Source organism: Nomascus leucogenys, chromosome 6, assembly GCF_006542625.1.
Source record: "Nomascus leucogenys isolate Asia chromosome 6, Asia_NLE_v1, whole genome shotgun sequence".
Lineage (NCBI taxonomy): Eukaryota > Metazoa > Chordata > Mammalia > Primates > Hylobatidae > Nomascus > Nomascus leucogenys.
In genome coordinates, this window is record NC_044386.1 from 100790722 (window position 1) to 100934900 (window position 144179).

The following is a 144179-nucleotide window of genomic DNA, read 5'->3' on the forward strand; positions in this document are numbered from 1 at the left end:
TGGAGGGCACATTCCTTTCCTGCACAAACTCACCATCTGTGCACGCAGTGGCCTTCCCTAAAATCAGGGAATTGTTTTAAGTCTTATCAAGCAGCCAAGGGATGAAAGAGAAGATGGGTTTTCATCAAGACTGGAAGGTGGGGACAGGGATGAGCATGGAGCTGGCCGTGGGCCTGGGGTACCAAGAGACTCCTTGAGAGACCAGGCAAAGCAAGTGATTGGGACAGAGGTTATCCGTCCCAGGTTATCTGGGCATAGATGCAGGATCTAGAGGTGGGATTCCAGCCAGGGCTGCTAGACGGAGGCTTGCTCGTCCATCTTTCCTGATGGCAGGATGGCCTGGCCAGGGCCTGGAAGACAGGGACCTCCTGCCTCCGCCTCAGTAAGAGGACAAGGAAAGGCAAATGCCCAAGGGAAAGAAAAAGAAGGCTCTTCCCCCCGGAGTTCCCCATGCAGACGTGAGTGCATGCTCAGTTCAGAATCACTTCCAAGAACTCACCCCTAATGCTGCAGATTTGGGCTGGAACAGATTCACACTGCCTGGTTTCACCAAGGACATGAAAGTCCACCTTGAGGGGATAAAGAGAGAAAAACAAATTCATCAAATGGAAGATACATTGAAAGTGTTTTTCCTTAATGCTTATCCTGTTTTTAAACCATTATTTTCCAAGTTGACACCTTTTTGAAGGAAAAAAAAAATATTTTGCAGCATTAAAGCCATATACAAGGTCTATATCAGAAAAATATATTTGGGGGTCTGCAGCACAGGACTGAGGGGGCTGTACACGCTTAAAAGGCAACAGGGCCTGGTTTTCAGTGGCGATGATGATTTTCTATGACAGTCAGGGAAACGTGGTCTCTGAGAGTGATGGGCACATAAAGGCCTGGGGCCAGAGTGCATCGCATGGTGTCCAGGCCGAGTCCCTGTCAGATGGTTAGAGGCCTGGGTCTACCCTGCCAGGAGAGGCGTGTTTGGGTAACAGGCAGATGGAGTTTGGAGCACATGAATGGCTCATCACACGCCAACCCTGAGTGGGGCAGGAGGCAGGAAGGGTGGGCTGCCGCCTCTGGCTGGCATTCTCAGAGATGTGCAGTCCATCAGCTTGTTCCGAAGAGTGAACACAGGCCTCTGCGTGCTCCCAGGCTCCTTGGTGTCCCAACAGCTGGAGCTCCTCGATGAGTCACAGGAGTTCTTTGCCAAGAAGTAACGATAGCATTACTCATGGAATTGCTTCACTGCTTTCTGAAGGTTGGCATAAAACCGGGTCATACTGCGGGGGAAGAAGGAGTCCACCACGTTCTGTGGGAGGTAACCGCTGAGGTCGGTATGGAAGAATGTGACCAGGTTGGTCTTGGTGGGTTCCCTGTGAAGACAACAGCAGAGCTGTGTTATGATCTGCAGCAGAGGTGCTGGGGACGAGCGCCAGGTAGGTGAGCAGAGCCCAGCCCAGTGGAAATGGCCATGATGCAGTGATCGCGTCTCATCCCTCGCTGTGCCCTCCACCCAGGGGTCCTCTCTGGACCTGCTCATTTTCAGGATGGAAACCCATCCTGTTGGGATGCATTCCACAGCCTCTCCAGGCCTCCAGGGAGGGAGAAGTCCCTACTGCCAGCCCCAAAAGCCAGTACCCTGCTGCCCGATTCACGCGGCAAATGCTTTAGGAGAACTCACTTTGTGCCAGGCCCTGAGAGGAACGAAGAGATGCTGCCCTTCACTACTTAGGGTCTGCAACCTCCTGGGGGCTCCTGGGACCCTTTCAAGGGGTTTGCAAAGTTAACACTATTTTCATGACAACACTAACACGTGATTTGCCTTCTCTCACATGCATACGGTGGGGTTTTCCAGAGGTTACATGATATGTGATATTGCAACAGACCGCATGCACAAGCAGGTATGAGTTTCTGTTAAGCCTGGCATGAAAGAGATGGGCAAAAATGTAAAAACAATGCCACTCTTTTCACAGTATTTTTTGTTTTAAAAAAATACAGTTTTTTAAAATAAAAATGTTATCTATGTTAACATGCAGTGCATTTTTATGTTAAAATATTTTTAACATTTCTCAAATTTCCCAGTTACAATTTCAAATACATCAAATAATGATAGCTATAACCCCCATGAACAAAGGCCCTGTGAAGCCCTCAAATATATGTAAGGGTATAATAAAGCCTACGCCAAAATTTTGCGAACTGCTATTTAGAGAACTGGCGAATAATTTGAGCACCTATGAAGGGATTTTGGCCAGGGGGTGGCAGAAGCTCAGAGGACGGCAGGTGGCACAGATGCTGACTGGAAGTCCAGAATTAAAGGGGCACACGGTGTGGAGATGGAACACAACTTGGTAGGGACATGAAGCGATCTTCACTGTGACAAACTTCTCAATGGCCAGGACAACAAAGGTGGTATGGGCTTTGCGGAGTGCATTTGGCATTTTACTTGAATGCAACTGTCCACAGCCTCAGCCTCACCAGGAACCCCAGGTAGCACTATGCCTGCCCATCAGATGTTTCCTGACATCATGCAGGCTACAGGTTTGGAACTGGAGACCTTTTAGAATCCCACTCCCCACGGCCAAGCACGGTGGCTCACGCCTGTAATCCCAGCACTTTTGAGAGGTCGAGGCAGGTGGATCACCTGAGGTCAGGAGTTCGAGACCCATCTGGACAACATGGTGAAACCCCATCTCTACTAAACATACAAAAATTAGCTGGGCATAGTGGCAGGTGCCTGTAATCCCAGCTACTTGAGAGGCTGAGGCAGGAGAATCGCTTGAACCTGGGAGGCGGAGGTTGCAGTGAGCCGAGATTATACCATTGCACTCCAGCCTGAGGGACAAGAGCAAAACTCCACCTCAAAAAGAAAAAAAAAAAAAAAAAAGAATCTCACTCCCCAAGTCATACAGAAGGACAACTGGGGCATGGAGCAGGATGGGGCCAGCAGATCCACAAGGTGGGAGAGCATGTGCTCCTCTGGGCTGTGGCTTTTCTCCTGTGCTTGTGCCCTGCTTCCCCAAAGAGGGTGAACTCCAGGGGACAGAGACTTCCTTCCATCTCAAAGCCTTAGCATCATCTGCACTCCACCTTTCCCTCACCCACCAACCCCTGCCCCTCCCGCCTTTGCTAGGGCCTTCTCTCTCCTCCTGCTCCTCCTCCCAATGGGCTTCCTCTGGCCCCCATCACCTCTCAGCAGCATCCTCTTTGGAAACATGAACAGGTGAGTGAGAAATGAGACTCCGTGATCATGTTTCCCTCTGGGTGAGGACTGGGCTTTGTGGTGGGTGGAACATGTGAGAGGCCATGTGGGATGGGACAAACTCTCTTCGTCACAGTGGCCTTGGTGAGTGGTAGCTCTTGCACATACACCATTATGTGACAACAACAGAAAGGGCAAAAGGGGGCACAGAGGAGTTGTAGTTCACCCAGTCTCCCCTCAGAAAAGGCTGGGATGAAGGCATCCACTACGGTTGCTAAAAGGATTTAATGACAGTAGGCATGAAGCACACTTAGCATCCTTCCTGTGCACAGAGCAAGTGCTCCAGAAATGATACTGTAATGCTGCCTCGACCACAGATACAGGCTCCTCCACCTTGAGAACACCTTTCCCCCGCCCCCCGCACCACTTGGAGCTCAACCACCACCACCTCTGGCCTCAACGCCACCTCACCCCCGATGAGTCCTCTTGCCCTCTTGCTCACAGCCTCTTGCTCAAGACAGCAAGAGGAGAGAGAAGGCCCTAGCAAAGGCGGGATGGGCAGGGTTTGGTGGGTGAGGGAGAGGGTGGTGGGCAGATGACGCTAAGGCTTTGAGATGGAAGGAAGTCCCTGTCCCCTGGAGTTCACCCTCTTTGGGGAAGCAGGGCATCACAGCAGTTAAGACAAAAGTCAGAGCATGTCCTGCTCAGGACTCCCCAGTGGCTTCCCATTTTATTCAGAGGAAAGTCCCCAACAGGCTGCGGCCCCGGCTACCTCATGGGCCGAATGTCCTAGCCTCTCCTCTTGCTAAAACAACACCTCCCTCTGTGCTGTTCCTCAAAGGCCCCGCTCTTGCTCCGGCTCCTGCTCCCACTTCTGGGACTTTGCATCTGCTCGTCCCCCTGCCAGAAAGCTCGCTCCACCAACATGCCCAAGGCTCCCTGCATTTGTGCCTTGCTCAAATGTCTTATTAGGGAAACCCCCTAGATGACCCACTCACACCTTTCCCTGGCACCTTTATCTGGGTTTAGTTTTCCCCAAGGCACTTAACATCTGATACTTACTAGAGCATCCACGAGATAGAACTACTTACATTTGTGTTTTGTCTGTCTCCTTCTGCCTTCATTGGAATCTAAGTTCTAAGAGGGCAGACACTCTAGCTGTTTTGAGACATCAATATCTGGGTTAAGAGCCCAGATTCTGGAGCCAGATGGCCAGAATGAGACTGTGGCTTTCTCTTACTTGCTGGCTATGTGACCTTGGGTAAGTTACTAAGCCTCTCTGTGCACCCACCATTCTTATCTTAAAAATGAGGATCACAACAGTGCCTTAGGGTTGTTATAAAAATAGTTAATTTATGTAAAGTGCTTAGAATAGTGGCTGACACACAGTAGTGCTGTATAAATGTTTGCTGCTGCTGCTGCTGCTACTGCTATTATTGTCTGCTGAATCTAGTGTCCAGAATAGGCCTATCTTCACAGAATAATAAGAGAATAATCATTGTCAGAGATTTCAGATCCACAGCCTCATGAGGTTAACTGCACACAGCAGGCTTTGGAAGAAAGCTTTACTGAGAACACATGATGTTTTTAATCAAGTGGAGAGGAGTTGGAAGAGTCAACACCTGAGTTAAAACCATCATATGGGCAGGGTTTTGTGGGACCCCAACCATCCTATCAGCAAAATCCAGGCAATCGGGCCAGGTGTGGTGACTCATGCCTGTAATTACAGCACTTTGGGCGGCCAAGACAGGGGGATCATTTGAGGTCAGGAGTTCGAGACCAGCCTGGACAACATGGTGAAACCCCAGCGCTACTAAAAATGCAAAAATTAGCCAGGCATGGTGGCAGACACCTGTAATCCCAGCTACTCGGGAGGTTGAGGCAGGAGAATCACTTGAGCCTGGGAGGCAGAGGTTGCAGTGAGCCAAGATTGCACCCCTGTACTCCAGCCTGGGTGACAGCCAAACTCCGTCTCAAAAAAAAAAAAAAAAAAAAAAAAATCCATGTGATACCTTTACTACCTGGCATGAGGGCATGACGCTACCCATTATATTGTGCATTCCACCAAAAAGAAGACAGCAATGGGATTCAGCCCCTCAGAAGAAAGGACTCTGCCTCTTATTCCGAAAATTCTTCTCTGTCAGACCCGGCACCATTGAAAGGTGAGTCTTAGCATCTGACTACCAGGTGGGAAAGGACAAGGAAATGAGCCCAGGCCAGGGGATCCAGGGCACCTATATATTGGGAGAACTGAAACTGAGTGCAGGTGTGTATGTTTGTGTGTGGTAGAGCACAGCTGTCCTATTTTCAAACTCAAAATTTTGTTACATCTAAGAAAAGTCTTCACATGATGTCTGAAAAGCCAGCTTAGCAAAGAGGGTAACATAAAGGTGCTAGGTCTGGGCTTGGTATAATCCCATGACACCGAGGCCCACCTCCTGGGACAATGTGGTAGAAGCACAGACCCCTTCCCTCCAGGTGTCTGTATGGAGACTGCAGGGAACACCGGGACACACCTGCAAGGCGGTTTCTTTCGCTGTCAACTTGCATGATTCCCGGGATAAACAAGGGACCTTCAGGTAATTCATTACACAGAAATTTCCTGGCAAGAGCCCGGCCATGACCTGTGGCAAAATGGGAACAGAGAGTCCCCGGGGTCAATTCTGAAGCTGACTTACAGTGTGGTCTCAGAACTGCCCTTTAGGCCTGAGTTCCGCCACATTCCTTGCCGAGGAGAAATGATCACTGAGTGAAATGTGGGGTGGGGACTGCTATCCTCAAAGCTGCTCCTGCCTGGCGGAGGGTATTCAGGGAGGACTCGGAGCACAGACCCTGCCCTGCCAACCTCCTAGCCTTTGAGTCAGGACACATCACTGAACCTCCCCAAACCTCAGTTTCCTCATTTGCTAAATGGACCATGACATTTGCTTAACCTGGAGGCTAGGGAAAATTTCCTCCATCAAAAATAAGAGTAACGCCTCCCCTCAATTCTTTCCCATGTGCCAGGTACTCTCAGGAGGTTCTGCTTATGCAGATGTGTGTGAAAGTATTTTGTATCATCACAATCTAAAGAGCTGTAAGGCATTTTTCTTCTTTTGAATCATAGTCGAAGTGCCCCTTCTCGCAGAAGGTCCACAGAGAAGTCACAGTTAGGTCTGAGCCATGTACCTCAATGCAGGAAATTATTCTTACCCTGGAAGAGGTTCACAGAAGCAACCACAAGGATGGTTAAATCCTCTCACAAAACCTGGCTTCGGGGGACATAACGGATGTTCCACATGGGTTGCTGAAAGACAGTGCAGAATGTCAGTGAGTTACAACTTCAGATGGTCAGGCCACTGCCACTGGCGTGCCATAGAGCACACAGACCGGACTACCTGCAGCCCTGGAGTCCATGAGGGACTACTGCCTCTTGGCGCGAGTTCCCCCTACTCCCACCCTACTGCCCCTTACACTCACACATATAAATACACTCTCACATGCATGTACACAAACTCACACACATGCACACACACACTTGCACTCACACACACTCACTCATCCACATTCATGCATAAACATGCACATAGCTTTCCCAAGCTTGTCAAGAATATCAGAGAAAAGAACATTCTAGAACACAAGGTTTGGGAGTGGAGGAGGCAGGTGCCTCTCTCAAATCTCAGCCAGGAGAGGCATGGATGCCTCTAACTCTCCCACGTAGAATTGGAGGAATGGCAGGGGCTGCAGAGGCAGGAGACCTGCTCCTCACTGGGCATTAAGGGAGTGGACAGCATCCAAACCCTCAAGAAGACACGGCCATAGATTTTGCACACAAGTTTTTTGCCACCCAACTAACCCACATGTCTACAGCACAGACCATGAGCTTCGGCAGAAAAAAAAAGGCGGGGGGGGCACTGGCAAAACCGTGACTTGAACATAGAATTACTGGCATGTGGACAGTCTTGCCTTAGACCCCGATGGCCCTGAATCCCCCAAACCCAACCAGACGAGGTAGGTGACTCAGAGTGTGAGTTTCTGGTGATTTCTGGTTGCTTGGCTTTCCTTAAGGAACTGTGGGGTGCAGAAGAGAAAGCTCAGCATCGCAGGAAGGCGTGGCAGCTCCTCCGGGCATCACTCACCGTTGGAACTGATGGTCCCATCCTCGTATCTCTTGACTAGCACCAAGTCCACAAAATCTCTGGGAGAAATGAGCTTCATGGCAGCAGAGGGGGTGGAGGTTCTGCTTACACACAGGGTCTGCCAAACCAAAGAAGCACGCAGCTGTGACTGCTGGCCAGACATCTTCTCCCAACTCCCACCCATCCCTCAAGGTCTGGGAAAGGTACCAGAACTGACAGTAGGGTGGCATAAGATCCACAGCGAGTCTTCCCAGGAACTGGGTGTCATGGAAATACACCCAGTTTGTAAGACGAGGGCTGTGACACAGGCTGCCCACAGCTGTCTAGCTGCAGACCAGTGCCATGCTGAGGTCATGTCTCACAAGTGACCATAAGAGGTACCATTTATTGAGCACCTAGTAAGAGCCCGGCTGGACAAAGCTCTCAGTTGTCCCTTACCTTTAGAAATAGGAATCATTAATCCCTCCTACAGGTGAGGAAACTGACACTTAGAGAGACTAAGGAACTCAGCACGAAGTTCATGGTGGAGATGGGATTTGAACAGGGCCAGAGCTAGGGAGAGGGAAGAGAGGCCACTCTTTTTTAGGGCTGACCCTGCACTTGCTCAGCCTCCTATGTTGTGCCTGGGGCAACTCTTTGGTTTACCCTAGTCCCAGCCCCAGGAGGGAGTACATTGAACCTCACTCAATCTCAGCATATCCCAGTAGTCCACACTCTCATTTTATAAACCAAGGATGCTGGGCTTTCTCCCATTCATCCCATCCTGCAGGAGAGTGGGGCCCAGGCTCTCTCGAGGTCACAATGGAGAAGTACAGGCCAGGCCTGGAATGGAACGGTCCTGGAGAGAAGTCTCGAGGTAGGTGAGAGGGGCTGGTAAAGGTCTCCATCTCTTTGTCTTTCCCCTCAGGTATTAAGAGTTGGGGCACCATGTGTTGCTGCAAAACTTTTAATCAGGGACACTCTTGGCCTCAGGAAATTAATCTTTGAATGGGCATGAGATGAGTGGGGGCACTTGAGCACTTTGCAATGGGTGCAATGAGAATAAATTTCCAGGAAACTACTCCGTGTTTCCTTCATCCCCTAATGACCTGCCTGGGAACAGGCTGCACCTGCACACAGGGTCTCCTTTCCCACTTGAAGAAAAGCACAGCGTATGCCCATTCATCTAGAATCATCCTATCATGAATTGTCCCAGTGCGTAAAATCCTCCAGGGTGGCAAAGGGACAGTTAGGAGTGCGGGCGGCAATATGTAGTCAAGGCAGTACACACTCGTGTTAGAATTTCATGTTTTTCCCTTTCTTATGCATATTCCAAAACTTGGTGTTAAAAACAAGGCAATTTTGCCATTTCTAAATTCTGGTATTTTGTAACAGTAATGGCAGAAGTGATGAAAAATTTGAAAAAAAAATTATACTGCTTCCACCCCTGATGACTGCCTCCAAGTGCATCATTCCTGAGGTACAGTGTCTGGAAACCAAGATGAGGAGGACTTTGGAAAGAAATTTTGAAGACAGCAGCAGCACATGTCATAAATGCGACAAACTCATGGCATGGCCCTGTATCCTATCCATCCATCCACCTATCTACCCATCATCCATTAGGATATTTGAGAGTTGCCAAAAGCATGCTGAGAAATGTCAGTCTGCAAGGAAGAGCCCTTTCTCCACATTTTCATTGTTTCACTAAATGATAAAGAGCTACCACTTGGCAATTCTCCACTTTTTTGTAAACCTGAGCTCACCAGTAGCCTGTGCTTCCCCTCTACTTTGCAGTTGTCTATTGAAAAGTTTGTATCTTTTCATGGACTTATGAGTTAATTAGAAAAAAGAGCTCCCATTCATCTCATCTAAAGATACAAAATGTTTTACTTGTCACGTTTAATATTTCTTTATCAGAATTTATAATATAATCATGTTATTTTAATGAATTACACTCGTACCTCAATCCAATTTTTTAAAAAACAATTAGTCTTGGCCAGGCGTGGTGGCTTACACCTGTAATCTCAGCACTTTGGGGGGCCGAGGTGGGGGGATCACGAGGTCAAGAGATCGAGACCATCCTGGCCAACATGGTGAAACCCCGTCTCTACCAAAAATACGAAAATTAGCTGGGCATGGTGGCGTGCCCCTGTAGTCCCAGCTACTCAGGAGGCTGACACAGGAGAATCGCTTGAACCCAGGAGGCAGAGGCTGCAGTGAGCTGAGATCACGCCACTGCACTCCAGCCTAGCGACAGAGCGAGACTCCGTCTCAAAAAAAAAAAAAAAATTAGTCTCATGATTACAGGAAATATATGATTAAAAAAATTTCCATTTCTATGCATATTTATGATGCAAGATGATGACTTCCAAGAATAAACATGTATTATATTAGGATAAAATTCAGAGGGCTACGTGGAATGGAAATTTGAGTTCCAGGAAAACAGTTATATACAATTTCTGACTATTTAAAAAACTTTGTTCATGTATTTTAAATAAAAATTTATATATTATTTAGCTACATCTAAAAGAATGATGTCATTGCTTTGTTCAAAAACTGAGATTTACATGTCAAAAATGACATGCTTTGAAACTTCTGAAAATTTAGTTGTCAACTAAATGTTATTAATAGACGTCAACTGGATGTGTGAGGATGATGCATAATTTCTCAAAAATCTGTTGGAAGCATGTAAGCAAAAAGCGTGAAGACCCTCGTACCAGAGGGTAACTGGGGTCATGCAGGTCCATGGGGCTGCTACTGGCCCAGGCTTCAGGGAAGTGGGTGCCAGGGGCTGAGAGTCCTGTGTTGCCTAGTGCAGCAGCCCCACACAAGGAACAGGTTTGCTCCCTGCAGAGACTCTGTTTGGGGCTTCTCTGCCTCTCTGAGTCATGAGGTTTCCCACCGGAAACTGGGCTGAGGCAGGCCTCCAATGCTGCAAGCAGTGGGCAGCCTGTGCTTGCAGGACATACCCCCTTGACAAAAGGCATCATGGACCCCTTCCAGAAGAAATGGGAGGGGGTTACTATAGCAGGGCCCAGACACTATCTAGAGATAACATGCTTGGAAAGACTTACGTCAGTGATGCTTTGGATAATTTCAAAACCGGTCACATTCTCATCCCACTTCACTCGTAGGCCTCCAACAGCTGGCTTCACACAGTCCCACACCTCCTCTGGTGTCCCATATACAATGCCTTCTCCTCGGTACCTGGAGCACAAAAAGGAATTTGACCCCAATGCATCAATCAAACTTGTGTGAGATTGTATCTAAGGACTAGAAGGCGGACCATGCCATGTCTGTCACTAATCTTTAGGACAGGCTTGCAGAGAAGGGGCTGAAACTTACTAGCCCCACCTCCCTTCAGGCCTGCAGAAATGGACAGTAAGCTTTCACAAGAATACAGTTTGCTGGAAATGATTTCATTAAAAACAGTAAGGCTTTTCTGGAGGACAACTGATCACGGGTTATAGGGTTGATTTGAATATTTTAGGAGGCAAACCCATAAAGATACCAGGAAGGGTGCGGCACCTCTAGTAAGCTTTGAACGAGGCATGCACTTACAGGTTCCCTGGAAACTCCACAGATGGCCTCCAGGAAACTGAAACTCCATTCTGTCAAAAGGCACAGAACCACAGAATTTTAGAGCTAGAAGGGCTCTGGTCACCTGGCTTAATCTCCTCTTCTACAGAAGAGGGGTAAGAGGCCTCAAGAGATACGACTCTCCAAGGCTGTGCAACCCATACGCGGAAAAGCTGGGACTAGTCTTGGGCAAAGCTGTCCCCACAGCAGAATGTGATGAAGAAAAAGATCTTAACTGGCTGACTCCAAGAGCCGTGGGTGGTTTTCAAATTATCTTAAAAGCCACCAGGCATTTTGTTTCCTTGAGCAACCCAGGGCTACTTGTTAAGTCAGAAGTGTCAAGCAAAACTACTCCCATGCTACCCTCTGGCAACGACAAAGAGAGGGGTCATGCTGTAATGAACAGAGTAAAGGCTTTAGAGGCTGGTGTTCGGGTTCCAGTCCTAAACAGCATTCAACAGCCAGGTGACCTTGGGCAAGTCAATGAGTGAAAGGAACAGATACTTACCACCTGAAGTCATTGTGAACGTAATAGGCCCAATCTTTTTTTTAAAGAAAACAATCCCCATTGGAATCCCTCTCAATCGGGTCCAGGGGATTGGGGTGCAGAAAACAACGGGGAGAGGAGGGGCTTGGGGGCTTCTGGGGACCCGGGCTCCACGAAGCCGTCTCCGCGACCCCTTCCCGCCCAGCTCCTCACTCACGCCTTCCCGGCAAATTTTCCAGCCTGCTATGTCCCGCCGGTACTGGAGCATCTTTTCGGCCACAGCCTCGCTCATCTGGGCTGCCAGCGCCGGGTCCATTGCGCTGGGAGCTGCGCTTAGCTGCGGGGTCGCGGGTGTTATGAGCGGCGGCGCTGGATCCGGGGTGCCTGGAAGCTGGAGCTCTGGGTGGAGCTCGTGGCCCCGCCTCTTTCCCCGCCCCCGCTCCCGAATTGGTCCAGGCCCTCAGACGGATCCCGCCTCCCGGAGATTGGCAGCCCGGAGACGGCGGGGCCAGGCTCTCCAGTTAGCGTCAGCGCCTGGGCGGGTCCCGGACGCCTTGGACGCGCCGGGTAAAGTCCAGCCGTATCCGCCTCCTTCTTGTCCCACTGTGGGAGGGGCTCTGGAGCGCCCGGACTCTAAGGTGGCCAATGACGGAGACCCGTTGGGCCGGGCCAGGTCGGGGACAACGTCGACTGTTTAAGAAGCGTGGACTCTTGTCCTGAGTACACCGAGGCTTTCAGCCTGCGGGACGGTGGTGCGATTTGCGTTAGAGGTAATATTCTAGGGCGGCTGCTGCAGGGTGGGAGAGGAAATGCACGTGGAGACTGGGCGCGTGCAATGGTGGGAGAGGTGTGGGGCAGGGGTGCAGGGAGTGGGGGTGAAGAGAAGAGGACCCATCGTAGAGTGTTTAGGAGATGGAAGGTGAAGGTCTCTGCTCCCGATTGTGGATGTTCAGAAGGAGAAAGCCCCATGACTCCCAGCCTTGGCCACCTGGCAGCTTACCTGAGATGGAGAAGAGATAGGGTGAGTTCAGTTCTGGGCATATTTAGTTGGAGGTGCCTGAGGGGCCTTTAGTGCAGGTGTCCAGGCGTCAATGCAATGCGCTGACATCTGCGAGAGGTCCGGCTTTATTAGAGATATAGGAGTTCTCTGCTTCCAGCTGCCCTGGAGCTGCGGGGAGTGAGCCAGGGTCGCGTCTTCCAGTGTGAATGGCAGGGACAGCCTCGATTTCCCCTCTTCTGCACTATCCCCAACTAAATACTTGAAAAGGTCAATACTGAGGTCTGTTTCTTATCTTTCTTTTTTGTGTACTTATTGTTTCCTTTAAACTTTCGATATAAATGTTTGGAAGAGTAGTGTAAACAAAATGACAACTGAAAGACCTTTTTGGAAGAGGTGAAGGGCAGCCAGGCTGTGAAGAAGACCTGGATGGGGAATTAGGGAGCTCAATATCTAAACCCAGTTTCACTCGTTGTTCTTTGAGCTTCTGTTTGCTCCAGGGTGAAATGGGATACATCATAAATATTCCTGGCAGGGTCTGGTGGCTCACGCCTGTAATCCCAGCACTCTGGGAGGCCGAGGCAGGAGATCACTTGAACCTAGGAGTTCGAGACCAGCCTGAGCAGCATGGCGAGACTCCGTCTCTACTAAAAATACAAAAATTAGCCGGGCATGGTGGCACAGCGCTGTAATCCCAGCTACTTGGGGGGCTGAAGTGGGAGGATCGCTTGAACCCTGGAGGCAGAGGGTGCAGTGAACCGTGATCGCACCACTGCACTCCAGCCTGGGCTACAGAGCAAGACCCTGTCTCAAAAATTAATAAAAACAAACAAACAAATAAATGTTCCCTATGCATTTGTGAAGAGCAATGAAAGTAATGCATGTGAATACTCTTAGGACCCATAAAAGAAAAGACTAGTAAATTAACCCCATTAAAAAATTAAGCACATCAAAATTTCATAAAAAGTTAGATCATATGAGAAAAAAATCGGGACACACTTTAACACATAAGTTTTCTTATCGAACCAAGGGCTTATACAAATCATTAAGCAATTTTCAGACAACCCCATAGACAAAAAGAATGCATTAGACATGGAAAGATACTTTGTGGAAAGATTAATTGACATGGCTAACAAAGCTATAAAAAGATGCAGAACCTCACTCATTGTTAGGGAATTAAAAATTAAAGCAAGGAGAGGCTTTTTTTTTAAACCTACTGATGGACAAACATGAAGTTTGTTTATACCCTGTGTTGGTGAGGGTATGGAGAAATAGTTGTTATACACTGTGGATGAGAGTATAAATGTATGCACCTCCTGGGAACAGAATAACAATATATATTAAAATTTTACTCTACTTGTTCTTTGATCCAGTGACTCTTCCTGCACAAAGATGTATAAAATTAATCTTGCAACTGGAAGCAACCTATTTACCAGTATATTAGCCAAAGTTACAGAACGTCCATTTAGTAGAATATTATATAGCCATCAAAATAACCCAGCACAGATGGTGGAAAGTGGGGATGGAGCAGACCCCCTGTAGGACTATAGTAGCACTATTTTGCTCCTAGGAAATGGGAACGTCTGGATATACAAAATATTTGGAGAAGCAAACTGTCCCCGAGGCCTGTGACAAACTGGAAGTGGGAGATTGGTGAGGTCAGGGCAGCCTTCAAGCAGACCACTCATCTTTTTTATCACTGGACGCTGGCACAGGGCAGAGTGAGCAGATGGTTGGAACAGAGGGAAGGTGAGAGCTGCCCACACAGTGGTTCCCAGGGGCCTGGGACAGAAATCTATTTTGTAGTGTGTCTGAGGCTGGAGTTTGAAGCTGAAGGGGATGGAGGAATGACTGAGCTCTGGAGATTCCATTGATCAGAGCCCTTCCCACAAGGTCCTGAGAGGCCTCTGAGTCACCCAGTTGTCCAGCAGACTTCATCAAAGTCCCAGTTGAATTTTTAATAGGTGTATATGGGGGCAGGTAGCCCAGTAGCTTCTAACTCACACCACCACCAGACAGACTATAGAGGGGATGGGCCCAAGTGTCCACATGCTCCAATCTTACAAGGCCCTGAATAGAATGCAGTATCTGCTTTCCACTTAGATACTGATGAAGAATTGCATGCATATTTACTAAGTTAGCTTGGGCAGGTACTATGTGAATCTACAAATGTAAGCATGTCTGTATGTTTATTGTATCAGCAACAGCTAATCGTTACTCAGCACTTACTTCTTGCTAGCCACTATCCTAAGCACTTTACCTGTATTGGGCCATTTAACTTCACAACAAAACCGCAGCACCATGAGATAGAGACTACTACTCCCATTTTGCAAGTTAAGAAAATGACGATCATGTAGGGTATCCAAGGCCACATAGCTGGGAAGTGGCAGAGCTGTGGCAAACATCTGATTTCTATTTCCAGAGGCCACATGTTTACTCACATGCTTTGCTGTCTGCTACATCCTATGAGCATATGTAGTGTAAAGTGTGAAATGTGCAAAGATAAAAGAAAACAACAACCTGCAAACCCTAAAAAGAAGGAAAACACACACACAGAGTAGCTGGAAAATACTACCTTAGGCTAGGGAAGTTAGTCTTTTAGAGATGTGCAGAAAACTTTGCTCTAAGTTTCCTGGCACTCATGAATTCTGAGACAAAAGGAGCGACTAAAGGAAGCATTCTGAGGTTACTAAGATACTTACTGAACTACCCTTATCAAAAGGAATTCACTCTTTAATGGATGTAACAGTCTGATCTTTGAGACTTGAGAGGAGTTTGTTATGTAGGTGTTTTTAGGAGAGATTTTAATAATGCCGTGGATCATGTCCTCAATAATAGTTTGACCAAAGGCAGAAATGTACACCCCCATGGACTGTTACTAAAATACAAAGCAATGTTGTGAAACCACAGTTATGCAAAGGCATTTTGACAGAGTAGGTTTTTAGCTTTCTGTAGCTGCAACTTAGACAAGGGCTAGAGTTCAGGGAAGGGAAAGGGATAATTGATTAGCATGTGGTGCTTTTGTCAGGAGCTTTATGAGCTCCTTTTCACAGCGATGATGGTTGATGTCTACAGAAAAATGAACAAAGTTGTTGAATAGGCAATTGGTTCACAGAAGAGGAAATGCAAATGGCCAGTTGACTTAGGGAGAGATGATAACAAAAAATGCAAATAAATTAAATAAGTTGGTATAATTTTTTCATCAGATTGGCAAAAATGATATAGTGTGACAGTATCAGGCATTGGTGAGGCTATAAGGAAATGGCCCTCTCATGCTCTAGAGGAAGTGTGCACAGACATCTGAGGACTAATAAAGGAGCTGCTAGTGAAAATGAACATCCTCATCTCTTATGAGCTAGGGATTTCTCTTTTAGGAGGACGGATATTCACTTCTAAGTAAACACTGGCACATGTGTGTGCCAAGAAGATACATCAAGACAGACATATAAAAGATGTTTAGTGCAACATTATTTTCAGCAGCAAAGAAGTAGAAATGATTACAATGTCCGTCAGTAAAAAAAAGGATCAATATTATGTAGTTTATTCATATGATGAAATACTTTGCTATAGTTATGAGTTTGATCTACTTTTTGCTAGAGCTAAAAATATAAGTATGTGCATTAATACATGCAGTATAATACTGTTTACTTAAGATGTGCTTACATATTGTTTATGGATGCTTATATATATATATTCACACATACAACATATAAAACTATAAACAATTGACCAATGGATGTACTCCAAACTCTTGCTAGTGTGAAGGGAATGAGATTTTGTGTAGGGATTAGAGTACGCTTTGACTGTATCGGTAATATTTTTTGTATTATTAATAGTAAATGGCTAAATGGAAATAAAATTCCAATTTTGGCAGTTGTTGACCCTCACAGTAGGAATATTGGTGCTTGTCACAGTAGACTTTACACTATTCTATGTCTTTTAAATTTATTTAAATTAAAGACCTAACACAACAGTAAGTGCTAGAGTGCATGTGAGCTGTGTTGTGAATTGGAAAGTGATACCCATACTTTCAACCCTGCATGTATTTGGCCACTCTCAAATTTTCTTAGGAATATCTCAGGACCTGCTTGCCCTCAAGTCCTAAAGAAGTACCTCCCCACTCCCACACAGACAACAGTGCTCCCACGAGTGTCTGGAGCAAAGGCCAGCCTTTTCCAAAATATGTTTTAATGTCCCAGGGAGCTTGAGGCCACAATCCCAGACCAAGCACCTGGAAGAGAGGACCATCATCATGAACCTCCCATGAGCACCTCTATCTCAAAAGCACATTTCCATGACATCGTAGAACATTGAGTCTTAAGCAGACCCATTTCCATGGCATTGTAGAATATTAAAGCTTAAGCAGACTGCAACCTCTTGGATTTGTCATGGCAAGATATTTGAAAATATGTCCACTTAGGCCGGGCGCGGTGGCTCACGCTTGTAATCCCAGCACTTTGGGAGGCCGAGGCGGGCGGATCACGAGGTCAGGAGATCGAGACCACGGTGAAACCCCGTCTCTACTAAAAATACAAAAAATTAGCTGGGCGTGGTGGCGGGTGCCTGTAGTCCCAGCTACTTGGAGAGGCTGAGGCAGGAGAATGGCGTGAACCCGGGAGGCGGAGCTTGCAGTGAGCCGAGATTGTGCCACTGCACTCCAGCCTGCGTGACAGAGCGAGACTCCGTCTCAAAAAAAAGAAAAAAAGAAAATATGTCCACTCCTTTTCCTAAATTTCAGGAGCGGTGTTAATCTGTGTGTACTTTTTAAATGGTGGTATTTATACAGACTTTTCTTTCAGTTTAGAATTGGTAATAAATCTTAGACTATAACCCTGTGACCAGGCCATTTGTGATTCATTCATTAGGACAATTCTTTCATTTATTTGTTCACCCATTCACATTCAACAGATGTTTAGTATCTATGGTCGGCCTCCAAGATTGCTGCTCCCTAGTATACATGCCCTATATAATCTTCTTCCTTTGAGTATGCTGGCACTTGTGTATATGATGAGATTTTACTCCCAGATATAGTAAAAGTGAAGTGATTTTGAAGATGTAATGAGATCTCCACTCAGTTAACTCTGAGTTAATCAAAAGAGAGTATCTGGGTGGGCCTGACCTAATCAGATGAGCCCTTTTAAAAAGTGGGTTCAGGCCTTCCCTGGAAGGAAAGAGATTCAAAGCTGAAGAAACACTCTCTGGCTTTGAAGATGTAAACAGCCATGTTGTGGAGAGGGCCTTGTGGCAGGGAATTGCAGGCAGCCTCTAGGGGTGGAGGACCTCTGTCTTAGGACCTCAAAGAAATGAATTCTGCCAACAATCACCTGAGCTTGGAAGAGGACCTTGAACCTCAAATGGGATGCCAGCTCTGGCAGACACCTGGATTATAGCCTGATGAGACCCTGAACTCAGGATCCACCTAAGGGGGCCTGGACTCCTGATCCATGGAAACTGAGATGATAAGTCTGCATTCTTTTAAGCCTACTAAATTTGTTATGCAGTAATAGAAAACGAATACAATATATAAGTGTCAGTGACTGAAGATGCAGAATGAATACAACACCATTCTTGCTCCAAAGACACAATCTGGTGGAGTAGACAAATGTTTAAAAGACACAATTTAGAGTGAAAAGAGTTATGGTAATTTGAATCAGGTTATGCTCCTGGTTAACCATGGCAGATTGAACACACTGCTGCCCAAACCCTGCAGAATGCCCGTAGAAGGATCCAAGGACATCAGCCCATAAAGGTGAAGATAATGTGAAGGGGACAGGGGGCAGGGGGTGTTGGGGGGTGGGGGGAACAGCGCTGTTCTTCCCTCTGGGCTCATTGGCTGGATGGTGTAAACCTGGCATTTTCTGTGGCTGTGATTTCCTTCTCCATTGACTACATGGAGGAAGCCTGTTGCCAGTAGGAGAAAATGAGGTCAACAAACATAGAAATAGAGCAGAGAGGTGAAAAGAGATTCCTGAGGATGCTTTAATGCCCTGTTTCCAGTTGGGCCTGAGGCTAGCTTGATTCCCATCCTTCCCAGTTAAGCAAACCAGCAAACCTTAGGGATAAATCATGGATTACTTCCAATCTAAGTGTCCTGACTCATTAATACAGATATACTGCCCAGTTAGCAGAGTAAAATAAGTTCTCAATAAATGTTAGTTACTCTTGTCATTACTAAACTGATTATTCATACAAACTAAGCATTGTGTTATCTTTAAGGATGGCCATCTGATTTGGGGTGCTTATTAGAGAAGATGACTTTTGTCTGTTGAAAGACAGCATTGCAATACAAACAGTTCACTTGTATCATTCCAATATCTCAGGTGAGGCTTCAGCAGGCAGGATGAGATAGATATCTCTGGCTTGCTTATGATTTGTGGTCAACCCAAAAGGAGGCAAAGCACTGAGTTTCATTGAAATGATGGCCTGATGTTCTTCTGGATGCAAAGAGCCCCACGGAAACAATCCGCTCATGTGTGGTAGTGTTACAGTGAGTAGCCAGTCAGACATGAGCAGACAGTGGGGGGCTCCTGCCAACGAAATGTTGTGAGACAATCAAAGATGGGAGACACTGAACAGAGTGAGTTCAGGAAAGGTCTTTATTAAAAGGTGATCACCTGGCTCAGTAGGACTAGCGTCCAGGAAAGTCTGAACCCTGGACAAAGAAGGCAGCCACCTTTTAAGCAGTCAGTGGCCGGGAGTTACGTGAGGCAGGAAGCGTACTCACAGAAGCGAGAGCAAAGGCAGTTGATCAGTCTTTTACATTTATCTATACTACATGTTCCACATCCCTGGGAAACCATGTTTCTGCATCAACCTTGTAACTTTGCAGCTGCGCTAGGCTGGTGAAGCAGGAACTCGCTGAGCGTCAAGGAATGTGTAACTAGCAAGTACAGATAAGGCTCGTTGAGCACAGAAGGAAAAACAGGCAGTTAGTATTCTTCTTTAACTTAGACTACGGGGGAGCTACACTACACTTAGTTTTTGAAGGAAAAAGTAAAAATTTTTGGTTGTCTTTGATTATACTTGTAAAATTCATGCATTCCTTCTTCAAAACAACCCCCAGGAATGTCAGGCGACCATCAGTGATGGTCAGGTGGCTGTTAATTGTCTCTCTAAAATAATAATTGGTCACAGCTGGCACCAGGGAACGACAGTCTCCCCAATAGATAGAAAAAATCTGAAACTGGTGATCAGCAGCTTCCCCATAAAAGGTCAGGAGTTGAGCGAGTGGGCTCAAACATGCGCACTAAGAGACAAACTGGAGCGTTCCGCTGGTAAGGGAAGAACCTCGAGTGAGCATGTGCACAACTCTAGTAAACACACTGCGCATGCTCCCCTCCCAAGCGCTGGCAGGCCACTACTGAGCATGCGGACAGCCCACCCCAAGGGAAGAAAGGGAAGAATCGTGGGGAGAAGTAGCGCAAGACCCCGGAAGCATGCCAGCGTGTAAAACCCCAAGTCAAAGGTCAAACAGTGCACTCGATCTCTCAAGTCGCCTGCTTGGTCCTCTACTAAGTATATTTTACGTTCTTTCATTCCTGCTCTAAAGCTTTTCAGTAAACTTTCATGCCTGCTCTAAACTTGCCTCAGTCTCTCCTTCTGTCTTGAGCCCCTCTGCCAAATTCTTTCTTCTGAGGAGGCAGGTATTGAGGTTGCTGCAGACCCGTGATGATTCACTGCTGGTGACATACTTTGGTGCCACCTAACTCGGATACATTTGGCTAACAGTAGCTGTAAAATAGGTATCTGTAGCCCTGTCAGCCTCAGGGCCTCAGCTAGCAGCCGCTGGCCATGCCCCTCAGGTCTCTAACACACGTGTTCACCTCGTTTTCCAGAAAGGGAGATGCCATGTGCTGGCCCAGCACTCCAACAGGGGCCTGACCTCTAGGAACGGGATACTGGAGGAAGCCTAGACATTTGAACAAATCAAGTCATCCAGATCCACGGTCAGCTCCTGCCCTGACTTGGCCTTCCTCCTGCTGGGCTGGTCCACGGACCTCGGGAACCTGCCCTGGCTGTGGGTGACCTGCAGGTACTGGTCAGTGCTGCTGTTCTGCTGGTCACTGCTGGATGCTGCCGACACGGAGTCAGATTCCGTGAGGGATGGCTCGAACCTGGGCTTCCCTCTGGGCTTCAGAGGGGGCTGTGGGTGTCGGAAATTCCGGGATCGTGGCTTTTTGGGCACACAGGCTGGCCTCTCAAGGTGACCCTCAAAATCTTCATTCCACGACTTGTAGTGCACCCTCCCCTGGGGCTCGGGAGCCAGGGTCTGACTTTCAGACCTCTCCCCAATATAAAAATGAGGAGCCCGACGGAGGTCTATCAGGGAGCGTGGGGGAAGAGACCGTTTGATCCAATCTCTCCTTGGCGTCTCCTCCTCTTCTTCACTCAGCTGTGGGGAGGGAGGCTGGCGGGGGACCCGGGATGCATATTGTCGCACGTTCCTGGGGTACAGCTCCACAATGTCACCTGAAGCATCTATCTTGAAATGTCTTTCTGGCCAGACATTTAGATGTTTTTTCTTGTAAGAGTCACGTTCATTAATGACATAGTATCTGGGGGTGTGGGGCCTGGGACCCTGTGCCAGCAAAGTCGAGGCCTGTGGTCCACGGTGAGAAGGGTTGATTTGCTGAAAGTCTTTTCGGAAAAGAGGTTCTGAGTGTACATCTTCGATGTGCGTTGTAAATGTCATAGGTATGCGCGATCTGTTCCTGTGAAGGTCACTGGTGCTTGCACACAGACCATGCAGATACCTGTAAGACAGGGGCAGTTAAGTAGCTGTGGCCTTGGTGGTCTCAGAGCCCCACACCTGAGGACTGAGCTGTGAGCAGTTCTCGGAGCATTTTCACTGAGGCTGGTTCCAACTGTTTAATGGGTGTTCTGTGGATTGTGTGCACAGAGACATTTGGGGGACTGGGCTAAACAGTTTACTGCTGGAATTTTCAGAACCCTAAATCAGTGATGTACACGTGAGTCTCCATGAAGAGTGCAGAGCAAGGGGTGTTGTGCTAGTGTATTTCATCACAGAGCCCTCTTTGTGTCAAGAGGCACATAGTGGGACTAGTGTCTGTGAAGCACATGTTAGGAACACAGTTTCTCATCCTTTCTGCTAAGCAGCTGTCTGACTTCTCAAGCACTTCTCTGAATTTCCACTGGTGGGTGGAGGGGAGTTGTACATATTAAACAGTTCTTCCCTGGCCAGGTACAGTGGTTCACACTTGTAATCCCAGAACTTTGGGAGGCCAAGGCAGGTGGATCACTTAAGGTCAGGAGTTTGAAACCAGCCTGGCCAACATGGTGAAACCCGGTCTCTATTGAAAATACAAAAAAAATAGCCAGGTGTGATGGCAGGTGCCTGTAATCCCAGCTACTCGGGAGGCTGAGGCAGGAGAATTGCTTGAACCTGGGAGGTGGAGGTTGCAGGGGGACGAGATTGCACCACTGCACTCTAGCCTGGGTGACAAGAGCGAAACTCTTGTCTCAAAAAAAAAAAAAGTTCTTCCTGATAAAGGCTTGAATCTGTATGGTGGCTGTAGTTTGACCCCTAGTGGCCTCCCAAGGAGTGTTTGAACCCTTTCTCCTTGTCAAGACCCCACAGAGACATGCAGACAGCTCCTTATATAACAAGACTTCAAGTTCTTTGCTAGCTTAGTCATTATCTTTAAAAAAGAGAACCCCTGTATTTTATCTATATTGCTTTTGCTGTGCTACATTCAGATCAAATATAATTCTGCATATGAGTTTGGGCCACTGCAGTTCTATCCCCTTCATCTTTCCCGGAGTCCTACCTCCGGGGAGGGTAGGAAGGGATCTACTGCTTTCTTTGACCACATGTAATGCATAAATGGTCTTGCCAATAACTTGACCAGGCTAGGGCTAAAATTTGGAAGATCTTGCCAATAATATGGCCAGTGTGGAACTAAAAAATAAAGTTATTTTCTTAGCCTAGACAAATGTTTATCCTAGGTTGGCTGGAAGGTTTGCTTACAAGTTAAATGGCAGATAACCTAGAAGGAAAAATTTGTCCTGTTTGATAAACTTTGACACCCCCACCCCGCCTCCATTTCTTCTCAGTACCAGCTGTCACAGTCTCCTGACCCATGCCTTCTGGGAGAATTAGAATTTAATGGCCTTGGTCTCCTGAAGCTGCTGAGGCCTTCAAATCTCTCACATTCCAGGTTTTAATCTGTGCTGCAGTGGAGCCTTACCTGTTAGTTTCATGCTCTTGCCTGGATTTGGAGACCCCAGGGAGAGGTGAGCTAGGAGCCCTGTCCCCTGGCCTGGGGCTCTGGGGCATGGACTGTGCGACTGTCTCTATCCTGCCACTCTTGCTGCTCCCTGAGTCAAAATGGGCCACGTTGCCGTTGTTTTGGGGTGTGCCCGAGTGCGCTGAGGACAGCTGGCTGGTAAGATCACTGTCGTTTGGAAGCTTCTTGGTGCTTTCTTCCTGGGTCTGGATTCGGGCTGCAGGGAGAGGGAGGTGTTGTGAGAAGACAAGTGTCACTGAGCAGGCGACACCTTCAGATGAGTTGAGTTGCAAGAGTTTTATGACATCCAAGAGTTGGTCCGCAAACAATTGAGTGCACTTACAAATACACCTAACCAGTGGGCAACAAACATTCTGTATTTCAAATGATTTTATCCCTGAAAGTTGGAGCTGGGAGTGTAGGAGGAATCAAGTGAACACAAGGCTTTACAGTGCTCCATCTGATGCTCCCATGAGGCAAAGCAAGTACTTAACAGCTTTGGGCCTCCAGTTCCTTATCTATTCAATGGAGATAATAAAGCTTACACAACAATTATGATTCTTTGGAAATAGTTCACATGCATTCTGAAAAAAGATGTGGTCTTGAGCTGGAAAATGAACATTGGACAATGCTATTGTTATCCTGAAACAGTCTATGTGGATTCTGGCTTTTGAAGGTGACCTGAACTAAATTTAATTATGCTTAATTGGCAAATAAGCGATGACAATTACAGAGGCATTTTATGGCGTGAGCCACAGCCACTTTCAGTGATCATTATCAATTGTAGGCTTCTCTCTGAAAAGCTGATGGAGCAAGCAAGCATAATCCTTAGGCCTTAGAGCTCTTGCTCAGGCATTTTTCTGGAGAGGAATAGGTCCCTTCCAATTAGTGAAGTATTGCAACAGCTGTGAGAGCTAGCCCCTAGAGCCCTTCTGGGTCCCATTCTCATTCATGTAGGCTGTGCCATGTTAATGGTGCCCAATGAGCCTTCTGGCTCACAGCACTGTGTTAGTGGTCCTGAGAAACAGATCCATCTCCTTCGAGCTGCCCTTGCCCACTTTCTTCCCTTCAGGCCACAGCAGACTTCCACGCCACATGCTTCCATTCTCCCTGCTCTGCAGGGACAGGACAGAACCTAAGGAGGTTCAGGGAAGGGACCTGGGAGGGAACATTGCAAGGAAGAGATGGGCCACGGAGAAGAAGTACGCAAAAGTGACCCAGACAAAGAGATTCTTTGGGCTTTCATCCACATGAATGTGCTGCTTTTCCTCTCCTACTTCGATACTTCCTTCTGATTTTACACATGTTTTGGGATTATTCATGGGCCTGGATATGACATAAAAATTGAAGATTTAAAACAACATTTACATCCCTAGATTTTATTTTATTGTGCATAGTTACTGATGAAAAAACACAGGTTATCAGGAATTTTTATTGGTAGTATACCGCAAACTACTTTGAATGGCTGTATTTTTAAATGCCCACTAACTGAGACAGCAGATCTCTGCATTTAAAAAAAAATATTAGGACAGGCGCATTGGCTCACACCTGTAACCCCCCCAGCACTTTGGGAGGCCAAGGTGGTTGGATCATGAGGTCAGGAGTTTGAGACCAGCCTGACCAACATGGTGAAAATATAAAAATTAGCCAGGCGTGATGGCATGCACCTGTAATCCCAGCCACTTAGGAGGCTGAGGCAGGAGAATCACTTGAACCCGGAAGGTGGAGGTTGCAGTGAGCCGAGATCACGCCACTGCACTCCAGGCTGGGCGACAGAGCAGGACTCTGCCTCAAAACAAAACAAAACAACAACAACAAAACGGAAATACTCACCTTCTACCATCTGGGCAACCTTTTTCTTATCTTCTGATCTTGCCTAAAATGCAAATGATATGCATGTTTGTTTTGGCTTTAGCAGGAAGCAGTAACAAATATTATTCCTGGGGGAAGAGAAAAAGATTGACATGCCATAGTTCTTACCTTAGACCATGACTGGACTACTATTGGCCCCTATGGACGGTATGCTCTGGGCTCGGGCCTGTTATTTGAGTGAATAAATGCAGATACCTGAGAGCTGAAGTTTTATGCCTAGCCAGTTTTATTTAGGGACAGCTAATTAATAGACCATGTTTAGATTCTGCCCATGATAGTTTACCTGAATGACAAAGAAAAAAATATAGATCAGCAACACTGGAGATGTATGTTTCCACCAAAATGGCCTTTGTAACTCCAGATGAATTTCAAATTAGAAGCTAATTTGTGTTTCTTTGCATGAATTGATGTTCATGGGAAGTTTTTTTTTTTTTCTGATAGAAATGGAAGGAGTTTTTTTGCATGGGGGAGGTCAGTGAGGCATCTGGGGTGCCAAATTTAAGGAGGCACTTATTTTCAGGGCTGTGAAAGGACAGAGTCAGCATGACGCTTACAGAGCCTCCTTAAATGTGGTGCTTTGGGAGCCTCACTGGCCTCATCCGAGTCCTGGGATCCTTCCTGGGGGTCTGGAGGACCCAGGGCACTAAGGGAACACCTGGGTTATGTGGAGGAGGAGAAATTGTGGAAGTTTTGGGAGTGTGTGTCTCCCTGGGACTGCTCTGAGAGATAGAGTTTGAGCCCCACGGAGAGAAGGTAATGACAGCCACATCTAAAGGATATGAAAGAGGTGAGGCTTTAGGGACAAACAGTGCTGCTGGGCTCAGATGCCCAAGTTGACAAGGATTGGGAAGCGGCCCTTTCCCTTACCAATCTACCAGAGCTCACAGAAGTACCCGGCACACTGAGGGCTTGGTGTGGTCACAGGAGGGGCACTGAAAGGCTCGAGGCAGCAGCAAGGCCCCTTGAGGAGGAAGAAAAACAGGAGCAGGCTTCTTCCTAGCAAAGGTGAGCCATCCCTGGGTATCCTTAGAAATAACTCTTGGACATCTGGGGATTGGTGGCCTTGCACCATAGTGGGTGGCCAAGAGTCACAGAACCTTGAAGATGTGAACTCACTTGTATTCCCACGCTGGCGAGATCTCAGTCATGTGGTTGACACATATTCGTAATAGCAAAGTTCATGAAATACTTACGTTTTGGATCTGCATTTTGAGCTGGTGGTTGCTGAGCTTTAGAGACCGTGCGATGCTCTGGAGATAATAGATGAGCATGCTAGGACAGAACAACACAGGACAATGATTGGACTGCAACTCGCTTTTCTGCTTTTCAGACCACATTCCCTGCAGATAGTTGGCAGGAATGAGAGGCTCCCAGGCCAGATGCGGGCTACCCACTGACCCTCCACTAAGGACAAAATGTATCAGCAAATTCTCAAGCCAGTGAGCACTGGGAAGGGGCTGCTTTTGTTTTCTTTTCCTGGCTTTCCACAGCACCCTCGTTGACCTGGAATTCTGCACTGGTGATAGCACTGAGGAAGACCTGAAAATGGGGGAGAAATTTTGCAGTCTATCAAGCTATGAGTACAGGATCCACTCACTTTTTTTTTTTTTTTCCTTTAAACCAAAACAAGCCAAAGCTACTCAGCTGAGTTGTGAAATTCCTTTTCAGGATTATTTAAGTTTCTAGAAAATGATAATGGCATTCAGCCCCATTCTAGTGATCACAGTAATTGACCAAATGGTGTCGATGGATCAATAACCACCTCAATGGCAATGGAGTGCTCCCTCACCGCCCCTCGCTGAGACCCAGTGGCTGTGTCTCCATGGCACAGTGCCTCATGTGCCTCTGGTGTGTGACTCAGAGTCTCTGTTGAGATCATCAGGCTCTAAGCCTAAGTGATTTTTGAATGAACTAATAAATTTTATATAATTATTGGAAAGCAGCGTTTTCTTGTTGGCCAAACACACAGAAGTCCCTCCAAAGCTGGCAGGTGTGGTACTCACAAAAGCAGGAGTACCGCGGGCAGGATGACCACAGGGCTACTGATGTGCCCAACCACGGAGCCAAACCACACGGGAAAGTCTTTCTCAATCGTTTCTGACACAATGTCGTAAATTTTCTCTTGTCCACTGTGAGAAAGAAAAACATAACTCCAGATTTTATTGCTCTTGGCAGAAAGATGCTGCAAGACATCAGAAAATGGCTGGATGCCTGAAGGCCAATTCATAACATTCCTCAAATGTTTTCATATCTAATTAATATGGAGGATGGAAGATGGGGTCATGAATCACATTGCATATATGTGTGTGTTCTAATCGTGTACACTAAGGTAGACTAAATATTACATGTTGTATCAAAGCTGACTTGAATGCTAGATGAAGATACTAGAGGGTTTTGCTTGAATACAGCTGGATAATATAGGAAAAAAAGTGCTGTGCACTGTGTTTTAATAAAAGCTTTCTGTGTTTTGACCAGGTAGAATGTCCGCTAGCACAGAGCAATGCTGTTTCTCTTTTTCAATTTAAAAGGATTATGTTTTTTTAACATGAGCACAGAGATGATTATACTAAGGGCAGCCTTCTATTAAGGAAAGAGCACTGGTCTTGGATTTAAAACATGTGGGTTTGCAATCTTTCTATCCTGTTTACCTGCTCTGTGAGCTTGGAGGATAATTCAGTTCAATGTGATTTAATTCCCTTACAGCTGTCAGTCGCTCCAGGCAGAGCTGGGAACGAAACTTACCTGAATGGCCCGCAGTTTAGAGATGGCTTGTATCGGACAATAGCAAAAATGGTTGGCAGCATGCACAGAAACAGCATAAACAGGAGCATTGCCAAGTAGAAGTTGTTGGATCTGCAGATAAATCAGATGTCATGCATTAAGTTCACTCCATAGCCAGTTGCCAGGGTTGCATATGCCCAAAGAGCTGCCACAGAAACGGTTGCCCTGACTCTTTGCAAACTAAAAATCCTCCTCTCAGGTTTACCTATGAATGGATCTGTCATAGGGTCACATGCAGCTTAGAAACCTAGGAATCAGCATTCAGAGGAACTTCAGAGATCTCCCACCCAACCTGTTCATCTAATAAACATTTGCTGAGCACCTGTTCACCTTAAACCGTGAGGTTGGTGAACTCACCCTGGTACCCAGGAGTTCCACATAGTAAATTCAATTTATAGAAAAATCTTAGAAGCATTGCCCATCCATCTGGGTCCTTACCTAATGGTTCCCTCTCCTATTCCCAGGCTTGAACTTGTCTCTTACGTCTCGGGATGGTTTGGTGCTTTTGTTTATGATTCCTGACTCTCTCACTTGGGTGTGATTTGCACTCAACCTCTTATCCACTCTGCATGTGGCTGCCCAGGGTATGTGTTCTGCCTGATTAAGCCCTGGTCCCTGAGCCCTAAGCTAGTGTCAGGGAGTTTGGATGCCCAGGGCTCCCCTGAGGGCAGCTTAGACCTGTTTGGTGTGCAAGGCCCTGTACACAGTTCAGAAAAGAGAAGAGGGGTCAATCTAATTACTTTCAACTAGTAGTCTCTGTTGGTCTGTTTCTCTGTCTCTCTCTCTCTCATGAAAAAAACTTGACTAAAAGAGAATAGAAAATTTCAGAGACCACAGAATGTAGTAAGAGAGTGATAAGTTGTGAAACTTCTTTCTCTATCCACAGACACACATACTACATATACTAAATATACATACACATATATACAACATATATAAATATATCAAAACATATCTCTGAATGTATTAATATATGTGTACTATCATCAGATAAAATGTAAATGCATTGTCAAGTAGATCATGAGCAAAAAGTTTGAAAGCCACTGATATAGACACACATAACCATTATGTCAAAGTAAAATAACTGAATCAAAGTATGTAGAATGTGTTATGAATTCACCAAAATGGCTAAAATTAAAACAGATAAAAGAATAAATGTTGGCAAGGTTATAGAACAACTGGAACTCTCATATAATGCTGCTAGACATGTAAAATGGGGTGTTCATTTTAGAAAACTTTTTTGTGATATTTGCTAAAGGTGAACATATGCATGCCCTGTGTCCCAGCAATTGCATTCCAAGGTATATATGCAACAAAGATACTTAGGATGTTCAAGGCAGCATTACTCATTATGGGTAACAGCTGGAAGCAATCTACATGCCTGTCAACAGGATCCAGGATAAAGAAATTGGGGTATATTTTCTCAGCGAGGTGAATCTCACAGACACAATGTTGAGTGTAAGCAGTTGAGCACAAAGGAGCACATACCGTGTGTGTGTGATTACGTTTACATCAAGTAAAAGCCAGGCAAGCCTAATTATGCCATTAGAAGTTGGCAGTGATTGGAATGACATGCAAGTCGGCATGCTCTGGGTGCCATTTGTGTTTTGTTTTTTGATCTGAGTGCCTTGTGTTCAGTTTTTGAAAACTCATCAAGCTAAACATTTATGATTTGTGTACTTTTTTCTAAAGGATTATTAAACTTCGGCAAAACATTTTAAAAGTGTCATGAGTTCAAGAGGAGTAACGATTCATTTAAAGAGTAAGACGTTGGAAATGGCTCTTGGAGGAGATAAAATTGGAGGACAGGCAAGATTTTGACAGGAAGAGAGTTGGGGGGACCCCTTGCTAGAGGACCCCTGTGTAAGGCAGGCATGGATTTTATATATATATATATATCTGATCAGTTATCTGCATGATCAGATCTTATTCTTACTCACCTTGAGGCTCGAAATACTTGCTGGTGGGGCACATTGCAGGTCAGCACAGCCCAGCTCCTCAGGTACATGAGCCCAATGAGTTTGAGAACGTTGAATGCTGGGAGACATGGGGAGAAGAAGGCCCCCATCCTGGAACCAGGAGGAAGGCCAGTTTGCATGTGTTCTCTTCCAGCCTGTCTCCCAGGACTGTGGAAGCCCCATGCAGGAACATGGTTCTGAGACTTTGGGGGTTACACCCTATGCTTAAAGAACTGGAAAAGCCCCTGAAGTCCCGAGATCACAACCCTCCACCTTCTAAAGATAAGACAAGTCACTGAAGATGGGTATTGATCCTATTTTAAAATATTACATTTGCAAAGGACAACTGTTTGTCTCTCTTTTCACAGCTGAGCAAAGGAAAAAGGAGGCAAATAATGGATAACTACTGTTTAGGGCCAGCTCTTGTTTTTGCTTGTCTATGATGAGGACTGTGTTAATAAATTACTGCCTTTCAGGTTTAATCAACATATGTTGAGCACCTAGTTTTGCTGGATATGGCATTAAGCATCCTCACACATTTCAGTTTGTTTACTCTTCTGCAATAGTGAGAGGAGAGGTAAATATCCAGTTGATAGACAACAAGGGCAGATATGGGGAAAGCAAAGACATGTTGCTAAGGCTGACCCTATATCATCCAAACCTGGGAGATTTGGGGAATGAAAGAACTGAGCCCAAAGGCAAGAACCAGATCATCCCAGGGAAGCTGGGACTTATGGTCACCCTGAAAAGAAATGTCAACTAGGCAACAAAACCCATGTCTTCAGACTTAAGTCTAAATCAGTTTATATTGAATACGGATTCAATCTAATACTTGTGGAATTTGGATTTAGTGATATGAAAATAAACATAGACATAAGAATATGTTTCATAAGTAAAATGTTTCTAACAAGAAATGTTCAGTTGTCGTTATCTGTGGGATGTTAGGTAAGACACTTAGCTTCTCTGCACTTCAGTATTCTCATCTTTAAAAAGGGGAAAATAAAAGTAGTTACTTCATGGGCTTACTATAAGGATTAAATCAGTTACTACTGATACAGTGTATCAAGTAGAAAAGTACTTGATATCTAGCACTATTAAATAAATGTCACATAGTATTTTCAATACTGTATTTGTAAAGATATTTTGCAAAATACAGTGGACTCTAAGAATTTGACAGGAGGCATATTACTTTGTACCTCTCAGTTGCCATGTATTTTACTGAACGATTATGAAGAGAGTGTTTTCTGGGTGTATGGAATGTCCCAAGTTCTTCTTTTTTGTTTGTTTGTTTGTTTGCTTGTGTTTTAACAAATAGCACTATTCTGGTCCAGCAGGTAAAATCAGCTCCTCAGTGTCTCCAAGGACAGGATTGCCATGGCCTGGGAGGTGCCATGGGTGAACAGACTTCCCTACTTCCTGCCTCCCCAAGGGTGGGTCTGCAGTCTAGGGGATGGCTGTGCTCCTGGGCCCAGTGTCTAAGTGAAAATTAGGAAGAAATCGAGGGAGGGTGGCGAGCGAGGACAGACTGGCCAAGGTGCCCCGCAGCCACTCCTGAAGTCCTCACTAAGGAGAAGTAGCCTCTCCTCCCAGCCTTCCCCCAGTCCTCCCTAAGAGTGTATTCTACCGGTTTCTGTGCAGATTTTTTTCGGCTGTGACCAATAGTAGCTTAAACATGGATTATTTTCTTTTTAATTTCTTCCTGCAAAATTCTTAGGAAACCGTTAATAAAAGTAATATACATGTGAAATAATTCTCTTGGAAACATCCCTTCTTAATGCTTATATAACTGTGTTTATTATGGTCGTGTCCCATCCAGACTAAGTAAATTAAAATCTTAGCCCAGATGAGATGTAAGCAAAGGCAAGAAGAAATTTTGATACCTACCAAATCATTCCTTGGTTGTAGACTAAATGTAGCACATTCTCAGCTATTTTGAATTCTCCATATTCAGGCTACAAGAGAAAATAAACTCATGCATTAAACAAGTTCCAAAGTTCTTTGCATGAACCAATTAATTACAGACACCTATATAGACTTTTTTGCTCTTATGAGCACTTAGAGATCAGTGCTTGTGGGGCCATCCCAGCAAATGGTAAATGTTAAGAAAGGGGTGGGGCTGGGCATTGTAGCTTATGCCTATAATTCCAGCACTTCAGGAGGCTGAGGCAGGAGGATCACTTGAAGTCAGGAGTTCGAGGTCAGCCTGGGCAACATAGTGAGACCTCATCTCTACAAAAAATTTTTAAAACTAGCTGGGCATGGTGGCATGTGCCTATAGTCCCAGCTACTCAGGAGGCTGAGGCAGGAGGATCGCTTGAGTAAGACCCTGTCTCAAAAAATACAAAAAACAGACAAAAAAAAAAAAAAGGAAGTAGAAGCTCAGCTTTCTGTACCCGTCTCCTCTTCCCACTTGTATTCTCTTTCCATGTGTCCCCCTCAACTATGCTGGACTGTTTCCCAGCCACAGCATGAGAGAGGATAGATTTGGCCATGTAAACTTTCCCAACAGACGCAGCATTTTACTTACAAACTTGCTTTCCAGATCCCAACACCAGTAGTCACTTAAGTACCGCACGAAAAGTCCTCGGAAGAAGTCTATGAGCAGAATGCTCGCCACGGTGAAGAGCATGTCAATGATGGAGAGCTTCAGCATCTCCTGAAACACAGGGTGTCCCTGGATGCCACCATGCCCCACCCTTCCCACAGTCACTCTTCCTTCAGGGTGCTCCTAATCTCTGTTCATTCCTGTGGGCCCCAGCCAGTGGGCCCCTCCAATGGCAACTTCATTCCTCATCTTCGTAAGTTCAGTGGGCAGAGGACTGCACTTCTGGTACATAATGGGTGCTCAATAAATATTAGGTAATTTGAATTCGAATTTTGATATCTGAGGCCAGCATCACATGAAACTAGGAAAGAATCTAAGGTCTGTGGTTCTGAGCTGCAGGAGACTCGAGGCCAGTGACTCATTTCCATGGGATAATACCCTGGGGTTGAGGTTCTCTGTACATGGTTAAGGGTACAGATTTTGGAGCAGATTACTGGGTTCGGGACTTCATTCTGCTCTTTACTATCTGTGTCCTTGGGCAAGTACTTAACCACTGTGCCTCAGTTGCCTCATCTGTGCCTATAAGGGTGACAATAATAGGACTTTTATGAGGACCAAGCATTTAGAACAGGACCCAGCACATGGTCAATATTGCCTGGGTCTTTGTACTGATTATTTTTCTTTTTTAATTTTGAGGCTTGGAAAATTATAAACCTCACTGAACTTTTCTTTCTTTTCTCTATAAGATGGGGCAGTGACAGCTCAGAGAGTTGCTGGGGTTAAGTGATGAGATGGATATGACAGAGCTTTGTAAGGGTAAAGAGAACCACCTGACCAACGTATGTCTCCCAGCACTGGTCTTGTGGACTCTGAGTGTAGAGGCTAGTCTTGTTGGCCTTTATGAGAGGCATGGTGTAAGCTGAAATGCTGGTCTCTTCCAAGGCCCATGTGTTGTTTCTCCTGAGCCCCATTCCAGGCCGAGATGTGGACCATTTCTCTTCTTCAGGGGCTGTCCTGGTTGCAAAGAAGGTGGTGGAATCTATCCAATGACTTGTATTATTTTTGGTAGCCATTTCCTGGGGAGAGAGAGAGGGAGGGAAGGAAGGGAGAAAGAAAAATGGCCGTCCACATATTTGTAAATGAGAATCCATCATGGACCCCAGGGGTGTCATTGCATTGCTTGGGAGTAATCATTCATCCTCTTTCTCTTTCTAGACTACCACTTGACTAGAGTTGGCCCCAATAAGGGAACACAGAGGTGTAATGGATAGTATTTATTCGTCCCTAGTAAGGGTCAGAAACTGTTTTAGGTAACACATGTTAACTCTACTTATCCTCACAAGAGCTTTAGATAAGGATTATTACCCCATGTTGAGATGAAGAGATTGAAACTCACTGAGTTGAAGCCTAATGCTCAAGGTCACGCTGCTAGTAAGTGTCAGGTAAAGACCCAGGTCTATGTAACCTCAAAGCCCCAATGCAGAAAAATGACTCTCTGTGGCCTCGTCTACCTGTAAGCCTTGAAATTTGATGTTAGTGTGATATGCCTTGGGCAAACAACTCTAAAAGAGCACCCACTCTCTTCCTCCCTTTCCTCCACCATTCAGGATATCCTTATAGGTGGGGAAGATTGAAAGTGGACATCAGGCTGGGCATAATGCCTCACACCTGTAATCCCAGCACTTTGGGAGGTCGAGGCAGGGGAATCGCTTGAGCCCAGGAGTTTGAGACCAGCCTGAGCAACATGGTGAAACCCCATCTCTATAAAAACAAAAACAAAAACAAAAAAGCCAGATGCGGTGGCACGCAGCTCTAGACCCAGCTACTCTGGAGGCTGAGATGGGAGTATCACTTGAGCCCAGGGAGGTTGAGGCTGCAGTGAGCAGTGATTGTGCCACTGCACTCCAGCCTGGGCAACAAAGTGAGACCGTGTCTCAAAAAAGAAAAAAAAAAAGGTGGACACCAAAGCTACTCTAGGTTGGGAGCAGATACTCCTGCTGGGCTGGGATAGTAAGTCCACTCTGAACTGTTCCCCATGAAATGATTATTCTGTCCTGACTTTCTAAGTGAGTCTCATGGCCTGCTGCTCTTCCTGTGATTGTTTGCAATAGCTGTTGATAGCCTTTTCCTGATGGGATTCAAAGAAATGGAGTAGTATGATACAAAGAGTCAAAAATTCTGGAGTTCTCATCCCAGCACCATCACTTACTAGCCATGCACTGTGGCCTGAGTATCTGAGAAACAGGGATAATTTTTCTCTTCTTACCTTGAGAAGATTCCAGCAAAGTCAAGTTTTGCACATGATTATGGAGTACAAGTATAACCAGTGATCCTGTCCACGATGATGACCCTGGTGTTGGGAGGAGGTAGCAGGGAGGGCAGAGGTGGGGCAGGCAGCTATCTGGGATGGGCACTCACCTCAATGCTCATGCTGTTAACTTTGTCCAGGAGAGCAATGATCAGGCTGTAGAGATTTCCCAGATACAACACAAGGACCCTGAAAGCCACAAGCCCACCTTGAGAAACAAGACCATGGCACACAAGTCCATAGTTCTACAGCCCCCACATGGTTCTAGAGACTGTCATGGATATATTAAGGCAGTGGCTTCCACACTTGGTTTCCTCTAGAATCACCCTGAGGGCATTTTTAAAAAGACAGAATTCCAGAATCTACCCTTAGTAGGTCTGGAAGGGGTCTGGAAATTGTTTTACAGCCTTTCCAGGTGATTCTGCTATAGCCCATCCTTGGATCCGTACTTTACAAACACTAGTGTAGCAGAAAGTGTGAGTTTAGGAAGTGGGCCCTAACGTGTGGTTTATGAGTCATGCTTTCTGGTTTATGAATTGATTTCCCATGCATTATCTCATTTGATCCTCACAACAGCTCTGTAATAATCCCCACTTAAGGGACAAGTGTATTGAAGCGCAGAGGGAGCTAAGTCACCAGCTCAAGTTCACACAATTAAAAAGCAGCAGAATGCAATTTCAGGACCTCAATGCTCTGCTTCTGAAATACAGGCTGGACCCCTCAGAAGCACTGAAAAGCTGTGGGTACAGCTACACCCTGTTAGCCACTGGGAGTGAATGGAACCTGCCAGCAACAGTCTGGATCAGCCAATGATCAAAGACTTGATGTCAGCTTCCCCAGTGCTGGAAGGTTTTGGAAACACATCATGGAATTTCCCAGGATGCAGCCTTGGGTCTTACTGGAAACCTGTCTGGGAAAATAAAGTGAGAAAGGAAACGACAGGTTTATACACACTTCAATGAGACAACACTTAGCCCTTGGAGAAAAATGAAGCCAATTGATGGGAGAATCGTGAAACCAGTTGAGAAAGTTGGTGGGAAAGCGTCTTTATCTTGAGGAAAGACTCCAAGTTGAAACCATCCCCCCAGGCCTTCTGCATCTCCTCAAGTATAAAGTTGACCACCCGTGTGCAGGCAGTGGGCAGAGAAACAGGAAAGTGGCATCTCCAGGGGACAGCATTGTAACTCACATGGGCTCTCCCTCTGAATTGAGGCAGGATTCCCGTGGGCACAGTGCATTTACAGTATTGAGTACAAGGCAAGCCTCTCAGTGTGTGTTCAGTAAGTGTTGGCCAAAGGAAGGATTGAATGCATTTCCTCTCCTGCTGTCTTGGCATTACCATCACTCTGTGCCTTGGATAGAAGGTAACATAGTCTGCTGGTGAGTTATGGAACTGAAATAGTATGTCTTATGCTTATTACCAGAATTAGCCCTAATTTGTCTGGGGGAAGTCTCTGATGCCTCTGTTTCTCTAGTTTTCAACATGAATAATGAGGCCAATTTATATAATAGCATTGCCTTTAGACCAAATGCAATAATGGAATTGATTCCACCCAATACTTGCTAGTGAGGAAGGAGCTTCTCTCTTGCAGGTCAAAAGACGTGTTGGGTGGAGCAGAAAGAACCAGGAATAGGAGCCAGGGGGCTGAGAGGCTCATCCCAGATCTACCCTGGGCCATGAAGGTTTGACCAACTCCATGCTCTTCCTAGTCATGTTTTCTCTCTTTGAAATGACAGTTGAATTTCAGGGGTTGGAAATTATGGCCTTCAAACCAAACCGTACCCTTGCCTATTTTTGTCAGTAAAGTTGTATTGGAACATGACCACACCTGTTCATTGCCATATGGTCTGTGGCTGCTTTCATGCTAGAACCTTAGAGTTGAGTAGTGGTGATAGAGACTGTGTGACCCACAAAACCACAAAATTTACTATCTAGTTCTCTTCGGGAGATGTTTGCCAATTCCTGAATGAGAGCAAATCTTCCCAAAGTGGTCTGTGGCAAATTAGTTCTGTAGAATGTTATTAGGTGTTACAAGAGGAAACGGGGAGAAACCAGTGTAGACCAGGGTGAAGGTGGGAGCAGGTAAGCAGGGCTCTCACTGCCTGCCTCTGCCACATTCAGTTTAACAATGCCTCACCCAGCCCTACAGTAGCTAAATTTGTAGATGAAGAGACCATACTCCAGGGAGGACAGGCAAATTTTTCAGGAAAATACTGATAAAGCCAGTGCTCAAAATGAGTGTGGCTGTTCTGACTCCCACAGAAGGTGTCCCAGGACGTCCCCTCAGGTGCATCAGCCTACTCTTGCTCAGGTCTTCCTCAACCACCTGCTGTCACAGCCACTGACCGTCCTAGCAAAGCTTCCAGGCATATCTACAAGGAACCCTTTGAGTCTGTACTTTGGGGGAACTGTTCACAAAGCATTGACTGTTCTTCTTGCATCTAGAAAAACAACATGGGTCCCTCTCACCACTCAGAGTTAAACCACGGAGAAAACAGAACAGTGGGGAAAACCAGACACACTGCCAGTCCTCTTCTTGGTTCCCTTTTGTTCATTGTTTGTTTGTTTGAGATGGAGTTTCGCTTTTGTTGCCCAGATTGGAGTGCAGTGGCGTGATCTTGGCTCACCACAACCTTGACTCAACCTCTGCCAAGCGATTCTCCTGCCTCAGCCTCCCGAGTAGCTGGGATTATAGGCATGCGCCACCACGCCCAGCTATTTTTTATTTTATTTTTTTATTTTTTTTTTAGTAGAGACAGGGTTTCTCCATGTTGATCAGGCTGGTCTTGAACTCCTGACCTCAGGTGATCCACCCGCCTCGGCCTCCCAGAGTGCTGGGATTACAGGCGTGAGCCACCACGCCTGACCCTTGGTTCCCTTTTGTGTCCTCTTTTTCTGCCTGTTCTTCCTTTTTTCCTTTCCCTTCTCCTCCTCCTTCTCCTCTTCCTCTTCTTCATTCCTTTTCATCCATTTCTCCTACCCTTGTCATCCTGGTCCTCCTCCTCCCTTCCTCCTCCTCTTCCCCTGGTTCCTCACCTATCCATCCTCAGGTTATGCTTTTCTTGAGTTGCATCCATAGGTAAAGTTCTGTGCTGATTGTCTGAGAGAAAAGAAGCAAGCCCTGGCTCTTGAGGCACTTACATTTCCACTGTGGGTGGGCACATGGGTGAGCCACAGGTGGCATTTCTGGGCAGGACTATCGTACCTTGCAAGCTGGAAGCGCAGCGTGGTCCTGGGGTGGTACATCTCTAAGGCAGCAATGAGGTCAAAGGCTGATGGTGCTATCATGGTGACGAGGGAGACCACCACACTGACCTGCTGAGAGAGCACATGCCAGAGCCAGGCATTCCCAGGACCCCCTACCAAGCCTCGCCCTGTGCATTTGATCTCTTTCCCTAATATTGGATCAGTGGGTATCCACAGGGTCCTTGGATCCTCCGTGAAAAATCCCCCCAAATCTCTGCTAATTAGCTTTTTTCAAAAGGCGGCCACCACTTTATCATGGCCTTTTTTTTTTTTTTTTTGAACTCTCCTTAAATGTTCTGAGGACACTCATACATGCCATTTGGGATTCACTAGGCCAGGTGTGGTGGCTCACACCTGTAATCCCAACACTTTGGGAGGCTTGTGAAGCCGAGGCAGGAGAATTGCTTGAGGCCAGGCATTCAAGACCAGCCTGGGCAACACAGCAAGACCCCATCTCTACCAAAAAAAAAAAAAAAAAAGTGACACATGCCTATGGTCCCAGCTTGTTGGGAAACTGTGGCAGAAGAATTTCTTGAGCCCAGAAGTTCGAGGCTGCTGTGACCTGTGATTGGATCACTGCACTCCAGCCTGGGCAAACAGAGTGAAACCTTGACTCAAAAAACAAAAAGGATTCACTAGCATTTCTGCCACATTTTCCCCAATTACCATCTCACAGTATTTATACTTCCCTGACCTTGGATGGAAGACGGAAATAACTGCAACTATTACCAATAGAAAAGGCAAGCCTGAGAGGTAATGTAATATTCTTTCTGTACATGGAAGATTAATTGTCTAGAGAATTATGCCTGGCTTTTGTTTCTCTGTACTTAGAGCAGAAGAAAGAGGAGTTTTAGCTGGTACAGAAGATGTTTGAGATAAAATAAGAAATAATTTCTGAATATATCTTTAAAAAATCATATTTCTATCTGTAAACATACAAGCTCACAGTAACTCAATTGGCATAAAATAGAGGCATGGGAAAAGATTATCTAGGGTAGACTTAGATTTTGATAAATTACTGTACATTGATAAATATGCACACAGTAAATTGATGACCATCTTACACACCTTTCTTTTTAAATCCCCACAGGGGGTAATAATTTTCATAGAAATGGTCGGAGAGGTGCTTTTTATGCTATTTCTGCCTTTCAAATCTGTATAGATAAATTGGGCCAACCTTTCAGGACAATGGTCTTAAAATGAATATTTACAATTCCAAAATTGTTCTTAACCGTTCACTTGGTGATTTTCTATTTATGGGAATAACACAATGGGGGTTGGAGGGGAGAATGATTGTTTAAAAAACAAACCATTTGTGTAGAGCTGGTTCTGGAAGCATTATTTGTCATTTAGATATTCAGAAACTACCTAAATATTCACGAATGGCACCTGGTCAACTTTAATCCATACTACGGAAGAAGTGCAGTTGTTAATTCCAGTCTGCAGGAATGTAGAACATGGATGTGAAGAAACAGATGTGCAAAAGGCAAAACACAGTCGGTGAGGCTCAAAGGTAGAGAACGGTGTGAATGCTTGAAGGTGTTTTTGAATCAAACTCTTTCCCAAAGGAGACGAATAAAATTGCCAAGTCTTATTGCTGCCTCTCTGGCTCAAAGTCCTTATAGTCAATGCTCTAGGACAAGAGGACTAAAGTTTTTCCCTAGAGATATTCCCACCTAACTTACATAAGGAACAGAGAGGCAGGCTAGTTTTCTGTCTCTCTCTCTCTCTCTTGTTTTTTTTTTTTTTTTTCTTTTTTTTTGAGACAGAGTCTCGCTCTGTTGCCCACACTGGGGTGCAGTGGCGTGATCTTGGCTCACTGCAGCCTCCGTCGCCTGGGTTCAAGCGATTCTCCTGCCTCAAGCCTCCTGAGTAGCTGGGACTACAGGTGTGCACCACCACGCCCGGCTAATTTTTGTGATTTTGGTAGAGATGGGGTTTCATCATGTTGGCCAGGCTGGGCTGGAACTCCTGACCTCAAGTGATGCACCTGCCCTGGCCTCCCGAAGTGCTGGGATTACAGGCATGAGCCACCATGCCCAGCTGTGTCTCTTTTCTAGGGTGCTGCAGGAAATGGCAGTGGGTACCTCATTCTTTTCCCAAAGTGTCAGCTCCTTCTTCGACTGCTCCAGCTTCTGGGACCGGTCCACCACAAAGTAGATGAGATAAATGCTCCCAGCCAGTGAGAGAAGCACCAGGATGTTTGCAATAATCCTCAGGCAGATGGTCACTGCCCTGGGGAGAGAAGCAGGCATGAGAACGGTACACAGGGTCCTGCTCACAGCACCACGATACAAAGACAACACTACTTGGGGACTGGAACACATCCATTGCCAAGAGGATTCTCTGCCCTGAAGCATCAATGCTCTTCCAGCCCACCCCACCCAGCACCCTAGAATTCCTCATTTCCTAAGAGATCAACAACCAGTCATAAATTCAACCAGCCTGCATCAGTGGGGCTTAAAACAAACAGACGAACAAATAAATGCCTCTGGTTTTAGAGTCAGGGTATTTGAGTTTCAGTTCTAGCTTCACTACTTAAAATTGGAGTATGCACATTAAAGATATAGGAATTCAAGTAAATGTGTTCGGCAGAGGGAGGGAGGAAGGAAGGCAGGGAGGAAGAGAGGAAGGGAGTACACATGATTCTGCGTGTCATCCCATATAATGAATCTGACATTGTACAGTCATGTGCCGCATAATGGCATTTTGGTCAATGACGGACTGCTTATATGACAGTGGTTCCATAGGATTATACTGGAGCTGAAAAATTCCTATGGCCTAGGACATTGTAGCATGATGCATTGCACTCAACGTTTGTAGTGATGCTGGTGTAAACAAGCCTACTGCACTGCCAGTTGTATAAAAGTATAGAACATACAATTATGTACAGTACATATTTGATATTGATATTAAATGACTGTTACTGGCTTATGTATTTACTATATTTTTAAAATCATTATTTTAGAGTATACTTCTGCTTATTTAAAACAAAATGTTAACTGTAAAACAGCCTCAGGCAGGTCCTTCAGGAGGCATCCAGGGTAAGGCACTGTTACCATAAGAGATGACACCTCCATGCGTGTTATTGCCCCTGAAGACCTTCCAGTGGGACAAGATGTGGAAGTGGAAGGCAGTGATAGTGATTATCCTGACCCCGTGCGGGCCTAGGCTAATGTGTGTGTTAGTCTTTTGTTTGTTTTTTGTTTGTTTGTTTGTTTGTTTGAGATGGCATTTTGCTCTTGTTGCCCAGGCTGGAGTGCAATAGCACAATCTCGGCTCCCTGCAACCTCTGCCTCCTGGATTCAAGCGATTCTCCTGCCTCAGCCTCCTGAGTAGCTGGGATTACAGGCATTTGCCACCACGCCTGGCTAATTTTTGTATTTTTAGTAGAGACGAGGTTTTCCCACGTTGATCAGGCTTGTCTCAAAACTCCTGACCTCAGGTGATCTGCCCGCCTCGGCCTCCCAAAGTGCTGGGATTACAGGTGTGTGCCACCACGTCCGGCCTGGTCTTAGTTTTTAAGAAAAAAAGTGTAAAAAGTTAAAAAAAATTAAAAATAAAACAGCTTATAGAATAAGCATATAAAGAAAAACTGTTTTTGTACAGCTGTACAATGTGATTGTGTTTTAAGTATTACAAAAGAGTCAGATTTTTAAAATTTAAAAGTTGATAAACAAGTGACAGTAAACTAAGATTATTATTAAAGAAAGAAATTTTAAGAAATACATTTAGTGAGGCCTAAATGTACAGTGTTTATAAAGTCTACGCTAGTATGCAGTTGTGTCCTGGGCCTTCACATTCACTCATCACTCATTCACTGACTCACTCAGAGCAACTTCCAGTCCTGTAAGCCAATTCATGGTAAGTGCCCTACACAGGTGTACCATTTTTTAATCTTTTATACCACATTTTTATTGTACCTTTCTATGTCTAGATATGTTTAGATACACAAATACCATTGTGTTACAATTGCCTACAGTATTTAGTACAAGTAGCATGCTGTTCAGGTTTGTAGCCTAGGAGCAATTGGCTATACCATATAGCCTAGGTGTGTAGTAGGCTATACCATCTAGCTCTGTGTAAGTGCATGCTATGATCTTCACACAAGGACAACACTGTGTAAAGACACATTTCTTGGAATGTGATCCTGTCACTGTGCAACATCTGACTGTTCCTTTGGTAGTTTCTTAATTGTCTTTTCCCTTTAGAAGTAAGCTGTAAGCTTTTTAGCCGTTTTCAATGCTGTTATCTTCAGCCCTTAAAACAGGCTTAGCATATATGGATGCTTCATAAATATTTGCTAGATGAATAAGTAAATAAAGGAGCAACTAATTGCCCATGAGATGGGAGACATGGGGCTCATCTCTTTCCTAATTTGGTCTCACTTCTCATATGCCTCTGATAGTGAGGGCAGGTGTGTGCATCAGTAATGATTCTAGTACTTACATACATGTTTCTGGTTTTAACTGAAACACATCCATTTTTTTCTAACACTGGAGGACAACTCCCTGTCTGACTTCAATTGGCCTATTTTGAAGGCACCTTCTTCTGCCAACTTTGGAGCTTGTCTTAGCCTGGCTAAAGCCTGGAATCCTAGGCCTTTTTGCAGGTAGTTTATTTGGGAAGTGATCCCAGAAAGCAGAAGTGGAGGTTGATCCCAGAAAGCAGTAGTGGAGGTCCTGGAGTGGAGCAGGAGAGAGGGGCCATCAGTACAAGAATATGCAACAGGGTTGGCAGCAGCTAGAGGCAAATGCAGGGCCTTCTGAGGGGCTTATGAAATGCCTGACAGAACTGTTTGCCCAGTGTGAAATAGGAAAGCATTTATTCTATTCCCAGCTGTTCAGGGTAGCTCCATGAGCATTCACTCCCAGCATTGCAGCCAGCCTCTTGGTTGCACATACATGTGTGTTGACTGGGATCTTGTGGGTGCCCTATGCAGCAGCCTTAGAAGATCCCTGGGGCACAAAACAGCGGGTACCAGCAAGGGGTACATGCGTGCAGCTGGTGGTGGCCTGCACAGTCCTGCCCAGTAGCAAGGGCTGGAGAAAAGTATGGCCAAGAGGATTTGAAGGGGCACCCAAGGTATAATATCTTCTCCATGAAATTTCTACCCACTGGGGACCTTGGGCAGGTCACAACTCTTCCCTCTACACGTGTTTTGGCCCTTGATTTGCACAATGAGGAAACATTCCCAAATGAGATGATAAATGTCACTTTGCTTGGTAAAAATAACAACATGGCACAGTATGTTATTATCAACTCTGGTGGAGGAGAGCTACAGAGAAAGAATCAGATGGCAGAATCCCATACTTTTATAGGTGAGGAACTTCAGGTTCATGAAGTTGAGGAGCATTTCCCAGGTCATCGACATTAATGACAGAGAGGACTAGAATCCATGTCGTCTGACTCCCTATGGACAGCCCTTTCCAACTCCTCCCCCACTCCCTAAGCTCCCTCATTATTCCAGAGGCTGGGTGTGTTTCCTTAATACCCCATGTCCTTTTGTACAAGTCCTCTGAATGGGCTTTCTGCACTGTGGAAATTAATCATGAGGGCTAAATAACCAGTAAGGATGTGGGATGAACAGACCTACCTGTCTCCATGAGGTCAGGGCCATTGCCCTTCCCTGGGAATGGCTTTCCCTTTCATTAGTTCTCTGGTTGAAGGGCTTCACCCTCACCAGCATAGCTCTCAAGATCTTGAGAAGAATCTTGAACCTAGGAAATCATCTTGAAAGGCTTGTGAACACCAACTGGATAATATTTGTGTCTTATGACTTGTTTCTAAATAAAACTAGTCTTAACAGCATAAGTTGGTGCTCAAAATACCTCTTTTATTATCTAAGTAAAAGAGTAAGAAATAAGAAACTGGTCAATTTCAGACCCTGTCACCCATGTTACAGGATCTATGGAAGGAGGAAGCCGTCCTAAATATTGCTAAGGAAAAATCACTCAGTTCCCTCAGATCACATTATGAGAGAGGAAGAAAGAAGAGCTGCCTGACAATTATGAAAATAAGATATAGATGATCTGGTAATTTTTGTACCAAACTAAAAATAAAACTTATCAATGAATTCAACATGGGGAGTAATAATACCTACAGGTTTTTGCTTTTCTTTTTCTCCTGTTCTTCCAGTATAGCTTCCTTTAAGAAAAATACATACAGCAATAAAAGCTTAGCATCATCATTAATTATAAATCATTAGAAATAATTTACCCAGTAATTTAGCTCATACCTTCATTGTCTGAGACTATTCTGTAGGATTCAATTGATATAAATGAATTAGATATCAATGATCTAATAATCAATTGAAAAAAAGATATTGGCGGTTGGGAAGAGGGATTGGGAGATAGTATGGCTGTAATTTAAATTATCTAAGTAGATTTTTTTTCTCAAAATAGTGTACCATTTAGCTGTCTGTATAGTTCAATAGAGCTAAGTCTCTGAATATTTTTGATTGCATTATTTTCTAAGTTAAAAGTAAAGGCCTATATCCCTCACATATATGTATTTGCTCATTTTCAGATTATATACATGCAACATGGCAATAATCCATTATGTAAATTATCTAAAATATACAAACTGAAATTTTAAAAGGATAAAATGGAAAAATTTAAAAAGAAAGGAGTTTCAAAATGTTTCTCCCTCCCTTCATTGAGTCATTTGGTACATTTCCTGGAGCATGTTCACCTCGCTTTGGAAACAACTGCCCTAGACAATGAACATCAATGGGAAGAGGATGGTTTTGGCTTCCAGCTGAGGGCCAGCGGCTAGCTCTGACCCCGAGCTGCCCACCCCCGCAGGCTGCACAGGCTCATTCACTCACCCTGATGCTGTTCACTATGGCAGCTGTTTTGCTCTCTGCAGCCTCTGGGTTTCCAATGAGGTAATCCCAGGCACAGAACACCCGCCAGCAGAAGGTGTAGTTTTCGTTGGAAGCACTGGCAAGGCTCGTGCGGGAGTTCTTAGCCATCCTGCAAAAGAGGAGCACTAACAGGTCATAGGAGTCTCAGGAATAGGGGGCTGTAGCTAGCACCCACGGAGCCTTTGTGTGAATTAGCATAGGCTGCTCTCCTCTGGGTGGATGCAGCTCCTCGGGTCACAGCTTGGACATGACAGCACCGACTGGATTTCTGCCCATGCGTGTGACCCCAGCAACACTTTGGAACAGTGTGAAAACTGCAATTGCCCATTATTATATGAGTTCATTTGACAAGGACTCCCACCACTGTGGTGCCCAGCAGGTCATTGCAGGTGTGTGTGCGCCCCAGGAGCCAGCTTTTCTCATCTCTTTGCAGCTGTGATTGTGAAATAAAAGTTTCCTTTGTATCAGTCTTCTTGGAGCTCCTTCCCATGGGAACTCTACCCCATGGGACTCCACATAACGTGCTGAGTCCCTCTTTCCCACATTTCTTTAGATATTTGAAGGCAGGAGTCATGAACCCTCCTTAGGTGAAACTCTCCCTACTTTTTAGAGCCTTTCTCCTGTAATAAGCTCTCCTTTCCATCCGTATTTCTTGCTTCCAAGTTTGCTCTAATCTGTCTCTTACATTGTATGTCTAGTAAAGGGCCCGAGTCTTCCTTGTGAGTCCTGGAAGCCACCAGGAGCTAAGCTGGAAAGCTCCAGGGGCACTGAAGGCCCCTAGGTCATTATGCACCTCCTCAAGTTTTGTTTATTTGTTTATTGTCTTTTTTACCTCAAGTGCTTCTATCTGCATTTTGCTAACATGACACAAGTGGGTAGGGTGATGGAGGGTGGTTACACAAATCAAGCAGAAGCAGCAGATGAACCAGCATGGCTGGGGCCAGCTTTGCCCCGGGGTTTGGAGCCTCCCTATCAGTCTGCATTTCTCTAGCTCCCACACGGAAGGCCTGGTGATGTTCTGAGCCAACCTGCCCATTTTACAGATGAGGCCCAGGGAAGGAAGGTGAGTTCCTGCAGGTCTCACAGTGGGGGTGGTGCAGGGCTCCTAACCCCCACCAGATTGCTTCTTTTGCATTTTGCCTCCTCCAGTGATGACCCAGAGGTGCCAACTGCATCACAGCACAGACAAGCCTGGCCTTTGCAGAATTTGTAGCTAGGTCACAGGCAAACAAACATACAACCAAAGGAGGACGTTTTGCTTTTTGCAACCTCTGGTCACCTAGATCATATTGCTTATGTCCCTATTAGTGCAGCTACCACATTGTCTAAAATTACATGAACTGGTAAATCTATATGATTCTTGTATTTCCAGGCCCAGTATAGGACCTAGTACAAAGCAGTAAGTGTTCAATAAGTACTTGTTAAAATGAACATGCCTCTTTTAGCCTTGGTTCTTCTCATCTGTAAAATGGATACAGCTATGCCTTAACTTTACAGGGCTATTGACAAGATTAGATGACATTACACATATCATAACACTTGATATGTATTTTGAGAAATCGAGGAGTCATACTTTTTTAAAAGAATGATGAAGCTGTAAGCAAACACTGCCATCCCCACTAGGAAATACGCCAAGGGCAGCCGGTAGCCAGCTCTCCCGATCTTCCTCTCCCTGCCATAATATCCGTAGAAGAGGACAGAGTACTGGAGGTAGCCCTACAAAGAAAACAGTGTCATTTCTGCCTTCCGTTCCCAGGTCTCAGAACTGTGGCCCATTCACCCCTTCCCTCAAGACAAGAGTGTGGCCAAGCATCAACCTCACCCCCAGAGACCAGACGGTGTCCAGGTCTTGGGCAGATGAAACCTGCTCCTTGGGGATGGTCTTCCTGGCTGTGCTTCCAAAGGGCTGGCCTGCAATCAGCTGGTGAGAGAGGAAAGCGTGTCATGTGGTCCTCTGGGTGGGAGGGGACCAGGAGAAAATGAGAGGTTGATCTCCATGTGCTTGTGAAAATGCCACACGTAAGAGATCTCCGGGGGTGGATTTCTGCTTGATTTTCATTAATGAAAAATTAATCTTGGGTGGCCAGATATTCTTTTTGCCTGATTAGAGCTCACCTGGATGTACTCTCTCTGAGCTAGACATGGTTTCAATGAGTGGACTATTAAGGCCCCTGTTGGGAAATGACCCATTTACTTTTTGAGAATGAAGTTTAGTTGAGAAATGGATTTTATTTCTTTATATAAATGTAAGGGGCACGAGAGTGCGGTTTTGTTAAATGGATATATCATGCTATGGTGAGGTCTGGGCTTTAGTGTACCCATCATCTGAATAATGTACACGGTCTGGGTATTATTTCAACTTTGGGCTGGCAAACTGGCTGGTTGGCCAAATCCAACCCGTGGTCTTTTTGTATGGCCCAAGAGCTAAGAACAGTTTTGCATTTTTAAGTGGTTGGGGAAAAAAAATCAAAATAATTTATATAAAATTCAAATTTCAGTATTCATAAATAAAATTTTATTGAAACACAGCCACATTCACTGGTTGATATACTGTCTGCAGGTGCTTTTGTGCTACATGGCAGATTTGAGTCATTGTGATGGACACCAAACAGCCCATGAAGCCTAAAGTATTTATTCTGTGGCCCTTTACAGAAAAAGTTTGCCAAGCCCTGCTTTACACAAACACATATATTTTCCTCCCCACAATGATAACCAGAGGAGCCATTTTATGCGACTGCTGTAATGTCTCCTCTTTTCAATGAGTGGTACTTTTTTCTTTCCTGAAACATCTTACCTCTGGAATGACAATAAAAGCACCTGTCATAATGGTGAGCACAATATTAATTCCAAATAACCATCTCAAGAATATGAAATAGGAGGCAACGCCAGATCCAAAATGACCTAAAGAAAGAGAAGATAATGAGAACAGTTTAAATAAAATCCTCATAGTGCAAGAAATCCTACAAAAAGAACACCATAATTTTTCTTACATCCACGGGACATAGAGTAAGAATGCCATTATTGTACCAATCGGGGTGTGCCTTCCTAAGTGTTAACTTAGACAGATCAAGATGCCCCTGAATATCTATCAGTTCTATAGGCAGGCAAAGTCTCTAGTTTGCCTAAAATGCTATTTGATAGTCACTTCCCTAATGACTTATTTATCTAAAATGGTCTTATCAAATTTACAATATTTCATGTATGTTAACAAGTATCAGCATCTTTTAAGAATTTGGCATATTTCTTATCTATTTTGCATCATTTTGAGAATTTCAAGGATTTTGCTAAGGGTCTTTTTGCCTTAATTTCAAGATAAAACACCATTTGCTAGATGTTCACAATAGTGGACAGTGGGTGAAGGGTACACGGGAACTCTCTTTCCAACTTTTCTATACATCTAAACTTATTCTAAAATAAAAAGCATAGTAGAAACAAATTTATATCTATTGAGAAAATCCAAGAGCATAGAAGAACTTAGATGAGGATGTAGGCAACAATTTGACAGCATTCTGGAGTAGGTAGTTTTACGTCATTAAAAAAAACTCTTAAATTTTTATTTCAAATCTAGTTTGTTTGTCATAATGAGTAGCAAAACACAAAACATCACAAGGACAAGAAAAATTACCTATTCTGTGATCACTAAATTAAAATCACGATTAGAATTAGTTTCTATTAAACTTTTAGTGTAACCCTCCACAATTATTCTATACAAATAATGTTTTTGTATAAGATTGGCATTTCTCTCCAGCATACATCTTCAATTATCAACATATTACAAGCATTTTCTCTTGCCAAAAATACTGTTCTATAAAATAAATTTTATTGTTCCATTAAGTAAATTTTCCATAACTTACTTAAACTGTTCCCCACGACTTGACATTTAGGACATTTCCAACTGTTCGCCAGGGTGAATAGTTCTGTAATAAATAATTTCTGTCTACGGTAAGGTTTCCTAGAAGCAGAGCTTTCGAAAGGGATTTGGCTACAGGTGATTTCTTCAGGAAGCACTCTCTGTAGAGTAGTTGTGAAGGAGTCAGGGAAGGTCAGGGGAAAGAGCCAGGGAAGGGCACGATCTTAGCTGCAGCCTAGCTGAGTCTATCCCACCAGGAGCTCTGCAGCATGAATTGCACCACTGAGTTGGTCCCACTTGGAGCAAGGGATTGGACTTGAATGCCCCTCTGTCAATGGCCACTGCCTCTAGACTCTAGGTGAGGGATTGGGGTAATAGGTAGTCCTGGGGCAATTCTCTGAAGGGGAGCAGCTGAGTGACAAGCAGTCCATACTCAGCAGCTGAGGAAGGGATAGACTAGCTAAGGAAAGGCAACCTGGGTACAGCACTAATGGCAGCTACTACAGCCTTGTTTGTTTAGTTTATTATGGTTTTCTCTGTTTTTTTTTTTTTTTTTTTTTTTTTTTTGGAGATGGAAGCATATCACCAAAGTAGACAACATTTTGGAGACTTTTGGTACATATTAAAGCTTTTTAAAAAAGAAATACTGTCCTAATTTACATTTCTGCCAGCATATCAAATTGCTTAATCCATTTAAATATTCAACATGTTTTTCCCAATTTGTCATCTAACTTTTAGCTTTATTTTTTATGTATGTAAATTTTCTTTTTTTAGGTAATTAAATATAACAGTACTTTTTCCTCCTTCACTTTTATGATTAGATATGTCTCCATTCTGCAATCATACCATCTATTATCTATTCAAATATGTAATAGAATTTTAAGTGAAGGAATTAAACTTACTCTTTAAAACAATTGAATCAATTGTTCCAGTGATATTTATGCAGTAGACTGACTTCAATAATTATTGCATGCTAAAAGTCTAAGTGTATTCCTATCTGTTCCTGAATTTTTTGCTTACTCCTTTGATTTGCCAGTCAATTCCCACACTATGCTATACTGTTTCAATTGTTGTAGCTTTATGATATACTTTAGTATCTTGATCATGCAACTTCATTTGCATTCTTCTTTATAATTTTTTATTAATCTCTTGGATATTTTTTCTTCCATATAAGTTTTATGATCATTTTGTTAAATACTTGGAAACAATACATTAAGATTTTTATTTGATTGCATCAAACTTGTAAATTAATTTTTGGAAAATTAACATCTTCCAAATATTAAATCTTTGTATGTGTTTTAACAAGACTTTTCTATTCTGTGGTATAATTTTACCACAGGATATTTTGGACTTATTGTTAAGTCTATTCCAGGTATTGTGTGTGTCAGTGTGATCGAAGACATGATTTATTTATTTTTTGGCATATATTTTCTAAATGGGCACAATTATCTCTATGAAAATGCAGATTTTTGTATTTGTGTTTTGCAATTCCTTGAGCTACCCTCTTATTCTTCCTCATAGGTTTTCACTTGATCCTTTTGGGGTTTGCATTACATCTGACTGAAGGAATGAACTGGGAGAGAACAGCAGAGCCGCAGAGGAATGTGGAAAGGCCCACGTCGAGACTGTTCCCATTCTGGTAGGTGGTGGGGACAGGTATCTTGTCTTCTGGGTCTGTTGTCCCATATGGAGCCTGGTGACTCTGCTATGAGAGTGCCCTCAACTGCACAGCATAAGGACCAGAACACAGCAGACTCTCCTTAGGCTGTGACTGGCCACCAGCATTGCATTCCTGCCCCACTCTCCAAGTGTAAATACTTACTCTCGATTTTCTTTATCCTCATTTCCCAGGGAATGAAGATGACCACAAAGTTACAGGCAAGACGAGCAAATTTCCGCCAGAGCTAGACAAGAGGGGTCAGGATTAGAGAGGTCACATTCATGAAGATGGCAATGGCTGTGCAGTACTAGGCACCTAAATGGAGTATACCAGACACTCCCTCTGGTACCTTTAATTATGGATTATGGCTTCATAGGCCTTTAAGCTGTACTAGAACCAAAGTAACTCCCTTCTCTGTGCTCCTAAGCAGGTGAATGGACACCGGCTTTGGATGAATAATGCCAAGCTGCATCCCCATAGACTATGCACCTCAATACAGACACCACTCGAGCCATGGTACCTGTATTGAAGTGCATATTCTATAGGGTTGTAGTTTGCATTAGCCATCCCATTCCTGATGAGGGATATCTCTTGCTCTTTGAGAAAAAAAATTTTTTTTAACTTTTGCCAATTACATCTTAAAACCACAAGACACAGTACAAATTACTTGAGGAATGACATCTAAATAAATCCACTTGATCCTGTCATAAACCTAAGGGGGTTCTGAGAGTGCACCCCAGGAATCCAGATGCCTAACAAACTCCCCAGGTGATTACAAGCGCATCCCTGTTTAAGGACCAAGAGTCTAGCGCCTCCCCTGAAAATGATCCCCACCCTAATGTGTGACTTGCCTTCTGCTACAGCCTCTTTCCTGGATAGAGCTGTCGGGGATAAGGTCTAAAAATTTGTCTTGTATTTTTGGCCGGGTGCGGTGGCTCACGCCTGTAATCCCAACACTTTGGGAGGCCAAGACGGGCAGATCACGAGGTCAGGAGTTCGAGACCAGCCTGGCCAATAAAGTGAAACCCAGTCTCTACTAAAAATACAAAAATTAGTCAGGTGTGGTGGTGTGTGCCTGTAGATCCAGCTACTCAGGAGACTGAGGCAGAAGAATCGCTTGAACCCGGGAGGCAGAGGTTGCAGTGAGCCGAGATCGTGCCACTGCACTGCAGCCTGGGGGACAGAGTGAGATTTCGTCTCAAAAAAAAAAAAAATTTTTGTCTTATGTTTTTAAGATGCAATTGCCAAAAGTTTAAAAAACATTTCTCAAAAGTGAATAAAGCAAGACATGTCCTGACACTAGTTCTGCTTCCAACAAAGTTGGCAGGTTGTGCATTTTAACACACAAACAATCTGGGTTTGTGCTGGAAGCAAATGATATCATTGCAGAAAGAGGGATTACAAATGTAATTATGACATTCTGAACTATAAGACCACATATGGTCCCGGTATAGACATGTATGATAATGCCATTCTGGACGTGTCTGCTGAGGCCAGAATGGCTGCTTGTAAATGAAAATCTGAATTTTATCAGTTTATCAGAAGTTGTTCATCTTCTGTTCATGATTTGAGAGCCAACTCAAATACAGCCACTCCCATGAACACAGAATCTCTGTAGCCAGAAAAGAAATTCTCCTATTCGTAAACTCCCCTGGCAATAATTTTTGGTCTGTCTCATAATGTTTATCATATCCTACCTTACATTACCTTAATTTTGTTCACCTGGCTTGTCTTCTAGAGCATAGAGAGGGAGATGGAGGCTCTCTGATCATTTATTCCCCTAGTATCCAGAGGAAGGGGTGCACCATCATCCTTTGGCAAGGGTTTGGTGTTGGAAAGCATTGAGTCTCTGGACTGTTTTAAAGCCCTGAAGTCTAAGAAGCACAAGGCGGAAAGCCAGAGACCTGAGTTCTAGCTCTAATTTCACATCTATCTCACTATGTGTCCCTGGGGAAGTTATTTTATTTCCTTGGATTCCATTTCTCCATCTGTATAAGAAGTAAGATTTGATTAGTGGCATTCAGAGTGCTTTTTAAATTTAAAGTTGTATCAGAATTTTCATACATGCAACAGGCTAAGGCAGGGCAAATCTTGTAGGTGGGGATAAAAATTCTCCCCCACCACCCCATCAGCAGTGCTTGAGGAGCCAGGGCCCTTGGACTCAGGTTAGAGAGCACTGGACTGAATGGCCCAAGATGCTCATTCTGGGAATGAGAGTCTATGCAAGTTGGCCTAAAGGAACTTCTTAAAGGAAAATGTGATTGAAAAAGGTGATTTGTTGATGACATGTTCAGTAAGGCATGGGGGAATAGTTTCATGTTTCTCTGATGATTTATACCAAATCTTCACAGCAAAAGCCTTGAAACAGGAATAATTCAAAATTTAAGAACAAAGGAAAATCAAAACAAAGAAAAACTAAGCTTGGAAGAAATAGATCCTAATTGTGGGTTTGGGTTATTGAGCTTTGGTAACTAAGAATAAGTTCTTTCTTTGGAAAGACTTACATGTCCACCCAGAAGATATTTAACAACACACATGATAGTTCATGAAAAGTGTATTTATTCATAGTATGTGTTAAGCACCTAGACTGTGTTGACCTATCAACATGTCAACATGAACTATCATACTTGTTGTTAGATATGTGATACATGCACATATCATCATACATACATATGTATGTATACATGTATCATTATACATGTATGTATCATACAGATCTAACAATATGTATGACAGTTCATGAGAAGTATATTTATTCATAGTATGTATTAAGCACCTAGGTTGTGTTTTCCTGTGAATGCAGATAGTGAACACGACATGCAAGATGTCAGCTGGTTTGGAGTTTGCATTCAGGTAGAGACAAGGAAGCCACAAGCAAGTCCATGCCACAATGGGACACAGTCTATTAGGACTGGGGGAGAGGGCCCTTTAAACAAGGTCAGGGAAGGTCTAGCTGAGGAGGTCAAACTTGAGCTGAGACTTGAATGAAAAGGAAAATGAAAAGTAAATGGGAAGAGTAGCTTTCTAAAAGGGGAGAATAGCCAGTACAAACTGTGGGTTAGCACGAGCTGAGCATTTTACAGAACAGGATGGAGGAGAGAGGAGCGAGATAAAAATTTGGATTACCTTACTCGGTGTAAAAACTCTGCTTCTAATAATTCAGCCCATTATCAAGTTATACCTTTAATACATACTGAGTTTACTATTGCTAAAAGTCTCAATAGCTTTTCATTGTTATATATATATTATAGGTCATTTGAATTCAGGTGAAATACTTTATTTCCTGTAGCATTTCAGCTTATTTAGAGAAAACAAAAGAGCTTGGTAGTTCATATGTCTACAAAAAGATAATTTATTTCATAAACTCCATCATAGTGTGGCAGGAATAAGGAGTCATGGGTGATTTGGTCATAAAAACAGATTAGAATTTTAAAGAAGATTTTTGTGAAGAGTAAGAAGAAAGAATGCCAAGATGTGTCCTTAGGGATTCTTTGATATTTTATAATTTTTCAGACATGAAAAATTTATGACCAGCTTTAATTTAAGCTATATTAAGAATATTTTTGTTTCAGAGAATCTAAAAAGAGTGTATCTGTCAGTTACCGTCTCTTAAGATAACAAACAAACAGTATAATAACATTGGTGCAGGTATTATGAGACTAATAATGGTGATATAAATCATCAAGGCTTTTAGAAAATAATCCTTAAATATTTATCAAAAGCCAATAAATGGACCACAGTCTTTTCTATAGTAATTGCAATTCTGGCATTCACCCTAAGAAAAAAATTCAAAAAGATAGAAAAATCTATGTGTGCAAAGATGTTCTTCGTAGGGCTATTAATAATAATGAAAAATTAGAAGCAATTTAAATATCCACTAGTGGCCAAATGACTAATTAAATTAATATACATTTATCTGATGGAATACCACACAGTCATTGAAAACCATTAAATATAAAAACTATATAGCAACATGGAAAAAAATAATATAATGCTGTTATGCGAAAAAAGAGGCAAGACAAAAATATATATACACTACAATTATGGTATAAAATAATATATTTATGCAATGACTGATGTGAAATTTCTAAAATGATATTATATTGGGAAGTAGGGGGTATAGAAGGAGAAGTTATTTTTCTTTGTTTCTACACATTTATGAAATGACTTTATAAGCAGATAATTTTAATGTATACTTTTCCTTTAAGTAACTGAATGGGAAAAATAACAAACAAAAACCTTAACATTGTATTATAAAATGAGCATTGGCGTATACCTGCAACTTTCTCATTGTAAGAAATACGGCTGTATACAGGCACACAGTGAATCAAACCTACCAATACGGGTGGGATTAACTCAGGAAAGGTGCTAGATCACTTTTCCCATCCTTTCTCCTGATGAATTAGGCTTACCCAGTTTCACACAATTGGGAAGGGAAGGCATCTAGGACTAAAATTCAAGTTGGGAAATTCATACTTTTCAACTCTATCATCCTGATCTACAGCTGTATTATTGACTGGCACTCGCAACCTGTGCATGATGGCAAGTGTGATGGCAAACACAACCTCCTGGCTCTGGAGACCACAGTGCTCACATGTGTGTGGTTTTTTTTGTTTGTTTGTTTTGTTTGTTTGTTTTTTGAGACAGAGTCTCACTCTGTCGCCCAGGCTGGAGTGCAGTGGCGTGATCTCGGCTCACTGCAAGCTTCACCTCCCGGGTTCACGCCATTCTCCTGCGTCAACCTCCCGAGTAGCTGGGACTACAGGCGCTTGCCACCAAGCCCGGCTAATTTTTTTATTTTTAGTGGAGACGGGGTTTCACTGTGTTAGCCAGGATGGTCTCGATCTCCTGACCTCGTGATCCACCCCCCTCGGCCTCCCAAAGTGCTGGGATTACAGGTGTGAGCCACTGCGCCCAGCCACATGTGTGTTCTTTACCTCTGCACCTGCTGCTTGGTAGCCTCGGGTCCTGGTCAGCCTCCCTTCAAACTTCAGCACAATGTCCTTCGCTCGTCTAAGAGAAAAAAGACATGATGGTGAACACAATTTTATCACACTTACAATTTCTGCAAAATGTGTAAAAATGCAACATGAATAGGTTGCCATCTTGTCCTGAAAAATGATAAGCACAAGATGCTGTGAGAGAATGGAGTTGCACAAATACTTCATGGTCTAATTTTTGGTAATCAGAAATGCCTTAAAATTTTTTTCTTTAATATTTAAATGCATGCATAATCCAAAATGATGAATTTATACCAAAATTAGCTACAACTGAATTTCTTAAAGGCCTTCCCTGATTCTGGTGCTTGGCTGGGAATTCTGAGCTTTGGAAATCCTGGTGGCAGACATGTGCATCTCGACCTCTCCACTTAGCAATTTTCCTCTTGCAGTCAATTGTTTGAAAGTGCAAATCAGACCTGGCTTCAGAGAATCTGCCTCAAGTAAAGGTTGGTGTCTGATTAATGGGAGCAAGAAAGTCATGTCTACATAGACATGAACAATCTGATTCACCCCAATCAAACTTCTAACACACTGATTGATCACTTTTGGATTAACCCGATATCTCTGCCTAAATGTTCAGTCCTGAAAATGGACTAAATTCATTGGGATAGACAGTTAAATTCACACCTTACATGAACAACAGGATTAGAAAATAAATGTTAGTGCCATGGACAGACTGAAGCCAAAGACTCTTAGAGAGATGAATGTCACCTTCAAGGTAACCTAATCATATACGACCCCATGCAGAGATGCTCATTATCTGATGGTTGGACGCCCTCTGCTTGATTATGTTCAGCGTTGAAAAACTTAGTTTTTCTGAATTAGCCACTTTGCTAGTTTGACAGGTTTGCTTGGGAGGGTGCTGTGGTCTGTGCATCACAGCAACCCCCAATAACACCCACTGGTCTGAGTACTTCCTTGGAAAACACAAGGTACAAGCCAACTCCTTTATCCACAGACAGGATGATCTCTCCAAAACATTACCTAACCAGAGTTCTTGGTTTTGGATCTCTCTTCCTACCATTGCAACATCTCCATCTTAATAGCCCAGCCAATGCATTGACTTCATTCTGGCCAGAACCAAAATGTAGGTCAGGAGCAAGGTTGATGTCCCACCTCATACCATGCCTACCATGTTGGGGCCATCTTAACAGAACTGTCTGCTGCAAGTATTTAAAAAGTAAAAGCCTATCGAAGTCAAATAACAATTCATTTTATATCCTTATTTATTTTTTATTTTTTTCTGAAAATATTTAAACATTTTATGCACACCTATTTTGGGTCGAGCATAGTGGAATACAGAGTTGCCTAAAACAGAGTTTCCGCCAGGTGGGGTGGCTCACACCTGTAATCTCAGCACTTTGGGAGGCTGAGGTGGGAGGATTACTTGAGCCCAGGAGTTCAAGACCATCCTGGGCAACACAGTGAGATCCCATCTCTACAAAAATATTAAAAAAAAAAAATTAGCTGGGTGTGGTGGCACATGCCTGCAGTCCCAGCTACTTGGAAGGCCCTGGTGGGAAGATCACTTGAGCCCAGGAGTTTGAGGCTGTGGTGAGCTGTGATCCAGCCACTGCACTCCAGCCTGGGTGAGAGTGACACCCTGTTTCATAACAAACAACAACAACAAAAAAAAAACCAGAGTCTGTGCCCTGGAAGAGATCACTACCTAATAGGGATGACAGAGACCTTTAAAGACAATGACTGAGAAAGAGTGGGTGTGACAAAAGCTATGACAGAGGGGTGATTGGGTGTGGAGGTAGCAGGGAGGGGTGGCCCAAACCAAGGCCCAGTCATAGACCTATGCTGATTTCATAGGAACTGACCACTTGCTTCCTACAGGGGAATCAAGCATGTCCTATATCCTCTTAGACAGGCGGCTCTTGCTGCAGACTCAGGGTTAGCTCACTCTGCTTTCATCGGCATCCTGCTACACTCTCTTGATTCCCAAGCAGTCAGGGTTCCATGCTTTTTGCACCTTCCACAGAAGCACTGTGATGAACCCCAGCAAGTCCAATGAGGGAAGTGTCGGTCCAGTAGTTTCTCAAGGTGATGGAGAGGAGATATGTGTGGCAAGGGGATGACAGATGGAGGTGCTCAGAGGGCCAGCTGCACTCCGAGACCCTGGCCGCTGGCTGAACACATGGCCGGTGTCAGCCATCTTGGGGCTCTGGATGTGTTACGTGGGCCAAGCAACATGGCACAAGGCCTGGCTTATTCTTTGGTTTCTGAAGTGGCTTGACAGAAAAGTTACCATTTGCTCTGCTGTCCCCTCAAAGTTAAAGAGACTTAACCACCTATTATTCAGATAACAATTGATCATCATCATTTCGGAATGATTTAGCAAAATTCTAATAGAACCTATTTCTTTTTTTTTTTTTTTTTTTTTTGAGACAGAGTCTGTCACCCAGGCTGAAGTGCAGTGGCATAATCTCGGCTCACTGCAACTTCTTCCTCCCAGGTTCAAGCAATTCTCCTGCCTCAGCCTCCTGAGTAGCTGGGACTACAGGCGCCCGCAACCATGCCCGACTAATTTTTGTATTTTTAGTAGAGACAGGGTTTCACCATATTGACCAGGCGGGTCTCGATCTCCTGACCTTGTGATCCGCCCGCCTTGGCCTCCCAAAGTTCTGGGATTACAGGCATGAGCCACCGCACCCAGCCAAGAACCTATGTCTTTTTTTTTAAAGAGTAATTGCTCCAATGATTACTTTGGTTAAATTCCTGTGTTTCAATACAAGAGAACACTGGACTTGGAATCAGAAATCCTTGATTTAAAGCTTAATTCTAGCACTCATAAACTGTGTAGCTTGGGTTAGTCTCTTAACATCTCTGAGTATCAATCTTTTTGTCTGAAAAATGGACATAATGCCATCCTTACTCAAATACATGGAAACAACAGCAGCTAGTAACAGACATGAAAGGCCCATGAAGGATAATTACTTGGAACATTTTGAGTATCAAAACTATGGATGACTTTAGCTATCTTTCACAGTCACCTGCAGAAGAGGCTGGTCAGACTGGAAGAACATCACCTGGAATGCAAATCTAAGGAAGAAATGATTTGATGGGAAAGAAATGCAAGCCTAATACATGGTTGATGTGGAGGTAAAGAGATGTCTGCTTGGCATCTAGAAAAGGGAAGTGAAGATCAAGATAGGACAGTGGTTCTGTCCACACAGCAGGTGCCTGATGATCAGGCATAGTGTCTGCTTTGCCAGGAAGTTCCACAGCACAGGTCACACACACACAGTAGCTCAATGGTACAGGTCATGAAGGCAACTCTGCTAACTCCCTTTGCTGTGACCCCAGGTATCAGAATCACTATTCCTTACTCACTCTTAGTGAGTGACTGTTAAATACCAGATACAATGCTAAGCACTCACAGGGTTCATCCCATTTGATCCTTCAACAAACTGCTATCAGTGGATCTCAAACTTGAATATGCAAAAGTATCAACCTGAATGCATGTTAAAAATACAAGGACCCGAGCTCTCCCTTGGTTTGATTCAGTAGGTCTGAAAGCAATCAGGGATTCTGAGTTTTTAACAATACCCGGAGAGCTTAGTGGTTGACATTTTTGGAAACGTGCTGCAGGAAGTTAAGGGCTATTCCTCACCATCGCTTCAACTTTAAAAAAGAAAAGAACTGGTATTCAGAGAAATTAAGAAAATTAATGTCACATAGATAGAAATTGGTAAAGGTAGATTTGAATCAGGGAATCTGTTTTTAAATCTTTAGCACTTTATTATATAGACAGACAATTTAATATGACTCTAAGTATCATAATAATCTGGCTTCCTATAAAGCCTTTTTTTTCCAATTATTTTTTTACCCAGAGGGTGGTAATAGCCAAGCAGCTAAAATGAGTATCTCTTTTCATATTGGCTTACTGCTCTGTCTCTAGTGAGTGAGATAAGCTTGGAGAGAATATTAAAATCTAGTGTTTAGAAAGGAGGTAGAAGATAAAAGACTCTCCACCAACACACACACACCCAACACAGACACACAACTCTTTATACTCTCTTTCTCTGTGTCTGTCTCTCTTTCTCTCTCTGTCTCTCACACACACACACACACACACACAGACACACACAGAGGAACTGGCTTCTGGATCAGCTAGACCTCTCAGATATCTTTGTGACTTTGCTAATTCAGGTCAAGAGTGACTGAGCCACTCTCACATGAGTCTTTATCCTCGTTCCCATGGGCAAGGCAAGGTAGTTTATCAGAAAGCATGCTTGTAATGATCAATAATGGCCATTGAGGCCCTTACCTCAATGCCCTCAGCTTCTGTCCCATAGTCCAGGGTCTGCAGCGAATGTTTGCCATGAGATCTTTCTGGAACTGTATATTCTGGAAGATTTGTTCTGGATCATTGCTGTCCCCTGTTTCATCAGCACTAAAGCTGTCATCCAAGTTGCTGAATGATCAGGGCATTAAGGAGGAAATCTGATTAGAAGAATTGCTTCCAGCAAAGATCATCTTGCCCTGGGCACAAGTTCCGCATCTCACTGCCCTAGGGTCATCTGTATGAAATGTGTATGTGTTTGTGCATGTGTGTGTGTGTGTGTGTGTGTGTTTGTGTAAAGGGAGGGACCCACAGAGACAGAAAATTTGGCAGTGTCAGTAGCCTGTTGAAACACATTTATTGGATTCAATTACTTCCACTGGGTCATTAGAAGATAATGATTTCTCAGGGTGCATGATATCAGAAAACACAAGATGAGACAAGAGGGTACTTACGTACTCTTGGATGACTGAGTAGCAGCAATTTGGGTAGGCAAAATAATTTCTTTTTCAGGCTCATTGAAATAATCAGCTAATTTTAGAGGCAGGACTCCTTATGTTACTTGAAGGTAACATAAATCAAAACTTCTGCCACTCAGAAATCCCTCTTCACCCTTTCACATCAATTCATTTTCAGCCTGAGATAACCGAGGCAGAGCCAGGCAAAGCAATTTCTACGAGCGAAAGATTAGCTAAGCAAATTTACATGGGCGAGATATTTCAGGGAAGTAGATGCTCTCGAGAGGAACAATTTTCCAACATGTAGTAACATTTACTCCCAGTTATACTTAATATGCTTATCCTAATGCAACTTTTTGAGAAGAGTTAAGAGTATTCATCTATGACTATTAGAAATAAAAGATTTCCTTTGTTATTCTCTAATTCATGTTGTTTTTACTCATTTAGAGAATTTTTTTCAGTTTCACCAAATTAAATGGCAGCTGTACTAGACCTTTATAAATATTTAACAAATTCGAATAGCACTCTCATCCACTTCTAACCTGAAGGCTTTTCCAATAAACACTTTATTTATCATGATAGACATATTATCTGCTCTCTCTTGATGTTGCTGATTGAGTGAACATAGAGAAAACAGGGAAACATATCTGTGGGTTTGGCCAGCTATAAAGCCAGGTTGGGATGCAAGCTTTTGGATTCTGACCTTCTGGTCAAAAAGCAGCCAGAAGAACCATTTCCCTCCATGCCCATTGCTGAGGTTGCCATCCTAGTTGTACCACAACCTTGAGAAGTGAGTTTCTGAGTTCATTCTGAAGGACAACTGAGCAGGACAGGGACTTTGTCCCTGGCTATGGTGACCCATGCATTCCTTCCTCATACACCTGACTCCTCTGCCCAGCTGATGAATGGGGGCCAGCTCACCTGAGCAGCAGAGATTCCTGGTAGAGGTAGCACTGGCTGGCATTTCTCCGGATGCCTCTATAGCGCTGGGATGCCTTCGAGGTTTTCATAGGAGCCAGCCCACTGCTAACGATCAGAAGCTGGACAGAGAGCTGGGAAGTTGGCAGGCAAAGGTCTGTTCCGAGGTTTCTGAACGGAAGCAGCGGAGTTTGCTCTGCCTGCTAGTTCTTAGGAACAAGACTGTGTGCTTGCAGCTGGTGCTCTGAGCAGGGAAGAATCCAGGAGGCCAGTCATGCATATTTAATGTTAAGGTGGCTGAGGCGCACAGATTGGCTGGAGTCTAGACAGCCAAGGGTTTGGCCCGGTGATCTACAGATCGCTTGGTGCTGTACAAATGATCACATCTGTTAACCCCTTACGCCCTGACAGTCCTGGATGGTTTGCAAAACACTTTACATCTGTGACCATGGCTGGTGTTCACAAAACACTGAGGGAGTACAAACGGCAAGGCTTAATTTCCCCAGTTTTTTACTCTCATCGAAGAGGCTTAGAGACAGTAAGGACCTCGCTTGTGTTCATACAGTGGAGTTGAGGAGAGGCACAGCCATCACATTTTATTTTTTCTTGTTTGGTTTTTTCTCAACTTAGTTTCTATTTTGAAAAAAGTCAAATCCTTAGAAATGCTGATGGAACAGTACCAGGAATATCTGTACACTCTTAACCTACATTTACCAATTGCCACATTTTGCCACAATTGCTTTATTTCTGTCTGTATCCTTCCCCCACCACACACCATTTGAAAGTAGATTGCAGAAATAATGACACATCAACCCCAAGTACTTTCAGCATGATATTAATGATAATCAAATTAACATCTTATTTCATTTTACCTTTACCATACATGGTCACATTAATCAGCACGATGACTCTGAGACTGAGGCTAAAAGAAATAAAGAGACTTCCTATAGCATTTGGTAAGAAAGGAAGACTTTGATAGAGATTAGACTCTCACCTCGATATTCTGAAAATAGGTTGCCTGCTGTAAAATGGGATGAGTAGTCATCCTAGTCCTTCAGCAAAGGTCAGTAGCTTCTCCTCCCCTTCCCCAGCCATCAGCAGAATGGAGCCTGGTTCCTTTGTCACCTGCAGACTCTCACTGTTAGCCATGCATTGGGATTCTCTGCCAAGAACCTCATTCCCAAGTCCAAGACTTGCCCAGTTTCACAGTGTAAACCTCTATTTGCTACTTAACACAAGAAATGGTTTGACTGCAGTGAGGTTAATTGCACCTTTGTAGTAACAGAATGGGAAGGTGCAGGACTGGAATAGACATGACTCTTTCTATTGAACATTACCTACTGCACACTAAAGACTCAATAAATGGGTGAATAAATAACTGAAGTGGACACCAGACAACAGAGCAGAAAGAAAATCCACCAGCTAGTTCAGACATGGGGCTTCTGAGAGAAACTTCATTCATTTGTCCACTCAATCCTCCACTAATTCATTATCAAATAATTGGAAAGCTCTTACCACACACTGAACTGGCAAATGTAAGCAAGAGCCCTAGCCCAAGGGTTCAGGGACCATCAGGCAAGTGTTCAGACCTAGGACTGAAAACATGGGAACAAAGTAGAAGGCTGAGTGCCAGAGCTGGCCTTGGGTCAGAGATGGATCCGGAGCCTCTGGGACCAGGTCATCTGTCTGCCAATTTGTTTGAGGCCATTTGGCCTGATGCTCTTTCTGGTAACATTAGATAAAATGTGTGCTTATCAAATGGACAAATGGCTTATACAATAGAATTACTGCTAGCCCCACTGGGATTTTTTGCATTCTTTCAGAGATCTTTACTTATCTCAATCATTCCTGAACATTTCAAAGATTTTTTTCATCCTACTTTTTCTAAAGCCTCCCTGCCTTATTTTGAAATATTTACTCAAAAACTTAAAATATTTTATATTAATCTCACTCAAGTATTTTGAGCGTTTTTGTTTCCTTTTGATGTTATATATACATGTATATTGCAAGGAGAGGTAAGGAAAGGTAGTAGCAAATTTTGCAGTACACAGGGATTTATTAAAACAAATTAGAGCAAAATCCATCTTTTTAAAATTTCATATTCATTCAGGTAATTCTCTCTGGCACTATAGGTGAGATAAGTGTCAACCTTAAATAATGAGATTCAGAAAATTAATTCAGAGATTAAGAGTAGAGTTTATTTGAACACAGAACTTGAGGGTAGCCACCCAGGAACCATCTAGTCCAAATAAATGGGATCAGCATTCCAAAGTGGAGAAGTTAAAGTTTTACTTATATAGGCAGAGACAGAAATTTTAGCTGGATTACATTTTCTATAAGAGACCAGTGCCTATAGTTATAGATTGCTGCATTCTAAGGAAGATGACTTAATTACTCTGTGAGAAGGGGTAGTGATCTGGGTGGGGGGGTCTCATCTCTGATGCCATTTGGCTTTCCTAATTATTTACACGGAAAAAAAGGCAGAAGTTGCAGCTGTATGCCACATGACTCAGGCTGCAAAGCCACATTCTTCTCAAGGCTTAGAATAATTTCAAGTTCCAACAGCATTAAGTTTAAATTAATTTTAATAATTAAGTAATTTATTGGCCGGGCGCGGTGGCTCACACCTGTAATCCCAGCACTTTGGGAGGCCGAGGTGGGCGGATCACAAGATCAGGAGATCGAGACCATCCTGGCCAACATGGTGAAACTCCATCTCTACTAAAAATACAAAAATTACCCAGGCGTGGTGGTGCGTGCCTGTAATCCCAGCTACTCAGGAAGCTGAGGCAGGAGAATCACTTGAACCAGGGAGTCGGAGGTTGCAGTGAGCTGAGATTGTGCCACAGCACTCCAGCCTGGCAACAGAGCGAGACTCCATCTCAAAAAGATAGATAAATAAAAATAAATAAAATTAAGTAATTTATTGAACCTAAATGAAGATGGGCTGAATAAAAGATATTTAACTCTATTTTTAGTATCCAAATCATAAATTAACTGAGATAATTAAATAGGAATTGCAACTTTTGATATGAATCAATTGTCCTTGTTTTTTGCCTAATTTTAAGGAAATGTTGATTTCTAAACATTTTTATTATGAAGTTAATGTATAATCATCAAACAAAATGGAAACAATAGGAAAATCAGAAATAGCAAAAACCACCTAGAACAATATTGCTCAATGATATTAACTATTAATCTTTTCAGCTTTTTAGAAGTGCATATTTTTCTTTATATTTATATATTTTGTGGCTGTACTGTATATGTGTATTCCTCTTTTTCCATTGATTTTTGTATTTAAAGCAATTTCCATGTTTTTAAAAAATTTTCTGTGGGCATATTTTACCAATAGGCTATTGAGTGGTGATATATTCTGTCTAGGATGTGAAGCATTTAATTCTGCCCGATTTCTCAAACATCCATTTTGTTCTCCCTAGTACCTTTTTTTTTGTTTTTGTTTTTGTTTTTGTTTTTGTTTTTTTGAGACAGAGTCTCACTCTGTCACCCAGGCTGGAGTGCAGTGGCACCATTTTGGCTCACTGCAAACTCTGGCTCCCAGGTTCAAGTGATTCTCCTGCCTCAGCCTCCCAAGTAGCTGGGATTACAGGTGTGCACCACCACACTCGGCTAATTGTTTTAGTACAGACAGGTTTTCACCATGTTGGCCAGGCGGGTCTCGAACTCCTGACCTCAGGTGATCCACCCACCTCGGCCTCCCAAAGTGCTAGGATTACAGGCGTGAGCCCAGCCTCCGCCCACCTTTTTTTTTTTGGCCATCGATATGTTCTGCTTTTCGCATCATTTCTATAGAGTTAGTTTTTCAGGAGTGAAATTACTAGATCAAAAAGAATATTATTTAAGAAAATTCAGTGTTGTCAAATGAATGTTGCTGCCTTTACATTTATAGTGCCTTAATGTGCTTTTATTATTATTGGTAAAATGAGTTTTTAATCAAAAGTTCACTTTTTTCTATGGTCTGTTTATGGTTTCCTTGGTCTGATTTTTACAAACTCCCTCTGAGTACTCCCCAGCATTATTTTGGGCAGTGTGTTCGAGGCGAGGCTGTGATTGCAGCCTCTCATTCTCCAGCGGGATGGACTTGGATGCCCTTCCCCATTTCCTCTCTAGACTGCTGCTCCTCTGGGTGCTGAAGGGCCAGGCAGAAAGAGAACATAGAGAGGATGTTGCTTTCTGAATGCGAGGAGATTAATTACTCCACATGCGTTGACTTCCTCTGACAATTTGATTAAAGGTTTTAGATGCCCTGGATACATTTAAGTTAAGCCAGAATTTGTATGTAGATAAAATGACAAAAAAATCCAAAAATCAAAAAGGTTCCAATAGTGTCAATATGGGCTAAAATTATTATTTCCTAGACCCACTGCTTACAGGATCTATGGGGTGAGAGAAAGAAGGTAGTGAGGGAGATAGAGATAGCAAGTGAAGGCCTAATTGTATAACATATGAATCTTGTTCAGTTCTAAAAACAAAACAAAACGACAATAAAATTTAGTTATAAATCCCAGAAGGTTTCATCAGAAATGATCCGAAGGCTTAGCTTACAGGGACAAAAACATTTATTTCCTACGTCATCAATTAAAGAGTTGTTTTCCTGCTAAGTGAATTCTATTCTGAGAAATTAATATCCCCGGGCGCATCCTAAAATTTATGTGTGAGTCCAGCGTGTTCCATCAGCAAAGCCAAGGTCTCTTTTCTGAGTTATCAAATTTTCAGCTCTGGATTTTGCAAGACAAGCTTTCCCATTTCTGGGACATATTTACACCTCTGTTACATTGTTTTAGCAACCCCAAAAGCTTTTGCTTGGAGTTTAGAAATATGTTTTGGGTTTGGAGAATATTTTTCAGGGAAGATTCTCAAGAAGAGATTGTTTTCAATTATCTGAGTAACAGCTGAATTTGTCGAGGCATGAGAACAATTTTTATTTTTATTTTTGGATTCCACATGAAATCATTGGTGGCAAATAAATTTGAAACTGTGCAGACCCTCTGAGATTTCCCTTGGGGTCCTGTGATACTCTGTAACTCTGTTACACCTTTACAAAGTAGTCCGAGATTCATAGATGGATTTGTGGGGATGGGGAGTGGTGTCCTTTGCTACATTGCCCCTTGCATTAAGTGAAGATAGATTCTCATCACCATAATAGAATCCTTTAAAAAGAGGAACAAATCATTAGATAGGTTGTTGTTGGGATATAATTGTAACGCTGCCCTGTCCCATCAGCTGTTAAGCTTCCTCAAGGAATGAGATTCCTTTTCATCTATGAGTGTATCTAAACACATAATCTGTCCTAGGAGACAGAAAAAAATGGAAGTTTCTAAAAAACGGGGGTAAAAGAAAGCAGCTGAATTCCTTGTCAAACAACTATTTAGTAATTGGCTGAGAGTTTTCTTGAACGATTTTTAGACTGTTTGTATTTTCCCAAGTATTTTGGGAATATTAGAAAGCACACCCAACGTCTCAGGAGGGATGAGCTCCCAGCATTTCTTCACGTCCTTACAGAAATGCTATGTCTCCATCAGCAGATGGAAGCCAAATAGCATCTGGGATCAGCTGAGACAACAGAACAGAGCAGATTCCAGACAAAACAGTATTTACGATATGTTGATCTACCACCAAAATATGAAGTTTTTCATGTTTTGCTTTGGTCTCGATGTGATATTTTAAAACCCCTTCTTTTAGAAAATTATCTTCATCTTTTCCTCACATCTCTTTTCATCTTATATTTTCATTTTAAAATAATTAATGGTCAAATAGGGATTGAGGTATACAATGTGATGATTTGATATATGTATATGTTTTGTAATGATTACCACAATCAAATTAATTAACATGTATTTTTGACATATCTTTTCATTTCTTGTTTTATAAAGATCTTTCAAAATCCTTTTCCTTAACGTGCAAACCAATTTAATTCCCCAAAGCAAGGCCTTTTAAAAATTAAACTACTCCTGCCCTCGTTTTTCACTTTGAGTACCTTACCTTCTTTTTAAATAATATTTTCATAGGTCTAATTAACACCGCATTTTTGCCTCTACATTTGATGATTTTTGAAGAAGGAGAGTTCTGTTTTGGCATGTGTATACCCACAAATAGTCTTCATGTATAAATTATATTTCCACCTTAAATCTCATCGTATATATAAATGCCATGATGATCTTTACAAATCATCTGGGATTTTATATTACTCATAGTTTTATATTACTCATAGTTTTATATTGCTTGTTTAGAGATTTAAAAGCCTGATGAAGGAACAGCTGAACTCAGAGAAACAGCAGGTGAAAGTAAATTTTTTATTTATTTTTTCTTCCTTTTGCCAACATTCTGCATCACCTCTTGTTTCTAGCCTCACTTTCATTCCAGCAGCTTCTAGGGTGTGGCTGTGGCTGTCTGGCTTCCCTTCTATTGATACCTCTGGCAGCCTTTGAGGGATGAGGGGATTTGGGGGTTTCCACTGCAAACATGAGGGAGTAGGTTGAGTGCTTCTTTGTTGAGGTGAGCTTCCCTGATGGGGTTGAACCCTGTATATCAGAAAGAACCCCGACCACCCTTTTGCTATTTCATAGTGAAACATTGCATTGAATCTCCTGGAGCAGACATAAATGAGTGTTGTGGCTCTGGAGGGGTAAAAGAGATTGCAAATAAACAGTCTTCGTATCTCCTGGGGGTGCTTTTTACTGAGCAAACATAGCTAAGCTGGAAATGTGTTTTCCAGTATTCCATTCTCTGTGTGGTGCTGGCCACAAAGAGATTTGTGTGTCTAAGTCTTGGAAGGTGGAAGAGAAGGAGCTGCCATGTTGTGTGCTCTGAGGTGGGTAAACGGCACCAGACGCTGTGGCAGCTCACACAGGTCTGTTATCTGCTAGCCTTGCCTTGCGGGTGGGGCCGTATCCTGAGCCTCGCACGACCTCAGCTCCCACTGGATCTCTTCCTTCAGCTCCTCTGAGCCCTGGGCCAGATGTGTGTACAGCTCCATGGAAAAGCCACCAACTTTTCCAGTAGGTCTTCTGCATCTTTTGGATCAGAGGTGGTGAGAAAGAGAGGTGGGCTCTATTTCATCCTTTTGAGGGGAAATGGGAAAATACCTTTTGTCCTCTATTTCCTCAATTTCACACCCAACTCTCCTTCCTAACTCCCAGTCCAGGCGACATAGAACAAATTCAGCCCAGTATCAGATACTACCTTTACAGAGATTTCACAACCAGTCTCACCACTGTGCAGATCCTAATCCCTGTTATAAATTCTATATATTGGTTCTGTTTCTCCAATTGAACCCTGACTGAAAAAGCTCTTCATGGCTACTGTTGCCTGCGAATTTTATCCCTTGAATTAGTAGATGGTTATACTGCTCTGCCAGGACGGTTTGACTTCCTGAACAGAAAGCGTAAATGGTAAAGTGTGGATTGTGATTAAATCATTGATGACCTACTGCAGGTTGATAGTTTGTTCTGTCTGAATTGCATCTTAGAGAAGCTCATTGAAATGTCTTATATAATGACATACTTCCTTTTCTCCAGTGTTATTTAGTGTTCTCTTATTTTTATAGCCCTTGACCTTAGCCTTTTATTTAAAGCTACTGAGGGGCTTAGATTACTGTTGCCATATTTCTTGGGATTATGCTAATCCAGGTTTTCATTTTACCATGTTAATCTCCACTTACATTTTTTTAAACTCTGCTGGTTTCCTTTATAAAGTCACTATCTCTTCTTATTCTTTTAATTTGCATCCCTTATTTCAGAGACAATGATTTAATTTTATTTCACTGAGTGAGAGAAGCAAACGTCTAAAATTTACATTTTGCTTTCTGTAGAAAGTTCCTTTCTAAAATCTGCGTTTTCCTTTACCTCTGGCATCCTGCATTCATTTCCTTTTTTATGCTGCAGAATTTCTGTGTTTGCACCCCCATCCTGTGGGTGAGTGTTCTCCGGCTTCCTTCGCTGTTCCCAGGAATGCTATGGGACTTCACCTTTCATATGCTTACTGGTGGAGGCTGCTGTGTGATGACTTTGTAGGCTGAGGGAGTGGAGAAAAAGGTGAGGCTGGGAGCACTCTAAAAAGAAGAATGTGGTGTTTCTTTTGTTTACTCCTTCCTTCTTATACAGGAGGGCAGTTCTCTTCTTGTATTCCTTGGTTTTTGGTGTGTTGTTTGTGTGTTTGTTTTTTGTTTATTTTGACACAAAGTCTTGCTCTGTCGCCCAGGCTGGAGTGCAGTGGTGCGATCTTGGCTCACTGCAAACACCTCCTCCCGGGCTCAAACAATTCTCCCACCTCAGCCTCCAGAGTAGCTGGGATTACAGGTGTGCACCATAACACCTGGCTAATTTTGTATTTTTAGTAGAGCCGGATTTTCACCATATTGGCCAGACTGGTCTCAAACTCCTGGCCTTAAGTGATGTGCCCATCTCGGCCTCCCAAAGTGCTGGGATTACAGGCGTGAGCGACCGTGTCCGGCCACTTCTTGTATTCCTTTGTTCAGCATGGCCTCTTCCTCAGGTCTTCGATGTGGCTTAGTGTCCCTCTGAAGAACTTTTCCACAACAGGGACAGGATCTCACCACAGCAGACAGAATCAGAATCAGTGAAAAACACCCATGCCTGGAGACTTCTTGTTTAGAATGGCCACTCTTGTTTTGATCCTTCACATCTCCTCCAATTTAATTCTGATATTTTTTCTTTATTGTGGCAAAATACACATAACATAAACTTACATGTTACCGTTTTTAAGTGTCCGGTTCAGTGGCATTAAGAACATGCACATTTTTTGGCAATCATCACCAGTATTCATATTCAGGACTTTATTCAATCTTCCTAAACAGAAGCCCCGCATACCCACTAGACAACAAGCCCTCATTTTCCCCTGCCCCACCAGCCCCTGACAGCTGCCATTCTTCTTTCTGTCTCTAGGAAGCTGATTACTCTAGGTACCTATGAGGGTGGAGTCATACAGTATTTGTTTTTGTGACTGGCTGATTTCACTCAGCATAATGTCTTCGAGGTCCATGCATGTTGTGGCATGTGTCAGAAATTCCTTCTTTTTTAAGGCTGAATAATATCTCACTATAGGCATATTCCACATTTTGTTTATCATTTAAATGTTTTTAAGCTATAGCAAGAAAAGGCGTGGAACAAGAAACAGTCCCTATCTCTCCCACAACCCATCTTCATGTCTAGCCCACGCACCTCTGAAATAGTAGTGTTGGTAGGGCTCTAGATACTTCCTATTAAATGGGCTACAAATTCCCTGTAGATGAGGGTTCTGACTTAGGGAACTTTCTTTAATCTCCTTACATTTTATCAAGTCTCCTGGAAACCTCTTGAAGCATGATATGGTTTGGCTGTGTCCCCATCCAAATCTCATCTTGAATTGTAGCTCCCGTAATTCCCACATGTTGTAGGAGGGACCTTTTGGGAGATAATGGAATCCTGGGGGCAGTTTTCCCCATACTGTTCTTGTAGTAGTGAATAAGTCTCATGAGATCTGATGGTTTTATAAGGGGAAACTCGTTTCACTTGGCTCTCATTCTCTCTTGTCTGCCGCCATGTAAAATGTGCCTTTTGCCTTCCACCATGATTGTGAGGCCTCCCCAGTCACGTGGAACTGTCAGTCCATTAAACCTCTTTTTTTTTTTCTTTTCTTTTTCTCTTTCTTTTTTTTTTCTTTTTTTTTTTTTTTTTTTTTTTTTTTGATGGAGTTTGGCTTTTGTCGCCCAGGCTGGAGTGCAGTGGTGCGATCTTGGCTCACTGCAACCTCCGCCTCCCAGGTTCAAGCTATTCTTCTGCCTCAGCCTCTCAAGTAGCTGGGATTACAGGTACCTGCCACCACACCCAGATAATTTTTTGTATTTTTAGTAGAGGCAGGGTTTGGCCATGTTGGGCAGGCTGGTCTCAAACTCTGATCTCAGGTGATCTGCCTGCCTCGGCCTCCCAAAGTGCTATGATTTCAGGCGTGAGCCACTGCGCCCTGCCCTTTTTCTTTATAAATTACCCAGTCTTGGGTATGTCTTTATCAGCAGCATGAGAACAGACTAATACAAAGCATTTAGTAAGTTCAGGCTTTTTTTTTTTTTTCTAGTTTCTAGAATTGGTGCAGATTTGCCCCTAATCATTTAAAAATAATAAATATAATATTCTCCATTTCTGGTGGGTGGAATTCCCATATCCACACCACTTTCTTTCCCCTTCCGCTCTCTGCTTGTGAGGGCCTCTGAGTTTATTCTTTCACTCATTCATTACATAAATGCTTACTAAGTACCTGTGCTGTGCTGTGTTACAGCATTAAATCATATGCTACAACATTTTCACCAGACAAGGTCTATGGGTTTTGGAAAAACTCTAGGCAGTTTCCCTGAATCCCAAGCAGGCTTGTTCAGGCTTACTATTTAGAGAAAATGGGTCTGACCTGGAGAGTCAGTATTTATGGTGTGATGCACTTGAGTAGATCTTATTAGCATCTACTAATGAGAGTTGAACATTAGCATGCTAATGTTTAAATTCAGAGAATATTATGTGTCATTAAGATAGGCAGAAAAATGACCCCCCAAAATCTATCCACATCTTAACCCCTGAAACCTGTGCACATTTCCTGATATAGCAAAAAGGGAGGGAGGTCTTTGCAGATGTGATTAAGTATTCTGAGATAGGGAGATTATCCTAGATTATCCGGGTAGGTACTACAGGTAATCACATGTACCTTATAAGAGGGATGAAGGAGGAGATTTTACTGCATACAGAGGAGAAAGTGATGTGAAGATGGAGCAGAGAGAGACCTGAAGATGCTGGCGTTGAAGACTGCAGGGATGCAGCCACAAGCCAAGGAGTGCCTGCTCTCACCAGAAGCTGAAAGAGGCAAGGAATGTCTTTTTCTATAGAACCTACAGAGGGAGTACCCTGCCAACACCTTTATTTGGGCCTAGTGATACTATCAGACTTCAGACTTCTGGCCTTCGAAACTTCCAGAAAATAAATTTCTGTCATTTTAAACTACTACATTTATAGTGATTTGTTACAGCAGCCACAGGAAATTAATCCAGCCACTTTATGTCCAAAATGAGGTTAATAATAGGTAACCTGTAAGTGCATGCCTTGTTCCGAGCTTACCAGAGATGTTGCATCCTTCCTGATGTCTCTGTGGGTTTGCTTCCTAAGATTCCAATCAACCCTTGCACCTGGTGATCAACTTTCCAACTGTCTTTCAGAAAATGATTAACTTCTGTTTTTTAACTAAGTCGTCTCCAGCAAACCATATTCTTTTTTTTTTTTTGAGACGGAGTCTCACTCTGTCGCCCAGGCTGGAGTGCAGTGGCGCAATCTCGGCTCACTGCAAGCTCCGCCTCCCGGGTTCATGCCATTCTCCTGCCTCAGCCTCTCCGAGTAGCTGGGACTACAGGCGCCCGCCACCACGCCCGGCTAATTTTTTTGTATTTTCAGTAGAGATGGCATTTCACCGTGGTCTCGATCTCCTGACCTCGTGATCCGCCCACCTCCGACTCCCAAAGTGCTGGGATTACAAGCGTGAGCCACCATGCCTGGCCGCAAACCGTATTCTTGTGAAAGCTTATACTGTTCATTTCTGCAGGCCTGAAGGGAGGTGGGGCTAGTAAGTCTCAGCCCCTTCTCTGCAAGCCTGTTCTAAACAGCAGTGACAGACAAGGCATGGTCCACCTTCTAGTCCTTAGATATAATGCCAAGATAAACAAGTTTGATTGATACCCTGGGGTCAAATTCCTTTTTGTGCTCCAGGTACTGAGGAGAAGGCATTGTACATGGGACACCGGCAGAAGTGTGGGACTGTATGAACCCGGCTGTTGGGGGCCTGTGAGAGAAGGGGGATAAGAATGTGATTGGTTTTGAAATGATCTAAAATAGAAACTCCACAGATGGCCTCTGAGAAATTGAGACTCCATTCTGTAAAAAGGCACAGAGTCATAGAATTGTAGCACTAGAAAGGCTCTGGTCACCTGGCTCAATCCCCTGTTCTACAAAAGACGGGTCAGAGGCCTCAAGAGATATGACTTTCCAAGGCTGTCCAACCCATAGGTAGAAAAACTGGGACTTTTTGAAATGTTTCTGTGAGAACGAAAATAAATACCTGTAAAAGGCTCAGAATAGTGTTTGATGTAATAAGTGTTCAAAATGTTAGATTGTGATAGGTTTATTTCAAACATTGGGCCACCTAAATTTCCAACATCAAAAGTGAAGTAACAAGAATGCTAATGAAATACAACCTTTTATCTAAAATAATGCAATCATCAGAGCCTTTGTGTTCCATCTGCCTCTGTGACTACTGCCCAGTCCAAGCCACCATTGCCTGGATTGTCGTAGCGGCCTCCTCATCATTGTCCCGTTTCTTTTGATGACTTCCAAAGACTATTTCCCTCCCAGCTACATCCCATTCTCCTCACAGCAGCCAGAGAATTTTTTCTGTAAAAAATGTAAGTCAAATCAGGTGCCTTCTCTTCTAGAAACCTCCAGTGGCTCCTTTTCTCAGTCAGAGTAAAATCCACATCCTTACCCAGAGCTACACCGCCCAACAAGAGGGACCCTGTGCTGCACCCTGGAGCTCTCCTCCTGTAATTTGACTGTCTTGCCTACCCTGCTCTGGCCACACTGGACTCCCTGCCGTGCCCAAATACTCCAGGCCTGTGGCCTTGGGGTCTTTACATGCTTCTTTTGCCCTGGTTGGAATGCTTTTTCCCTGCATGCTCAGTTACCTGCTCCCTTTCCTCCTTCAAGTCTCTTCTCAAATGTTGCCCTATCAGAGAGTATTTTTGGCCACCCTACATACCAGAGCAAACCACCAGCCCTCACTGGCTGCCTATCACGCTTTATTTTCCTTTATAGCATTTATCCCCACCGGGTATTAAATACATACATATTTACACCTTGCTAGTCTATCTGTTCAGTACTGTACTTTTACATGAAAGTAAAAAACAAACAAGAGACAGTTTACATATTATTTCTTTAAAAAAACATAACTTACTCTATTTGGGTGAATAAATGAAAATTGAGCCTATCATTTGTTCTGTGTCTCCTAAGAATCTAATTTATCAACCAAAATAATCTTCCTGGGGAGATGCAATGAACACTATGCTGCACACATAAACACATTGCATCACCCCATGTAGATTATTTTGGTTGATAAATTAGATTCTTAAGAGGCTTGGGGGTCAAATACTCCAGGCATTAAATGTCAGTTCTACTGCTTGCTAGCTAGAGTACTTTCACGGTGAAAGCTAGGGAGCTTTTACTGACTGTCCCTGAGTCATTATTTCCTTATTTGTAAAACAGAAATAACTTTGCAACGTTGTCATAAAGATTAGCAAAATTGTATAGGAAAGGCCTAGCACAGTGCATAGGGCGTAGTAGGAACCTAAAAACTGAGAGGGATGTTTATTCTTGTGTCTATAATAGTAGCGTCATTTAAACCCCACCATGAAAGCATGGCCAGATGGTTTAAGTAATTTCTTATGAAATATGTGATAGCCATTATTATCATCATTCTTGACATTATTTTAAAATCAGCATTAAAGTTTGGTGAGAATGCTTTGAGATGAATTATTTTTTGCAAACTGACCTGATTCATGTAGAGAACTGCAAACAAAATATTTTGCCAATATACCGATTAACGACATAACATACACACTATGTGTGCTCTTTAATCCAGCTCCAAATGCAAATAAAACTTTAAAAATGCCCTCTCCTGTCTAAGAAACAAGCCCAAACAGTAGCCAAGTACATATATAGAATTTAACTCGGGGTGTCTGAATTTACTGTAGTTGCCCATGGATGGGAGAAGCAGCCTGCCAAGGCCCAGAGATGCAGGGTTTAATTCCCAGAGCTCATGGGAAGCTGGCTGATTGGTGAATGCACCCTCACTGTGTAATTGAACATGTGCTCCCAGCCCAACTGCAGGAAGGATGAAATTTGTTAAGTGGTATCTTTCATGAGATTAAAAAAGGAAGACAAACTGTTACTGGTTATGATAGGGTCTTATTAAATTTCTGCCCTACTAATTTGGAAACTGTGATAATCCAGACTTGGCATATATGATACAGAACAAAAAAGTGCAATTAAATGCTGACACTTGGAAATTTTACATTATGGTGCACCCCTAGATGCTAGGGCCGGTTGTTGACTTAAGTTTATTTTGTTTCAATTCTGTGTATCTATTTTTAACCCTTAGGTGCCATCTGCTTGAGCGTTGTCCTGGTTCACTTCCAGTGTAAAGCTCAGAGTGCAGGAATAATATCCAAGTGCCAGCAAAACCCCTTGGGTGGTCGCAAAATGGTGTGAGGAGGATCATGAGGGCTGTGTTTCTGAAGAACCCACAGGGGCAGGCAGCAGGGATGAACTGCAAAAAAGTGGCAGTCTATGCTGCACACATCAGCCCCACAAAAGAATAACAAAATCCAGGAGCAGAGAGCTGAGCTGCCGTAACTGAGAATGGCTCTGCAGTGGGGATGGTTTGAGAACCGTGATCTGGGTCTAGATGGCCCCTCTTGGAGCTCACTGGGACCCTGCATACATTCCCTGCCTATTGACCTCACACAGCAGTGGCTTAGCTCAGCTGAGAAAGAGGACTGTCTGTTCCTCTTTGTTGGTTTAACCATATGATATGCAATCCTGTAAACAAATTAATTTCCTCCGGGACTTTTGAAAGCATGCTAACTGCATTATCATTTTGTTCTGCATAAAGGAAGCTTAGCAAGAAAACAATTATGGGATAGACTTCAAATGATCTCCAAATGGCCATAAAATAGAGATGCAGTCAACAGAGATGCAGGAGAAAAAAAAATTAACAAGGTTTTGTTTGCTAAAATCTAGGATTCATTTGATTTTAAAGCTGTGTGACCCACTTCCGTTCTCTCTCCCTTCCATCAGCTTTCTGCACAAATCTTTTGCCACCCTCATTTTTAACATTTGTATTCCTCCTCTATTGCCCAGAGCCTTTCTACTCTGTGTTCTCCAATTCATCCTAAAATCAAGACCAAGGTAGAATTCTCGAACTTGGCCTATTCTGAGAAAAGCTGACATGGCTGGGACAGGGAGCTTGTGTGAATATTCCCAATTGGTAAGGAATGAGTTCGCACACTCTTTCATTTATTCTGCCATCAAGCATTTACTGGCTGTCTGGTTTGTGCCTGACCCTATGCACTTCCTTAGGGAATGGAATAAAAAAAAATACATGATCTTCTCCTTAAAGCAATTTGATGCTTGGTAGAATGACAGACAGAGCAAGAATTGAAACAGAGTGAGGTGACTGCTGTGATGGGTGAATGCTTAGAGCTAGGGAGGGGTAGAAGAGGAGAGAGAAGGAGTATTGCTTAGTTTGGGTCTTGAAAGATAAGTTACTGTTCTGAAACTACAGTAGTATGCTGTTGAGGGGCACAGGTGGACCATTCAAGACAGAAAGCTGCAATGGCCTGTGGGGACAGGCGGGAACTTCCACCCTCCTCCAGTCACTCAGGCCCTAAACCGCAGCTGTGACAGTCTATCAACTTACCTTCCAACCTCACCTGCAGGACACAAGGGAGAGAGTTGCCAAAGAGGTGGCTGTAGGTAATGGGGTATATACATTTGGATACTGGACACAGAGAAGACACAGATCCAAAGTCTCATTGGGATGAGGAAGTTAGAAAAGCTTGAGTTTCCTTGATCTTATTAAAATATATGAACACCCCTTCATTGATTATCAATACCATCCTGTCTGAATGCAGACATCTGGAAGTGGTCTCATGTCTTCAGCAGGAACTCCCTTCTTTTCTACCCTAGCTTCCTGTCCACATCCCAATAGGCTTAGAGAGTCTTTTGGGTAGAAAAAAATCTTAGAGCCTTTTATTCCAAATCTCCACTCATAAGTGAAAGAAGCCAGTCTTAAACAGCTACATACTGAGCCAGGCGCGATGGCTCATGCCTGTAATCACAGCACTTTGGGAGGCTGAGGCGGGTGGGTCACTTGAGGTCAGGAGTTCGAGACCAGCCTGGCCAACATGGCGAAACCCCATCTCTACCAAAAATACAAAAATTAGCTCGGTGTGGTGGCGGGCGCCTGTAATCCCAGCTACTTGGGAGGCTGAGGCAGAGAGAATCGCTTAAACCCAGGAGGTGGAGGTTGCAGTGAGCCCAGATGGTGCCGCTGCACTCCAGCCTGGGGGACAGAGTGAGACTTCGTCTCAAAAAAAAAAAAAAAAGCTACATACTGTATGATTCCATATGACATTATAAAAAAGACAAAAACAAAGAGTTGGCAAATAGATCAATGGTTACCAGGGAGAGTTGAATAGATAGAGAATAGGTTTTTTGTTTTTTGGGGTTTCTTGGGGGCAGTGAAACTATTCTGTATAATACTGTAACAGTGGATACATAAGAATATGCATTTGTCAAAAACTCTAGAACTTTTCAGCACAAGTAGTAAGCCTTAATATGTGCAAAATTTTCTAAAAAAGCATTTGCATGTATGCTTTTCAATGTTTACAAATGTATGGAAAAAAACCTCAGCAAAGAAACTAGAAAGGTGCTGCCATAAGTAACTTTGGAATTGGGTAGATTTTATAAGACCAAAGGCAAAAAACTCCAAACCCTTTAATTGATAAAGTTGTTTCCCATGGGGGTATGGGTTAACAATTCTGAAATCGCTGTATGTGTATATTGGAACTGAATAATTAAGTAAATGGATGATAGATAGTGGGAAACAGGTTTCTCACTGTTGGAGTGGGAGGTTACAGACAAGCAAGGCGAGGTGGCTGGAATAATCTGTGGGTAATGGATTAGAGTTGGGGACATCAGTATGAACTCCTGTTTAGCTTAAAGTCGATATACATACACAGAGGCACATATATAATATAATGCATATCTATATATCATATTTAAAGATATTATATATGTGTGTGGGTCTATATTAGTATACACACATATATTTGCTCTGTCATCTGGAAGGCCTAGATGCAATACCACCTTAGTAGCAGTGAGCACACCTAATACCCTGATCTGATTTTCTTTCTTTTCTTTTTTCTTTTCTTTCTCTTTCCTTTCTCTTCCTTCCTTCCTTCCTTTTTTTTTTTTGAGATGGGGTCTTGCATTGTCACCCAAGCTCAAATACAGTGGTGTAATCATAGCTCACTGCTGCCTCAAATTCCTTGGGCTCAAGAGATCCTCCCACCTCAGCCTCTTGAGTAGCTTGAACTACAGGTGTATGCCACCACACCTGGCTAATTTTTAAATTTTGTGGAGATGGGGTCTTGCTGTGTTGCCCAGGTTGGTCTTGAACTCCTGGGCTCATGTGATCCACCCACCTCAGCCTCCCAAAATGCTGGGATTTCAAGTGCGAGCCACTGCACCAAGCAGATCTTGTTTTCTAATACCATTCTCCAGTAAAAGAACCAGGGCTCTTTGAAGAGGCAATGATTTTAGGACTGGAGCAGGAAATATACAAGATAATCCTGACACATTCTGTAGTGCTAGAAAGTCAAAAAGTGCTCAAAAAAATCCACGACAATGATGTAAGTCAAAGGAATACATGAAAAAACTTCCAATGGCCAAAGCTGGAACAATTCAAACAGCAAAACAAAGTAGTATCAGAATAAACCTCAAAGTATAGTATAAAATAAATATCTATGCATCTATATTGATATAGAGTCATGTGCCACATAATATGTTTTGGTCAACAGTGGACCACATATACAAGAGTGGTCCCATAAGATTATAGTATTATATTTGTACTACAATTTTTCTATGTATAGATATGCAAATACTTACTATTGCATTACAGTTGCCTATAGTATTCAGTACAATAATATGTGGTACAGGTTTTTAGTCTAGGAGCAATAGGCTATACCATATATGTGTGCAGTAGGCTGTACCATCTAGATTTGCATACTAAGATTGTCCCCTTTGGAACCCTGTGGTGTTCACACAATGGTGAAATCACCTAATGACATGTTTCTCAGAATATACCCCAGTTGCTGAGCAACACATGACTGTAAATGGTTGAATAGATCAATAAATGGAGAAGAACAGACAAATCTCCAGTGCAAAATTCTAAATAAATTATGTAGTTACTTTGCCCTCAGAGAGATGAAGCCCTTTCTTAAATGCAAGCTGTAAGTTACTTCCTTCCAAAGAGTATAGTACAAAATATGGGGGAGAGAAGGGTAACTTTACAGTAGAGAAACCTGACTTCAGCCAGGTGATTGAGGTCAACGTCAACAGTCATAAATCATGTTGGCGGTATGCATCCTTGATATGATGAAAATGACACTTTATTTCTGTAGTCTTCCTCCCCAAAACTCATAACCTATGTCCAGTTATAAGAAAAACACTAGACGAATACCCATGGAGGGGCATTCTGCAGTATACCTGACCAGGATTCCTCAAAACTGTCAAGGCCATCAAAAACAGTAAAAGTCTGAGAAACAGAGCCAACAGGAGTCTAAAAAGAAATGATGACTAAATACAACATAGGATCCCAGGGAGGATCCTCAGACAGAAGAAGGGCATTAGGCAAAAACTCAAGAAATTTGAATAAAGCATGGACTTTAATAATGTATCAATATTGATTCATTACTTGTGACAAATATACCATATTAATGTAAGATATTAATAATAGGGGAAAGTGGGTGTGGGGTCCTATGGGAACTTCCAGTATTATCTTCACAATTTTTATGTAAATCTAAAACTATTCTAAATAAAAGACTATTTCAAAAATATAATATCAAGCATATAAAAAAATGAACAAAAAACTTTGAGCTGTCTTTCCAAATGTCATCTCCCCTTTTGGGGTTTATGATATTTCTTTTGTACAAAGTACATGTTTACTTTAATGACTTGGAATATAATAAATAATAACAGCAAAAGTTAGCATTTACTGAGTACCTGCTGTGTGCTATTTATATCTGTTAACTCTACTAGCACAGCTCTAATGATGATAACAACAGTTGAGGCAACAAGGAAGGGACAACAAGGGTTCACCCATATATGGTTTTCCTCTCCTTCCTGGACACATGGGCCATGACTAGTTCTAATGACATGTTAGGCAAAATGAAATGTGTCATGTACAGGGCAAGACAATAAGAGCTGATATAACCCATCCACATGTTTTGTCTCTTTTGGAAGTGAACATGGAAGCTATGAATTGAGATGGCAGAACCACAAGATGGAAGTACGTTGGATTTCTGAGTCACCACCTGGAGGAGAGCTTCCCTGCAGCATCGCTGCAATCTGATGTGAACTAGATATTAATCTTGATCATGTCGACTTGAACCTAATTCAGGCCTAAGACATAATATATACTGCATAATATATGCTGTATAATGATAATATATTTATGCAGTCTTTATTGATATGAGTAATGGTTTATCTCAGTTTTATAATAAAAATCTCTCAAAGAACATTGACTCCAAGGAATAACAATCACAAAAGGATTACAGCTTTGTTTAACACTTTTTGCAAATCCTTGAAGCTGATCTTTCTCATTGTTTCTAATCCCAATAGCCAGCCTAAACCTTTTGGTGTAATCTCATGTATTCTGACCTCTGTTATTTCCAGCTGCTTAATGATCTTCATATAAATTGTACGGGAAATGAAGCAAATGTAATTACAGTGTCTGACAGCCCTGATGCAGATAAATAGGTGGGAGTCTGGCCAAGTGTCTCCCCAAGCTAGCCTTTGGTGTCTTTCGCTCACAGCAGAAAGAAATAGGTCATAAATTACAGCACTGATTTGTTCCAATGATATCATTAGCTCCTGGAAAACAAGGATCATGAAAAACCCATTTCAAATGAACATATGAGTCAATACCAACCAAGCATCTTTTGGAACAGAGCCCTTATAAATTCACACTAGAATTCTGACTCCTAAGTGAATATCTGTGGATCTTCAGAACGTAGAAGACTTAGCTCTAGCCCATGCATCAGTCCCTTCAGACCATAGAGTCATAACCAGGCCTACTGAAAGAGCTGGTTACATGGGACAGTCAGAGATTTACCTAGGTGAGAAAATAAAGATTAGATGGTTTGAAGCAGAGTTCTAGCCCTTCCAAATCAGACCTCCAACCCCTTTCTTAATTCTATAGGTTGTAGTTTTCAAAGGAGAAGTTGTAATAAAGAGTAAGTAAACTAACTTCTTTTTTTCTTATGGTTTTTGTTTGATAATATGAGGATAAAAGCAATACCCTTCTTTGACCTATCCCAGGATAAAATGCAGGTGGAGAAAAGGTTTTCCGTATTGTCTTTAGCCTTGACACAACAAAATAGGAAAAGGAATTTTCCGATCTGGGTCGAGTAGATGCAAAGAAGTGTTTTAAGGTACATTTGTAGAGCACACTCAGCACTTGGGGACTGAGATGCCTCAGGAGAAGCTAGAGACCTAATGTAGGGATATAGAGGCCAGGAGGACACACTGGAACACAGAAGATGACAGCTTTTGAAAGAGCTCAAGATTCTAATTTCTTGAACCAGAAGACAGATTCTCCTCCATGTCCGTTCACACTTTCAGACTTTACTCTGCATTAGCCCTGTGTTCCCCACACCTGCTTCTGGACCCCTGGGTGGTTACATACTCTGACTTCATCAACCCTGATCCTTATTATAGTGATATGAAATTTAAAATTGGCATCTTCCACAGCCAATTCTGGTCACTATTCTTGTTACTTTAACTGATATGCAATAAAGAATATGCCTGACTTTGTCCCTGGTTCCTGGGAAGTAGCATCAAAACCTTTAGAATTTCTTAAGTGGTAGGAGTGTCTATTATTCATGGTGAACTCCTGGGATCAAACTTGATAGTCTGTGCTAAAGAGATGACTCAGGACAGGAGCTGGCTGCTCCTGCCAGAAAGACCAACCATGTGATTAGAGGGTGGGGCCTTTGAGCCGGGTGATATCAGCTCAGTCTCCAGGGAGCCAAGGGGAGCTAGAGATTAAATTCACCTGCAAGGAAGGCCAATGATTCCATCAATCATGATTGTGTAATGATACCTCAATAAAAACTCTGGGCACCAAAGCTCAATTGAGCTTCACATGTTGTTAATATTCTGATAATGTCACACATTGATATTCCAGGAAGGTAATGCATCCTTACTCTTTGGGGATAGAACAACAGAAGCTTTGTGTTGAACTCCCCTAGACCTCATTATATGTGTATCTCTTTCCCTTTGGCTGGTTCTGATGTGTATCCTTTTGCTGTAATAAGACTACAACTGTAATTTATAGGATGTTCTTGAGTTCCAAGAGTCATTTTAGTGAATTATTAATCCTGAGGGGGTTATGGGAACCACCAAATTTGTAACAAGCTGGTCAGGAGTAAGAGTGGCCTGTGAGCCTTTGAACTTGTGTCTGATGTCTTTAGTTTGTGTAGTCTTGTGGAAAACTGTGTCCCTAACCTGTAAAGTAACTGGTGTCAAAAGTCAGTGAAACTAGGCATAATTAGAACTCATGGACATTCACACCCATTCCACTTCAGTCACATGCTTCCAAGGCCTCACTGAGTTCCTTTTACACATCTATCTTCTCTACTTTGGTTCTTATTCCCTATGATGGCAAAAAGAAATACAAATGATGGTGACTCATGATGCCTGCTCCCTTCATTGCTGCAGATCTTTGGTTCTTATTATCTCCTTTTACACATCTATCTTCTCTACTTATGAATAATATTCCACTCTCTGATCATACAATGACCTATCCCAGCTATCAAACCATTCCTGTCTTTGCACGTATCCTTTAACCACAATGAGACATTTGAACTGTTAACTTTTTCAAATATCAGCTTTTGTCTTTCTCATTATCTTTCCTGTTCAAACTGAACTCCATAAGTGATCTCTTAAATTAACCTTATACAAGTATTCTTGGTCTTCTGTCACTCTTGCCTTTCTGGACACTTGTCACACAAAACCATAATTAAGAATTAATCCTAACATATTCCTGAACCCTTCTCACACCTGATTTGCTGGACATCTGTTTAAAATCATTCAAGTATGCTATATTAATTGATAGTCTTTATTTCAAGTGATAGAAAATCTACCCCATTATCTTAGGCTAAAAACTGTAAAACACTGATGAAAGAAATGTCTCAAATATAAATGGAGAAATATACTATGCTTATGGATTTAAGACTCAATGTTGCGAAAGTGGCAATTCTTGTTCAAATTCAGGTATTCAACCCAATGTCAATCAGAAGTCTATATTTCTTTTGTATAACTTGACAAGCTAATTTTGAAATTTGCATGGAAAGGCAAAGCAAAAAATAGCCAAAATCACTTTGAAAATGAAAAACAAAACCAGAGGACTCATCCTACCTGATTTCAAGATTTACTATAAAGTTTATCTAACCAAGACAATGTGGTATTAGACAAATAATAGACACATGATAGACTCTGTTCAATGGAACCGAACAGAGAGTCTAGAAATAGTATATAGTCAATTGATTTTCAACAAAGGTGCAAAGACAATTCAATAAGGAAAGAGTTTTTTTTCCAGCACATTGTGCTAGAAAAATTGGACACTCATATGCAAAAGATAAACCTTGAACTATACCTTACACTATAAAAAAGTATTCAAAATAGATCATAGGCCTAACATAAAGCCTAAAAATTTAATATTGCTAGAAGAAAACAAAATCCTTGTGATGTGGGGTTAGGCAAAGATTTCTTACATACAAACCCAAAAGCATGATCCATAAAATTAAAAATTTGATAAATTAGACTTCATTTAAATTGATAATGTCTGTTCATCAAAAGACATCTGTAAGAAAATAAAAAGACAAGGCAGAGTCTAGGAGAAATATTTGCGAAACACACACCTAAGAAAGAACTTGTATCCAGAATACACAGAAAACTCTTAAGACTCAATGATAGGAAAACAATCCACCCAATTAAACGTGGGCCAAAACTGTGAATAGTTACTTCACCAAAGAAGGTCTATGCATAGCAAATAAGTACATGAAAAGAAGTTCAATATTATTAGTCACTAAAATCAAACTAAAACAACAACGAGATGACACTATACATTTATTAGAACAGAGGAAAAAAAACAATTGCAAATGCTGGAGAAGATGCTGAACCACCGGAACTTTCATACAATACTGGTAGGAATGCAAATAGTACAGCCATGGTAGCATCTGAACAAGACAAAGAGACAAAGAAAAATAGAGACAGAATGTGTTGAAGATGGAAAGGAAAGAAAAAAGGCAGAACAGATAGACTATTATTATTCTTCCTTTCTCTACCTTCCTGTCTGCACCAATTCCTAGATCTCACAGAAAGATGTAACCTGGAGAAAATGAACAGGCATATGATACATCCAGACAATCATATACAGCACATGTGAACTTCAGAACAACCTGATATAGTTGGGCAGGATAGTTCTTGTCCTGTTACAGATGTGAAATTCACTGATATATGCAACATATTTAGTAGACATCTACAGGGTTCTCCATGCACCCCATAAATTCTACCTGTTCCCTAATTATTCCCTTGGAGGAAAGTCTTTCCTTCAAAGACTCACAATTCTGTAGGAGTTCAGGGACCATCCTGTGTTTCTGGCAGAGCTGAAATGTATCCTGGACCACAGAATGGAAGATGTCCGCATGCTCTGGGTTGGATGGAGGCTTGAGTGAATTCTCACAGCACAGACAAATGTTATTTTCTCTGGACAATTTAAAAACAGTGGTGACCACTTTCTACTTTTGGTTTCCCCATGATGGCAAAAAGAAATACAATTGGGCTCACGCTTGTAATCCCAGCACTTTGGGAGGCCGATGCGGGCGGATCACGAGGTCAGGAGATCGAGAACACGGTGAAACCCCGTCTCTACTAAAAATACAAAAAAAATTAGCCGGGCGTGGTGGCGGGCGCCTGTAGTCCCAGCTACTCGGAGAGGCTGAGGCAGGAGAATGGTGTGAACCCAGGGGGCGGAGCTTGCAGTGAGCCGAGATCGCGCCACTGCACTCCAGCCTGGGTGAGAGAGTGAAACTCCGTCTCAAAAAAAAAAAAAAAAAAAAGAAATACAATTGGACTCTAAGGTGATGGTGACTCATGATGCCTGCTCCCTTCATTGCTGCAGATCTTTGCTTCTTATTCTCTATTATCTACCTTGTCCCTTCTTTAATCTCCCCAGATCCTGATATCTAAAGGCAGGACATCTCAACTCTCTATCTTAAACTTAAACCAGCTGCACATCTTCATGCCATTCAGCTTTTCAATGTAACTGTCCAGTACCTGCAGCCTTTCTTTTCTGGTTCTGCATTGGATGATTGATGTTTCATTGACCTTGTGGAGGCAAGAGGGTACAGGTAAGCAGTAAAGACTCCAGGATACCAGTGATGACATTATATGATGCTAAAGAGTGTGTGTGTGTGCGCGCATGTGTGTGTGTAATGGGCACAGCCCTATTTTACTTTTGAGACTCCGAGACCCAGTGATAAGTGAATTGGGCAAGGCCACACTAAGAAGACAACTGCTGCCATCTTGGGCTTGAAGAGATTCATCTTAGAATACTGAAGGGAGAATTTTCCCCTCCACCTTTACAATCCCTGATTTGGAAAGATCTTCTCCTGTGATAATTAACTGGTCCCAGGCGTTGCCCTACTCAGCAGCAATGGATGGGTAGGAGGGAAACCTGGAGATAATAATGGCAGCTTTCAGGGAATCCCATCCTGAAGACATTACCTTCAAGACCAGAAAGAAAAGTTATGCTCTCATCATTTTCCTGCATGTTGGCTCTACTACTCAGCCCTTTACCCCTATCCCATCCTTCCCAACAATGAGGAGGTGTTGAGTTACCTTGTTAAAGAGACTGAATGATGCTGCCACCTTTGTCCTATAAGGAACTACTTGGTTTGAATTTCTCCAAGTCTACGCCAAAATCCTGAATAAGTTTGGCCCACCTTTGGTTTATACTCTTTAGCCAGCCCTGCTTTAACTAGGCTCCTGTCTGCCTGAGAAATATGTCCCTTTCCAGACACCTGTTTGTCCTCTCCATAGGCCTGGTATGACCTGGGCAATGTGACACCCAGAACATGCCTGGATCTGTACCTTATCACTAACCAAATCCATGTAGGAATACTAACTATTTGAATTCCTTAGCTCAGTATCTGAGTCTGAATATGCATAGATTAATATTTCCCAAATAATCTGATTCCATTAGCGATAATTTGAGAAATATCTTGGGACAGCTGGACAGACTTCAGACCTTTTCCTTAGTCAAACTACAATGCTTTCAAAAGTTTTCTAGCACAGTTTGGCCTGCAAACAAATTTAGTTCATTTCAGTAGGAGGTAACAAAGCTTTCTGTACCTGCCTTCTTCTGGTGTAGTTCTTGTTTGCAGTTTATTTCTCTGCAATGTCATGGGGGGAAGCCAGGTAATAAATAGATACAGATAGTAAACAGACTCCTAAGTATTTAGTGGGGTTGGTCGGATTTACGGCTCCAGTGTCGTAACACAGAATTACCCAATTCCTTCAGCTGTTTAGTAAGTTTCACATTATCACACAAATCAAGGGTGACTCTCTTAAAGTCGTGGTGATCATCTGAATGCTTTTCTTCATCAGATGTCAAAGTAGGAGAAAGACAAGTATTTTGGAAGGTTCTCAGACGTGAAACACCGGAAGATGTCTGTGAATCTACCTCCCACTCTCTATCACCGTACCCAGGAATGTATTTCCTTTGTTATATTGACACTGGCAACTCCCAGATCTGATTGCCTTGATGTAGCCTGGAGCTACGAGAGGTCCTTAGAATCTGTTCTTGCCAGTGGCCCCTTTGCAGAATTAATAAAAAATCTTATGCACAGTAATAGCAAAGCTTTGCTCCCTCTACTTGACTTTTGGGAAAGCTTGGCTCATTGGTAAACATGTAATGTTCTTTATATTAAAACAGAGTTCTGATACTCTCAGAGTTGGGGCAAATTGTTAGTCTTTCACCAAAACTTGAAAGGCTTTCTACGTTAAGATCCAAGCTCCTGCCTTATAAATATTCTGAATTACAGTCAATTTTGGAATACTCTTGTGGCAGAGAAATTAACATGCACCAAAAAGTCCAGGCTTGTGTTGAGTTAGAGCCATGTGACTAGTTCCGGCCAATAATACATGTGTGCGAGTGATACATGCGCCTTCTGACAGAAGCAGTGAAAAATTTATGAACAATATTTTAGTTTTCTTTCCTCTACTATGGCAACTTAAGTTGTGTGAACCAGATAATGGAGTTGCAGGATGATGGTTCCTACTCAGCCTGGGTCCCTGAGTGACTGTATGGAATAAAGCTCTGCCGACACTTGTTAGACATGACCATGTGTAACAAATAAGCCTTTGTTAAGCCACTGGCCATTTGGAGTAATCTGTTACAACTGCAGAACAGAGCATATCCTGATTAACAGAATTCTTACTTCCCAAATTTCTGCTTCCTTTCCTGGCTGCATAATGTGTCCAAGCTGTCTGTCGTCTACATACTCCTTTACCCTATTTATGGCTTACACTATTTCATCTGACCTTCATGGTCTATTCTAAATGTCATCTCCTTCCCAAGGATCTCCAGTTTCCAGTTGGATGGGATACCCTCCTCTTTTCTGCTAATAGAAAGAGTAGTATACCTCTCTTACGGCAATCATCTCATTTGCTTCTCTTCCTCATCCATTTAACTCAGAGCTCCTGGAGGGAGAAGACCATGTTTGATTCACCCAAACACCTCAAGGCCCCAGCTGAACATTCTGTGGTAGCTGCAGGTGGATAGTATTTAGTTTGAATTGAGTTTTCTCCTCTCATGAGGTTAGCAATGCATAGGCCAATGTAGACAGCACTGTGAAATGATTTTAAATAAGTTATCTGCCTGAAACATAGCAACAGGGAGAGAAGAAAACAAAAAAAAAACCCTTTACATGAGTAAGTGTAATTCTCAGAAAATAAGACAAATAACACATCAGAAAACACATAGGAAGAAAAGTGATGCTTGCTGAAGAACATCAGAATGGGAGTTAGGAAACAAGCTTCTAGATTGGACTCCTTTGAAAACTAATTCTGTGATCTGTCTGGAACTCAGGTTCTTCATCTTGTATATGGGATCAGAGGCTGGACGATAAATTAATGAAGGTATTTCATTCTGGAATTTTACTTACAGAAACCCCAGGTGCTGAGACGTTTTCCAGGACTAGGATGAAGTCTCCACCTTGTGGCTAAATTAAGTTCTGCAGTCACTCAACATGATGAACATCAAGATCCAAGTCAATTTAGTGGAGCAGCGTAGATTAGGTCAATAGCTTCTGTGAGAAACAGAAACACATCTTCTTAATGCAAATGCAGCAGGACAGGTTCATTCACAGCCATTTGGAAAGGAATTTAAACTTGGACAAGGAACCGTGCAAATATATTTATTCATTCTTTTACTAAAAAGAGGGCCTGTCTTATCTTTTCCAGCCTTGCATTCCTTGGCTTGTGGCCCTTTCCTCCTTCTTCAAAGCCAGCAATGTAGCATCTTGCTTCAGCCCTCACATTGCCTCATTCTTATCTGTCAAATCTCTCTCTACCTCACTCTTATAAGGACACCTAGGTGATCCAGAATAATCCCATCTCAAGAATTTTTAATTTAATCACTTTTACCACATAACATCCACAGTTTCCGGAGATTAGGATCTGGATATCTTTGGAGACCATTATTAGTCTACCACTGGGTGAAAGTGAAGGGGGCTGGGGAAAGTGTTTCCAGGAACACAGTGGTCTCTCCAGTGCCCCTTCCACCACTGCCATCATTGGTGAGATCATTGGTAGCAGCTGTGAGGTGTGATAGAGACTGACTTTTCTCCAGTTCCAGGGGCTCCAACTGGCAAAAGCTCATGACTGATATCATCCCCCTGACTTCAGTGATCTGCTCAGGAATGGGCACTTGAACAAATTCAGACCAGCTCAGGAGCCTCTACCCTCCACCCCCATAGTTGTGGAAAAAGTTTTCATATCAGCTATTCTAGAGGTAGCAAAAAGAAGGCGGAAAGATTACAGCCCTTTTTGTTTGTTTGTTTGCTTGTAAGCCTTGTGGTTCTATTTGACTTTTTAAATTATGTGCATGAATTACTTGGAGACATTTTTTAAATTGAAGTGGAAAAAATAATTTAATTTAAAAGGGAAAACTAACAAAAGTAATATAATTTCAGAGTATTGATTATTGTCCAGAATATGCTTTGTTTTATTATTTTGCTAATAAAATTAAATTCACTGTACATTGTTCCAGAAGTATGTTGACTCTAAGGAAAATGTTTTAAATGGAATATCCTGAGGATATCATTGTGGGGAAGTATTGGATGTCCTTGATCTTTTCTGTTCAGTGTGGATGTTTTCTAGAAGACAGCACATCTTAAAGATATTTCAGGCTTCTTATGAAGGAAACAGCAAACCCTTTACAAACTATATTTTCTAATTTTCTTGTCTTTTCTTGAAGTACCACTGTACAATTCTTGTTGGAGAGCTACTGTAATTATTCGTGACATGTTTTTCTTTGGCCATTTCTCTATAGCTTCTACTCAGTGCAGCAACCTCATAAGAACATGAGGTCACCCTCTCTGCACATGGATTTTGAAAGCTGCCATAACTTCATGGGTTCAAAGCCAGGTTCTCTTGGGACCTGCTTCCATGCAATGGCAGTCAGCTCATCATCTGCTGTGGTTCATTCCCTCAGCTTTTGACTCGGTCCTGGGTGTGCCTGAAAGAAAACCCTCTTTCCTCATTGCTGTCCTGAAAAACAAAACCCTCTTCTAGTTCTCACTAGAAGAGTGGCATATTGTTTTGGGGGAGGAAAGTAGTGTCTCCATGTGTCAACTCGTTTCTCTCCAGGCACACAGTGCTCCAAAGTAAGGGATGATTACAAGCTGTCTGACAATGAATGAACAAATTATTCAAAGTGAAAGGGTTTTAAAGATCAGTGAGTTCAATGTTTCCTCAAATGCGGAAATGCCTGCAGAAACTCCCTGACACAGATACATCCCTTGCATCAGATACAGTATTTCCAGTTACAGGAAAGTCATGACTGAAATGCATGGAATCAGATTTTTCAGATTGAGAGGTCTAAGGTAGTATTTCTCAATGTGACGTCAGTGGAACACTTGCAGCAGGGTCACCTGGGATGTTCATTTAGGATTCAGATCCTTGGGCCCTGTCACCTACTGAACCACACTGTCCAGGGATAAAATCCAAGCATATGCCTAGAAGAAAGACTTATTAACTACACTGAAGATTGAGATTAATTGTACTGGACTAACTCTCCTATACAATTCTCAAAAAACCTGACATCTATTTGTTGAATGTTATGGCTTCTCCCTAGAAAAAGACGTATGTGTGCCTAAGTTGCCTGCTCCTCCACCCCCGACATTATCATATATTTAATTAGAAAAGTCAATGCCATTGACTTTTTAAAGCCAAGGGCCTCCTAGAATTATGTTTTGCAAAATGTGCTATACACATTGCTTATGGTATATCAAGTAGTCCACGTATGGTTAGCCAGTTTTGGAGATAAAAATGATGAAACAATCCTATTTACATATGTTTTATGAATTTGAAATGTAATATTAATTATACTTTTTAAATTCCACTGCATTTTCAACTATTATATCATCATAAAAGTTGTAAATGTGCTCCAAGAACTGCGTTGGTAAATTTGTTTCAGCTGTCATTCAGCTAACAGAGTCTTGTGAAAATTTTCCAATGTCGCTTGTATTCTATTAGTTGTGATTCGTGTTCTTAAATTGCTGCGTGGAAACTAATCTATGGTGACAATAATCAGGGCTTGGGAAGGCTTGGTTGTAAACAGGCTCATGACCCTGGGAACTTTTGGGGATGAAGCAATTATTTTCTTATATTGATTACGTTGGTAGTTCCATGGATGTAGCTTGCCAAAACTCATTAAATGATACACTTTGAATGAATGTATTTTATCATATGTAAGTGATAACTTGGTAAAGTTGATTTTAAAATGTGAAGTGTTGGCCAGGTGCAGTGCCTCATGCCTGTAATCCCAGCACTTTGGGAGACAGAGAGGGGTGGATCACGAGGTCAAGAGATCGAGACCATCCTGGTCAACATGGTGAAACCTCGTCTCTACTAAAAAAAAAAAAATACAAAAATTAGCTGGGCATGGTGGGTGGCCCATGCCTGTAGTCCCAGCTGCTGGGGAGGCTGAGGCAGGAGAATCACTTGAACCAGGGAGGCAGAGGTTGCAGTGAGCCGAGATCACACCACTGCACTCTAGCCTGGGCAACAGAGAGAAACTCCGTCTAAAAAAAAAAAAACCCCAAAAAAACAAACAAAAACAGTAAGATGTGAAGTGTTATAATACCAATTTACAAGAAAGCATATCAAAAATGATTCATTGAAGCAGGTGGTTAGTGATTACAAATTTAATGAATATACTACAAATCAGAAAATTACACTAGATGTAAATAATAAATAGAGCACCTGTGAAGACAGAGGTTGATCTGTATATGCCGAGAGAAATGAAGATACGAGAGAAATGAAGATACAAGAGAAATGATGTCACCAGCCGAAATGCTGTCACATTGTTATCTTCATTCTTTTAGAAGAACTAAAGAAATAAAAGAATGAGCATCTGAAAATTAGATTTTATTGATAAACATTGATCCATTCACCCATCAGTCCCACTGTGTTCTATTACAAAGTTTTTCAAAACAGCAATGTGAAATCTTTCAAGGGTTTGTGAAAAATAAGGTATAGCATCTCTTTGGTGAGCCAAATGAGTTTTTCTACAATAAGCTTGGTATTTTTCACCCTAAAATTGATGTATTTTAGTGTAAAAAATGAAGAGGTAGTGAAGTGTAATGGAGGGTGGGAGCCAGGGTCCTCACTGTTGGAGTGGGAAGTTACAGACAAGCAAAGGGAGGAGGCTAGAGTAATCCATGGGTAATTGATTAGAGTGGGAGACATCCATATAAACTCATATTTAGCTTAATATATAAATAGTACATGAATATTTATAGATATGTGTATACATGGGTTATATAGATATGTGTATACATGTATTTCTCTGTTTTGTCAGCTGAGAGGAACTAGAGGTAATAAATGACACCCAAGTAGTAGCAAGTAAAGTTAGAACTCAGATCCTGGTTTCTAATACCATTCTCCAATAGAAGGAATCAGGGCTCGTTGGAGCAATGGATGATTCTAAGGATGGAGGAGAAACATCTTGTAGTGCTGGTAATAAGGAAATGCACAGAAAAACCCACATTGATGAGGCTATGCCAAGGGATACAGGAACTGACAGAAAGCTCCCAATGGCTAAAGGCAGAACAAGCTGTGCAACAAAATAAACAAAGTAGTATTGAACTATAACCCAATATATAAAATAAATATCCATGGGTCTACACTGATATAAACAAATGATTGCATAAATAAATAAATGGAGAAGAATAGCCAAATCTCCAGTGCAGAAGAATTTCAAATAATTTATGCAGATACTGTGAGGGTTAATTTTGTGTGCTAACTTGGAGGATGTTTTCAGATGTGATTAGCATTTAAATGGGTGCACTTTGAGTAAAGCAGATTGTCCTCCATTATATGGGTGGGTCTCATCCAATCAGTCGAACCATGAATCAAACCAAAAGACTGCCCTCCCCAAGCAGGAAGGAATTCTTCAGTGGACTGCCTTTGGACTTCATCTATATTATTGGCTTACCTGAGTCTTGAGCCTGACGACCCACACTGCAGATTTTTGACTTACTGGCCTCCAGAATTGCATGAGCCAATTCCTTATAATAAATCCTTCTCTCTACGTATACACACACATACATCCTATTGGTTCCGATTCTCTATAGAACCCTGACTAATACAGGTAATTTGCACTCAAGAAAAGTGAGCATGATTCACATTCCTTACGTGTGGGATGCATATAGTGACTTCTTTCCAAGGAGTACAGTGTGGAAAATGCAGGGAGAAGAGTAACTTTACAGTGAAGAAGATTGGCAAACTACCTCAGCCAGGTGACCAAGGTCAACATCAACAATGACCAATCATGTTGATGGTATGTATCCTTGATATCATGAAAATGGCACTGTACCTGTGATCCTCCTCCCCTACCACATAATCCCAGTCTAATGAGAAAAACATTAGACAAATCCAAATTGATGAATATTCTACAAAAATACCCGACCAACATTCCTCAAAAGTGTCAAGGTCATCAAAACCAAGGAAACTTGGAGACTTTCACGGCCAAGAGGAGTCGAAGGAAAAAGGACAACTAAATGTAGTATGGTATCCTGAATAAGATCTTGGGAGAGAAAAAGGACATTAGGTACAAACTAAAGCAATCTAAATGAAGTATGGACTTTGGTTAATGACAATATATCTATATTGGTTCATTAATTGTGACAAATGTACCATATTAACATAAGATGTTACTAACAGAGGAAACTGTGTGGGGTACACAGGATCTCTCTGTACTAGTTCCTTAATTTTTCTGTAAATGTAAATCTACTCCAAAATAAAAAGTTTGTTTAAAAACAAAAGAAAAAAGGAGGAGGAGGAGGATGAAATGATGGAAAAAAACAACTAGGGAGGCACCTTTTAGAGTTACACTTCTCACAGCAAAAAGAACTACAAGTTATTCTACTACCAAGAAGCTTGCAGGGTTAGCCACAAAAACCAATGATAAGTATTGTACCCGGGAAAATAATCAATTAATCTTTGCAGTTCTAGTCAGATCATACTATTGGACACCATATCATAGCAATGGCATACGATAGATTACAACAAATGCTATTGTTTAAAAATTATCCAAAATGTAGAAATAAAGCAAAAGATTGCTTGTGCTTTCAATATTATATACCAGAGCAGTGTCTGTCAGGCCCACCAAGCATTATTTCATTTTTTAAAAGATGGACTCTTGTTGATTAACTATTTTCTGTTAATTAAAGCCAAGACTCTGAAGTCACGTTAACTTGTAGATTTTTGTATAATGGAGATGCAAAACATTAACTAGTTATATCTCTGACTTAGCAAATTTATTTGGTATTCCTTTCCTAATAGACTGTGTAATCTTTTTTTTCTCTAATTTTTCTTTCAATCATTCTGTGCACGTTGCTGGTTTCCTCATCAATAAATCAACAGCTCATTGACACACATTTGCTTTATATTTGTATGAGTGTAATGTTTTTAACTTTTTTTTTTTTAAAAAATGCTTTTATCGTGCATGTTCAAGGAGCTATTTTGTGTTTCAATTAGATGACATAGATCACTGGTATTTGATCATGCATGTTTGCAGTACATATATGAGAAGAAGCTCTTGGTGGCTTCTGTTTATCAAAGCAGTTCTTTAATCAAAGTTTTTAAAACCAAAGACTGAAACTAAGACCTAAAGTTTCTATAAACTAGAAAACCTAGATATGTCATGAAGATAGCCACTGCTACTCAAATACAACTCGTACTTGGAAGCCAATCCATACATTGCATTTCTCTTAAAAAGCACTAATTTACCAAATATAGAGCTCCTGACCTTGATTCAGTGTTCACAAAAATTGTAAAAATTTTAAATATAATCAAATCATGCCTACAGAGAATATGTATTTTTAGCAAATTGCACCAAGAAATTGGCAGCAAGGACAAGATTCTGCTTTTCCCTGTTGAACCATCCTGGCTGCCAAAAGAAAAGGTTTTTGAAACAAAGAAAGAGCTTTAAAAAGTTTTTATGACACCCGTGATACCAGTGTGACAAAATGTGCACAGGACTTTTTCTGTCCTCTGACAATTTTAGAATGAAGTCCCTGAGCCGAAAACAGAAAGTGTGAAGTGTTATCAGATTCCAAAAAGAGCTGCCCAGGAGATGCCAAGAGATGGAAGAATTTGCCTGGATCCCATCAACTCACCACAGCCCTTCCTATATGTAAGAACAGGAACCAGAAAGAGAAGGGACCCTTCAGAGTCGGAGCCCAGGGCTACGGTTTTTTACTCTCCACCGCTGCCCAGGCTAAGAGTTACCTTCAGAGTTGGGCCCTCAGTCATGCCTGCGCAAGTGAGGGTGGTGGGACCTCAATCCCTGGCTAGACAGCTGCATAGGCAGCTAACTTGCTTCTGTCTGCCCTGTGTGTCTAAGCAAGAGAAAAGAGAGGAAAGAGACAAGAAGCTTGATGCAGGATAGGCAGGAGCTGTCGGGGAGCCTCCTGCTCTCCGTAGCCCACGTGGCAGGGTGAGCAGGACAAGTAGACACCGTGGGAGGGTGCCAGGCTTGGCACCTTACTAAAGAAGGCTGTGGGCTGACCAGGGAATGCAAGGAGGGGGGCATCTCTCTGGAGGCAGGAGCTGGGGAGGGGCTTACCTAGGGGTGAAGCTGGAGTGACTCTGCCAAGTAAAGATAATGTGCGTGGGGAAGCCACCTGTGGAGTCTCCTAAGGAACACACCCGTGTCTCCACAATAGCCAGCCTCCTATACAGAGCGCATCTGCTGAGAGAGAATGACATTATACCAGTTAAACAAAATACCTTTGCCCCTCTTCTGTAATTCCTTCTCTCCTGTCCAAAGGTGGAAGCAAAAAGGAGAAGGGAAGGCGGGCAGGAGAGAGCATAGATTATACTCAAGTCTTACCTGCTGCCTGGCTGGTTCTGGGGAGCAAGAGAGAGGGGATATGAGGTTGAGTGAGTGATTGAAGTTTAAAATGAACTGGACCAGAGTGTGCCTTTAAATATCGCTTGAGTAACTGAAAGTAAGCAAAAAGCTACGGGATTCGCCTAAAGCATCTTTAAGTGATGGAAAAGAGAGATGCAGCTAATCAAGTTTGAAAGCAAAGATGAGGGAAAAACACCATTTTGTGTTATGGCTTATTTAGTTTAGATGGTTCAATAAATTCAGTTACACCCATTTTGGAGTATATTTCAGAAAATAGTCTATATCTTAAGTAGCTTGAATTTATCACTTAAGGATCATAATTTTTAATGTTAAGAATGTGATATTAGGATTTATTAAGATTCAGTTATGGGACAAACAGCTTGATTTTCAAGAGCTTCATTTTCTCCAGGCAATGATTTACTTTTCTCATTGAAGAGAGAATCTTATATTGGCTATGTTTTAAAGTCATATCAATAGGCTGTAACAGACTATGAAGAAATTCTTTTTAGATTCAAGGTAACTAGAGACCATTTGCCTCTCATCATAATGATATACTAAACATTTATATAGCACTGACTATGTGCCAAGTACTGTCTAAGGTTCTTTGCTTATATTAACTCAATATATATAAAAAAATCCTCTGATGTTGCTATATGTGAAAGTTCTTTACAAGCTATAAAATGCAGCATAATTATCAGAGGATATTACTGATATTATAAGAATAACAATTACTAAGACAACAAGAATGTTTCCTTGTTTCAGAAATCAATTTGAGTTGATGGGAATTTAAGAAAAAAATGTCCAGTGCAGCATATTCTTTCATCACAACATACCCCATTCCTTCTCCAACAGGCAGCATCATGGAGACCATGGACCCCTCTGCCATCCCACCCATCTTTGAACCAATGCAAACTGTCTTCAGAACTCATGCCCTTACATAAAAAGGCTCTACAGGCAGATCACCTGAGGTTGAAAGGTGAAGCCAGCTGGACTTCCTGGGTCCAGTGGAAACTTGGAGAACGTTTCTGTCTTACAAAAGGACTGTAAAATGCACCAATCAGCACTCTGTAGCTAGGATTGTAAAACGCACCAATCAGTGTTCTGTAGCTAGCTAGAAGTTTGTAAAATGCACCAATCAGTGCTCTGTAGTTAGCTAGAGGTTTGTAAAATGCACCAATCAGTGCTCTGTAAAAACGCACCAATCAGCACTCCATAGCTAGCTAGAGGTTTGTAAAATGAACCAATCAGCACTTGGTAAAATGGACCAATCAGCACTCTGTAAAATGGACTAATCAGCACTCTGTAAAATGGACCAATCAGCAGGACATGGATGGGGACAAATTAGGGAATAAAAGCTGGCCACCCCAGCCCGCAGCACAACCTGCTCAGGTCCCTTTCCAGGCTGTGGCAGGTTTGTTCTTTCGCTCTCCACAATAAATCTTGCTGCTGCTCGCTCTTTGGGTCTGCATCACCTCTAAGAGCTGTAACACTCACCCTGAAGGTCACACTTCATTCCTGAAGTCAGTGAGACCATGAACCCACTGGAAGGAACAAACTCTGGACACAAGTTCAGAAGTTTGAGACCAGCCTGACCAATAGGATGAAACCCTGTCTCTACTAAAATTACAAAATTAGCTGGGCTTGGGGGCGGGTGCCTGTAGTCCCAGCTACTTGGGAGGATGAGACAGGAGAATTGCTTGAACCCTGGAGGCAGAGGTTGCAGTGAGCCAAAATCGTGCCACCACACTACAGCCTGGGCGACAAGAGACTCTGTCTCAAATAAATAAATAAATAAATAAATAAATAAAATATTTTAAAAACTCTACAGTATTTTCCTGCTATCCTCCTAACATTTGAACTTGGGCTAATGCAATTTAAGCTTCAGGTCTACACAATGTAAGTGAAGTGAAGCAATGAACAGTGCCTAATGAGCCCTTAAAATGTAGACCACCCATCTACATAGCGCCTTCTTTTCCATCCCTTTAAACAAATGATAGCTACTGCTGTTTGATTTTACATTAAGAAGAACATGTTGTCAAAAGTACCTAAATCATTTTCTCAGCTTGGTGCTTCACTTTCCCTTTAAGGATGCAGACTAAGGATCTTAATTTATGAGTTACCCACTCAAGCCTCTGCCACACACCTGGACCTGTTTGCAGAATTAAATTATTGGCTGTGAATCTAACATCAAACCTCCAGATGGCACCAGAGAACTGAGAAAAACAATTCCATGTCCAAGGAGCCTTTGTGTTGCTGACAAGAGAGGAGCAGGCTGAGAGAAAACGCCCTGTTTGTCACAAAGTTACATCTGCGAGCTCCTTCAAGGAAGGGAGGTGCCTGACGCTCCTTGTTAATGCCCGTTGCTGTTACAGACTTGCAATTGTGCAACTCTGTGATGTAAACAGGCAGGCTTTGTATTTTTGCTGTGTCCCTGGAGAGTGGAGAGGGTGGTTCTCTTAGCTGTCTCTGGAACAAATTTAGGTAAGTGCTCAAAGATGTGTTACTACAGAATGTACTTGTGAAGCTCTTGTTGCAGTGCAGTCAGATAAGCAAAGATATCTGCCAGAAAATAAAGAAAAAGCTACACAATTTTAGACTTTGTGGTTCATTGTCTTTTAAGACAGCAAGTCCTGCTATTGTCTCTTATAAAGCTACAGAAAAAGACCATATTGAAAACTGACGATAGCAGTCGATTATTTGCGAAAAGCCTGAGAGATGATTCAGTAAATACAAGGTGAATTTCACTGCATCTTCATGCAATCAGAGACTTGCATACACTTTTTATCCCCTAAACAGATGAACGAATCGGCTGGGCACGGCCCAGCTAGGAGGGAGTTGGCAAGATAAAGTTCTAACCAACAATTGCCACTTGCCTTCCTTTCTTCCATCAGCTTCCAGCTTACCTTTCAGACACAGGTTCTATCAAAGGAAACCTAAAGGGAACCTTCCTCCTTGGCCCTGCCCCTTCTGGCATCTACAAGGATACTACACTCCAGTGAAGCCTAGGGTGTATCCCAACACTCCAAGAACAGCATCAACAGCTTTAATCCTACAACTCATGGTTTACTTCTGCAACATTGAGACACTCGCTGGGGCCAGAGCACAGGGGGCAAGTGGGAACCTGAAATGCTCTTTTCCGGGCTTACTGTGGGACTCTTTGTCTCATCTCTCAGCCATATGTCACCCCATTGGAGAGATCTCTCCTGACCATCCTATCTAAAATTATTTCCAGTTACTCACTCTGTCATCCCTCTGCACTTATCAGAATAAAATAGTCTCATTTTATACTTGATTGTCTGCCTTCCCTGCCTACAGTTATTGTTGAAGCAGGCAGGAACTCCCTCTGTCTGGCTCCCATGGTATCCCCACCTTTTAGAAGAGTGTGTGGCACATTGTAGAAGGTTCAATATAGATTGAATAAAAGAATGAATGATGACAATAGGCTGATCTATTTCTCTATTTTCTTCTGGTTATGAAATTTGATTTAAAAAATAAGATTTGGGATCAAAGCCATTACCAGAGAACATTATATTAACACAAATAACTGAATTATGCCTTAGGAAAAGACAGTGTATAACAGGGGATTTAGATAACTTAAAAGAATATCTTTTCCACAGTAATAAAAGAGTGGAACATTTTTAAATAAATGATGAAAAAGAGAACCCAAAGGCACAGAATCCTGCGGATAAACAATTGCACATAAGGGTGTACTATTTCTATGAGAATAAGTATATCCTGGCTCAAAAAGAGCAGAATAAAATTGGTACAGTCTCAGGTTTATTCTGCTATTTAATTTACAGTTGCACAACCACATGGGACATCCACCAACTCACCAGTCCAGGAGGGAGAAAAACGCCTTGGATTCTTTCTATATATATAGGCATGTATACTGCAAATTGCATTATCTCTAACAGACTGCCAGATGAGCTGGAAAAGATCATCTGTCAGCACATCCAGAAAGCTTTCTCAGACTTTCAGATTAGCTCAGGTTCCACTGTAATCTCACTATATACTTCTTCATCAAATTGATTACCATTGTAATTAAGTGATAAATTCGGTGATTTGTTACCTAGCCTCTTTCACCTCCATTGCGATGTACACTTCAAGACAGAATGTGTCTGTTGCTGTCCAATGCTACATTCCTAGCCCTTGGGGGAATGCCTGCTAAATCAAAACAATTAGTTAAATATTTGTTGAATAAATAAATGAATAAATTGAGCATTTATTATGCTCCAAGCACAGTACTACATACATTCTTACACACATTGTTTTTTAAATTTCATCTCACACAACCCTATCTGATAGATACTAGTTTTATCCCCATTTTACAGATGAAAAAACTGAGGTCTTTAAAAAGATTATGCAATATCATTGAACAAGAATTGAACAATAACATCTATAGCAAGTTGCCCATTTTAAATGATATTTTATTGGGGAGTGTGAATTATTGTGGAAAAAGGAAGTCTTTGGCAAAGAAACACCTAGAAGCAAATTTCATCACTAGAGAGCACTGCTATCTACTGAAGTTCAAAACTACATATTTAGGCCCGGTATCCCCTTTTTGGTTTGTGCCAGACCAATTATCAATAATGCAGAGTTTACATTTTTCTCAAACATGAATGGCTGGTTTGTTGAATATGTTGAACTTGCCACTATCTAGAAAACAACTTTATTTTTCCCCTACCACTATCTTCACACCGTTTAGCCATGTTGCCTTTTTCCATCATTGGATGGAATCTTGGGCAGCTTCCCCCAGCTTCTCATTGATTTTCAACCATAAGAGCAGCTTCATTTTATTTAGGGTATCAAAAAGTCAATTATAATTACTTTGTATTTTGTTAAATATAACAGTGGCATTGTGAGTATATTAAAAAGATATCTCCGTAGCTGTTAGAGATGCACATGAAGTGTGTTTTAGTGAAATGATGAAGTATTTAAAGTTTGATTTTGAAATAGTCCAGAAAAGAAGAAGGGGAGAGAAACCACAACCAGTAAAAGATTGATAATAGTCAAAGTTGGATGATGGGCACTTGGGGAGTAATTGTACTCTTCTCTCTGCTTTTGTATATATTTGAAAATGTCCACACTAAAATGTTTTGTAAAAATCCAGTCTGGTTTAAATAGAAACTAGATGACATTCTCCAGTGTGAAACATGTGTCTCATCTTCCATCCCTCCATCTCCCCTCTGCTTATGCTGACCCCTGGGCCCCATAAAAAAAGCCACAGTGCAGAAAGCAAGCATGGTCAGTCTTTCCCCTTTCCTGTGCTTGGCTCTTCTCTTCCTCCTCTTCCTCCTCCTCTTCTTATTTTCCTTTCTTCTTTCTTCTACTGGCTCTGCTATTTCTTGCTCTTCCAGGGCTGGGGAAATTGGGAGGGGAGGGAGGCAAAGGGGAAAGTACCTTTTTAATTGGCTGGTGCTACCATTCTCTCTGGATGGCCATGCCCTCTGGCATGGCAGGGGCCACATGCAGGTCCTTTGATGAGGCTCCTCAAAGGACTCTTCATTGGCCTTTACCACCACCACCATGTTCCATTGTACCCTGACTGGTGAGAGACACGACGTTCCTGGCTGGTATGGTCTGAATGTGTCTCCCCAAATTTATATGTTGAAATTCTAAAATGATAGTGGTATTGAGAGGTGACAACGTCGCTTGCTCTGGGTGCCTCCTCGGCCTCCGCGTCAGCTCTGGCCACACTCAAGGAGCCCTTCAGTCCGCCGCTGCGCTGTGGGGGCCCCTCTGTGGGGCTGGCCGAGGCCGGAGCTGGCTCCCTCTGCTGGCGCAGAGGTGTGGAAGCAGAAGCGTGCGCCGGAGCCGGAGCTGCGCGTGTCCCTCATGGGCTCAGGTGGGTTCCTGGTGGGTGCGGGCTCAGCTGGCCTGCACTGGGCGTGGCCCGCCGGCGCCTGCTGGGCTTGATCCGGGGACTAGCTCCCTCTGGGCTGCTGGAGTGCCCAGGCTACGTGCCACAAAGCCGCCCAGAGAGTGCCATGGAGAGGTGAAGCCAGCTGGGCTTCTGGGTCGGGTGGGGACTTGGAGAACTTTTCTGTCTAGCTAAAGGATTGTAAACACACCAATCAGAACTCTGTGTCTAGCTAAAGTCTGTAAATGCACCAATCAGCGCTCTGTGTCTAGCTAATCTGGTGAGGACTTGGAGAACTTTTGTGTCTAGCTAAAGTCTGTAAATGCACCAATCAGCGCTCTGTGTCTAGCTAATCTGGTGGGGACTTGGAGAACTTTTGTGTCTAGCTAAAGGATTGTAAATGCACCAATAAGCGCTCTGTGTCTAGCTAAAGGTTTGTAAACGCACCAATCAGCACGCTGTCAAAATGGACCAATCAGCGCTCTGTAAAATGGGCCAATCAGCAGGATGTGGGTGGGGTCAGATAAGGGAATAAAAGCAGGCTGCCTGAGCCAGCAGTGGCAACCTGCTCAGGTTCTCTTTCAGGCAGTGGAAGCTTTGTTCTTTTGCTCTTCACAATAAATCTTGCTGCTGCTCACTCTTTGGGTCTGCGCCGCCTTTGTGAGCTGTAACACTCACTGGGAAGGTCTGCAGATTCACTCCTGAAGCCAGTGAGACCAGGAACCCACCAGAAGGAACAAACAACTCCAGACACGCCGCCTTTAAGAGCTGTAACGCTCACTGCAAAGGTCTGCAGCTTCAGTCCTGCAGTCAGCGAGACCATGAACCCACCAGAAGGAAGAAACTCTGGACACATCTGAGCATCTGAAGGAACAAACTCCGGACACACCATCTTTAAGAACTGTAACACTCACCGTGAGGGTCCGCGGCTTCATTCTTGACGTCAGCGAGACCAAGAACCCACCAATTCTGGACACAGTATGAAATGGGGCCTTTGAGAGGTGAGTGGGTCATGAGGCAGGAGCCCTCATGAATGGGATTAGTTCTCTTACAAAAGAGGCCCCAGAGAGTGGCCTTGCCCTTTCCACTTGTGAGGACACAGCAAGAAGGCACCATCTAGGAAGAAGCAGGCCCTTTGCAGACACCAAATATGATAGTGCCTTGATCGTGGACTTCCCAGCCTCCAGAACTGAGAAATAAATGATTGTTGTTTATAAGTCACCTGGTTAGTGTTATTTTTTGGTATCGTAACTCAGACTAAATCACTGGCTGCCATCTCATGACATCTCTCCCAGCTCCTGCCCTGGGCACAGCCATGATCTTCGTCCTGTTGAGTGAGGTTCCCTTGCTATAGGCAAGCCCCCAGGCAGGGCCTTTTAGGAGTGCCATAGTTTTGATGCTTTCTGTGTTTTCCATCTGGTCCATGGGCTCTCAAGCCCACCTGCTTTATGAAATGATGGGAGTTCAGCTTGTCTATCTAGTGCCTGTCTCCCTGGGTCCTGCCATCTTGGACTTTCCGGCTAATATCAGGAGCGAGAGATGCTTATTTCCCCATTGTGCACCTGCTGCTCTTGGCTTTAGCCGTCACCGAAATTGTGAGGAAATGAAAAGTCCTGCTCAACATCCTTTTGTACCCTCCTGGCATGATTTTGAAGATTAAATAGGATAAAACCTATGAACCAGTTAGCATAGTGCCTTGCATATTATAATTTCTCTATAAATGTTACTATAATAAGTGAAAGGGGAGAAAATATCTTTCAGTAGACAATTAAAATATACTTGATGAAATTTAATATTCAATTTGATTAAAAACACTTCTTACACTTCTCAGTATGGTGGTCTAGGTATTCTGAAGACTCTTGTCACTGCAAGCTGTACACCAGATATGAAGACATTGCACAGAGGCACCACTGTAGGGCAAGAAATTAGAGACAATGAAAGAGATATGATACACAAAGACATGCAGGATAGAACGAGAGGGTTTAACATCCAATTGGAATTTCATTGAAGAGATCAAAGAGACCAATAGATCCTGACCTGGTCACTTGGCTTACCTACCCGATGCTCCCCTGACTGGCCAACATATCCTGCCCATGGCCTGTAATGTACAAAGGAGAGGCACCTTGACTCCATAATCCTCAGACTGATACCACATGCACACAACGGACCACCTTCAACTGGGCCAGAACTCACGTAGTGACACACTCAGACATTGTCAGTCAACCAGCCACACTCTGCAGCTTTGCTTTCCTTATTGATATGGAACAGGGACAGGCCACAGTCTTTCAGTTTTAGAAGACCTACCACATTTCTCCTCTCCCTACCTCATTCCTGAAAGTCAACTTTGACTTTGTTGGATCTAGTCCTTGGCTTGACAGCACAGCTATTTTTTTTTTTTTCCCTACTCAGTGCTCAATGTTTGTTTTCAATCATCTTTAGTTTTCCTTTAGCAAAATAACTTGAGATTTCTACAATGAAGAATCACACAAACTCCTAAAAGAATAAAAATAGTGTTCATATCTTTCATAGTCAGCAAGAGATAATAGAGTAAGAACATATGTGTGCAATTAATCTAAAAGAAAGCAGAAAAAAGATAGATAGAAAAAATATTAAAATAGCACAAAATCATTTGAGATAAGTAAAGCCAAATAATTGATAACACAAAAAGGTGGAGGGCCTAAACACATCTGTTAAAAGGCAGAAAGTGTGCTAGAAGATGAAAAGGAAACCAACTTTACCTACGTGCTGACTATGAGAAACTAAAAACACAAGAACACGACAGTGACAGCAATGTCAAAAGTAAAAGGTGAAAAAAGGTACAGCAGGCAAATATTAATCAAAAAGCTGATATCTTTATATTAGTGTCGAACAAAGTGGTTTTTGAGACAAAACACCAAGAGTATGAAATTACTCAAGAATGGTAAAAGTTTCAGTTCATCAGAGAAAGATAATACTAAACATAACCACCTAAATTTGCATCAAAATATATAAAACACAGCTGAGTGTGGTGGTACACACCTGTGGTCCCAGCTACTTGGGAGGCTGAGGCAGGAGGATCACTTGAGCCTTGGAGGCAGAGGTTGCAGTGAGTTGAGATTGCACCACTGCACTGCAGTCTAGATGATAGAGCAAGACCTTCTCTCAAATATATATATATATATATATATATATATATACACACACACATATACACACACACACATATATATATAACAAATGTTAAATTAATTACAAGGAAAATGTGACAAATTCACCGTTATATTAGGAAATTTCACTACCCATCTCAGTAATTTCAGGCTGAGCAGACATACAGCCCCCCACTTACATATACATACACACCTATCACACAGATTGGAAAATTTGAAAACACAATTAATAAGCTAGATTTAATAGCTATATATGGAACCAGCACTTAATGATCAATGCATACATTCTTTCCCAAATACACATGGAGCGGTTATAAAATTTGGGTAAGTCTAAGACATAAAGCAATCTTCAACACATTTAAAATAATTAAAAATAATTATTTTTCATACAGGACACATTATGTTTCCACAGTGCAATTAATCTTGGAAGCAACAACATAATGTTAATGAAAAATGTACCATGTGCTTAGGCATTTAAAAACTCATGAATCATGGCTGGACACAGTGGCTCACCCCTATAATCCCAGCACTTTGAGAGGCTAAGGTGGGTGGATCACTTTAGGCCAGGAGTTTGAGACCAGCCTGGCCAACATGGTGAATCCCCATCTCTACCAAAAAAAAAAAAAAAAAAAAATGCAGAAATTAGCCAGGCTTGGTGTCACATGCTTGTAATCTCAGCTACTGGGGAGGCTGAGGTGGGAGGATGGCTTGAAGCTGGAAGGTGGAGATTGGAGTGAGCCGAGATCGCACCACTGCACTCCAGCCTGGGCGACAGAGCAACTCCAGCTCAAAATAACAACAACAACAACAAACACTCATGAATCAAATACCAAAAAAAATGGAAATGTATAAGCATGTTAGCACTGAATGCTAATAGAACCACTATGCAATATAATATGATTTTGTGATTATTTAGCCCACAAGATAATGAAGGAAGAAAAACAACAGATTTGGTAAAATTTGGACAACTCTTATGGACATGTCCTTAAAGTCTTGAGTACTGCTGACTGAGTAGATTTTATCATGAATTGATACCACCACGGCATGGTTTTTACTTCAATACAGCACCTCTAATTTCAGCATCTCTCACTTCATGTTATGGGTTGAATTATGTTCCCCTAAAATTCATATGTGGAAGTCCTAAGCCCAAATATCTCAGAATGTAACAGTACTTAGAGACAGGCCATTAAAAAGATAATGAAGGTAAGCTGAGGCTGCTACTGTGGACCTTGGTCCAGTCTGCCTGGTGTCCTTGTAAGAAGAAGAGATTAGAACACATATGACCCAGAGACGTAGAAGTGACCGTGTGAGGACACAGTGAGAGGGAAACCATCTGCAAGCCATAAAGAGGGGCCTCCGAAGAAGCTAACCCTGTCAGCACCTCAAGCCTGGGCTGCCAGTCTCCAGAAGTGTGAGAAAATAAATCTGTCATTTAAGCCGCCCGTCTGGGATTTTGTTATGGCAGCCCTAACAAACGACCACACTTCACATTCAAGAAAATTCATGTTTACTTACTGATATGGACTAAATTTTGTCCCCTGCTCCCGTGCTCAAAAATTCGTATCTTGAAGCCCTAACCCACAATATGACTGTATTTGGAGTCAGGATGTTTTGAGGAGGTGGTTAAAATTAAATAGGTCATAAGAGTAGGGCACCAATCCAATAAGACTGATGTCCTTATAAGAAGAGGATGAGAAACCAAATCAATCTCTCTCTCTCTCTCTCTCTCCCTGTGCATACAAAGAGGAAAGGTCCTGTGAGGGTACAGTGAGAAGGTGGCCATCTACAAGCCAGGAAGAAAGGCCTAACAAGAAACCAACTCTGCTGGCGCCTTGATCGTGAACTCCCGCCCTCTAGAACTGTGAGAAAATAAACGTCTGTTTTTGTTTTTGTTTTTTGAGGCGGAGTCTCGCTCTGTCAGGCTGGAGTGCAGTGGCGCGATCTCGGCTCACTGCAAGCTCCGCCTCCCGGGTTGACGCCATTCTCCTGCCTCAGCCTCTCCGAGTAGCTGGGACTACAGGCGCCCGCCACCACGCCCGGCTAATTTTTTTGTATTTTTAGTAGAGACGGGGTTTCACCGTGGTCTTGATCTCCTGACCTCATGATACGCCCGCCTTGGCCTTCCAAAGTGCTGGGATTACAAGCCTGAGCCACCGCGCCCGGCCACGTCTGTTTAAGCCACCCGGTCTGTGGTATTTTGTTATGGAAGCCCGAGCAGACCAATATGCCTACTAAGTAAGTACAAGTTCTAGATATCCAAATGTTTTCTTTATGTCGTCTCCTCGACAAATTAAATATTTCAATGTCCACATTCTCAGAAAGAAAAGGAGTCAGTGTTTTAATGGATCCTGTTTAATCTTTACTTCCCTATATCCTTATTTCCGTGAATGTGACTTCAAATATGGAGTCATCCTATATCCGACTCCCAAGCCACAATCTGGTAAAAGCAAGAAAAAGGCTTTGCTCTGCTAATTCACCCTTTTCTGCTCAGCATTTGGCTCTAAACTGTAACCTGAGACCCTGAAATTGCTGAGGCCCTTAACCTCTCCTTACTCCTTTGACTCAGAATGATCTCAGCGGGACAGTTCCTGGAGTTTCCTTTCATGTTTCAGAACATGACCGAGACCAAGAAAATAAAACGTTGATTCCTGATGCCATGTGGCTCAGGGTTTAGACAATGCACTCTGGTCACAGAAAATTGAGAACAAATCTGTTTTCTTGCATCTGCTCCGTTGCCCTCTGTGACATTAATTCTCAACAGCAGATTCAACGTGCTGGAACTAACCAATGTTAGAGTGCTTAAGAAGTCAGGTTCAACTGAGCTCGGGTCATTGTGCTAGAACTATGGTTACCAAAACTGAAGTACATATTTACTCTTCAATTTCAGCTGTGAAACGGTGAGTTTTAATTAGGGAGTAAAGGGTTTGTCTCCTTAGATTCATGTTAGAAAGCAAAATGAAAAAAATTGTCTAAAACCCTTAAAAAATAGTCCAAACCTGGGATAATTCTTCCCAGCTATTCATGAAAATATATGACCTATTTTAGGCAGGTAAAACAGAGGCAAAATTAAATTGAGACATTTGAAACCATGGAATAATCTAACAAGAACACGCTTTTTTAAATTCATTCACAAATGACACGTCAAGTTCCTAATTTTTATAATGAACTGCTTTAAGCATGAGAGTGAAACAGTATATAAAGTATTACAAATAAACTCATGTAAAATTGTTTTAAAAATTTTAATGTTATGGAAATAAAGCACTGTTGTATTAAATAATCTATTCTATAATCTATATTTTAAATGTTTTTGTTTTAGAAACAGCTCTTATATGTTGAAGTTTGCTAGTAACTAATATTCGTAACTATAGTCTAAAACCATATTATGTCACGATAATATGTAAAATCATAATATGTCATATTATATCTTTACACAGAATTTTTGCTGTAGTATTTTCTTATTAAAAATTTAAAACATGCCAGTTTCCATGATAGCTAATCAAATATACTATTTTGCGATAATTTCTCTTATTTTATGATAGAGCGATCTTAGCTATTATAAAAGCAAATAATATGTTGAACTATTGATCCAATTTATCAATTAATGGTAATACAGCACCTACTGTGTGTCAAGAGTTATGCTAGGCCATCAGTTAGGACAACTATGGCTGCAAAGGATCACCCAGGATCAAATTGTCCTGAGGAAATTTATTATTTCATACTGGAAGTCCAGAGGAGAAAGAAAGAGGGCACAGTGCTTTTGGTGGCTGAAAGACACTTTTGTGTCTGCACAGACCCAGAAATCTTCAACTCTCTGCCATCTTTAGCATCAGCTTCATCACAAGGCTGCTTTCCCTCATGGTTTCAAAGGGTGTCAGTAGCTCCAAGGAATGTCATTTAGTTTAGACGGTGTCCCGAAGCAGGAAAAAGCCTTCTTTTCTCATGTGTCCTTCTTAAGAATGTGGAAAATTTTACCAGAATCTCCTGAGAGACTCGTCCACCCCTCACCAGTCAGCACTTTGTCTCATGCCCACTCCTGAGCCAATGGAGGATGCCTTTTCCCCTCTTCTCCATGTGTCTCCCTGTGATTGGTGTGGACCCACCAGGACTCTCCCCTGGGGATGCAGGTTGAGACTCTGTGTTTCTGTCTCATGGAGGAAGAGTGGAAACCAGAACAAAACCAGAGCTCTGAGAGCAAGGACAAAAGTAGCCTCTTACTGGGTCTGCTACAGCCAGGCTGAGTTTGGAAAGCACAGTCAATATGATGGAGGAATAACCAATAGGGAATTGTACACAAAGAGAAGACATGAGAAACTAAATGATAATGCCCAATAAGTACCTGTAAATCCTCCTTAGAACCAGGAGGGACATATATAAGTACATAAATAAAACATTAAATAATAAATCATAATATAGCTTGTCATTTGTAGACAATGCATATTGTATTGGATCAGAGGAGTAATAGCAGGTAGGTAAACTGTCCAGAGAAAATTTTGTGGAAGAAGTGAAACTTGAAAAATAGTTGCATTTAGATAATTCTGGAATAAATAGAACCATTGCTTTTCTGCCTTTTCTTGAGGCTTTGAATGTTCTGGCTTGTCCCAGTACCATGCAATAAGAGCAGACACTGACCCTCTCCTTTCGTTCTTGCAATAAATCAGGTCTGCTTTTACTTTGACCTGTTCCTGATATCTTCAGCTCCAGGCTCTTTGGCTCATAAATCCCTATATTCATTGTTTATAATAAAGACTCCCCATAACTTCTCTACTGCTAACTATTGGCTTTGCTTTCAACAACTACTCAAAATATCTACTTGGATAACATGTTGTTCTAACTATCTTGACAGGATTTTAAAACCTTTTTCGATATAACTGGTGGTTTGAGGGAGAAGGTGTGAGCTTGCATATCTGGAAAAATTGATAGAAACTGGCTTTTTAAAATTCTATTGCTAATACCTGGTAATTTTTCTGGCTACACTTTTTTTTTTTTTCAAAGAGACTGTAGTAAATTTATCAGCTTTACATTGTCTTTGATTTAACATAGAAATTAAATAAGTTCCCTTTGTGGACTGTATCCTTGATTATAGTGAGAATTCAATTGCCAGCAAAGAAAAGTAAATGTAAAAGTTTTACAAAGCTTTATTTCATCCCACAAGATTGTCGTCCTTGTAAAATCACGAGTGTGTTGAGTTTAAGCAAAATATAATTAGACCTGGAAATCAAATTAAAATATGGAAGACACTCTTTCTGCCCTAAGACTTTTCCCTCTATGCAAAGGAGACAGAAAAGTTGTATAATTTATGAGAATGCTGATTAAATTACCCTTCAGCAACCACCTTTTCATAGTATTATTTTTCCTTCAAAGCCGCATAAGAGCCACAAGAGATATAATGATTGTGCAAGAAAAGTTTTTCATTAAGGACTTTAATAAAATAAAATTAAATAAAATTTGAGAATCAATACAATGATGATAGGAATCTGTGGACATGATTATTTTTGGAAAAAACTTGCTGATCTCATATGCACGAATCTTTAAGTCAGACTTTGCACCCAGAATGGGTTGAAAATTTGGTCTCCATTTTGAGTTCGGGCACCAGTTAATCATCTGTACATGTGTTTTTGTACTTGGCTAAATACGACCAGCACACAGAAGTTTGTTAGTGCATATTTGGTTTCATTCATTTCCCACATTTTGAGAAAAGGGTGCCTTGGTTTGCTGAGATAACACAAGAGAGAATGGTAAAAACAAGTGTGTTGGCCGGGCGCGGTGGCTCATGCTTGTAATCCCAGCACTTTGGGAGGCCGAGGCGGGCGGATCACGAGGTCAGGAGATCGAGACCACGGTGAAACCCCGTCACTACTAAAAATACAAAAAATTAGCCGGGCGTGGCGGCGGGCGCCTGTAGTCCCAGCTACTCGGAGAGGCAGGAGAACGGCGTGAACCCGGGAGGCGGAGCTTGCAGTGAGCCAAGATTGCGCCACTGCACTCCAGCCTGGGCGACAGAGCGAGACTCCGTCTCAAAAAAAAAAAAAAAAAAAAAAGTGTGTTCGATCTCCCTGAAATGATGCTCTGCTGTTCTTGAGTCTCTGTGACCTAGAAGGCTCTTCTGCCTTTTTCCTGCTGGGATGTGAGAAAATCTGGCAAAGTGGGAGCCAGAGAATCTAGGCCACTAAAAGCCTGTGTGTGAAAGGATCTGTACACAGCGAATTGACTCCACCTTTCACACATTACCACTTAAATCATGAAAGGAGCATCGCAAGGAGGAAGTATTTTTCCAGCTGAAGAAAACATGCCTCCAATGTCAAGAAATTCCAGCACAATTTTGTGCAGCCAGGACCAGATGAAGGGAAAGGCCAAGCAATATGTTTTGAGGACTGGAATATCTATGTTTCCCCAAATTCATATGTTGAAATCCTAACTTCCAATGTGAAGATATTTGTAGGTGGGGCTTTAGGAGATAATTAGGTCACGAGGGCAGAGCCCCCAAGAGTGGGATTAGTGCTCTTATAAAAGGGATCCAAGAGGGCTCTCTCTCTTGCCCTCTTTCCGCCATATGAGAATCCAATGAGATGGCATCATCTGCAAATCAGGAAGAGGATGCTCACCAGACACCAGATCTGCCAGCACCTTGATCTTGGACTCCTCAGCCTCTAGAACTGTAAGAAATAACGTTTGTTGTTTAAGCAACCCAGTCTATGGCAATTTGTTATAGCAGCCTGAACTAAGATAATCTATAAGGTAAGGCAAATAAGAAAAAAATCCAAACCCAAAATGACTTTAAGCGACTCCCAGAGGAACCCTGCCAACATCACTAAGTTCAGAGAGGTAAAATCAGGCAACAAGCAGAATTATCCTCGGGAGTCCATAAACATTTCCAGGTCTGGTTGCAACTGTCATATCTTGACACAAAGGGGCACACATTGGATCCCAGAAAGTTCTACGGACTTCTTAGGGCTTGCAAAAATTGTATAATTTTATTGATTATATAAGTAATAACATGTTCATTGTTGAGATTTTGGAAATAATAATCTATCATCTGACCTCTCTGAGAAAACCATTATTAACCTTTTAGCTTTCTACTTTCTGTTATTTGCATTCATACATGTTTATCCATTATCCATGTAGCATTTTTTATCATGCTTCTGAACTCCATTTTATTTACATCATGATGACTTTATAGTGACAAACAAGATTCTAAAATATGATTTTAATGACAGCATAAATGGCTATACCGTAATATATTTAGTCATTTTCTATCATTGGATATTTATATTATTTCTAATTTCCCTTCATTATCATTATAGTTAATGTTTTTGAACATAAGTCTAATTCCATATTTGGTTATTTCCTTACAATATTTTCTAAGACATAGAGTTAGTGAAGAAAAGGTATATTATGAAAGCTACCAAAAATAAAATTTGATATTGATTATTTACATTCCACTGTTGGGATCTGAGGGTAATCTTTTAACCATCCTTAATAATCTTAATAATGTGTGTGTGTGTGTGTATATATATATATATATATATATTCAAAAATATTTGTCAATTGGCTAGACGGTTTTCTTATAGAAAAGTTCATTACTGATTTTCATTAAATTGGACATGTTTTGCATTGCACTGGAGTGGGACATTTGTTTGGCTGCTATGGTGAATTTCTGATGCCTATTTTTTTTTGTTTTTAGTGATAAGGTCTCGCTATATTGCTCAGGCTGATCTCAAACTCATGGCCTCAATTGATCCTCCCACCTCAGCCTCCCAAGTAGCTGAGATTACAGGCATGAGTCACCACACTCAGTGAATTTCCAATATCTTGTGTCAATTTTTCCATTATGAGAAGTGGAGTAGGGAGGGCAGGGGTTCTTCTATTTTGCCATAGTATTTATCTCTGGTTCCTCCCTTGACCTCAGACCCGATATTTAATTCATCATCAAATCCTAATCATTCCATCTCAAAAATAAAAGATATAACCAGAATTCTGCCGATCCTCATCATGCTCGCTGATAAGCCCGGTCACAACCACCATCATCTTCCATCCACACCAACCCAACAGCCTCCTAACCAGCCTCTTTGCTTCCACTCCATTCCTTCACCATGTAGCCCTCACAGAGCAACCAGCGTAAGCTTTGAAAAATGAACGTTGTTCTTTTACTTAAACTTTCAAATGGCCTTTTAATCTCTCCTCATTTTTCTCCTTACTCCCACGACCACTGGTCTTCTTTCTGGATCTTTCAAACGTGCCAAACGCTATTCAGTGTCAACACTGGCATTTGCTGTTTCTCTACCCAGAAAGCTTTTCCAGATATTCTCATGAGACCTCCAAGAGAGGCTTTGACCATCTGGCCAAATCAGTCCTTCTCCAGCACAATTCAGTCACCTCTGTGAAGCATGTTTCAAGTTAAAATTACATACACGTGTGGCCGTGCGCGGTGGCTCACGCCTGTAATCCCAGCACTTTGGTAGGCCCAGGTGCGTGGATCACGAGGTCAGAAGATCGAGACCATCCTGGCTAACACGGTGAAACCCCGTCTCTACTAAAAATACAAAAAAATTAGCCGGGCATGGTTTGGGTGCCTGTAGTCCCAGCTACTCGGGAGGCTGAGGCAGGAGAATGGCGTGAACACGGGGGCGGAGTTTGCAGTGAGTGGAGATCGCGCCACCGCACTTCAGCCTGGGCGACAGAGCGAGACTCCGTCTCAAAAAAAAAAAAAAAAATTATATACGTGTGTGTGTGTGTGCAGTAGTTGTATTTATTTCTGTGTTTATGGGCTCTCTTCTCTTTAGCATATAAACACTATGAGAGTATACACTGTATATTTTATGTTCTAGGACACATAAGGCAGTTCTTGACACATAGTAGACACTCAACAACTATTAAATAAATGAATGAACAAATGTCTGCCAAGGTTATAGTATAACGTTTGCTACACACTAAGTGTTCAGCAAATGGGGCCTATTATTACATTGCCATTCTCTAAGATATTATTTGTCCATTATTGGAAAGAGATTAGAATCTTCCTTTATGTCCCCTTTATCTTTCCCATCCCCTATCTTTCTGTTCCCTGTCAGGCCTTTTATGCAAATAAGAAAAAAATCCTAGCAAAAATAGTATCTTGGGGTGTATTTAAATATAAAGCTTATTATAGACACAATCCATTCTGCAACCAGGAACCCTAGTCTTTAATTGGAATGAAATTTGTGAGTTGAAAATGGCCTACAATGGCATTGCTCGACTCATTTGTTTTGGGCTGACCAAATGACAACATGGCTTATTGCACCTGCAACAAGCTGACAGATTGTTCCTGCCTTCATATGGGTTGTGAACTTTTATTTTACAGATTACACAGGAAATATAATTTTAGCATCAATTACTCTTGGTACCTTGGAATAGCCTTATGCTAAACACATATTCACGTAATGTAAATGATACATTAGGGTGTGTTTGAATAAAGACAGACTGCAAATAAAATTTAGAGCAAAAGGAATTATGTTCACAGATGAGCAGAACTTCAATAACAGCAGGGCTTTTTGGTTTTTCTATTTGCAAAGTATAACAGCCAGGGATTTGGCAGCCTTTTGTGCCTTTACCTTTTTGGCAGTGTGTGTGTGTGTCTGTGTGTGTGTGTGTGTGTGTGTGTGTGTGTGTGTGTATTGGTACTATGGAGTGCTATGGGTACCTTTTGTCATAAGAAGGATGCAGATGCTTCCAGGCTAATGGATAGCAGGGATGTGACTAGAAGCAGAGTTTATACCCAGTGATTCTGAAGAAGGCAATAGAACACTTGTGAGGAAAAGGTAAAGGCACCCTGCAATGTGGCGACTAACTCCATGGAGGTACTAGCTGCAGGAGCCCCACTTGGCAGTGTTTCTTAACCCTCTGATCATAGAACTTTGTTCTCTTTTTAACAAAAATGCATGTGTGCACCTAAAGCAATTATCTGAACGAGATTTTAGGAGACTCTTGGGCATATGTTCTATCCATGAACACTTCAAAATAGGAAGTTTCTTATACCTTGGTAAACATCAGTGGCTTCAGAAAGCAAAACAAATGATTTCTTGTGAGCTTTCAGATAATGAAAGAATTGAATTGGCCTTGGGAAGAAAAAAATAATACATGTTCTATATAGTGACTTGAATTTTAAATAGTAAAATTACATTGAATTTTACTACCTACCCCAGTTTTTCAGGATTTTCAAAATAGCAAAAGACAGACCCAGTGATTTTTCAAGACCACTGAAAAAAAAAGTGGTGTTGGAAAAAGTTATCCAACACTTGGAAATAAAGCCAAAGAATGAATGCTTGTCCTTTTGATGTTCAATGTCATGTGGGGGCATTGTTTTACAATCCTTTCCCTATGGATTATTTCACTAGTAGCAGAGTACACCTGAATTTGATTATTTCCACTTGATTAAAACCCACACACTGTGAAATTACATGTTAATTTGTAGATTTCTGCCTGGTAAAAAGATTAATTCTGTTATTATTTTAACACCCTGTGAGACACTATATAGTTTTATATCTGTTAGCAAATTCATTTCAGCATTTTTGAACTAACTCTATTGATATGGTTTGGCTGTATCCCCACCTAAATCTCATTTTGAATTGGTTTGGCTGTATCCCCACCTGAATCTCATTTTGAATTGGTTTGGCCGTATCCCCACCTGAATCTCATTTTGAATTGTAATCCCCATAATCCTTGCAAGTCAAGGGAGAGACCAGGTGGAAGTAATTGAATCATGGGCGTGGTTTCCACCATGCTGTTCTCGTAACAAGTGAGTTCGCAGGAGATCTGGTGTTATTATAAGTGTCTGGTAGTTTCTCTCGCCTTCATTGTCCTTCTGGCTGTCTTGTGAAGAAGGTGCCTTGTTTCCCCTTTGCCTTCCACCATGATTGTAAGTTTCCTGAGGCCTCCCCAGCCATGCTGAACTGTGAGTCAATTAAACCTCTTTCTTTATAAATTACCCAGTCTTGGGCAGTTCTTTGTAGCAGTGTGAAAACAGACTAATACATCTATCAGTCTTCATTCCTTGAACTGTTCTTTGAATCAGTTTTACCATCCTACCGGTCCCTTATTAATTAATGAGTTGAATAAAATACTTGACATATGCTCAATCTCTATTTAGCCATGTCATGTTTTTAACTTTTTGAACGTTGTTATTTGACAGTGGCAGTAGCATTGCATCATAAGAGTTTTCAGAATGCATTGCTGTCTGGAAGGCACAGGCCACAAATCTCAGGCACAGGAGTCCCTTCCTTATCAGAAGGGCTCTCAACGTCATCCTGAACATTGATACAGGTAACTATGTAGGAGCAGAAGCAAGCTCACTTTCCAAGCCTGGGCTTTCAGTAAGGGATTGATGAGCTTGCTAAGAGGAAGTTGGGAACACCTTGAAAGGACAGGGGATAGTAATAGGACAGAATCAGAATTCAGAAAGGTCTTGGAAAACTGGGCATTGGGTTCAAATAAACCACATGTAGCATAAGAAAGAAAAACTATGTTTGAGCATTTGTAGTTGCAATTATTTGAATCCTTTGCCTTTATATTCCCACATAAGGAAATTTATCTCAAGTTAATAATAAAAAATATGGAGAGTTTTGCACAAAAACGTTAATTGCTATGTTAAGAATAATAAAAAATTGGAAGCAATCAAAATGTCAACAGTATCGGAATGATTAAGTAGCTTATAGTACATTTTATTTATAGATTTTTCACTTGCACATTAAAATGAGTGTTTATTATGAAATACAGCACTTAGTAGAAAAGTGCACACTACATAAATGTGCAAGCTTATTGAATTATGATAAAATTAACAGCCAGTTTACAATCACCCACACCAAAAAATATAGCATTACCATTACATTAGTTCCCTTCATGTGCTTCTTTCAAACCAAAAGCCTCTTCTTAATCTCTGAAGTAATTATTATCTTGCCTTTAATGATAATCATTTTTTAAAAAAAGTTTGTTATAGTTTTACCACCTATGTATCTCTGCACTATAGCTTTGCCTTTTAAACTTCATGTAAATGGAATTGTTGTTTGTCTTTTTGTACTCAACATGATTTAAACTGTATGTTTAACATTTGAAATAATGTCAAACTATTTTTCAAAATGACAGCACCATTTTACATTCCCACCAGCAATGTGTTATGGTTCCAATTTCTCCACATTCTTGCCAACATCTGTTATTATCCATCTTTTTTATTATAGTCATGCTGGTAGGTGTGAAGTGGTATCTGAAGGTTGTTTTTGACTTTCTTATTTCTAATGATTAGTGATGTTGAGCATATTTCAGGTGTTTGTTGGCCATTTGTGTATCTTCTTATGAAAAATGTTTACTTAAATCCTTTGTCTACTTTTTAAATGGGTTGTTTGTCTTTCTGTTGTTGGGTTGTAAGAGTTCTTTATATATTCTAAATATTAGTCCTTTATATGTGATTTACAAATATTGAAATTTTCTCCACTGGATTGTCTTGGTAGTTTTGTCAAAAATTGATCTACCATAAATGTTAGGGTATATTTTTGTATTCTCAATTCTATTCTACTGATCCATATATTTATTTTAAAGCCAGTGGCACAGTTTTGTTTATTGTACCTTTATTGTAGTAAGTTTTGAAATATGGAAGTATGAGTTTTACAAATTTGTTCTTTTAAGATTGTTTTGGCTCTTCTGGGTCCCTTGAATTTTCATATGAGTTTTATATTAAGCTTGTCAATTTTGGGGGAAAAAAGGCAGCTGGCATCCTGATAGAAATTGCATCAGATCTGTAGATCAATTTGTGGAGTTTTACCATCTTAACAATATTGTCTTTGAATCCATAAAAATGGGATAAATCCCATTTGGATAAGCCCTTTTATATGTTGCTAGATTCAATTTGAAAGTATTTTGTTGTAGAAGATTTTTGCATTGGTATACATAGGGGTATTGGTCTATAATTTTCTCTTGTTGTGATATCTGTCTAGAGTAATACTGGCCTTAGAAAATGAGAAGTGTTTCTTTTTCTTCTATTTTTTGGAAGAGTTTGAGAAAGATTGATGTTAATTCTTCTTTAACTTTTGTTAGCAATCACTGAACAAGCATCTAGTCTTTTCTTTATGGGGGTTTTCTTTTTTCTTTTTCTTTTTTTGTTTAAGCAATATCCCTGTCATGGCACTTTGTGGGAATTTTTAATACTACTAATTCAAACTCTTTGCCTGTAATAGGTTTATTAACGTTTTCTATTTATTCTTGAGTCAGTATTGGAAGTTTTATCTTTCTGGAAATGTGTCAATTTCTTCTCAATGATCTAATTTGTTATATAATTGTTCATAGTATTTTCTTATAATCCTTTTTGTTTCTATAAGATATGTAGTAATGTCCACTTTTTTTTCCTGATTTTAGTATTTTGAGTCTTCTTTCTTTTATTCTTGCTCAGTCTAGCTATATGATAGTCAGTTTTCCCGGTCTTTTTGAAAAGCCAATTTTGGTTTTATTGATTTTCTCTATTGTTTTTCTATTTTTTTATTTCATTTATATCCATTATAATGTTTCTCATTTCCTTTCTTCTGCTAGTGAAGTATTTAATTAATTTACATGTAATTTAATTACTGATAAGGTATGATTTACATCTTCCATCTTTCTGTTTTCTATATTTCTTCTGAGTTTTTTCTCTTTGTTGTTGCTCTTGTTGTGCCTCTATTCTTTTATTACTGCCTTCTTTTGTGTTGAGTAGAGATTTTCTAGTGTCCCATTTTAGTTCACTTGTTTTTTTTTTTCACTATATATTCTTTTGAATTTTTTTTGGTAGTTGCCCTGGGGAATTATAATTAATGTCTAAACTTGTAATAATCTAGTTTAGATTAACACCAACTGAATTTTAATAGTATATACAACTTTGCTCCTATACAGCTCTATCCCACTTTTATGCTATTATTGCCATAAAATTACATTTTAATATATTGTATGCCCATCAACACAAATTTATTATTTATTTATGCAGTTATCACTTAAGTCAGGGAGAAAGAAGTGTTACAACCAAAAATATATTTGTGCAATATATTATATTTACCTATGTAGTTACCTCTACTGATGCTATTTATTGCTTCATAGTATTCCCTTATAATTTTTAAGTTACTGCCCAGTAGTGTCCTTTTATTTTGTCCAGAAGAGCCTCCTCTAGTTTTTCTTATAGAGACGGTTTGCTAATGACCAGTTACATCAGCTTTTGTTTATCTGGGAATTTCCTAATTTCTGTAAACTTTTAAAGATTAGTTTTGCTGGATATAAAATTTGGGGTTGCCAAACTTTTTTTTTCTTTCAGCACTTTAAATATATCATCTTACTGCTTTCTAGCCTCTGATTGCTAATGAAAAACTGGCTGTTAATCATATTGAGAATAATTTATGCATGATGAGTAGCTTCTCTCTGCTTTCAAAAATCCCTTCATCTTTGATTTTTGACAGTTTGACTATGATGTACATAGGTGTGGATCACTTAGAGTGTATCCTATTGGAGTGTGTTGAGCTCCTTTCATGTCTAAATAAATGTTTTTTTAATTAAATTTGTTAATTTTTGGCCATTCTTTATTTTAAATATTCTTTCTGCCCATTTCTTATTCTCCTTTCCTTCTAGAACTCCATTATGCATATGTTGGCACAATTAATGATGTCCTGTAGATCTCTGAGGCTCTGGTTTTTTTTTTTTCCATTTTCTTTCTCTCTCTTAGATTGGCTAATCTTAATTGACCTATCTTCAAGTTTGCTAATTCTTTCTTCTGCTTACTCCAATACAATGTTGAGTACCCGTAGTAATTTTTTCATTTCAGCTATTGTACTTTTCAACTCCAGAATTTATATTTGGTTTTTTAAAAATCATTTCATTTCTTTGTTGATATTATGTAGTTGGTGAGACATTATTCTCATCGTTTCCTTTATTTCTTTAGACACAGTGTTCTCTAATATTTTTTCTGGTTGTTTTAATTCATAGTCTTTATTATTTTGCATAGTTTTTAGGTTTAGAAAAAAGTTGAGTGGAAAGTACATATAGTTCACATATATAACTTCACAACCTTCCCCAGCTTTACCTATTATTAGTGTCTTGTATTAGTGTGGTACATTTGTTACAATTGATGAAGTAATATTGATACATTATTAATAACAAAAGTTCATGGTTTACATTAGGGTTTACTCTTTTTGTTGGAAATGTATTCACAATTATAGTCTCCGGCAGAATAGTTTCACTGTCTGAAAATTCCCCTCTGCTGCACTGATTCATTTCTCCCTTTCCCCAAACTTCTGACAACAATTAATCTTTTAAAAGACTCCATAGCTTTGCCTTTTCCAGAATGTCGTATAGTTGGAATCATACAGTATGTAGTATTTACAGCTTGGCTTCTTTCACTTAGCAATATATATTTAAGATTCCCTCATGAGTTCTCATAGATTGATCGCTCATTTGTTTTTGTTACTAAATAATATTTCATTGTATGAATATGCCACAGTTTTGTGTTTTTTAAATCCATTCACCTATTCTTGGTTGCTTCCAAGTTTTGTAAATTATGAATACAGCTGCTGTAAACACTTGTGTGCAAGTTCTGTGTGAACATAAAATTTCAACTTCTTTGGGTCAATACAGGAGAACACAATTTCTGTATTATATGGAAAGAGTATGTTTAGTTTTGTGAGGAACTGCCAATCTGTCTTCCAAAGTGGCTGTGTCATTTTGCATTCCCACTAGCAATGAATCCAAGTTCCTATTGCTCCACACCCTCATCAGTATTTGGTGTTGACAGTGTTCTGGACTTTGGCCATTCTGATAGGTGTGTAGTGATAATTCATTGTTGTTTTAATTTATAATTCTCTAATGACATGTGATGTTGAACATCTTTTCATATGCCTATTTGTTACATGTATATCTTCTTCAATGAAGTTTTAAATTAAAACCTCATTGCCTATTTTTAAATTAGATAGTTACTATCTTATTGTTGAGTTTTAAGAGCTTTTGCATATTTTGGATACCAATTACATATCAGATATATATTTTGCAATTACTTTTCCAGTCTTTGGCTTGTCTTTTTATTCTTTTAACAGTGTCAGTGTAACAGAGCAAAAGTTTTTAGTTTTAGTAGAGTCTAACTTAACAATTTTTTCTTTCATTGATCATACATTTGGTGTCATCTAGTTTTTGAACATATTTAAAGCAATTGATTTAGAGTCGTTATTTAGTAAGTCCAACATCTTGGCTTCCTCAGGAACAATTTGTATTGACTGTTTTTCTTCTATGTGTGGCTCATACTTTCTTGTTTCTTTGCCTGTCTCATCATTTTTTGTTGTTGAAACTGGAAATTTTCGATAATATAAAAGTGGCTACCCTGGAAAATAGATTCTGCCTCTCTTTAGGGTTTGTTGTCATTGCTCTTTGTTATTGTTGTTTTTGTTGCTGCTTGTGTTCTTAGTGACTTACCTGAACTAATTCTGTGCCATACATATTCTTTACCATGTATGACCCCTGAAGGTTTCTGGTTGGTTAATTTAGTGACCAGGTATGATTGGACAGAGATTTCACTAAAATACTGGAACCAAAAAGTCTCCTTGTCTTTGCCAAGGACTCTGTGTGCATGTCAGAACATGCCTTTAACATACATCCATTTCCTTTATCACTCTGTCTTAGCATTCTCTCCCTGCTTATGCAGAGCCTCATGGTCAGCCAGGTGTGAGAACTTAAGGCCTTCTTAGATTTTTCCCTACACATGTGTGTGACCTTCTAGATTCCTATGAATATTTCAGAATTTTTCAAAGCCTCTGAAAAACATCTAACTCCCCAGGTTTTTCTTTCAAAGTTTTTGGTCAACTTGTTTGGACCAATTGTTATTGCCACAGTAATGCTGAACAATCGCTGCTGATTTTTGTTTTCTTTTTGACAAATGCCCCGGGCAAAAGCCTGTTCACACTGGGTAATCTCCAAGTCTATTCAATTAAAGACAAGCCTTGTGTGTATGGTTTTCTAGGGAACTACCAGACAAGTCAAACAGCGACAAGTCAGACAAGTCCAACAGTGACAATTCTCTGAGAATGAGGCTTTGAAAGAGCGCCAACCCTGTCTGGCACCTTTAATGGCATTGTATTGTGGGCTGTTGATTTTTAAGGGTACCACGGAGTTGAGAAGGTAATGGAAATAAGGCAAGTTAAAATGTCACAACACCCATTCTTCTTGCCACTTTTTTTTTTCTTGAATAAACAATCGCCTTGTTGCAAGCGTTTGGTTAATTTATACAGTTTTGAAAAAGTCAGTTTTGGCTATTTTTGCCAATGTTCTCCTCGATTTTATGGAGAGGATTTTCAGAGGTTCTCAGTTCACCCTTTCATTTGTGTCTTAATATGGTTTTAAGAGTCATCAGTGTTATTGGTTGGTAGCAATCTCAATATTCTGGCCCAATGAATGATCCTCCTTTATGTGGGAACCTTCCTCTATCTTGCAACTGAGCACCTAGTTATGCAGAAAAATTCCTCCTGTCTGACCAATCATATTAATTGAATCCATGCAGACAGTGAATGAGGTGGTGGATGTCCTATCCAGGTAATTCCCAATTCATAACCTTAAAAACACTGACAATGTTGTATGACTCCTTAAAAAACTGGCACAAGCAATACCATGTTCATATTGCTTCATCATAAAAGGTCATGGTACATGTTACTGAGACTGTATCTGAGCATGGGATTACTTGGGAACTTTCCAGTTTTCTCCTAAATTCTAGATCATATGAGTTGATGAAGCAGTTTCATCATGCTAATCATTCAATACTCACTACAAGCCACCTGACTGCCATAAAAAGAGAAATAATATGGGTGTTAGGGGTACCTTTGCCCCTGTTCTTCAATCTTTGGTAATATGTACCCAGCCCTTCTCTTCTGTGGGAATTCTGTAATGAGAGCTTAAGTCCCTGGGGAAGCCGGTGAACAATCTAGTTTTGGAATATCCAACTTTTCTTAGGATTCAGGTCAATGGATTATACACTGGTGTCTGCCACTTGCCAAGCCCCTTTGAACCCTGATGTCCTCATTTGTAAAACATGGAGAATAAGACCCATCACACGGCTTGTGAAGACTAAGTGGGTAACATTTGTAGAAGTTGTGAAATCTATTCTAACATAAGGGCTTATAATGACGACCTAAAAATCCGTAAATCTGGGTCCCAAGACAATATTGCTGCCAGAAGTCACCGACTTCTACCATGCCTGGTGCATACCTCACAAGATTCTGATTTAATTGGCCCTGGATGTGTCCTGAGAATCTGGGATTTTTGAAAAGCTCCCCAGGTGATTCTATCATGTAGTTAGGGTAGCTTTATCCTGTTAAGAATAGTTAAAAGAGAAGAAAACTTCAAAATGATAGCTTTCAGATCTCTGTTTATCTCCATGGCTGCAATAGACAGCTTGGGTTTTGCTTCCAGAAGGCTTAAAAAAAGAAACAAAAATCAGCGAATGTGTGAAAATGGTTCTTGAAATAACTCTTAGAGATGCTTGAATCAACACAAGGGAGAACATAGATGAAAAGACCAGCATGATCCTTCCACTGTTCTGGATTTTCTCTGCTGAAAACTAAATCACCATCTAACCTAGATAAAGCTTTTTTTTTTTTTTAATTCCTTTTCAGGGTTATATTTCCTGTAGCAATTTCTCTCACTGTTGTTAAATACATCAGCAATAACAAACGTGTGAACATGTTTCACTAATGCAAAAGAGGAGTATGTTTGTGGGGATTATGGAAGACAATATGTGTCCTCCACATGGACGATGCAGCCACCTGTATCTTGCCTGTTCCCCAATGAATCTAAGATATTTCTTTATTCCCTTCTTCCTTTGACTCCCTCTGATTCATCTCTGCAGTGTCCTGACCTAACAGTGTAACCTCATAGCTGGTAAAGTGAATTTCAGACTAGACAATACTTCCTCATTATTTTCTTTCTTTCTATTCAGAAAAAAAAATATGGAAGCCATGAAGCTTGGGTTCACACTATTTAAGGATGGATGCATGGATGGATGGATGGATGGATGCCACCTAGGATAATCTCATTCTAAAAAATAAAAAACCAATATACTTTTTTTCCACACTTGTCAGTAAATGGAGGAGAAAATAAGGGTCTTCTCCAACACTTGGATATAAGCTAGTAAAAGCCACCCATACCAACTACAATTAGGTATCTCAGGGATCAAGTCTGAGGGATTGCCTGTGACCATATAATTGGAATTTGGGAAACACCACAACTCTAATCAGGTTAATTCTAGAATAATCTCAAGGAGGGAGGGCCTGAAAATGGTTGTATTTAATTTAAAGGTTCATAAATACCACATTTTTATTTTCAAGTCTATCTCTTAGAGAATTAAAATCAAATTCTGTGTCCCATTCAGTTCCCTTTCTTGAATTGTTTTTTGCCTGATAATGTATTGTTGGCCTTATCCTTTATTTTGCTGTATTTTATTTTTGATTTATACTTGCTTGTTATAGCTTTCCCAATTCATTTATTTGAAAATTTCTATACCTTTAAAAAATTATTTTAAAAGAAGTGAAAATTAGTAATTTCTTTTTTTTTTTTTAACTTTGCATCCAACCTCCCTATATTCTCCCTCATCCTGTTCCCTGCTCCTTCCCACTCAAAAATACCTAGGAGTATGACTGGAGTTGCATTAAATTGATAGATTTGTCTTTTTAAAAGAATAACAAGAGTTGCTGAGGTCAGGCATGTACCAGCCTTCACTGCTAAGGACAGGGGGCACAGTGGTTTTTAACACCTTATATTTACACCATTGCCCCAGGTTATGGGGATGACTGAACACTAACACCAGACAGATGAGGTCGACAGTGATTTATTAATCACCCATACTCGCAGCAGAGGGGGCAGGGGGAAGGCACCACAGGCCACACAGGGCCACCATGTAGGTGTTCGGCTTAGGAAGAGGGTGAACAATCAGGGGCTGCAGGAGGCAGGCTTTGTAGTATCAGGAGAGCCTGGTGCTCTCTGCTTCCCGAGGGAGGATGTGATTTTTTTGTTGAAAATTCTGCAGGCTGTCAGGGAACCAAAACCTGCCTCTCAGGTATAAGTAGGAACTGCGCCTGGTCCTCCTGAAAAGGAGGGTTGTTTCCCTAGGCGACCTTATCTATGGGAGCAAAATGGGGAGGAGAACTTGTGGTGAGGCCACTTAAGGCTCTCCCAGTTTTCCCCAGGTGTGAAGGCAGTACATAATATTGGGCCTTAATTTTGAGCTGTGTACGCTGACACTGGTCATTTGCATCTTTTTCACTAAATTCCCTAATGCTGCAGCTCCTTTGTCCTTGTTGCAGAAGCCTCAAACTAGTGCACATGGAAGCTATGTGCTGCACCAGACACCAGGTGCAGGCTTTGCTCAAAGCTCCAGTACTGGTTAATGCTCCCATGGAATTCTGAATGTGACTCCAAGCCAAGTTATACACTTAAAGGAGTACAGCCTATGGAAATGAGATCGTAGTCCCGTTTGCTTTAGATACTCTCATTGTATGGGAAGAATGTTTGACCCATCCCTCATTTTCCTTTCCCAGAAATGTGACTCAGGGAAGACATGGGCAAGAATCTGATCTTTTTACCCTACCGCTTTCTACTTGGAAGTAAAAGGGAAGAGGACTGTGTTTCTTCTTCTTGCCTGTTCTACGTTCTAGTGGGTATTGTTAAAATTATAAAATCAGACCAATAGGTTAATAAAATTTACAAATCTTAAATTTTGGAAAATTATATCTCACGACAAACCCAGGCTTTTAAAAACTTTCATGTGCTTTGTAGGGACATGGATGAAACTGGAAACCATCATTCTCAGTAAACTATCGCAAGGACAAAAAAACCAAACACCGCATGTTCTCACTCATAGGTGGGAATTGAACAATGAGAACACATGGACACAGGAAGGGGAACATCACACTCCGGGGACTGTTGTGGGGTGGGGGCAGGGGAGAGGGACAGCCTTAGGAGATATACCTAATGCTAAATGATGAGTTAATGGGTGCAGTACACCAACATGGCACATGGATACATATGTAACAAACCTGCACATTGTGCACATGTACCCTAAAACTTAAAGTATAATAATAAAAAAAAGCTTTTATATTGCTAAGGACTCAAAAATCCTGTTCTGAATCCTATTCCATAAACTGCATATTTATTCCTCCTTCTTTATGCCACAATCCCAAACCACCATAGGAGAAAAGGAGGAAGTTACATAAAAGGAAACACAACAGGGATAAGCATATTAACACATTTAAATATTGATATGTATAATATATTCTCATATGTATGAGCAGAAAATCCAAAAGAATATAGACCAAATTGTTAACAGTGCTTGTATCTGTGGAAGAGAAACAGAAGGGGATGGAGGAACATTCATTTTTAACTGTATCTAGCATTATGTTATCTGGATATTTTAAGAACAGTGCTCATTTCTTCTATGTAAATAATCATCTAAAATATAAACATTTAGCTTAAATTTTTATCATGTTCTTTGATTTCTGTCTTGAATCCATCCTTGCTCCTTCCTTTGGTTTATGACTATAGTTTTATGGTTTCCTTTGATTTGCCTTTGGTTCACGGTATTTATTTTTATTGATCCTGTTCAGTGATTATGTGCTTTGAATTCTGTAAGTGATTGAAGTGGAATCACATTATTTGGGTATTTAACTTAGGCAAATTCAACTATGAGTCTGGAGAGAGAGAGTGAGAGAGAATGAATTCTTTTATTTTCTTACTTGCCTTCCTAAGAACTTTTCCTTAATCCCCAAAAGGCAAAGAAAGCTATCACATGAAGCATACAAAACAATGAAATTAAAAAATCATGTTTTTGGCTGGGCACGGTGGCTCACACTTGTAATCCCAACACTTCGGGAGGCAGAGGCAGGCGAATCATGAGGTCAAGAGTTCAAGACCAGCCTGGCCAACACAGTGAAACCCCATCTCTACTAAAAATACAAAAATTAGCTGGGTGTGGTGACGAGCGCCTGTAATCCCAGCTACTCGGGAGGCTGAGGCAGGAGAATCACTTGTACCCAGGAGACAGAGGTTGCAGTGAGCCGAGATCGAGCCACTGCACTCCAGCCTGGGCAACAGAGCTAGACTCCATCTCAAAAAAAAAAAAAAAATCACGATTTTGAACTTTAGGTGCTTAAGTTATGGTAATTTAAGGTGACTTACTATTTTTTTCCAGGGCGAATTTAACTATACACTTTTCCTTTTTTTAACCTTTTGCACTAATTTCAGATGCTCACCCCAGCATCTGAGACAATTTCTTGTAATCCTGAGGGCTTCAAAAGCCTTTTAAAAACCTGTTTCTCTCATTTTTCAAGCCAAAGCTGAGATGTAATCTTTCCTACCTCATCTATGTGAGGCACACATTTAGAAAACAAAGGAATGACGGGGCTGGGTTCAGAGGGCCTGGCAGAGGATGTATTGGACCTTTGGATATCTGCCTCTGTGTGTCTGGACAAAGATGCTCCTTTTTCAAGGGAAGATGTTACACATGGTCTTCACTAAGGCTCCCCAGTATCCTCAGGGAAATAGTAATTGTGCTGGCCTGTCTGCCCCCCTAACATCTCCTATTTATTTCAGATCTAGCATGAAAATATTGTATTATAGTTTACTACATAGATTCATGCCTCAGCCTTTTTGAGAGCAGAGAGTTAATATTTTATGTACTATCTTTAAATTCAACTCTAAACAGTGCTTTGAATGTTAGGGGATTGGAAGAATCTTTCTGGATAAGGGAGTTATATACTGAATAAATAAGTAAGTAAATTAATGACAGGAAGTGAATGACACTCTTTTATGAAGTCTAAGGTGCAAATATTTTCACATTCTGAATTCTTGGAAATCAGAATGCATTTCAGAATCAATGACACATCATGGTTTATTTAGAAATTTTTCTTATTAATGGCCTATAAAACAATGATACAACTTATAATTGAAGACATTTTAGATTTGGTAAAATACTACACACTTTGGTGTGTGATAATCATTCTCAAATTAGTCTTTTTAGATAGATATCATGTTTAACATGGGCGTGTATCCCATTTTCGTCTCAAATAAGCAGCTAATTACAAGCATATTCACTCAACGAAGAACTGATTTTCAATTTAGACCTCCCTTTCTGAAAGTTGTAGACTTTCTCTTGTATGGGATTACAGCATTCTCTCTTTTCTAAAATAATTTTTTTTTTCTGTTTTAAAAATTAATACATTTTTATTGCTCAAAACAAGGCAAAGAACAACAAAATAAAAAAATCTAAAGGTGAAAACACAAGCCTCACCATTTTGTTTTTCTTCTTCCAGATACCTGTGTATACATGTATTATGCACGTCTGATATTTAAAAAATAAGATTATATTGTGCATGCTATTATGCTACACATATGTATATAGTGTATTGTTTTTATAATAATAAAAAAATCAATGAATTATTATCCATCAATAGAGTGATTACATCAATTATAATACAGTGGAAACTAAGGGGGCCATTAAGAGTGATGACTTAGAGCAACATTGAGCCCATTATAATGTTTCAGGCATTACATTAAGTGATTTATATGTATCACTTCTTTGAATTCTTAGAGCAATTTTATTTTATTTCCATTTTTTGGATGGGGGCCTGGACCCTTTTTTATGTATCAGTAATTCTCAGTGAGGGTGATTGGCAAAAAGTAACCTGGAAGGTGAATTTTCCTTGTTTATCCGAAGCAGAGCAGGGAGCAAGGAGGCCAGAGAAGTGCTACAAAGAAGAATCAAGCTTCACAAGATGAGGGAGGTTGTTTTTCTCAAAACAAAGAGATGAAAGTATAAGCATAAGCAAGGTTACAACTGGCAAATAGAAATTAATTAAATGAACGCTGAGTTCCTTTTATGTTGCAGTTAAAAACAAACATCTCTCCTACCTTCTTCTTGGCTATCTGATTATTTGAGTTCAAAATTTGAAGGCAGACAAACCTGAGTTCAAACCCAAGCTTGGCTTGCTGTTCATCTCCTTGGGACCTTGGCAAAGTCACATCAATTTGTAATTTTGCTGGGGGATACTAAAAGGGTGACATGATTTCTTGTGCAGTGTCCAGTTCAATGCCCATCCCATAATGGTTCCTCTAATACTGATTTTTAATTAAAAATTTTCCAAAGCATACACATGTTCATAGCAGCATTGTTCACAAGATCCAAAAGGTGGAAGCAACCCAAGTGTTCAGAGATGACTAAAGAAATAGAATATAGACATATGATGGAATATTAGTCATGAAAAGGAAGGAAATTCTGACACAGGCTACAACATAAATACCTTGAGTACACTATGCTAAATGCAATAAGCCAGCCGCGGAAGACAAATACTGTATGACTTCACTTACATGAGGTACCTAGAGTAGTCAAATTCATAGAGACAGAAAGTGGAATGGTGGTTGCCAGGTGCTTGGGAGAGGGAGGAATAGGGAGTTGTTTAATGGATGTGAAGTTTCAGTTTTGTGAGATGGAAAGAGTTCTGGAGATTGGTTATACAACAGTGTAAATGTATTTAACAGTATGAACTATACACTTAAAAATGGTTAAGATGGTCAATTTTTTGTTATGTGTATTTTACCACAATTAAAAGGAAAAAATTACAAGTTGAGACATTTTATATATCTAAAAAAGCTATCTTATTATGTGTATGTTAATGAGATGAACCATAGTAGGCACATCTCTCTCTTTTTTTTTCATCTTTTATGCATCACCAATTGATAAAGGCGTGATGTCTCCCACTGCTATTGTGGCTTTATCAATTTCTATTTATATTCCTAGTATTTTATGTTATATAGTTCAACACCATTTTATTTTGTCCATAGAGGTGTATAACTGTCTTCTCTTTGTTGTGTTTGTGTCTTTGACTCTGCCACCTATCAAACGTTTTTGTGCTTGCCTGCTATATCTTTGCCTACTGTTTTCCTTTTAATTCTATGATTTTGCTTTAACATACCTTTTAAAAAATGTATAGGTCAAATTTGTTTTCTTGCCCACAGAGAGTTTTGTCATCTGATAGTTTTCATACTTAGATGTGTATTTTCAGAGTTGATGTGTTTTGTCCTTTTTAATACTTACTGGTTTTGATGCTTAACTACTCTTTTGTCTCTGCCCTCTTGCTAATGGGTTAGGTTATTTTTTTCTTTCAACACTTTAATGATTTTGAAAAATTGTATCTCCATTTATTCTCCAAGTGGTTACTAAAATGTAGCCATTATTCCATTGGGGGTTGCGAACTGCTGAAATTCTTTCTTTATTAGTTAAAATAATTCTATAAAGGAAATTTTCTCTTATCAAATATTTATTCTGAGGCAAAGTTTGTATAACAAAGGATGAATGCTTGCATCTTTCCCTGACCCACCCATTTTCATAATAATGAGTTAGTTCCCTAGCAGCCTCCAAAGATGAACAAGACCTTTTTAAGAGTCTCATGATCTACTGACTGGGTTAGCCTGGCCAATTACCTTTCTAAAGTGTTATTATGAACAGATGGATTTAAATCTATTTGGTGTGTTTCAGTCTATTGCACTTATTATTTATATTGTTGCTCAATTTTTACCATCTTTTTGGTAAGAGGCACTTCAAATTGGCTTCTGAGTTTTTCTAATATGATCTTGTTTTCTGGGATTGTTTGGAGAGTGGCAGATAAGATGTTGAAGAGATAGGAAGGTGGGCAAGATCACTGTGTCATGGCTAATTGTTTTGATATCATCCTGAGGGCAATGGGAAGCCACAGAAGAGATTTAAGCAAGGGGTGACTTGCAGCAGAACCAGAGTGGAATTGTAGATGGATTTTGCAGAACTCCATCACCAAAATAGAGTCTAGGACACATTATCAGATCCCACAAACCTATGCAGTTTGGACAAAGACAGAGTACATTTTTATTAACTTTCTAAGCATCTCCTAACAAAATGGAAACTTGAAAGGTGCACATGTTCTTTTACCAACTGTTATCTAGGGCAGTGCCACTCAAAGTGGGGTCTGTGAGCCAGAGTGTCTCTGTGAACTACATGTCACCGATGTGCCCTGTGATAAATTTAGAAATTGAGAGTGTTAGAACTTTTATAGAATCTGACACAATGAATAATTTTATGTCTATTTCAACTAAAATTTTTAAAAGGTTTATTTCATACTTTTAAATTTCATTTTTCTAATAATTTACTTTTGTTATATTTTTTTCAAAATAATTGGTCAGTGATTAATGGGGGGGAAATTCTGCTTTCTTCTACAGACTTTGAGAAGCACCAGTGTAGAGGACATTCTAATATTTCCTGACTGCACCAAATTGGGAGCCTATAGTTAATTGTGTAGTTAATTGTATTCCAAAATACTCATTTGGAAGTCATTTGGTAAGAAATTCACACATAAAAAAAGGTTATGCCAGCAAATAACAGATGAAATATAAAAGCAATTATCTTTGCAATGTAGAATGCATTTATAGTCATAGTTAAGTAATTCCATGTCTTAGATTACAAATTTGAAATTGCAGAAGAGCAAAATGCCACATATGTGATGCCTGGATCGTATCCTTCCCACAAACACAATTCAACCTGCTTGTTTTTATACACACACATGGAAAATGTATTCAACTAGCATAAATTATGTATGCAGATGAAAACGTGTATTCACTCTTCTTAATAGCCCTTATAAATCTGACACACCCCTGCCTGAAATGTTTCCAAGAAATGCATGTGGTAGAAAACATTATTAATCAGGGTCCATTTTTGTCAACCTCCAGGAGTCAGGGCAAAGCCAAGTCATTGATTTTGCTGCATTTGAAAGGCTGTTGTTTGGTATGTCAGCCTTGTTAGTATAGTTGAAAGTACCTATTAAGAGGCTAGAAGCTTGGCTAGCTCTAGAAAAAATTAGAAGATTTAGTAGTGCTGGTATAGAGTTGTCAGACTGCCTGTGATGAAAAAACTCACTTTGGGGAACCGCCATTTAAGTTTGTCCCAATTTCTCCTCTGAAAATATGTTCAACAACACACAGATGGTGAAGGCTCAGGAAAAGTGTGCCCATGACACATTCTGATTTCCTTATCCACCAGAGAGAGAAAATGCGCTGGAGAGATTTTACTCTCCAAAAAATTAAATGTCATATAATTATTTGAAGACTAAATATATTAATGGAATTAAGTATGGTAATTTTTCCAACGTTTACAGGATACTATAGTGTTCTTAGGAAAAACACAGCATATCACTCCTTCAGCAGGAGATGAAGTCTCTTATCCCCACAGAGAGCTCAGAAAGCATCTATTAGAACGACACTGGATCTAATGGTCTAAGCCACATGTTCTCCCCTATTTAGAAAGACTACATGATAAATCGATGTGCACATTCATTATATCATGATAAAAACTCGGTGAGGTGGCTTTATCATGCATAAGCCAAACCACCAATTGCATGATTCTTTTATTTTCCCTTTTCTATTCCCTATTATATGATCATAGTACTGCCTGTTCCACATGCATTATCTCATTAAATTACGCAATGACCTAGAGTTTCCAACTAGATCCTTTCTGTAACAAATATCAGACACTCAATTGGCTTACAAAATAAGGAATTTTATTGGTTTTCTTATTAGGAATCCCGAGGTCGAGTGGGTTTTAGGATTGGTATGAACAAACCTCCACTTACCTCTGTCTTGGCACTTCTTGTCTTTATCCAAAGGTTGAGGTTCCTCATTGTTTCAAGACAGCTGTTAAAATGCATAAGGTGCCTTGGCTTCTTTAAGCAGAGACAGAAGGATGACCCTCTCATCGCTTTAGAGAATGAGAAATTTTCCTAAAATATTTTTGGCCAGAATTGAATCACTCACTCCGTTTTTGAACAATTAATTGGAGAAAGGGATGGAGTTACTGTAAAAATGCCTTTGACAAGCATAATTTTAAAATGCTTTTTGGGTTCAAAGATTACATTAAGTAAATACAATTTATGATAAGAAACACACAGACACATATTCACATACATACCAACCAAACAATACTTAGGTTTGCTGTATTCTCTTTCCTTCCTTTTTATTCTATTATAACAAAATTAGTTTTAGATGAATTATGGTTATACACATTCTGGTTTAATAACTCCCATTTTTAAATGCAGCTTTTATTTGTAGACTAGATACTGAAAACAACCAAAAGTCAGTAGGCTAAACATCTGGAAACAGATTGATATTTGAGAGTATTGAATAGTTGTAACTGAAGCCATAGGAGTGAATTATTCATCAAAAGTACATAAAGATAATAAACAAGCTTTTAAAACTATAAAAATATATGCAACTATTAAATTTGAAAATATAATTAAAATATAACAATTTTAAAAAGAATCAAAATAACTTCCCAAAACAAAGCACCATGCCTAGATGGATTGATTCACTGGTGAATTCTACCAAAAATTTAAGGAAAGAGTGATACCAATTGTCTATAATCTCTTTCAGAGGATAGAAATAGAGGGAATACCGTCTAAGTCATTCTATGAGATAGGCATTATCTGAATGGCAAAACCAGACAAAGATATTACAAGAAAAACAAAAATCTATAGACCAATATATCTCTTGAATGTATTTGCAAAAACCCTTCATGAAATATCAATTTGAATTCAACAACATATCAGATGAGTTATACATCATGACCAAGTGAGATTTATTGCAGGTATACAGGCTGGTTCAACTTTCAAAAATTATTTAATGTAATCCATCATATCAACAGGCTAAAATAATGAAAAATCACATAATCATATTAATAGATGTGGAAAAAGGATTTGACAAAATCCAACACCAATTCATGATTTAAAAAAACACCTTTTGATAAACTAGAAATAGAGGGAAATCTCCTGAACTTGAAAAAGAATTTCTACAAAAACTACAACTAACTAATGACAGGAAACTCAAAGCTTTCCTGCTAAGATCAAGAAAAATGCAAAGATGTGTCCTCTCACCTTTGCTTTCAACATTGTACTGGAAGTACCAGCTAGTGCAATAAGACAAGGAAATGAAATAAAAGACCTATAAATTGGGAAAGAAAAAGACAACTGGCAGAAAAGCAGAAAATGGTCTTTTCTGCAGAAAATTGTCTTTTCCACATAGATGATCATGTCATGTATGTGGAAAATCCAAAAGAATTGTCCAAAAAACCTCTTAAAACTAGTAAATGATTATAGCAAGCTTGAAGGATACAAGGTTTATATACAATAGCCAATCACTTTGCTATATCCTAGCAATAAGCAAATAGAATTTAAAATTTTAAAAATAATTCCATTTATTTTAGCACTTCCAAAAATGAAATACCTAGGCATAAATCTTAAAAAATGTACCATATCTATATGACAAAACTACAAAACTCTGATGAACAAAGTCGAAGAACTAAATAATAGAGAGATATTTTATGCACAAAGATAATGGATAGGAAAATTAAGTATTATGAAGTTATCAATTCTTTCCAACTTGATCTATAGATCCAGTACAGTCCCTATGAAAATCCCAGAAAGTTATTGTGTGGATATTGAAAAACTAATTAGAAAGTTTATATAAAAATGCAAAAGACCCACAATAGCCAACAAAATATTGAAGGAGAACAAAGCTGAACAACCAAAACCACACCACTTCAAACTTACAATAAAGCTGCAGTAATCAAGGCATTGTGGTATTGATATAGAATAGACAAATAAATCAATATAACAGAAAAGAGAGCTCAGAAGTAGACCTAGATAAATATAGTCAACTAATCTTTGACAAAGGAGCAAAGGCAATACAATAAACAATAGATAGACTTTGAACAAATGGCACTGGAGCAACCGGACATTCACATACAAAAACATGAATCCTAAGACATAGACCTTACACTGTTCATAAAAGTAAACCCAATATAAATTATAGACCTAAATATAAAATGCAAAAATATAAAACTTCTAGAATATAACACAGGAGAAAACCTAGATTAACATGAATATGGTGATGACTTTTTAGATACAACACCAAAGGCATGACCTGTGAGAGAAATCACTGATATGCTGGACTTCATGAAAATTACAAACTTCTGCTCTGTGAAACAATGAGAACAAGTCATAGGGTTGAAGAAAATATTTGCAAAGACACATTTTATAAAGGATTGTTATCTAAGACATGTAAAGCACTCTTAAGACTCAACAATAAGAAAATGAACAACCTAATTTTAAAAATGAGCAAAAGACTTAAATACCTCGCCAGCAAAGATGGCAAATAAGCATATGAAAACATGATCAAATCATATATCATAGGGGAAATGCAAATTAGAATAATAATGAGATACCAAGGCACATCTTTTACAATGGCCAAAATCCAGAACACTGGCAACACCAAATGCTGATGATGTGGAGAAACAGGAACTCTCATTCATTGCTGGTAGAAATGTAAAATGGTACAACCCCTTTGGAAAACAGTTTGGCAATTTCTTGCAAAACTAAACACACTTTTACTACATAATCCAGTAATTGCACTTCTTGGTATTTACCCAAAGAAGTTGAAAACTTATGTCCACACATAAACCTGCACACAATATTTATAGCAGCTTTATTCATAACTGCCAAAACTTGCAAGCAATCAAGATATTCTTCACTTGCGTTTCACTAATTATCAGGGAAATGCAAATGAAAACCACAATGAGATCCCACCTTGCTCTTGCAAGAAGGGCCATAATTTAAAAATTTTAAAAGTAGATATTGGTGTAGATGTGGTGAAAAGGGAACACTTTTCCATTGCTGGTAGGAATGAAAACCAGTACAACCACTACAGAAAACAGTATGGTGATTCCTTAATGAAAAGCAGAACTACCATTTGATCCAGCAATCCCACTACTGGGAAGGATGGCAGGGTTTGAGGGATAAAAGACTATACATTGGATACAGTGTTCACCACTAAACAACTTATCCATGTAACCAAAAACCACCTATTCCCCAAAACAACTGAAATTAAAAAAAAGAAAAAGGAAGTCTAATTTTTCATTGACTGTCATTGTTTTCCTTTTGATGGTGGGATATAGGTAACAGTGGGTTTACGGGAAGCAAGTATAGATGGCCCTCGCCTTAGAATGGTTTGACTTATGATGTTTTTTGACTTTACAATGGTGCAAAATTGATATCTCTTTAGTAAAACCATAATCCAAATTTTGAATTTTATCTTTTCCCAGGCTAGTGATATGTAGTACAATACTCTCTTGCAATGCTGGTCAGCAGCAGCCAGCCACAGCTCCCAGTCTGCCACACAATCAAGAGGATAAACAATCAATACTCTATAGTATACTGGGTTGTCAGATGATTTTACCCAACTGTAGGCTAGTGTTAAGTGTTCTGAGCATGTTGAAGGTAGGCTAGGCTAAGCTATATTTTTCAGTAGGTTAGATGTACTGAATGCATTTTCTTTTTTTTTTAGACAGTCTCGCTCTGTCACCAGGCTGGAGTGCAGTGGCGCAATCTCGGCTCACTGCAACGTCCGCCTCCCAGGTTCAAGCGATTCTGCTGCCTCAGCCTCCAGAGTAGCTGGGATTACAGGCATGCACCACCATGCACAGCTAATTTTTGTATTTTAGTAGAGTTGGGGTTTCACCATGTTGGCCAGGATGGTCTCGATCTCTTGACCTCATGATCTACCCGCCTTGGCCTCCCAGAATGCTGGGATTATAAGCGTGAGCCATCTTGCCCAGCCTATATGCTGTATTATTCCAACAATATGACATTCTGGAAAAGATAAAACCATTAAGACAATAAAAAAAAATCAGTGGTTACCAGGAGTTGGGGAGGTGAAAGGGAGAGACGAATAGAATGGAGCACGTAAGATTTTCAGGGCAGTGAAAATACTGTGTATGATGCTATAATGATGAATTTATTTTTCCAATATGTATTTATCCAAACCCAAAGAATGTACAATACTAAGATTTAACCTCAACATAATCTACAAATTTGGGGTGATTATGATGTGTCAATGTAAGTTCATCAGTTATAACAAAGGAACCATTCTGGTGGAGGATTTTGATGATGGGGAAGTCTCTGCATGTGTGGGGTCAGGAGATAAAAGGGAAATCTCTGTATCTTCCTCTCATTTTTTCTGTGAGCCTGAAACTGATTCAAAACAATTAAGTCTTAAAAAGAAGAATGCATGGCCGGATGCGGTGGCTCATACCTATAATCCCAGCACTTTGGGAGGCTGAGGCGGGAAGATTACCTAAGGTCAGGAATTTGAGACCAGCCTGGCCAATATGGCAAAACCCTGTCTGTGCTAAAAAATACAAAAATTAGCCGGGCGTAGTGGCACAGGCACATGCCTGTAGTCCCAGCTACTTGGGAGGCTGAGGCAGGAGAATCGTTTGAACCTGGGAGGTGGAGGTTGCAGTGAGCTGAGATTGCATCACTGCACTTCAGTCTGGGCAACAGAGCCAGACTCTGTCTCAAAACAACAACGACAAAAAAAAAAAAAAAAAAAAAGAGGAATCCAAGAAGCAGGAAATTTAAACAAGCAATAGGAAGGATTGTAAATCTAATTATTATATCTTCTGTTATCATTAAAAAGTATATCAGATCTAAACAGATTTATGGTTATTATATTTAAATTTTAAAGAAACAACTCCAATATTATTTAAACCATACCTACTTCAACATAATAAAGGCCTTATGTGATAAGTTCACAGCTAACATCATACTCACTGGTGAAAAACTGCAATCTTTTCCTGTAAGATCAGGAGCAAGAAAAAGGACAAGGATGTTCACTTTTGCTACTTCTGTTCAACATAATACTTGAAGTTCTAGCCAGACAAGAAAAAGAAATAAAAGGCATCCAAAGCAGAAAGGAAGAAGTGAACTTACAATCATGCATAACATTTCTGCCCATGACATATGACATATACAATAGTGATCCCATAGGATTATAATGGAGCTGAAGAATTTCTACCACTTACTGACATCTTGATGATCCTGACCCTGTGTAGGTCTAGGTTAATGTGTGTGTGTGTGTGTATTCGTTTTCAACAAAAAACATTTTAAACGTAAAAAAAAAAAATGTTTTTTTTTAAATAGAAAAAAAGCTTATAGAATAAGGGTGTAAAGAAAAAATGTTTTTGTACAGCTGTAGAATGTATTTGAGTTTGAGCTGTTATTACAAAATGAGTCAAAAAGTATTTTTAAAAATTTAAAAGTTTATAAAGTAAAAAAGTGACAGTAAGCTGAGGTTATTTATTTTTGAAGAAAAAAATTTTCTATAAGTTTAGTGTTGTCTAAGTGAACAGTGTTTGTCAGGTCTACAGTAGTGTGCAGTAGTGTCCTGGGCCTTCACATCCACTTACCACTCACTCTGACTCACCCAGAGCCGCTTTCAGCGCTGCATGCTCCGTTCATGGCAAGTGCCCTACACAGATGTGTCATTTTTTATCTTTTATACTGTATTTTTCGATCTTTATATATGTTTAGATATACAAATATTTGTCACTGTATTGCCTACAGTATTCAGTATAGTAACATGCTGTACAGATTTGTAGCCTAGGTACAATAGGCTATATTATACAGCCTAGGTGTGTGGTAGGCTATATATACCATCTAGGTTTGTGTAAGCACACTCTATGATATTTGCATAATGATGAAATCACCTAACAACACATTTCTCAGAACGTATTCCTGTCATTAGGCAATACATGACTGTATCTCTGTTTGCAAGGTGACATTATCTTATATATAGAAAACCTGAAAGACTCTACCAAAAAAAAAAAACCTGTTAGAACTAATAAACAGATTCTGTAAAGTTGCAGGGTACAAAAGCAACACATGAAAATCAATTATATTTTTATACGCTAACAAGGAATATCTGAACAGGAAATTAAGAAAACAGTCCTATTTATAATAGCACCCAAAAAAGTAAAATACTTAGGTATGAACTTAACCAAGAAGGTGAAAGACTTGTACACTGAAAACTGATGAAGCAAATTAATGAAGACACAAATAAATAGAAAGACATATGATGTTCAAGGATCGGAAAACTTAATATTGTTAAATTTTTCATGCTATCCAAAGTGATCTCTACATTCAGTGCTATCCCCATCAAATCCCAATAACATTATTTTACAGAAATAGAAAAAAAAAATCCTAAAGTTTGTATGGAACCACGAAAGTCCCCAAATAACCAAAGTAATCCTGAGAAAAAGAACAAAGCTGAAGGCATCATACCTCCTGATTTCAAAATATATTAACAAGCTACAATAATATGAACAGCATGGCACTGGCATAAAAACAGATATATAAACCAATGGAATAGAACAACACAATAATAATATAATAATTTGTAGCATAATGTATGAATGTATAGCCTTCATTACTATATGAAAATGATAATATGGTAAAAATGAACACATTAGAATTATATTTAAGAATACATATTAACTATAAAAGCATGATGTGGAAACAAAAAGCAAGTTGCAGAATATATGCAGTATGATAAAGTTTACATGGAATTTAAAATTAAGGAAACAATGTTATATATGGCTTATTTGTACAAGGAGAAACCCAGATGAGAAGGATACATACTAACTTTAGTACAGGAGTTACCTCTGTGAAAGGGGAGAAGCAGGATATGAAATGGAATTACAGCTTCAACTCCATCAGTAATGTTTTATTTCTTAAAAAATAAATGGAAAATTTTTGATATGTTAAACCTTGATATAGATTTCTGAAAATTCACTATATTATTCTCTAACTTGTGAATGCTTGAAATATTTTATAATAAAAATATACTTTTGAAGAGTAAGTTTAGATTCACTTGGCTTGTTTGTTAAGCCATGAGGTTTGTTTCTTTCAGCCCCTGGTTTTCTACATTTACTTTAAAAAATTATATCTTTATTAAAGCAGCAAAACAACAAAAAACCAATATTTAGACAGAAGCTGAACTGTGATACCTAATAAATTAATTTGTACGTAGGCATTGTTTCATTTTGAATAAATTCTCTGGAGCACCTGAAATATAATTCACCCTCATAAAGTGAAAATTCCTTTTTTTTTTTTTTTTTTTGAGACAGGGTCTCACTTTGTCACCCAGGCTGGAGTGCAGCAGCATGATCTCTGCTCACTGCAACCTCTGCCTCTGGGCTCAGGTGATCCTCCCATCTCAGCCTTCCAAGTAGCTGGGACAACTGGTGCACACCACACCTGGCTAATTTTCCCAATTGTTTTTGAGTCAAATAAGACCAGATTTAAATATAACTCCAACATTTGCTAACTGAATGAATAGATCACTGAGAAAATTATTTTAACAAATTGATCCCTGTTTTTCAAAGGTTAACATGATTTATCGTAATTTGGGGGTCATCGTGAAGACTAAGTTAAATGCCTAGTACAGTACTTAGTGGATATTTAGCACCAAAATATAGTGGTAAATATAATAATAGCAAATATTCATTGAGAATATAAATTCATTAATTATTTCCTACATCTTTGTGTGCATTGTTGCATTTAATCTTTTTAAATTTTATTTTTGATATATATTTGTAAAGTACTTAGGTATCCAGTACCTGAGTATTTATCATTTCTATGTGTTGGGTACATTCCAGGTCTTCTAGCTATTTTGAAAAATATCATATTAATACATTTAACTATGTTAACTATAGTCACCCTATTATGCTACCAGACATTAGAACGTATTCCTTCTATCTAATTGTATGTTTGTACTCATTAACCAACCTTTTTATCCCCTGCAATTGCCACCCATGCGCCCTTCCCAGTCACTGGGATCAATTATTTCATTTTATATCTTCATGTGATCAAAATTTTTAGCTCCCATACATGAGTGAGAACTTGTGATATTTGTCTTTCTGTGCTTGGCTTATTTCAGTTAACATAATGACCTCTGGTTCCCTCCATGTTGCTAAAAATGACATGATTTCATTTTTTTATTGCCACGTAGTATTCCATTGTGTATATAGGCCACATTTTCTTTATTCATTCATCTATTGATAGACACTTGGGTTGATTCCATCTCTTTGCTTTTATAAGCAGTGCTACAATAAATATGCAAATACAGATATCCCTTTGATATATTGATTTCTTTTCCTTTGGATATTTACCCAGTAGTGGGATTGCTGGATTGGATGGTAATTCTATTTTTAGTTTAGTGAGAAATCTCCATATTGTTTTTCACAGTGGTGTACTAGTTTACATTCCACCAACAGTCTATGAGACGTCCTACTTTTCCCATATCCTCACCAATATCTGTTATTTTTTTGTCTTTTTAAGGATAACCATTCTAACTGGGGTAAGGCAGTACCTACTTGTGGCTTTGATTTGCATTTCCCTGATGAATAGTGATGTCAAGCATCTTTTCATATCCCTGTTAGTCTTCTTTTGAGAAATATCTATTCATGTCCTTTGCTCATTTTTAATGGGGTTAGTTGTTCTTTTTTACCCCTGAGATGTTTGAGTTTCTTGTATATTATGGATATGATTTCCCTGTAAGATGAGTAGTTTGCAAATATTTTCTCCCATTAAAGAAGTTGTCTCTTCACTCTGTTGATGGTTTTTGTTTCATTTTCTGTGCAAAGGCTTTTTAGTTTAATATAGTCACATTTACCTATTTTTGGTTTTGTTCCCTGTGCTTTTGAGGTCTTAGCCATAAAAAATTTGCCTAGATGAATGTCCTGAAGAGTTTTATCTGTGTTTTAGTAGTTTTATAGTTTTGGGTTTTACATTTAAGCCTTTAATCCATCTTGAATTGATTATTGAGTGTGGTAAGAGATAGAAATCTAGCTTTATTCTTCTGCATATGATTATCCAATTTTACCAGCATAATTTATTGAAGAGGTTATCCTTTCTTCAATGTAGGTGTTTTTATCCTTCAAAAAGGTTTTTATTTATTTTTTAAAATGAAACAAAATTTAAATATATTTAGGGGGTTAATAAGTGCAGATTTCCTACGTGTATATATTGTGTAGTGGTGAAGTCTGAGCTTTTAGTGTACTCATCACCCAAATAGTGAACATTGTACCCAATCGATAATTTTCAACAGTCCTACCCACCCCTGCCCTCCCACCTTTTGTAGTTTCCAGTGTCTATTATTCGATTCTGTATGTCCATCTGTACCCACTGTTTAACTCCAACTTGTAAGTGAGAACATGTGGTATTTTACTTTCTGTTTCCGAGTTACTTCACTTAGGATAATGGCTTCTAGTTTCATCCATGTTGCTGCAAAAGACATGATTTCATTTTTTTATGAGAGAAATATTCTATGGAGATATTGTTAATGGTGCTGCAATAAACATAAAAGCATAGGTATCTTTTTGATATAATTGTTTCTTTCCCTTTGGGTATATACCTAGTAGTAGAAGTGCTGGGTTGAATGGTAGTTGTACTTTTAGTTCTTTGAGAAATCTCCATACTGTTTCCATAAAGGTTGTACTAACTTACATTCCCACCAACAGCGTATAAGCATTTCCTTTTCTCCACATCCTCACCATCTGTTGTTTTTTAATGTCTTAACAATAGCCGTTCTAGTTGGTGTAAGATGATATCTCATTGTGGTTTTATTTGCATTTCTCTGATAACTTGTGATGTTGAGCATTTTTTCTTGTTTGTTTGCTTGTACATCTTCTTTTGCAAAATCTAATTTCATGTCCTTTGCCTACTTTTTAATGGGGTTGTTTTTTTCTTGTTGAGTTGTTTGAATCCCTTGTAGATTCTGGATATTAGCACTTTGTAAGTGTGGACTTTGCAAATATTTTCTTTCATTCTGTAGGTTGTCTTTTTACTGTGTTTATTGTTTCTTTTCTTTTTCTTTTTTTTTTTTTTTTTTTTTTTTTTTTTTTTTTTTTTTGAGGCAGAGTCTCACTCTGTCTCCCAGGCTGGAGTGCAATGGCGCGATCTCGGCTCACTGCAACCTCCACCTCCTGGGTTCCAGCAATTCTCCTCCTCAGCCTCCTGTGTAGCTGGGATTACAGGCGCGTGCCACCATGCCCAGCTAATTTCTGTATTTTTAGTAGAGACGGGGTTTCACCCTGTTGGCCAGGCTGGTCTCATACTCCTGACGTTAGGTAATCCACCTGCCTCGGCTTCCTACAGTGCTGGGATTACAGGCGTGATCCACCTCACCCATACTGTTTCTTTTGCTATGCAGAAGCTTTTTAGTTTAATTAAGTCCCATTTGTCTATTTTGTTGCTGTTGTGTTTGCTTTTGATGACTTGGTCATAAATTCTTTACCTAAGCCAACATACTGAAGAGTTTTCCCTAGGTTTCTTCTAGTAGTTTTGTAGTTTCAGGCCTTACATTTAGGCAATTAATCCACCTTAAGTTTTTTTTTTTTGTTTTGTTTTTTAAATATGGTGAGAGGGTCCAATTTCATTCTTCTGCACAGGCCATAAAAATTTCCCAACACCATTAATTGACTATGTTCTTCTTGCCCTGGTGTACAGTTTTTATGACTTTGTCAAAGATCAGTTGGTTGTTCTTATGTGGCTTTATTTATGGGTTCTCTATTCTGATCTATACATCTATTTTTATACCAGTACTGTGTTGTTTTGGTTTCTGTAGCCTTGTAGTATAATTTGAAGTCAGGTAATGTGATGTCTCCAACTTTGTTCCTTTTTTGCTTAGAATTGATTTTGGCTCTTTGGGTTCTATTTTCATTCCATATGATTTTTAGGATTGTTTTTTCTAATTCTGTGAAAAATTATATTGGTAATTTGATGGGAATTACATTGAATCTGTAGATTTATTTGGGCACTCTGGTCATTTTAATAACATCGATTCTTTCAATTCATAAGCATGGAATGCATTTGTTTCTGTCATCTATAATTTCTTTTTTCAGTGTTTTTTTGTTTGTTGTTGTTGTTTTGAGATGGAGTCTCACTCTGTTGCCCAATAGGCTGAAGTGCAGTCATGTGATCTCGGCTCCCTGCAACCTCTGCCTCCCAGGTTCAAGCTATTCTCCTGTCTCAGCCTCCCGAGTAGCTGGGACTACAGGCATGCACCACCATGCCCAGCTAATTTTTGTACTTTTAGTAGAGACGGGGTTCATCATGTTGGCCAGGCTGGTCTTGAACTCCTGACTCAGGTGATCCACCCACCTTGGCCTCCCAGAGTGCTGGGATTACAGGCATGAGCCAGTCGATGTTTTTTAGTTCTCCATATAGAGATCTTTCACCTCCTTGGTTAAATATATTCCTAGGTATTTTTCTTTCTGTAGCTATTGTAAATGAGACTGCCTTCTTGATTTTGTCTTTAGCTAGATCATTATTGGTGTATGGAAACACCACAGATTTCTATACATTAATTTTGTATCCTGAAACTTTACTGAATTCATTTGAGAAATTTTTTTGGTGCAGTCTTTAGGGTTTTCTAGATATAAAATCATATCATCAGCAAACAGAGATAATTTGACTTCATCCTTTCCAAATTGGATACATTTTATTTTTTTTTCTCTTGCCTGTTTGCTCTGGTGAGGACTTCCAGTTCTATGTTAAATAAGAGTGGTGGAAATGGGCATTCTTTTTTATACCAGATCTTAGAGGGAACACTTTCAATTTTTCCCTGTTATGTATGATGTTGTCTGTGAGTTTGTCATATGTGGCCTTTATTATGTTGAGGCGTGTTCCATTGATGCCTAATTCTTTTGAGGATTTTTATCATGAAGGGATGCTGAATTTCATTCAGTGATTTTTCTGCATCTATTGAGATGACCATAAGGTTTTTGTCTTTAATTCTGCTTGTGTAATGCATCATATTTATTGATTTGCATATGTTGAACCATCCACGCATCCCTGGGATAAATTCAACCTGATCATGGTATATTATGTTTTAAATGTGCTGTTGGATTTGATTTGCTAGTATTTTGTTAAGGATTTTTGCATCTATGTTCATCATATATATTGATCTGTAGTTTTCTTTTTTTGTTGTGCCTTTGTCTGATTTTGGTATCAGAATGAAAATGGCCTTGTAGAATGAGTTAGGGATAACTCCCTTCCCCTTGATTTTTTTGGGCTAGTTTCAAGGGGATAAGTATTAGTTCTTGTTTGTGTGTTTGATAGAATTCAGCTGTGAATCCATCGGGTCTCAGGCTTTTTACTTATTGGAAGATTTTTAAATTTGTGATTCTGAAAAGTGAAGCCAGCTGGACTTCCTGGGTCGAGTGGGGACTTGGAAAACTTTTCTGTCTTACAAGGGGTTTGTAAAATGCAACGATCAGCACTCTGTAGCTAGCAAGAAGTTTGTAAAATGCAC

General features: G+C 40.8%; 2 protein-coding genes and 1 long non-coding RNA gene across 5 annotated transcripts; 1 reads left to right on the forward strand and 2 right to left on the reverse strand.

Moving 5' to 3' along the window:
- Positions 1-633: 633 nt before the first annotated feature.
- Positions 634-11724, reverse strand: STARD5 (StAR related lipid transfer domain containing 5). Its single transcript, XM_003281012.4, has 6 exons — positions 11571-11724; positions 10849-10898; positions 10362-10494; positions 7309-7426; positions 6383-6476; positions 634-1364 (listed from the first exon to the last, which is right to left on the reverse strand). Exons 1-6 carry the CDS (start codon positions 11667-11669, stop codon positions 1217-1219), a joined length of 642 nt encoding a protein of 213 aa, XP_003281060.1. The 5' UTR covers positions 11670-11724; the 3' UTR covers positions 634-1216.
- A 176-nt stretch (positions 11725-11900) lies between these two features.
- On the forward strand, positions 11901-96050 carry LOC105739897. Of its 3 annotated transcripts, none has more exons than XR_004030579.1 (6): positions 11901-12123; positions 20186-20382; positions 45933-46100; positions 49548-49665; positions 57682-57794; positions 95799-96050. It is a non-coding gene; the product is annotated as an uncharacterized LOC105739897 (long non-coding RNA). The 3 variants fall into 3 exon arrangements; XR_004030578.1 differs by lacking the exon at positions 95799-96050 and adding an exon at positions 79481-80485; XR_004030580.1 differs by lacking the exon at positions 57682-57794.
- TMC3 (transmembrane channel like 3) lies at positions 18929-62952 on the reverse strand. Its single transcript, XM_030814911.1, has 22 exons — positions 60357-62952; positions 58963-59109; positions 54624-54699; positions 49849-49930; positions 46971-47077; positions 45999-46097; positions 45750-45892; positions 44138-44285; positions 43412-43455; positions 39396-39543; positions 37268-37377; positions 34172-34250; positions 32584-32829; positions 31736-31864; positions 31093-31160; positions 29191-29319; positions 27212-27322; positions 26473-26598; positions 25663-25741; positions 24431-24473; positions 22559-22814; positions 18929-21103 (listed from the first exon to the last, which is right to left on the reverse strand). Exons 1-22 carry the CDS (start codon positions 60443-60445, stop codon positions 20260-20262), a joined length of 3303 nt encoding a protein of 1100 aa, XP_030670771.1. The 5' UTR covers positions 60446-62952; the 3' UTR covers positions 18929-20259.
- Positions 96051-144179: the final 48129 nt, after the last annotated feature.

Excerpts from the sequence above, each read along its gene's own strand:
- STARD5 (XM_003281012.4), bottom strand. The coding sequence starts at position 11,669 with ATGGACCCGGCGCTGGCAGCCCAGATGAGCGAGGCTGTGGCCGAAAAG. Across the intron at positions 7,427-10,361 it reads TTATCCAAAGCATCACTGAC|ACCCTGTGTGTAAGCAGAAC; the intron begins GTAAGTCTTTCC and ends TTGGTTTGGCAG. Across the intron at positions 6,477-7,308 it reads TGGGACCATCAGTTCCAACG|CAACCCATGTGGAACATCCG; the intron begins GTGAGTGATGCC and ends ACTGTCTTTCAG.
- TMC3 (XM_030814911.1), bottom strand. The coding sequence starts at position 60,445 with ATGAAAACCTCGAAGGCATCCCAGCGCTATAGAGGCATCCGGAGAAAT. Across the intron at positions 45,893-45,998 it reads ACACCGTCTGGTCTCTGGGG|GGCTACCTCCAGTACTCTGT; the intron begins GTGAGGTTGATG and ends TTTTCTTTGTAG. Across the intron at positions 31,865-32,583 it reads GGGAGACATACGTTGGTCAG|GAGATGCTGAAGCTCTCCAT; the intron begins GTGGTTCTCTTT and ends CCTGTGTTTCAG.